This window comes from Cetorhinus maximus, chromosome 3, assembly GCF_964194155.1.
Source record: "Cetorhinus maximus chromosome 3, sCetMax3.hap1.1, whole genome shotgun sequence".
NCBI lineage: Eukaryota > Metazoa > Chordata > Chondrichthyes > Lamniformes > Cetorhinidae > Cetorhinus > Cetorhinus maximus.
In genome coordinates, this window is record NC_135881.1 from 3968359 (window position 1) to 4084056 (window position 115698).

Sequence of the window (115698 nt, forward strand, 5' to 3'; positions counted from 1 at the left end):
CCAAATGCAGGCGCAACAAGCAATTGGGGAGGCAAATGGTGTTAACCTTCAATGCAAGGGGGTTGGAGTAAGAGTTAGGAAGGCTTGCTGCAATTATAGAGAGCTTGGGTGAGAACAGACCTGGAGCACATCCACTACCTTAAACATTCACTCCCTCCACCACTGACGCACAGTGGCAGCAGTGTGCATCATCTACAAGGTGCAATGCAGCAACTCAGCAAGACTCCTTCAACAGCACCTTCCAAACCTTTGGCCTCTACCACCTCGAAGGACAATGACAGCAGATGCATGGGAACACCACCGCCTGCAATTTCCCCTCCAAGCCACACACCATCCTGACTTGAAATTATATTGCCGTTCCTTCACTGTCGCTGGGTCAATATCCTGCAACTCCCTCCCTAATAGCACTGTGGGTGTACCTACACTACACGGACTGCAACGGTTCAGGAAGGCAGCTCACCACCACCTTCTCAAGGCTCGAAGAAGCAATAAGTTCAACACTTCACAGTTTAGGCTCTTGGTGTTTCAGAATCCAAGGTACAAGTCCAGTCTATGTGAGCTGTAATCTAAACACAGCGTCAAGAAAAGGGAGGGAATAGAGAAAGTGTTAAAGTGTAAGTAAAACAAGGGGTCTCCCTCCCTAAAAGCACCGTGCATGTACCTACACCACAGGAACTGCAGCGGCTCAAGAAGGCAGCTCACTACCACCTTCTCAAGGGCAATTAGGGATGGGCAATAACTGCTGGCCTAAGCCAGCGACGCCCACATCCCATGAACAAGTTAAAAAAGTTAAGACAAAGATGAGTAAGAATTTCTTCTCTCAGGGGGTTGTTAGCATCTGGAATTCTCTCCCCTAGGCAGTAGTGGAGGCTGGGTCAATTAATATATTCAAGGCTGAGATAGACAGATTTTTGATTGACAAGACAGGCAAGAAAGTGGAGCTAAGGCCACAATCAGCCATGATCTTACTGACTGGCGGAGCAGGCTCGAGGGGTTGAATGGCCTACTCCTGCTCCTAATTCTTATGATCTCACTGTATTCCCTTGAATACAGGAGGCTGAGGGGGTGATCAGAGAGAGGTGATTAAAATAAAGGATTTGATAAGGTAGATACAGAGAAACTATTTCATCTGGTCGGAGAATTAAGAACAGAGGGAGATAATCTAAAAATTAGAAGTATTTTTTCCATATACAATAGAGGAAATTTGGAACTCATCCCCCAAAAGGCTGTAGATGCTAGCAGCAGGTACAGTAGCATAGTGGATTAGTAATCCAGAGGCCTCAATGAGTAATATAGCATTGAGAGTTCAAATCCCACCACGGCAGTTTATAAATATGAATTCAGTTAAATAAATCTGGAATAAAAAGCTAGTCTCAAAAATGGTGACTAGGAGCTATTATATAGTCATAAAAATCCATCTGTCCCACTTCAGGTAAACCTGCCGTCCTTACCTGGTCTGGCCTTGCTGCAATGGCGGGGATAAATAAAGAAACAACAGCTGTCTAGAGGAGGTGTGAACTGGAACAGTGGAATCATTACAAATTTCTAGACTCAACATTGAGTCTAAAGCTTTCATATCATCACCACCTGTTTTAGTTCTTTCAAACAGCCACCAATGATTCTGCTATTGTTATTTTCAGCTCCTGTAGTCCCATCTTTTCTTTCTTTACTTGTCCCATTACCACCTCCCTTTTATTACTAAATCTCCCCTTCCCTTACACCGTCATACACCTTCGATTTTGCTCTTTCCTCACTTCCTCCCACCTTTACCTTGCCTCTGTACTTGCTGAAACTCTGATATTTTTCATTTCTGACAAAAAGATCATCGATCTGAAAGGTTAACTCTTTTTCTCCCTCCACAAATGCTGCAGGAGAAACTTCTTCATGCAGAGAGATCTGAATGCGGAACTTGCTATCATACAAACATATGAATTAGGAGTAAGTCACTCGGCCCCTCGAGCCTGCTCCACCATTCAATAAGATCATGGCTGATCGGACTGTAACCTCAACCCCACATTCCTCCCTATCCCCGATAACCTTTCACCCCCTTGTTTATCAGGAATCTATCTACCTCTGCCTTAAAAATATTCAAAGACCCTGCTTCCACCACCCTTTGAGGGAGTTCTAAAGACCCAAGACCCTCCAAAAAATTTATCCTGATCTGTCTTAATTGAGATACCCCTTATTTTTAAACCGTGACAATTAGTCCTAGCTTCTTGCACAAGAGGAAACATCCTCTCCACATCCACTCTGTCAAGACTCCTCAGGATCTTAAAGTTTCAATCAAGTCGCCTCTTATTCTTCTAAACTCCATTGGATACGAGCCTAACCTGTCCAACCTTTCCTCATAAGACAACCTGCCCATTCCCAGTATTACTCTAGTAAACCTTCTCTTAAATGCTTCTAACCCATTTACATCCTTCCTGAAATGAGGAGACCAATACTATATAACTGAAGCATAACCTCCCTACTTTTGTAATCAATTCCTCTGACGTCCAGTTTGGTTCTGCCAGGGCCACTCAGCTCCTGATTTCATTACAGCCTTGGTTCAAACATAGACAAAAGAGCTGAGCTCCCGAGATGAGGTGAGAGTGACTACCCTTGACATCAAGGCCACATTTGACGAGTGTGGCATCAAGGAACCTTATCAAAACTGGAATCCATGGGAATAAGGGGAAAAACTCTCCATTGGTTGAAGTCACCCCTAACACAAAGGAAGATGGTTGTGGTTGTTGGAGGTCAGTCATCTCAGCTCCAGGTCATCATTGCAGGAGTTCCTCAGGGTGGTGTCCTTGGCCCAACCATCTTCAGCTGCTTCATCAATGACCTTCCATCCATCACAAGGTCAGAAGTGGGGATGTTTGCTGATGATTGCACAATGTTCAGCACCATTTGTGACTCCTCAGATACTGAAGCAGTCCATGTCCAAATGCAGCAAGACCTGGACAACATCCAGGCTTGGGCTGACAAGTGGCAAGTAACATTCACGCCACGTAAGTTCCAGACAATGACCATCTCCAACAAGAGAGAATCTAACCATCACCCCATGACATTCAATGGCATTACCATCACTGAATCCCCCATTATCAACATCCTGGAGGTTACCACTGACCAGAAACTGAACTGGACTAGCCATATAAATACTCTGGCGAAAAAAGCAGTTCAGAGGCTAGGAATCCTGCGATGAGTATCTCACCCCCTGACTCCCCAAAGTCTGTCCACCATCCACAAGGCACAAGTCAGGAGTGTAATGGAATACTTCCCACTTGCCTGGATGAGTGCAGCTCCCACAACATTGAAGAAGCTTGACACCATCCAGGACAAAGCAGCCCGCTTGATTGGTCACCTCATCCACAAACATTAACTCCCTCCGCCACTGACGCACAGAAGCAGCAGTATTTACCATCTACAAGATGCACTGCAGGAATTCACCAAGACTCCTCAGACAGCACCTTCCAAACCCACGATCGTTACCATCTAGAAGGGCAAGGACAGCAGATAGGTAGGAACACCACCACCTGGAAGTTCCCCTGCAAGTCACTCACCATCCTGACTTGGAAATATATCGCCCTTCTTTCACTGTTGCCGGGTCAAAATCCTGGAACTCCCTTCCTGAGAACACCGTGGGTGTACCTACATGAAATGCAGAGGTTCAAGAAGGCAGCTCACCACCACCTTCTCAAGGGCAACTGGGGATGGGCAATTGGCCTAGCCAGTGAAGCCCACATCCCGAGAATGAAAAAAAAAATAATATTCTATTAGCCTTCCTAATTATTTGCTGAACCTACATACTAGCCTTATGTAATACATGCACTAGGACACCCAGATCCCTCTGCATCACAGAGCTCTACAACCTCTTACCATTTAGATAACATACTTCATTTTTTATTCTTCCTTCTAAAATGGACAATTTCACATTTGTCCAGGTTATACTCCATTTGTCAGATCTTTGCCCACTCACTTAACCTACTTTCCTACTTATCTTTGTGTCGTCAGCAAATCCGTAACAATACCTTTGGTCCCTTCATCCAAGTCATTTATGTAAATTGTAAAAAGCTGAGGTCCCAGCACTGATCCCTGTGGCACCTCATTTGTCATATCCTGCCAAAAAGAAAAAGACCCATTTATGGCTACCCTGTTTCCTGTTAGCTAGCCAATCTACTACCCATGCCAATATGTTGTCCTTTACACCATGAGCTTTTATTTTCTGCAATAAACTTTGATGTGGCACCTTATCAAATGCCTTCTGGAAATCTAAGTACAGGACATCCACCGGTTCCCCTTTATCCACAGCACATGTGACTCCAAAGAGCACCAATAAATTGTTTAAACACAATTTAACTTTAACAAAATTATGTTGACTCAGCCTGATTGCCTTGAATTTTTATTAAGAGCCCCACTATAACATACGAACAAGGATTAGGAGTAGGCCATTTGGACATTCAAACCTGGTCCGCCATTTAATAAGATCATGGCAGATTTGATAGTAACCTCAAATCTGCATCCTGCCTACCCCCAATAACCTATCACCTTCTTGCTAACCAAGAATCTATCCACCTCCTCAAAAATATTCAAAGGCTCTGCTTCCACTGCCTTTTGAGGAAGATTCACGACCCTCAGAGAAAACATTTTGCCTAATCTCCGTTTTAAATGGGCAACCCCTTATTTTTAAACAGTGACCCTGAGTTCTAGATTCTCCCAGAAGAGGAAACATCCTCTCCACATCCGCCCTGTCAAGACCGCTCAGGATCTTATATGTTTCAATCAAGTCACCTTTTACTCTTCTAAACTCTAGCGGATACAAGTCTAGCCTGACCAACCTTTCCTCATAAGACAACCCACCCATTCCAGGTATTAGTCTGATAAACCTTCTTGGAACTGTTTGCAATGCATTTACATCTTTCCTTAAATAAGGAGACCATAAGGAATATGTATATATTCTGTGTATTCTGAAATATCCCTTTAACGGTCTACCTTTGCATCTCAACTGACCTGTCCCTTAACTTCACTTGCCAGTTCACTTTAGCTAGCTCTGCTTTCATGCCCTCATAATTGCCCTTATTTAACTTTAAAATGCTAGTCTCAGACCCACTCTTCTCTCCCTCAAACAATGTAAAATTCAATCATATTATGATCACTGCTATCTAGGGGTGCCTTCACTAGGAAGCTATCAATTAATCCTATTTCGTTGCGGTCACAGGGAATGGTCGAGGTAAGTAGCATAGGTGCTTTAGTTTTGTCTCGGCGTCCGTCCATCTATGAGGGAACTGGGACATGCAGCAAACAATCCATTTAGGTGGAGTCTCTTCATTTGGTGCACCTTTACTGATGGCTGTAAAGGCCAATCCTTGAAAGGCAGGTTCTGTCACAAGTGCCGCACGTGAAGCTGCCACATTGACGTTGTGGGTTGTTGTTTTTGATGTTTGGTATCTGTTGTCAAGCTGCTGTGGCCATTGGTCAGGAGGTCTCCGTTTTCCGCCCCTTTCTCCAGCTAGTGACTCCCAGGTGCGACAATTGATATCTAGGGTCTTCATGTCATGTTTGCAAGCATTCTCGAAGCAGAGCTTTGGGTGCCCCACTGATCGTCTGGCTCGAGCTACTTCACCATATAGAAAGTCGTTGCTAATGAACCATCTTCCATCCTGCAGAAGTGACTGAGGCAACACAGACATCTCTGTTTGATGAATGCTAATAAACTTGGGAAGCTTTGCCTTTGAGAGGATTGTCTGCATTCATGATTTTGTCCGGCTAGGATATATCCATAAGTGCCACAGAGAGCGAAGATGGAAATAGTTGAGCTTCTTTCCTTGATAGCTGTTAAGCCATCCATGTTTCACAGCCATACTATAAGGTGCTGAGAACAGAGGCCTTATAAAGGATTATCTTGGCCCTAAGGGTCAGCTTGGTGTTATCCTTTGTGCATTTTGTAAGTTTGCCAAAGGTGGTAGCTGCTTTTCGTACGTGTATCAAATTCTGCATCAAGGGACATATCGTCTGTCACTGTGGACCTGAGGAAACAGAATTTGCTGACCACTTCCAGTGGGATGTGATTTAGTTTGACCAGGGGCAGAGATGCAGCACTTTGTCCCATGACCATTTTCTTGACGCTTCTAGTCAGGGAGAACAAGTTACAGGCATGGGCAAGACAGTCCATGACCCTTTGTAGCTGAGTTTCCATGTGGGTGATTTGTGCAACATCGTCAGCATTATGAACTCTCTGATCAGGACACAATATGTTTTTGACTTGGCTTTCAGTCCTGATAGATTGACCTCGTGTGCAAGTAGGCTCCTTCCATATCTACAGGGAAGGCAAAAGATCAGGAGCATGGAGAAGAAAATATCAGCGGGGCTAGGACACAGCTTTACTTTAAGGGGAAGCTAAATACATAAGGGAGAAAGGAGTAGAAGCATATGTTCATTTGGTGAGATGAAGTAAGGTGGGAGAAGGCTTCTGTGGAGCATAAACAACAGCACAGACAAGTTGGGTCAAATTGTCCATTTCTGTGCTGTAAACATGACCTAATTCAGTGTGCACTTATGATCACCCCTCCTAATATTTCCTTTTTTTGGGCTAATGTCCATATTTCAACACACCCCTGTGAAGCCCAATGGGGTGTTTTTCTCCACATTAAAGGGACTGTATAAACTGCTGTTTTGCTTAAACCAAAGAAATGGCTTCAATCATCCTGGGTTAGAGCCTAATGACAAGGTGAGTTGTACCTTGCGTGGAGGTAGAGTAGATGGGCTGAACGGCCTACCCTCATTTCAGACCAGTGCTCAAGGAAATAAGAGTAGTTCACAGCAACACAGTATCAGAAAAAGTATTTGTTTTATTATTACCTTTAGCCTGGAGAGAGAGAGAGAGAGAGAGAGAGAGAGAGGTTGTGGTAGAAGGAATATTTCTCATTATAACACTTAAGGGGGTTTAAATACCATAAATCTCATGTTTATTCCGCCTCATGGATCCTCTCAGGGAATGGTGGGGTGGCAAAGTCTCAACTAATGTCTAGTCCTGCTCAAGCGTCAGCTTCAGGAAGCGCACCAATAGTTCAGGGCTGGGATGTAACGAACATATAAAATAAATCCTTTTTTTTGTTTTTTTTTCCCCATAGCTCTCTGCAATAACAGAGGCCGGTATTCTAAAAATCTAGTGTCACAAAAAGACAGCAGCTATATTGCTGACTGAGACAGGACAGGACAGGAGGTCTCTGCAGTCCAGCAGTTAAGTACACAGAAAACCAATGCCATTAACAGCCTGCAAACCTAAATATCATTAATTTTGCAGGTGGTTTGTCAATTTTTTTTTGCACTGAACAAAAATAAACGTGTTAAGGATCCACGAGCAATTGGAGCTCTGTCTCTGGCCCGCCACCCGCCTCCTGGCTCCTCTAGAAAACACGCAGCTGACGAGGAGGAGGAGGAGGAGGAGGAGGAGGAGGAGGTGGGGGGGAGGGGGGTTGCGATAGCGTGATGGGGCCCTTGGTGCCTCAGGCAATGTCAAGAGCCAAGGGTCGAGGGTCAAGGCTGTGCTCCGGCTGCGGCGGGGACAGGTGGTCCCAAGGTGTTGGGTGAAGACATGACTGGCGATCCGGCGAGTGGGCCCAAGGGCTGAGACACGGGCATCGAGATTATACCTGCAGGAGGGGAGCGATAAAGGGGGTAGCGGAAGGCAACAAAAACAGACAGCCAGGTTAGGGATGAGAGTCACAGTTCAGGTACTCCTTCACGAAGAAACCGCGTACTTCAGAGTTGTCAAGAGTCCAGTTATGCTGGCTCTGCCAACCTATTTGAAATTTACATGGAATTTAGACACAGAAGCAGGCCATCCAGGCCAAATGGTCTATGCCACGTGAGCTAAACTGTCGGTCATGACTCAGTTGGTAGCACTCTCACCTTTGAGCCCAAAGGTTCTGGGCTTTGGTTTATTCTTTCATGGCCACCAAACAGAAGCAATGCCGCAATAAAGTTAAATCTAGTGAGAAGGCCGTGGTGAAACTACTAAACCTAGTGAGAGGGTTGACGTGATACTGGTATCACGGAATCAGAGGACTGTTACTGTGCAGGAAGCCATTCAGCCCATTGTATCTGCACCGACTCTCCAAATGCCATTCTCCTGTTTTCTTCCCGTAACCCTGCACATTCTCTCTTTTCAAACAATCACCCAATTCCCTCTTGAATGCCTCGACTGAACCTGTCTCCACCACACTCTCAGGCAGTGCATTCCAGACCCTAACCACTCGCTGTATGAAAACGTTCTCTTTCATATTACAAAAGTAAGGAGGTCATGTTGGAGTTGTATAGAACCTTGGTGAGGCCACAGCTGGAGTACTGTGTGCAGTTCTGGTCGCCACATTATAGGAAGGATGTAATTGCACTGGAGGGGGTCAAAGGAGATTCACCAGGATATTGCCTGGGATGAAACATTTAAGTTATGAAGAGAGGTTGGATAGACTTGGGTTGTTTTTGTGGAAGCAGAGAAGACTGAGGGGCGACCTGATCGAGGTATACAAGATAATGAGGGTCATGGACAGGGTGGATAGGGAGCAGCTGTACCCCTTAGTTGAAGGGTCAGTCACAAGGGGGCATAAGTTCAAGGTGAGGGGCAGGAGGTTTAGGGGGGGATGTGCGGAAAAACTTTTTTTACCCAGACGGTGGTGACGGACTGGAATGCACTGCCTGGGAGGGTGGTGGAGGCGGGTTGCCTCACATCCTTTAAAAAGTACCTGGATGAACACTTGGCACGTCATAAAATTCAAGGCTATGAGCCAAGTGCTGGTAAATGGGATTAGGTAGGTAGGTCAGGTGTTTCTCACGTGTCGGTGCAGATTCGATGGGCCGAAGGGCCTCTTCTGCACTGTGAGATTCTGTGATTTTGCTTTTACTTCTTTTACCAATTACCTTAAATCTGTGCCCTCTGCTTCTCAATCCTTCTGCCAATGGGAACAGTTTCTCCCTATCTACTCTGTCCAGGCCCCTCATGATTTTGAATACCTCTATCAAATCTCCTCTCAGCCTTCTCTTTTCCAAGGAAACAAGTCCCAACTTCTCCAATCTATCTTCATAACTGAAGTTCCCCATCGCTGGAACAATTCTTGTAAACCTCTGCTGCATTCTCTCCAATACCTTCACATCCTTCCTAAAATGTGGCACCCAGAATTGTACGCAATACTCCAGCTGAGGTCTAATTAGTGTCTTATCCAAGCTCAACATAACCTCCTTGCTCTTGTACTCTATGCCCCTATCAATAACGCCTGGGACTGTATGCTTTATTAACTGCTCACTCAACCTGACCTGCCACCTTTAATGGCTTCTGTACAGAGGCACAGGGGTCCCTCTGCTCCCACATCTCCTGTAGAGTTTTACCCTTTATTTTGTGCTGTCTCTCCATGTTTTTCCTCCACAATGAATCACCTCTCATTTCTCTGCATTGAACTTCATATGCCACCTATCCATACATCCACCAACTTGTCTGTGTCCTTTTGAAGTTCTACATTGTCCTCTTCATAGTTTACAATGTTTCCAAGCTTTGTATCGTCTGCAAATTTTGAAGCTGTTCCCTGCACACCAAGGTCTAGATCATTAACATATATCAGGAAAAGCAAGGGTCCCAATACCAACCCTGGGGAAACTTCACTACTAACCTTCCTCCAGCCTAAAATACATCCATTACTCTGTTTCCTGTCAGTCAGCCAATTTTCTATTCATGTTGCTACCGATCCTTTTATTCCATGAGCTATAACTTTTCTAGCAAGTTTGTTGTGCAGCAAATGCCTTTTGGAAGTCCATGTACACCACACCAACAGCATTGCTCTCATCAACCTTCTACGTCACCTCTTCGAAAAACTCCAGCAAGTTAAACATGAATTTACCTTAAGAAATCCAAGCTGGCTCTCCTTAATTAACCCACATTTTTCCACGTGACTATTAATTCTGTCCTGAGTTATAGTTACTAGAAGCTTCCCCACCACCGAAGTTAAACTGACTGGTCTGTAATTGCTGGACTTATTCTTAGTCCCTTTTTTGAACAAGGGCATAATGTTTGCAATTCTCCAGTCTTCTGGCACCTCCTGAGTCTAGACAAGACTGAAAAATTAAGGCCGGTGCCCCTGCAATTTCTACTCTCACTTCCCTCAGTATCCTTGGATGCATCTCATCAACTTTACATACAGACAGCCTATCCAATTCCACCTCCTTATTCATTTTAAATCCTCCTAGTGACTGAATTTCCTCCTATTTCACCATGGCCTGGGTAGCATCTTCTTCCTTGGTAAAGGCAGATGCAAAGTATTAATTTAATATCGCAGCCGTGCCCCTGGCCTCCATGTGTAAATCCCCTTTCTGGTCCCTAATCGGCCCTACTCCTCCTCTTATCGCCCTTTTACTGTTTTTTTGCCTGTACAAGATTTTGGTATTTCCTTTTATGTTAGCTGCCAGTCTCTTTTCATACTCCCTCTTTGCTTCTGTTATTTGATTTTTCACCTCCCCTCTGAAACTTCTGCATTCAGCCAGGTTCTCAATTATATTTTCTACCTGACGCCTGTCATAAGCAGACTTTTTTTCTTTATCTTAATTTCTACCTTCTTTGTTATTCAGGGCGCTCTGTGGGTTTGTTTGCCCTACCTTTACCTTTTGAGGGAATATGCCCTGACTGTGCCCGAGGTCTCTCTTCTTTGAAGATAGCCCATTGATCAGCTACGGTTTTTCATGCCAACCTTTGACTCCAATTTACTCAGCCCAGCTCCGTTCTTGCCCCCATTGAAGCTGGATCTCCCCAGTTAATTATTCTTACTCTGGATCGCCCATTGTCCTTTTCTCCTATCATCCTAAACGTTATGATACAACAATCACTGTCGCCTAAATGCTCTCCCACTGTCACTTGTTCACCTTGGCCCACCTCATTCTCAAGAACCAGGTCTTGCAGTGCCTCATTTCTCATTAGATTGGGCACATACTGCTGCAGAAAATTCTCCTGAACACACTCTAGGAACTCTTGTCCCTCCCTGCCCTTCACACTACCACTACCAGTCTACATTCGGGTAATTAATGTTGCCATAAGTACTCCATAATTTTTGCACTGCAATGCTCTGCTTAACCAATACAGCCACCCCTCCCCTTTCTTTCCTAAACACCTTGAACCCAGGAATATCATGCCCTTCCTGGAGCCACGTTTCTGTTATAGCCACAACATTGTAATTCCACATGGCAATCTGCACCTATAACACACCAATCTTATTTACCACACTCCGTGCAATCATGTACATGCACAGATTTAGACTATTACTTTCTCCATTACTCTGACCCCACCTGTTAACTTTTTAATCCCTATTTTACTGCTGTCTCTCTCTCCCAGTATTTTATGCACCCTGGTTTCCCTCTCCTAGGTTTCTCCTGATATTTTCTCCTGGTTCCCACACTTCTGCCAAGTTAGTTTAAACCCTCCCAAATAGCACTAACAGAACTGGTAAACCTAGTGACAGGGTCATGCAGAGAAAGAAGGAAATTTGAGGAATTAATTTTAAGAAAATATCTTATTCTTCACAGTAATTAACAGCAGGCTATTAAGGTTATTGGTTCAGACTGCAACACTGCCCCTGTATCTTACATCATTTGCTTGCCTGGTTGAGGGAGGAAAGGCTGAGGCCAGGGTTTCAGAAAGCTCTTTGGGATGTTTTATTACCTTAAAGATGGTATACAAGTTCAATAAGATAAAAGCAAAATACTGTGGATGCTGGAAATTAGAAATAAAAACAGAAAACGCTGGAAAAACTCAGCAAGTTCAAGTTGTTATACAGATTGAATTGGCAGCAAGTTATGGAGATCACTTCTAAATGAACACAAGTTATTTTCTAAATGCTTGGAGCGAGAAACATCAGTGATCAGAATTTGTCATTAACAACAGGCCAACTGACCCTTTGAACAAACATGAACTGAGCAGATACAGACAGCAATGATTTGCAAGGGCTAAGTCAGGTTTACCTAGCATGGTTAGACTTTTCAAGCATGTTTTGATGGAGTAAATAGGGAAAAAACTGGCAGAAAGGTCAGTAACTAGAGGGACCCAGATTTAAGGCAAATGGCGAAATAATTATTAGGAGGCAAGTAGAATTATATACATATTTTTTAAACGCAGTGAGTTAGTGAGATCTGGAATTCACTGCCTGAAAGGGAAGTGGAAGCAGATTCAATAATAAATTTTAAAAGGGAATTGATATAAATACTTGAAGGAGAAACATTTGCAGGGGTCGGGGAAAGAGCAGGAGAGTGGGATTAATTGAATAGCTCTAAGAGCCAGCACAGACTCAATGAGCCGAATAGCCTTCTTCCATATCATTCCATGAATCAGTTGATGGTGAGGAATTGTAGCAACACTAACAGGGTGGGCGGGGAGGATGACGACAGAGTAATAAACAGATTATTATGCAGTTAAAGGGCTACCTGATGATTTTGACAAGCAAACTATCTCCAAGGTAGAAGTTGCAGCAGCATGCTTTCCTTTTCTTTATTCTTTTGTGGCTTGCCAGGCCATATTTAAAGTCAGGCCAGTTAAGAGTCAACTACGTTGCTGTGGGGTCTGGAGTCACATATAGGCCAGACCAGGTAAGGATGACAGGTTTCCTTTCCTAAAGATCATGGTGAACCAGGTAGGATTTTACAACAATTGGTGATAGCTTCAAGGTCACCATTACTGAGACTAGCTTTATATTGCAAGTTTATTAATTGGATTTGAATTTGAGTAGATGCCACAGTGGGATTTGATCCTACGGCCCCAAAGCAATAGCCTGGGCCGCTGGATTACTAACCCAGTGACATTACCACTACGCCACCATCTCCCCCGACTTGGTGTAGCTGGAGAGCTGGTACAGGAGAGAGGGTTTCAGACTTCTGGAGCATTGGGTCTGATTTTGGGGGGAATGATGAGACCTGTGCCAGCTGAACAGGATGCACCTCACAGGGGCTGGAACCAATAGGAACAGGCTAGGCCATTCAGCCCATTGAACCTGTTCCGCTATTCAATTCGATCATGGCTGATCATCTACCTCAACGCCAATTTCCCATGCAATTTCCACATCCCTTGTCATTAGTCTCCAGACTCGAGAATTTTGGTCCTGATCATACAATATTGCGGCAGGGTGGTTTGCTGTGCTGTTGGGGAGGGTTGAAACTAGCTTGGCAGGGGAATAGGAACTCGAGCATTGCTTCTTTCCCTTCTGAACCTAAGCTGGAAAGGGAAGGCAGGAAATGAGTGAGTGTGTGGAAGGTTAAGCAATTCAAAGAGAAGAACAGAGAGAGCTGAAGAAGTCATATTGGACTCAAAACGTTAACCCTGTGTCTCTCTCCGCAGATGCTGCCAGACCTGCTGAGTTTCTCCAGCCTTTTCTGGTTTTTATTTCAGATCTATAGCATCCGTAGAATTTTGCTTTTACCCAGAATACACTTTTGTTTATACATTTGCAGGATGTGGGCTTCACTGGCTGGGCCAGCATTTGTTGTCCATCCCTAATTGCCCTTGAGAAGGTGGTGGTGAGCTGCTTTCTTGAACCGCTGCAATCCATGTGGTGCAGGTACACCCACAGTGCTGTTAGGGGGGAGTTCCAGGATTCTGACCCAGCAACACTGCAACCTTACTGTATGATGCACAATGGTAAGACCAATTTCCACTTAAAAGCCTTGGTTATTTTCACACAATGGGTTCTAATGATAAAACAGACCCTGTGGATCTTTTGAGGAGAGGTGTGACGATAAAATAAGGGGTACAAATCTTCAGGGGGTGGAGGAGCAGAAAGATTTGGGTTTATATGTGCATGGATCATTGAAGGTGGCAGGACAGATGGAGAGAGTGGTTAATAAAGCCTACAGTATGCTGGGGTTTATTGATATAGGCATAGAGTACAAGCGCAAGGAGGTTATGCTGAACTTAAATAAAACACTAGTTAGACCTCAGCTGGAGTACTGTGTACAGTTCTGGGTGCCACATTACAGAAAGGATGTGAACACATTGGAGAGAGTGCAGAAGAGGTTTACAGGAATGGTTCCAGGGATGAGAAACTTCAGTTATGAAGATAGATTGGAGAGGTTGGGACTGTCCTCCTTGGAGAGAAGGCTAAAAGGACATTTGATAGAGGTGTTCAAAATCATCAGGAGCCTTATAGAGTAGATAAGGAGAAGCTATTCCTGCTCATAAAAGGATTGAAAATGAGAAGACACAGATTTAAAGTGAGTTGCAAAAGAAGCAAATGCAATGTGAGAAAAAACTTTTTAACATGGCAAGTGATTCAGGTCTGCAATGTACTGCCTGGAACTGTGGTGGAGGCAGGTTCAATCAACGCATTCAATCAGGGCATTGGATGATTATTTGAATAGAAACAATGTGCAAAGGTACAGGGAAAAGGCAGGAGAATGGTATTAAGTAATAATGCTCATTTGGAGAGCCGTTGCAGAGAATATGGGCAAAATGACATCCTACTGCGGCGTAACAATTCTGTGATTCTGTGAACACAGAGGCATTGAAGGGATCGAGCTGAGTATTATGAGGATGTGTGTGTAAACTCACTATGTCTTCAGTGAATCCTTCCAACAGGTGGCAGAGAGATCAGAATTATTGTTACAGATGAGAAAGGCCATTTAGCCCATCTAAATTCATCCATACTGTTAAATTATTATTTGATGATGCTGGTCATGGGAATGTATAAGACAATTAAACATTATGTCATTATGTTTAATGACATAAACCATTATGTCCACTGGTTTGGACTCAGTTGAAGCTCAGAATGGCCTCCTTTGCTGGGTTTAATTCTGGGCATCAGGCTTCAGGAAGGGTGACTAGGCTGTGGAGAGGCCGTAGAAGAGATTTACTGCAATGATACAGGGATTAAAGACTTCAGTCATGTGCAGGAACTGGGACTGCTCTCCATATGAGGGGATCAAAATCATGAAGGGTTTTATTGGAGTAAATAAAGAGAAACTGTTTCCATCGCTGGGGGATAGGGTGCAGGGGCCAGCCAATTACCAGAGGACACAGAATTAAGGTACTTGGCAAAAGAACCAAAAGTGACGAAGAAATTTTTAAAAATCACAGGAATTTGCTGTGATCTGGAATGCACAACCTGAAAAGGTGACGGCTGCAGGTTGAATAGCAACTTCCAAAAGGGAATTGGATAATTACTTGAAGAGAATGATGGGATAGAACAAGAGCGTGGGATATAATTGCGTAGCTCTCTAACGAACCAGCAAAGTTACAATCAGAACACCAGAAGGAGGAGAAAACAGGGAAGTGAAAAGTTATTCACTTGGGTCGTAAGAATAAAAAAAAGCAGAATATTTTTTAAAAGATGATAAGCTTTTTGAGTAGTTGTTTGGTAGTACAGAACTTGAGTAGTGCCGGAAAAAGACAATTTATCGGAGCTTTTCATTTTGCACTCCTCAGGACAATTCACAAGAATACCAAATATAAGTCATACGTCACAAGAAGAAAGTGCTGATTGGTTGGCAAGTAGGCTCTGATTGGTAGAGGCATCGCTATGACGAATGCACCGGTTAACTGACAACTGACAGTTAACTGCCAAGCTTTGTTTAAATTCAAACCAGGCAGGTTGACTCTGATTGGTCAAGGCATTGCCCTGGGGAATGAACCAGAGAATAGCTGTTGCCTATTTTGTTAAGTTGAATTATTGAATCACATTGCGCCTGTTTCAACTAAACAAATAGGCGACGGCCTTTGTCTGGTTCATTCCCCTGTGCAATGCCAGGGCAAGAGGGTTGGAGAACAAAAATAAGTAAGTCATGCTATAGTTGTACAGGGTTCTGGTGAGACCGCATCTGGAATACTGTGTCCAGTTTCGGTCTCCACATTAAGCAAGGATATACTTGCGTTGGAGGCAGTAGTGAAGATTCACTAAATTGGCCCCTTGGATGAGGGGGTTGTCCTATGATGCGAGGCTGGACTTATTCTCTGGAGTTTAGATGAGAGGCGATCTCACTGAAACATACAAGGTTCTGAGGGGGTTTGATAGGGCGGACGCTGAGACATTGTTTCCGCTGATCGGGGAATCTAAAACATGGGAACTGTCTCAGGATAAGGAGTCAATTATTAAGGGCCGAGATGAGGAGAAATTACTTCACTCAAAGGGTTGTGAATCTTTGGAATTCTCTACTCCAGAGGGTTGTGGATGCTCCATCGTTGAATACATTTAAGGCTGGGATAGACAGATTTTTGGTGTCTCAAGGAATTAAGGGGCATGGGGAGCAGGTGGGAAAATGGAGTTGAAGCCCAAGATCAGCCATGATTGTATTGAATGGTGAAGCAGGCTCAATGGGCCATGGGGTCTACTCCTGCTCCTATTTCTCATGTTCTTGTGGAACAAAGGAAATAGGAGCAGGAGTAGACTTCCAGCCCCTCAAGCCTACTCTGTTATTGAACTAGATCATGGCTGATCTTCTACTTTAAAGCCAATTTCACACGCTATCCCCATACCCCTTGATGACTTTAATATCTAAAATCTATCGATCCCTGTCTTGAACATGCTCACTGACTGAGCTTCCATAGCCCTCTGGAGTAGAGAATTCCAAAGATTCACCATCCTCTGAGTGAAGAAATTCCTCTTCATCATCAATGGGCTGAATGGCCTCTTCGGTGCTGTTTTAGTTTATGATTCTTTATCTTATGATAGAAGGCAATAATTCTGAATAAGTATTGAAACTTTTGGTGAATTGCTGTCACTAATAATGGGTCCCAGCACTCAAGTCTGTGATCCCACTCTGCCTGCCTTTGTATTTGGGGGTGGGGGTGGGGACAGTATTTGACTCTCTATTAGAGACACAGAATCTCTAAAGGAATAACTCGGTACAGTCCAGGTCCAGTCCAGCCCAGGTGAACAGAGCCTACCTGGCCCGGCTCACTGGCTTTGCCCAAGCTGTAAATTAACCTCTTGCCTCCAAAACTTCGGGGGCAAGCTTGCGCTCCTCCCGAGTTGGAAGGCACACATTCACCTCGAGTGACCCAGAGCTGAGAGAGGCGGGGAATTGCTCCAATTCCGCCAAAAGCTGGGAACTGACAAACATGCCTGAAGTCGGTGGGAGGGGAGGGGCCGCAGCAGAACTGAAAACAGAGAGATTTGGGCAATCCAGAGAAAACTGTCAGGACAGCAGGACACAGTGAAAATCCTGGGACATCTGAATCACCATAGTATCAGTGGGAGAACAAGTTAGTGATGGTGATCGTAATTCAGTTAGATTTAGAGTAGTAATGGAAAAGAATAACGATAGGCCAAGGGTAAAAGTTTTAAATTGGGAAAAGGTCCATTTTACAAAGCTTAGATAGGATTTGGCAAAAGTGGACTGAGTGAAATGGGGAGGCAGTGGCAGAGTGGTATTGTCACTGACTAGTATTCTCGAGACCCAGGGTAATGCTCTGGGGGCCTGGATTTGAATCCCACTCTGACAGATGGTGAAATTTAAATTCAATAAAAATCTGGAATTAAAAGTCTAATGATGACCACGAAACCATCGCCGATTGTCGTAAAAACCCATCTGGTTCACTGATGTCCTTTAGGGAAGGAAATCTTACTTGGTCTGGCCTACATGTGACTCCAGACCCACAGCAATGTGGTTGACTCTTAACTGCCCTCTGAACAAGGGCAATTAGGGATGGGCAATAAATGCGATGCCCACATCCCATGAATGAATAAAAAAAACACAGCTATATGAAGGTAAATCAGTATCAGAGCAGTGTGAGGCATTGAAGGTAGGAGATAGGGAGGGTTCAAAATAAATATTTTCCTACAAAGAAAGAGGATGGGATTTCCAAACCTAGATTCCCCCCCGGATGTCAAACAGAATAGGATAAGGTCAAAAAGAGAAGCTTATATCAGATACCAAGAGCTCAATACTGCATAAAGCCCAGGGGAGTGTAGAAAGTGGAAGGAATGACAAAGGAAGTTAAGAAAGCAAAGAGAGAGGGCATAGAAACTCATGACGAAAATTGGCCATGTGGTTGATAGTAAGGTAGCTGTACGCTGCAGGAAGATATCAATGGACTGCTCAGGTGGGCGGAAAATTGGCAAATGGAATTGAAAATCCTGAGAAATGTGAGGAGGACAAGCAAGGCAAGGAAATACACAATAAATGGTAGGATTCTGAAAAAAGGAGGAATGGAAGGACCATGGAGTATGTCTACAGATCCCTGAAGGTAACAGGACAAGTAGATGAAGTGGTCAAGAAGGCAGAGAGGATGCTTGCCTTTATTAGTCGAAACAAAGAGTACAAGAGCAGGGAAGTTATGCTAGGACTGTATGAAATACTAATAAGGCCACAGCTAGAACTATGCACAGTTTCACTGCATTACAAGAAAGATGTGATCACACTTGAGAGGATACAGAGGAGAGTTAAAGGATTTTGCCAGGAATGGAGAATTTTAGCGATGAGGAAAGGTTGGATAGGCTGGGGTTGTTTCCTTTGAAACAGAGGAAGCTGAGGGGAGACTTAATTGAGATGTATAAAATTATGAAGGATTTAGATAGAGTGGATAGAAGAAACTATTCCATTAGCACAGAGGTCAATAAGTCTCATGGCACCTGGTCAAACATGGGCAAGGAAACTTCCTGATTACCAAAGACCAGCCACCCCTCAGATCGGACCACCCAGCATCGTTCTAGGCACCGGAAACGACAATGGCAATCTCCACCCTGTCAACCCTGCAAAGTCCTCCTTACTAACATCTGGGGGCTAGTGCCAAAATTGGGAGAGCTGTCTCACAGACTAGTTAAGCAACAGCCTGACATAGTGATCCTCACGGAATCATATCTTACAGGTAATGTCTCAACTCCACCATCACCATCTCTGAGGTGGCAGCACAATGATGTATACAGTCGAGAGGGAGTTGCCCTGGGAGTCCTTAACATCGACTCCAGACCCCATGAAGTCGCATGGCATCAGGTCAAACATAGGCAAGGAAACCTCCTGCTAATTACCATGTACCGCCCTCCCTCAGCTGATGAATCAGTGCTCCTCCATGTTGAACACCACTTGGAGGAAGCACTCAGGGTGGCAAGGGTGCAGAGTGTTCTCTGGGTGGGGGACTTCAATGTCCACCACCAAGAGTGGCTCAGTAGCACCACTACTGACCGAGCTGGCTGAGTCCAAAAGGACATAACTGCTAAAGTGCGTCTGCGGCAGGTGGTGAGAGAACCAACAAGAGGGAAAAACTTACTTGACCTCATCCTCACCAACCTGCCTGTCGCAGATGCATCTGCTCCATGACAGTATCAGTAGCAATGACCACCGCACAGTCATTGAGGAGACAAAGTCCTGCCTTCACAGCGAGGATACCCTCCATCGTGTTGTGTGGCACTACCGCCATGCTAAATGGGATAGATTTCGAACAGATCTAGAAACTCAAGACTGGGCATCCATGAGGCGCTGTGGGACATCAGCAGCAGCAGAATTGTACTCGAATACAATCTGTAACCTCATGACCCAGCATATCCCCCACTCTACTATTACTACCAAGCCAGGGGATCAACCCTGGTTCAATGAAGAGTGCAGGAGGGCATGCCAGGAGCAGCGCCTGGCATACCTAAAAATGAGGTATCAACCTGGTGAAGCTATAACACAGGACTACCTGTGTGCCAAACAGCACAAGCAGCAAGTGACAGACAGAGCTAAGCAATTCCACAACCAACAGATCAGATCTAAGCTCTGCGGTCCTGCCACATCCTGTCCTGAATGGTGGTGGACAATTAAACAACTCACTGGAGGAGGAGGGTCCTCAAATATCCCTATCCTCAATGATGGAGCAGCCCAGCAAGTCAGTGAAAAAGATAAGACCGAAGCATTTGCATCTTGAGCCAGAAACACCAAATGAATGATCCAGCTCAGTCTCCTCCAGAGGTCCCTAACATCACAGATGCCAGCCTTCAGCCAATTCAATTCACTCCTCGTGTTATCAAGAAACGGCTGAAGGCACTGGCTATGGGCCCTGACAAAATTCCGGCAATAGTACTGAAGACTTGTGCTCCAGAACTTGCCACGCCCTTAGCCAAGCTGTTCCAGTACAACTACAGCACTGGCATCTACCCAGCTATGTGGAAAATTGCCCAGGTATGTCCTGTACACAAAAAAAAAAGCAGGACAAATCCAATCCGGCCAATTACCGCCCCATCAGTCTACTCTCGATCATCAGTAAAGTGATGGAACAGTAGATCAACAGTGCTATCAAGCGGCACTTTCTTAGCATTAACCTGTTCACTGACACTCAGTTTGGGTTCCACCAGGTCCAGTCAGCTCCTGACCTCATTACAGCCTTGGTTCAAACATGAAAGAAGAACTGAACTCCAGAGTTGAGGTGAGAATGACAGCCCTTAACATCAAGGCCACATTTGACCGAGTGTGGCATCAAGGAGCCCCAGCAAAACTGGAGTCAATGGGGATCAAGGGAAAAACTCTCTGCTAGTTGGAGTCACACTTAGCAAAAAGGAAGGTGGTTGTGGTTGCTAAAGGTCAGTCATCTCAGCTCCAGGACATCACTGAAGGAGTTCCTCAAGGTAGTGCCCTAGGCCCAACCATCTTCAGCTGCTTCATCAATGACCTTCTTTCCATCATAAGGTCAGAAGTGGGAATGTTCGCTGATGATTGCACAATGTTCAGCACCATTCGCGACTCCTCAGATACATGTCCAAATGCAGCAAGACCTGGACAACATCCAGGCTTGGGCTGAGGCAAGTAACATTCGCACCACACAAGTGCCAGGCAATGACTATCTCCAACTAGACAGATCTAACCATCACCCCATGACATTCAATGGCATTACCATTGCTGAATCCCCCACTATCAACATCCTGGGGGTTACCATTGATCAGAAACTGAACTGGACTAGCCATATAAATACTGTGGCTACAAGAGCAGGTCAGAGGCTAGGAATCCTGTGGCAAGTAACTCACCTTCTGATTACCCAAAGCCTGCCCACAATCTACAAAGCACAAGTCAGGAGTTTGATGGAAGACTCTTCCCTTGCCTGGGTGAGTGAAACAACACTCAAGAAGCTTGACACCATCCAGGACAAAGCAGCCCACTTGATTGGCACCACATCCACAAACATTCACTCCCTCTACCATTGACACACAGTGGCAGCAGTGTGTACCATCTACAAGGTGCACTGCAGAAACACACCAAGGCTCCTTAGACAGCACCCTCCAAACCCATGACCACGACCATCTAAAAGGACAAGGGCAGCAGGTAGATGGGAACACCGCCACCTGGAAGTTCCCCTCCTAGCCACTCACCATCCTGACTTGGAAATACATCGCCGTTCCCTCATTGTCACTGGGTCAAAATCCTGGAGCTCCCTCCCTAACAGCACTGTGGGTTTACCTACACCACATGGACTGCAGCGGTTGAAGAAAGAAACTCACCACCACCTTCTCAAGGGCAATTAGGAATGGGCAATAAATGCTGGCCTGGTCAGCGAAGCCCACATCCCGTGAATGAATAAAAAACTAGGGGCCAGAGATTTGAGGAAGGATTGGAGGGAAGTTGAGGAGAAACTTTTTCCATTCAGAGAGTGGTATGGGTTTGTAACTCAATGCCTACAAGGATAATAGTGACAGAGACCCTCATCACAGTTAAATAAAACACTTGAATATGCACTCATGTTGCTGTAACCTACAGAGCTGTGGACCAAGAGCTGGAGGGTGGGATTAGACTGGATAACTCTTCCTCAGCCCGCAGAGATATAATCGGCAAAATGGCCTCTTTCTGCACTGTAAATCTTTGCATGTTTCTAAGTCTCCCTCTTGGTTCAATCCGCTTACCTGACATCAGACTGGCAGAGCTGACTGGGGTGCTACTGGAGGACATACTCGCTGTTGAGCCCATTCGCACCTGATCTTTCACTACTGGATCTGTGGAGGAGAGTGTCCAAGGTTTAATATAAACACAACAATCAGTTTCTGTCTACACAGGACTAGGAGAAGGTTATTCAGCACCTTCGAGCCTGCACCGCCATTCAATTAGCTCATGGCTAATCTTTATCTTACTTCTATCTACTCCCCTGATTCCATAACCCTTAATACCCTTTGTGAAGCAAAATCAATCTCAGTTGACATTTTCAGTTGACCTCCATCCTCAACAGTATTTTGGAAGAGAATTCCAGATTTCAACTACTCTTTGCCTGAAGAAGGGCTGTAACAAATGTGGACTGTTTTATATCTTTTTGTATTATGAATGTTATGCATGTTTTACAATAACCTTTGGTAAGCAAAGAGTTAACTGCTGGGTTGTGTTCTAATGGGAAATTGCTGCTTGCATTAAACAGGTTAGGCATAAACGAGGATGATATGGGATGATTAGGGGTAACATGTTGTATGAAACCAGACATTTGTGGAGACGAGACAGAGTAAGAAATTAGAACAATTTAAAATGATTGAGTCTGTCTGTGGAATGTATAAATTAACAATAAAGACAGAAAAATGACAGTTAAAGGGTTAGGCCACGTGCATACTTCTGATTGTACTGAGACTTGGACAATCTACAACAGACACCTCAAAGCATTGGAGAAGTATCACCAGTGGTGTCTTCACAAGATCCTCCAAATCCTGTGGCAAGAAAGGCATTTCAACAGCAGCATCCTCTCCCAAGTCAGCACATCCAGCATCGAGGCGCTAATCACTCAAAACCAGCCTGGCTGGGCTGGGCATGTCATTCATATGCCAGACTCTTGAAGCAACTGCTCTACTCCATCGAGGTCGGAGACTCCCAGGAGGACTACAGAAACGCTTTAGGAATGTCCTCAAAGCAACCCTGAAAAGATCAAACGTTCCCACTGACTCATGGAAGACCCTGGCTTGTGACCGACCAAAATGGAGAAGGTTCATTCGGGAAGGCACCGAGCACATTGAGAGACTTTGTCGGGAACGTGCAGAGGTGAAGTCGAGGCGTCAGAGGGAGTGCACAAACCTCCAAACAACCCACCAACCCTTCAAGCACCACCTGCCCCATTTGTGGCAAAGCCTGCAGATTGCGCATAGGACTTATTAGCTTTTTCAGAACCCATCAAACTGGAGTGGAAACAAGTCATCCTCAATCCCAAGTGACTGCATAAGAAGAGAAGATTGCATCACAAAAGGCTGCTAAGTGTAAAGAACAATGTTAGCCTTTTAAGGTGACTGCATGCTAACTTTATTAATTATAGTTCAGGATATAGCTCTGATGAAGGTATAACAATCTGTTGATGCAGCTGTAAATGATCAATTCATTATATCAATTATATTATGAATTGCGCAAATCCTGGAGATGGGAAGATGGAAGCTAGAAAAAGATGTCATACGGATGCGAAACGTTAACAGTTTCTTTCTCCAGATGCTGCCAGGCCTGCTCAGCTTTTCCAGCATTTTCTGTTTTTATTTTGAGAGATAAGAGGGCTCCCCTGGGAAGACCCATGCACGGTTTCACAGAAGAAGCAGAAGACAAAAGAAGAAAAGAGAAGTCAGTACATGTCGAGCTTGCCCAAGCTGCACTGGGAAGTAAAGGCCGTGGGCATTCCGTTAACTGCTGCCTGCTTATTAAGTATAATCTCTGCGTCATAGATTTTGTATCTGTTTGGAAAAGCTTTGTTGTCTGTCCACTTTTGACTAGTCCAAGAACGTGTGTTCAAAATGGACTGTGCTTTCTTACGTCAGACTTGGTCACATACCCGGTGAAGGAAAGATAAACAGCCGATATCGTCATCCCACTGGAAAACAGATTTCAGCTTCAATCCAACACAGCCAGCCACATTGGACCATGTCCCATCCTGTTCCACCTCTCCCAACCGTCCACCACCCCCATTCAAAACTTTGAGCTGCCAATCTCTGCTGTGACACAGGTTAAAAGGTAGTGGGAAAAGGACAGGCACTTCCTTTCTAGAAGTGACAGTGTAAGATTCCATGACGGCTTATAAGAAGACGACCAAGGACTCATTGAGCTGCCTGGTATCCCATTAGCTGTCAGCTGTGGCTTAATGGGTAGCTTCTGAATAAGAAGGTTGTAAATTCAAGCCCTAATCCAGAGATTAGAGTGCTTAAATTGGAGTTTGGTGAGAGAGGGAGTTCAGTGAAGAGGGAAGGAGGGATCCTTTCATGTTCTACCTTTCCTCAGTCAGAAGAGCAGCGGTCTTGGTAAGGAGGACCTGGTGAATATTTCTTCTGTCCTTACTATTCTCTAAACTAGAGGAAGTAAAAGTAAAGGGAGTAACTTAAGGGTAAGTCATGGCAGGGCAGCTCAGCCATATGGAATGCTCCTCCTGTGCAATGTGGGAAGTCAGGGACACTTCCAGTGTCCAGGGCGACCACACATGCAGGAAGTGTCTCCAGCTGCAGCTACTCGAAATCCGCGTTTCGGATATGGAGCTGCAGCTGGAGTCACTGTGGAGCATCCACAAGGATGAGATCTTCGTGGATAGCACCGCAGGTAAAAAGTGCACTGGCAGAAAGGGAATGGGTGACCGCCAGACAGAGTAAAAGCACTAGGCAGGTAGTGCAGGAGTCCCCTGGGTCCATCTCCTTCTCTAACAGATTTTCCATTTTGGATACTGCTGGGGGAGATGGTTTCTCAGGGGAATGCAGCAACAGCCAAGTCCGTGGCACCACGAGTGGCTCAGCTGCACAGGGAGGTAGAAAAAAAAGAGTGGGAGAGCAATAGTGATAGGGGATTCTATTATAAGGGGAACAGATAGACGTTTCTGCAGCCGCAGATGTGACACCAGGATGATATGTTGTCTCCCTGGTGCCAGGGTCAAGGATGTCACTGAGCGGCTGCAGGACATTCTAAAGAGGGAAGATGAACAGCCAGAGGTCGTGGTCCATATCAGTACCAACGACATAGGTAAAAAGGATGAAGTCCTGAAAGCAGAATACAGGGAGCTGAGAAACAAATTAAAAAGCAAGACCTCAAAAGGTAGTAATCTCAGGATTACTCCCAGTGCTAGTGAGATCAGGAATTGGAGAATAGACCAGATGAATGAATGGCTGGAGAGGTGGTGTAGCAGGGAGGGATTTAGATTCCTGAGGCATTGGGACCGATTCTGGGGGAGATGGGACCTGTACAAACTGGACGGGTTGCACCCCAGAAGGACCGGGACCAATATCCTCGCAGGGGTATTTGCTTGTACTGTGGGGGAGGGTTTAAACTAGATCGGCAGGGGGGTGAGAATCCGAGCAGGGAGACACAAGAGGAGGAAACAAAGACAGGAATGAAAGACAGAAAAGTAGAAAGCAAAAGTGGAAGGCAGAGGAAACAAGAGCCAGCAGCAAATAGGGCCATAGTACAAAAAAATGTGCAAAAATGTTAAAAAGACTAGTCTAAAGGGCACTGTATCTGAATGCACGGAGCATTCGCAATAAGGTAGACAAATTAACAGTGCAAATAAGAACATAAGAACTAGGAGCAGGAGTTGGCAATTCAGCCCCTCGAGCCTGCCCCGCCATTCAATACAATCATGGCTGATCTCATTTCGGCCTCAACTCCAATTTCCCGCCCTCTCCCCATAACCTTTCAACCCGTTACTAATTTAAAAACTGTCTATCCCCTCCTTAAATTTATTCAGCGTCCCGGCATCCACTGTACTCTGAGGTAGTGAATTCCACAGATTCACAACCCTTTGAGAAAAGTAATTCCTCCTCATCTCTGATTTAAATTTACCACCCCTTAGCCTAAAACTATGGCCTCTCGTTCTAGAATGCCCCACAAGGGGAAACATCTGCTCCACGTCTACTTTGTCTATCCCCTTTAGCATCTTATATACCTCAATTAGATCTCCTCTCATCCTTCTAAACTCTAGCGGGTATAGGCCTAAACTGCTCAATCTCTCCTCATAAGACAAGCCCCGCATCTTGGGAATCAATCTAGTGAACCTCCTCTGAGCCTCCTCCAATGCAACTACATCCTTCCTCAAGTAAGGGGACCAAAGCTGTGCACAGTACTCCAGGTGCGGTCTCACCAACGCCTTGTACAGTTGCAACAACACTCCCCTATTTTTATACTCTATTCCTTTAGCAATAAATGTGAAAATTCCATAGATGTAAATGGGTACGATTTGATTGCGATTACAGAGACATGACTGCAGGGTGTCCAAGGCTGGGAGCTGAATATCCAAGGGTACTCGATATTTCGGAAGGACAAGCAAAAGGAAAAGGAGGTGGAGTGGCGTTGTTAGTTAAGGATGAAATTAGCGCAACAGTGAGAGAGGATATCAGTTCAGAAAATCTAGACGTAGAATCAGTCTAGGTGGAGTTAAGAAGCAACAAGGGGTGGGAAACTTTGGTGGGAGTTGTATATCGGCCTCCAAGCAGTAGTGGTAAGGTAGGGGACAGCATTAAACAGTAAATGCGAGATGCTTGTAACAAGGGTGCTTTAGTAATCATGGGTGACTTTAATCTACATATAAACTGGGCAAACCAAATTAACAATAATACTGTGGCGGATGAATTCCTGGAGTGTATACGAGATGTTGATTTTAGATTTTAGAGGAACCAACGAGAGAACAGACGATCCTAGATTTGGTATTGTGCAATGATAATCTTGTTGTGAGGGGCCCTTTAGGGAAGAGTGATCATAATGTGATGGAATTATTCATTGGGATGGAAAATGAACTCGTCCAATCTGAAACAAGGATCCTAAATCTAAACAAAGGATGGTATGAGGGGTGAGTTGGCTACGTTTGATTGGGGAACTTCATTAAAAGGCATGACGGTGGATGGGCAATGGTTAATATTTAAGGAGCAAATGTATGCATTGCAACAGTTATACATTCCTTTCTGGCACAAAAATACAACAGGAAAAGTGGCCCAACTATGGCTAACAAAAGAAATAGTGGATGTGTTGGTCATCATCTTCCAAAATTCTGTAGATTCTGGAACCGTCCCAGCAGATTGGAGGGTGGCAAATGTAACCCCAATATTTAAAATAGGAGGGAGAAAACAGCAAATTACAGACTGGTTAGCCTCACGTCAGTCATAGGGAAAATGCTAGAGTCTATTATAAAGGATGTGATAACAAGACACTTAGAAAACATCAAAGGGATTAGACAAAGTCAACATGGATTTATGAAAGGGAAATCACGTTGGACAAACCTATTGGAGTTTTTTTGAGGGTGTTACTAGCAGAATAGATAAGGGAGAACCAGTGGATGTGGTGTATTTGAATTTTCAGAAAGCTTTTGATAAATTCCAACATAAGAGGTTAGCGTGTAAAATTAAAGCATAAGGGATGGGGGCAATATATTGGCATGGATTGAGAACTGGTTAGCAAACAGGAAACAGAATAGGAATAAATCGGTCTTTTTTGGAGTGGCAGGCAGTGACTAGGGGGTAACACAGGGATCAGTGCTTGGGCCCCAGATACTCACAACATATATCAATGTTTTGGATGAGGGAACCAAATGTAATATTTCCAAGTTTGCTGGTGGGAATGTGAGTGGTGAGGAGGACGTCAAGAGGCTTCAAGGCGATTTAGACAGGTTGAGTGAGTGGGCAAATACATTGCAGTTACAGTATAACATGGATAAGTGTGAAGTTATCCACTTCAGCAGGAAAAACAGAATGGCAGAGTATTATTTAAATAGTGATAGATTGGGAAATGTTAATGTACAAAGGGACCTGGGTGTCCTTGTACACCAATCACTGAAAGCAAGCATGCAGGTGCAGCAAGCAGTTAAGAAGGCAAATGGTATGTTGGCCTTCATTGCGAGAGGATTTGAGTACAAGAGCAAGGATGTCTTACTGCAACTGCACAGGGCCTTGGTGGGACCACACCTGGTGCAGTGTGTGCAGTTTTGATCTCCCTAACTAAGAAAGGACATAGGATATACTTGCCATAGAGGGAGTGCAGTGAAGCTTCACCAGACTGATTCCTGGGATGGCAGAATTGTTGTATGATGAGAGATTGGGTCGACTAGGTCTGTATTCACCGGAGTTTAGAAGAACGAGGGGGGATCTCAAAATTCTGACAGGGCGGGCCAGGCTGGATGTAGGGATGATGTTTCCCCTGGCTGGGGGTCTAGAACAAGGGGTCACAGTCTCAGGATACGGGGTAGACCATTTAGGACTGAGATGAGGAGAAACTTCTTCACTCAGAGGGTGGTGAATCTGTGGCATTCTCTATCACAGAAGGCTGTCACTGGATACATTTAAGAAGGAAATAGACAGATAAAAGGTGTCAAGTGTGGGAGTATGGCGTTGAGATAGAGGATCAGCCATGATCATATTGAATGGTGGAGCAGGCTCGAAGGGCTGAATGACCTACTCCTGCTCTTAGTTTCTAAAATCCAGTTTGATACTGCCAGGTCAGCAGGGAGAAAGCAATTATTTTTATTTGTTCATGGGATGTGGGCAGCGCTGGCTAGGCCAGTATTTATTGCCCATCCCGAACTGCCCTTGAACTGAGTGGCTTGCTTCCTTTCAGAAGGCTTTTAGGAGTACAGCTGTGGGATGTCTGGAGTTGGCTGTTGGAGTGTCATGGTAAGGATGGCGGATTTCCTTCCCTAAAAGGTAATGAGCCAGGTGGCTTCTTCTGACTTTATTTTATTTGTTCACGGGATGTGAGCGTCGCTGGGATGTTGCCCTCGGGTTTGGAGTCACGTGTAGGCAGATTTCCTTCCTTAATGGACATTGGTGAATCAGATGGGTTTTTTACGACAATCAACAATGGTTTTGTGGTCATCTAATTTCAGATTGTTTTGTTTGGCGAGATTCGAACCCGGGTCCCCAGAGCATTACCCTGGGTCTCTGGATTACCAGTCCAGTGACAATACCACTACACCATCATCTCCCCTCTATACACATGTCATTTGCACGGAAAATGTTCAGTGTACAGAATAACGGAAAGGTAAGAAGATTGTCAGATATGGTTGAGATAGAGTAGAAAGGGTCTATATTCTCTGGAGCTTAGAAGGATAAGAAGTGATCTCATTGAAAATGTGTTAGATTCCGGAGAGGATGTTTGCCCTGGCTGGAGAGTCTAGAACTAGACAGCACAGTCTCAGGATAATGAGTCCACCATTTAGGACCGATATGAGTGTTGTGAGTCTTTGGAATTCTCTACCTGAGAGAGCAGTTGTCGAATGTATTCAAGACAGATGTTTTTGGATTTTTGGGCATTAGAATAAGAAATAGAGGGATAGACCGGGAAAGTGGAGTTGAGGTTGAAGATCAGTCATGATCTTAATGAAGGGTACAGCAGGCTCAAGGCACTGTACGGCCTAATCCTGCTCCTATTTCTTAAGTTTGTTTTTAAGTGCTACAAGTGTTTAGTATGAGAGCTCAGTCCAGACTAAACCCAGTACAGTTACAGGTTGGAAATATACACCTAGCTAGTGAGCGTCAAAGAGAGAGGAAAATATCCTGCCGTGCACTTCCAGCATTTTCAATTACTTTATCGCAAATACCCGACACTTCACTCTCTCTCCCTCCTCCACCCACTGGTTTTTTACAGCATGCTCTGGGGGAGACGTACAGAAGTAAGGGTGTTCCATGGCCTCTCTCGCTGTAAGCCGTGCTTGGTGATCATAACGAAGCAACTTGTCCAGGAAGTCCAGGGCCTCTGAGCTGACCAAGTGCTGGTTCTCACTGTGCACAAAACGTTCCCACCTCTTCCGAGAATGCCTGGAGATGAAAGGGGATGATAGGTTAACAAGTATTGGAAACCCATCATATTACGGTGCTTCAGAGGCACCCCCTAAAGTATTTAACAGACCCTGCAGCCAGCTTTCACATAGCAAGATCCCGGGAATAGCATGAGCACACGGCAAGATCCCGGGAGCAGCGCCAGCACATGGCAAGATCCCGGGAACAGCACCAGCACACGGCAAGATCCCGGGAGCAGCGCCAGCACATGGCAAGATCCCGGGAGCAGCACCAGCACACGGCAAGATCCTGGGAGCAGCGCCAGCACATGGCAAGATCCCGGGAGCAGCGCCAGCACACGGTAAGATCCCGGGAACAGCACGAGCACACGGCAAGATCCCGGGAACAGCACGAGCACACGGTAAGATCCCGGGAACAGCACGAGCACACGGCAAGATCCCGAGAGCAGCACCAGCACATGGCAAGATCCCGGGAGCAGCACGAGCACACGGCAAGATCCCGGGAGCAGCACGAGCACACGGCAAGATCCTGGGAGCAGCACCAGCACACGGCAAGATCCCGGGAGCAGCACCAGCACACGGCAAGATCCTGGGAACAGCATGAGCACACGGCAAGATCCCGGGAACAGCACCTGCACACAGCAAGATCCTGGGAACAGCACCAGCACACGGCAAGGTCCCGGGAACAACACAGGCACATGGCAAGATCCCGGGAACAGCACAGGCACATGGCAAGATCCCGGGAACAGCACAGGCACACGGCAAGATCCCGGGAACAGCACAAGCACACAGCAAGATCCCGGGAGCAGCACCAGCACATGGCAAGATCCCGGGAACAGCGCAGGCACATGGCAAGATCCTGGAAACGGAACCAGCACCAGCAGAAGCACAAGCACACAACAAGATCCCAGAGGCAGCACTGAGATACACAAATGATTAATCTATTTTTGGTAGCGTTATTGTAGGGAGAATGCAGGTCAGTCACTGGGGAACTAGTATGGTGTGATCTTCAACACCAGAATGAGCAGACACTGCAACATCTCATCTGAAAGTTAGAGTCTAGGCTCAAGGCCAGAAGCGAGTTTTGTACCCAAACCTCCTGATTTAGAGATAAGTGTGTTAAGAACGAAGCCAAGCTGATACATACATATCTGCTAATGAGGACCATTTGGAGGGTCTGTGATTAAAAATTTAATTCAAGAAAAATATGCACTTCACTTTTGAATAGGGTAGTACACTGGATGGTTTCAATGGCCTTATCGCCACGCTATACACCTGGAGGAGCTGAATGGCCTTATCCCCATGTACACCTGGAGAAGCTGAATGGCATAATCCCCATGCTGTACACCTGATGTTTTGCTGGGTTCCTATAGTTCTAATAGCTCAGCATCACCACCAAGAGGAGCACAGTGATATTGCAGTAATTTGTAACATATACAGGAAGGGAAATATTAGCCAGGATTTCTTCTCATTCCAGGCCCCATTCAGTACTCTATGCTCTACAAGCACACATGGACAAATGGTAAGAATAAGGCCAGGCTCGGATGTGATGAACTCCCTCCCAAACAGCACTGTGAGTGTACCTACATTACATGGATTGCAGCAGCTCAAGAAGCCAGCTCACCACCACCTTCTCAAGGGCAATTAGGGATGGGCAATCAATTCTGGCCTAGCCAGTGACATTTACGTCCCGCGAAAGAATATAAAAAAGGTTGGTTGAGGTAACAGTGTGTGACCAGCTCCCATGGCACCAGAGACCAGCACCAGTGCCTTCAGCAAGGGAGAAGACCACCTATATGGTGGAAAGATGGTCCTGCTCCATGGCTTCTGCCAACACACTCCTGTCCAGCGCTGGACAAATGCAAGGAAAATCCCTGCAACTACCCTCTTCTCCCACCCACTCTTCTTTCTATCTCAATCCTCCATTCAGCTGAAGCATGTTCAAATCCCTCCACGTCCTCACCACTTCCTCCCCCCCCACCTCCATCTCTGTAACCTCTTTCAGCCCTACAACACCTTGAGATCTGCCTTCCTCCAATTATCTTGTGCATCCCCCACCAACACCCCCACACCCAATGTCTTTGTTCCACAATTAATGGCCGTGGCTTTAGCCGTCTAGATGTCAAACTCTGAAATTCCCTTCCCTAAATCCCTCCTCCTTTAAGAAGCTCCTTAAAAAAATACCTTCCCAAGTGTGTGCAACCTGGGCCTAAAAGTGACCAAAAGCCTCTTGAACGATCCAAAAATCTCCCCACAAAACTAAGACAATCTAAACAGTACCCTCGGTGTTATAAGGCTGTAGGCTCGAGCCCCAATATAGTAGTAACATGCCCTCTTTTGCACTGATGTCCTGAAGCGGATGCACAGAGGCAAGGATGAGGAGGAAGGAGGCTCCAGTCTCGCTATAAATACTTCCTCTAGGCAGTGGAATAGAGGTAGTGTCACTGGACTAGTATTCCAGAGACCCAGGTTCGAATCCCACCACGGCAGATGGAAAAACTTGAATTCAACAAAAATCTGGAATTAAAAGTCCAATGATGACCACGAAACCATCGCCGATTGTCGTAAAAACCCATCTGGTTCACTAATGTCCTTTAGGGAAGGAAATCTGCCATCTTTACCTGGCCTGGCCTACATGTGACTCCAGACCCACAGCAATGTGGTTGACTCTTAAATGCCCTCTGAACAAGGGCAATTAGGGATGGGCAATAAATGCTGGCCTAGCCCACATCCCACAACTGAAAAAAAAAAAATCCCTTCAAGTTTCAATGAATAAATAAAAACCACGAGGACTCACCTGCCCAAAATATCATTAAAGCGTGGGTCTAGCTCGATGTTGTATTTGTCAATATAATCGTACAAGTCTTCTGTACCCAGCACCTTCGCAATTCTAACCAACTGGAAACAAGAGAACAATATATCAACGACCTGGATCTGGGTCAACAGAACATCATTTCAAAGTCTGTAGATAGCACAGAACAGTATGGGGACTCCAGGAGGACACAGACAGGCTGGTGAAATGGACAGGCACACAGTGCCTGCAATTTAATGCAGAGGGATATGAAATGATACATATTTGTTGGAAGAATGAGGAGAGACAATATAAACTAAACAGTACAATTCTAAAGTCGGTGCAGAAACAGAGTCCTAGGGGTCTATGTACAGGTGGAAGGACACTTAAGAAGGTTGTTAAAAGGTCTTTGGGAGCCTTGGCTCACAGGGCCATTGAGTAAAAAATTAAGGAACTTAGACTAAGCCGTTACAATTCACTGGTTAGGCCTCAGGTGCAGTATTGCATCCAATTCTGGACACCACACTTTAGGAAGGATTTGAAGGCACCCAGAATCCCATATGCTTTACTGAGTACTCTCTCAACTTACCTTGCCATCTTCAAAGTTCTGTGTACGTACTCACCAGGGATGGGGAATGTCAGTTAATGTGGAGAGACTGGAGAAGCCGGGATTGTTCTCCTTAGAGCCGAGAAGGGACTTGACAGGGTGGATGCTGAAAGGATGGTTCCCCCTGTGGGAGAGACTAGAACTAGGGGACACAGTTTAAAAATAAGAAGTCGCCCATTTAAAATGAAGATGAGAAGAAATTTCTCTCTCTCTGAGGTTTGTGAATCTTTCGAACTCTCTTCCCAGAGAGCGATGGAGGCAGGGTCAATGAAGGAGTCAAAGGTTATCTGGGGTAGGCGGAATGTGGAGCTGAGGCCACAATCAGATCGGCCATGATCTTACTCAATGGCGGAGCAGGCTCGAGGGGCCGAATGGCCTACTCCTGCTCCTAATTCGTATGTTCATATGTAAGGTTAATGGGAGATTTCATATAATTAGATAGATGTTCAAAATCAGGAAGAGCTTTGAAACATTTCCTGTGGCAGAAGGGTCAGTAACTAAAGGAAACTAATTTCAGATAAGTGGCCAAAGGACCAAGGGTAACATGAGGAAACCTTTTTGTACACAGCAAGTTGTGACCTGGAACTCGCTGCCTGAAAGAGTGGTGGAAGCAGATTCAATAATATCTTTCAAAAGAAGATTGGATGAAGGGAAGAAAATTGCAGGGCTATAGGGAAAGAGGAGAGTGGGACTAATTAAATAGCTCTTTCAAAGAGCTGGCACAGGCCTAGCGGGGCGAATAGCCTCTTTCTGTTTCGTGCTGCATCACTCTGTGGTGAAAATAAGATTTGGCATTCGACATTTTGGGTGAGGGTGGGGGTGGTGTGCTAAAGGGGATGTAGAGAGAGGGTACGCGCGAGAATGAGACACATAGAGGGAGAAAAAACACTTGCAGGTACAGCAGACAGCACGTGAGAGTGAGAGAAAGCGAGCGAGATAGAGAACAAGAGAGATAGGCTGCCTGGCCTACTGTGTCTCTCCCTAGTTTTCCTCTTTTAGAATAATGTACAGCATAACCAAGAATTATCAGAATTTGGCAAAATCATTAACTATGATGGCTGAGGTAGGCTGATCATGCAGGGTTCAATGGGTCAGTCAGCAACCCTTGTTTTCTTTCTTGCTAGTAAATTAATAATGCTCGCAGGGAAATGGGCAGATGATGGGTGAGGGGAAGAGTCTATAGTATAAAACTGTCTCTACAGGTAGTTTGATGTATCTGGAACATAAAGGTGATGTGCTATCACCTGATCATAGTTGTCGTGTCCGTGGAAGAAGGGTTCCTTTCTGAAGATCATGCTGGCCAGCATACAACCTAAACTCCACATGTCTAGACTGTAGTCATACATCTAGGAAAGAACAAGAGGTTTAGTTAGTTAGTTAGTTAACACTGCATTATGGTCAACTGGGATTAGCTTATTTTCTCCAAATATTTCTCTGCAGATAATTATCCAATTCCCTTTTGAATGCCTCAATTGACCCTGCCTCCCCCACACTCTCAAATAGTTCATTCCAGATCCTAACCACTCGCTGTCTAAAAAAGATTTTCCTCATGTCACCTCTGGTTCTTTTTGTCAAGAAGGTGACCAGCTCCTGGTGAAGAATAGAAGGGACACCCTGACATCGGAGGGGTGGGGTGGGGTGGGGGTTGGTGTTCTGCTAGAGCTTTTCATGCCAGCCAAAAGGAGACCATAGAGGAGGGTGCCTATTGGGCATGTGCAAAGCTCCAACATTGGAAATACAGGAAAAACCGTGTTCCGGCCTCAAACAATCCGGGACATGTGACAACCGCCCCAATTACGAGGCAATCCCATAAATCCCGGAATGGTTGGTCAACCTGCTTGTCCGGTTCTCGGTCCTACCACCAAAGGGAATGGTTTCTATCTACTCTGTCCAGACCCCACATGATTTTGAATACCAGTACTTCTATCAAATCTCTTTTTAACCTTCTGAGGAGAACAGCTCCAGCTTCTCCAATTAATCCACATAAAAGTTGTGGGTACGCACAAATGTGTGCGGCCGGGAAAACAGGGCAGTGCTGTGTTGTCAGGTCCCAGCAATAGAAGCAGAGTTAGCCAGTGTACATCAGGTGAAATTTGCTAAAATGGCACTTCCGCGTTGGGAAGCAATGCTGCTATGCTTAGACGTGCTGCTTAATGTAACTCGTTGTGACTGAAGCATTGTTCGGAGACAGTGTTAAAAGACTGTAGGCAACACAGGCCATTCACACAGAGAGTGGGTGGGAGGAGCAGGAGGGTCATTAACAGTGTGTGTGTGTGTGAGGAACAGTGGGGCCATTAACAGTGAGAGAGGAGCTGTGGGTCCATTAACAGAGAGAGTGAGAGAGAGGAGCAGCGGGGCCATTAACACTGAGAGAGTGCGAGAGGAGCAGGGATATTAACAGCAACTATAGGCCAGTGAATTTAACTTCGATGATGGGGGCACCTCTTGAAACAATAATCCGGAACAATACTAATCGTCACATGGGCAAATGCAGGTTAATTCTGGAAAGCTAGCATGGATTTGTTGAGGGAAGAGCATGTTTAACTAAATTCCTGGAGTTGTTTGAAGAGGTAACAGAGAGGGTTGATGAAGGTAATGCTGCTGATGTGGTGTACATGGACTTCCAATTGGCATTTAATATAGTGTAGCGCAACAGACTTATGAGAAAAGTTATAGCTCATGGAATAAAAAAAGACAGTAGCAACAAGGATACAAAATTGGCTGAGCAACAGGAAACAGAGTAATGGTTAATGGAGGTTTTTTGGGCTGGAGAAAGGTTTGTAGTGAAGTTCCCCAGGGGTCAGTGTTGGGATGTTTGTTCTTCCTAATATATATTAATGACCTAGACCTTGGTGTGTAGGGCACAATTTCAAAGTTTGCGAATGATACTAAGCTTGGAAGTATTGCGAACTGTGTGGAGGACAGTATAAAACTTCAAGAGGACACAGACAAGTTGGTGGAATGGACAGATAGGTGGCAGATGAAGTTCAATGTGGAGAAATGTGACATGATTCATTTTGGTAAGAAGAACGCAGAGATGATATAAAACAAAGGGTACAATTCTAAAGAGGTGCAGGAGCAGAGGGACCTGGGTGTATATGTGAATAAGTCATTGAAGGTGGCAGGACAGGTTGAGGGCGCGGTTAATAAAGCATACTGGGTTTTATTAATAGGTGTCATGAAGATATTAATGTATATGTTATTGAAATTATTTTAACTTGGACTTGTGATAGGGTCTGTGTCTGTGGGTGTGAGTGTGCGTGTCTTAACTGGATTAAAGCCAGCTAGTCTGGGTGCTTTGATGTATAGTAGTTTTGAGATGCTAAATAGTAAGGTAGAGGGTACATTTGGATTTTGTTAAATAAACCATTCAAAGACTGAGGGTGAAATCTTGCACCTAGCTAGGAGACACCATGCAATATGTTTATATTACTAATAAAATTGGTACTATGAAAGGGGTTTTATTGTTAGAAGAGGTGGAGTTCAAAGGGCCTGGTGATACGAGAATTTACATTCAAAAGGAAGGCTAGGTATATACAGGAAAGAATTGTGTGTGTGTGAGTCAGAGGCATGCCCCCTGTAGGCCTACAACTGTACGAAGGAACCAAATTGAAAGGAACCTCATTTTGAATTTGTAAGATAAAACGTGCTTTGCCTGGTGTCTGTTTAAAGTCTATGGGTTATTGTTGCCTTGGTGAAGATTTACTAGGGGTGATTAATTTGGGGGGTTTGTTTAAAACTTATTATGGCAGTAATTTGTAGACATGTCTATGTGTTTAATTCCTTGTTAAATTAATAAATGTTTAATTTATATAAAAAAGCTCTGGAGGCTTGATGGTTTCATTTCTGAATTCAGAACTGCAGCTCAAACATACCAATTGAAAATAGAGGTTGTGACAGTTGTTTAAAGTTTCCGTCCGGGATTTTTCCCCTCTGGGGTTTTAAATAACTCCGCCTTTATCCAACCGCTGAGTCATAGGGCAAAGAGTACAAGAGCAAGGAGGTTATGTTGAACTTGTATAAGACACTAGGTCGGCCTCAGCATGAGTATTGTGTCCAGTTCTGGGCACCACACTTCAGGAAAGATGTGAAGGCATTAGAGAGAGTGCAGAAAAGATTCATGAGAATGGTTCCAGGGATGAGGAACTTCAGTTATGAAGATAGATTGGAGAAGTTGGGACTGTTTTCCTTGGGGAAAAGAAGGCTCAGAGGAGATTTGATAAAGGTATTCAAAATCATGAAGGGTCTGGACAGAGTAGATAAGGAGAAACTGTTCCTACGTATGAAAGGATCAAGAACGAGAGGGCACAGACTTACAGTAATTGGCAATGGGATGCAAAAGCAATATGAGGAAAATCTTTTTCACACAGCAAGTGGTTAAGGTCTGGAATGCACTGCCTGACAGTATGTTGGAGGTAGGTTCAATCGAAGCATTCAAAAGGAAATTACACTGTTATCTGAAAAGGAAGAATGTGCAGGGTTACAAGAAAAAATGGGGAAATGGCACTAAGGGAATTGTTCACTCGGAGATCCAGTGCAGACATGATGGGCCAAATGGCCTCCTGCGCCATAACAATTCTGTGATTCACTCAGCACTTTTGCCTCTGAATTCAAAGGGTTTAAATCCCACTCTACTGGTTTGAGCAAATAATCCAGGTTAATGTCAGTACTGAACATGAGCTGCACTGGGGGAGATGTCCTCTCTCAGATAAGACATTAAACCAAGGCCATATCAGTCCCTCTCAAGTGGATGTAAAAAAATTCCACAACATTATTTCAAAGAAGAGCACGGAATATCCTCCTGGTGTCCTGGTCACTATTTATTCCTCAACAAACATCACGAGAACAGGTAATCTGGTCCTTATCTCATTGCCTTATGTGGGATCTTGCTGTGTGCAAACTGGTGGTCAGGTTTCCTACAAGAGTTTCCAGAGTGAGAGTTACAAGATTGATTCCTACTTAAAGAGCCTCACTTACTCAGATAGGCTCAAGACGCTGGGTCTGTTTCCTCTGGAACATTGCTATCAACTGGCACTTACTCAGCAACAACCTGTGCACTGATACTCAGTTAGGAAGGGGACTCCAAGATTTTAACCCAGCGACACTGAAGGAACAGCGATATAGTCTCAAGTCAGGATGGTGTGTGGCTTGGAGGTGAACTTGCAGATGGTGATATTCCCATGCATCTGCTGCCCTTGACCTTCTAGGTGGTAGAGTCATGGGTTTGGAAGGAGCCTTAGTGAGTTGTTGCAATGCATCTATCTCTCAATAGGGATACTCTCCGGCCCTCATTGGTTTACAGACCTATGTGCAGTCATGATGCTCTCTCTGTTAAGAGGCATGGGACAGGCTTGATGGACCAGCTAGTGTTTTCCTGTCCATTATTTTGTCCAGTTAAGACACTAACAGTCTAGCCCTTCGTTAACATACCTGATAGTCGACCAAAAGCTCGGGCCCCTTGAAGTATCTGGATGCCACCCGTACATTGTACTCCTGCCCTGGATGGTAAAACTCTGCCAGACCCCAGTCTATTAGTCGAAGCTACAGGTCCAATGAGAGAATTAGAAAACAACACAAATCAGGATAATTGCTCCACACATCATGACACAAAGATGCTATAGATTCCTAGCTGGACGGGGGACAGGAAGCGGGCTCACTCCTTATGAGCCCTCACAGTGTTGTGAAACAATTCCCAGTCATGAATTACGGTGGAGAGGTTGAGAGCAGGCTGGAAGGAAATTATCAGCCCCCATCAGACAGTATCAGCCAAGGCTCAATGCGTTGCACTGTGTCATGTCTCAAGGTCAGAAGATACGGGTTCAAGCTCCATTCAAGAGACTTAAGCACATTACCAAGCAGACCCCAACTGTGTCATGCCAAGGGAGCACATGAGGATTGGCGGGGCAGCGCCGAGCGAAGGTGGCCCCGTCGACGGGGCGCCGATGGAGCGCCGCACAGTCAGAGGGGCAGTGCTGAGTGAGGGAGCACCGCATGGTCGGAGGGCCAGACCGAGGGAGTGCCGCACGGTCGGAAGGGCAGTACTGGGTGAGGGGGCGCTGCATGGTCGGTAGGCCAGCGCCGAGAGAGCGCCGCATGGTTGGAGGGGCAGTACTGAGGGGCCACCGCATAGTTGGAGGGCCAGCGCCGAGGGAGTGCCGCACAGTCGGAAGGACAGTACTGAGGGAGCGCCGCACGGTCAGAGGGGCAATACTGAAGCTGAGTTGCACTGTTCGAACTGCCAAAATTTGGACGCGATGTTAAAATAAAGCCCCGTCTGTCTTCTCAGGTGGACATAAAAGATTCCAGGGTCACTATTTTGAAGAGGGAAGATCTCCCCAGTGTCTTGGACAATATTTATTGCTAACATTGCTAAAATAACTTAGCAAGTCTTTAACACATTGTTCTTGTGGGACTACACTTCAAAAATACGTCATTCAATGTAAAGCACTTAGGGACATCAGGTGGTTACGTGAGGTGCTATAGAAATGCAAGTTTTTTCTTTTCAATTCTTTTTAACTCCACAACATCAATGGTGGAGGTGTGAGGGTAAAGGTGCTCTGGTCACACTGTGATCACACACTGACAAACAAACACACATACACAGACTCCAAGAACAGGTGAGGGAAGACCTTTGACACATTTAGGGGACCAAATTAGTCTACTGGAACAATGTGCTTGATTAATCTGAATTTTACTTAATTGTGGGTACTCACTTTTAACTGCCACCCACCTAAGTATGCAGTTATTACAGAGCATTTTACACCTCAGAAACAGGCCATTTGGCCCATCGGGTCCATGCTGATGAACCTCCTCCTGTTCTGCTCCATGTCACCCTATCACCATATCATTCGATCCTTTTCTCCTTCGTCTTAATCAACCTTTTCCTTTAGTGCTTAGCAGCAACTAGATATGAAAATCGCGTTGCATGTGAAAAACTCGGCAGCCATTCCAACATCTAATAGCCAAAATAAATGACTAGCCATAAATCATTTAAAAATTATAGTTCAATGTGAAACTTTAATCAAGTTGGAGGAATATAGAAACAGGAGGCCATTCAGCCCTTCGAGCCTGTTCTGTCATTCAATTAGATCATGGTTGACCTGTATCTTAACTCCATTACCAGACTAAGAAAGGCACAGTTTGATCAGTTTGATAGTCAGCATGGTTTTGTTGGGGGAAGATTCTGCCTTACTAACTTAAAAGAATTTTTTGAGGAAGTAACAAAAAGGATTGATGAGGGTAGTGCAGCGGATGTTGTCTACGTGGATTTCATTAAGGCATTTGACAAGGTCCCACACGCCAGACTGGTCAGGAAAGTGATACAACATTGGCTCAGTGACAGGAAACGAAGGGTAATGGTCAAGAGATGTTTTTGTGAATGGGAAACTGTTTCAGATAGTGTTCCACAGGGCTTAATGTTGAGGCCCTTGCTGTCTATTGTATATATTAATGCTTTAGACTTAAATGTGGGAGGCAGGATTGGGAAATTTGCAGATGATACAAAAATTGGCCAAGTAGTTGTTAGTGAAGAGGATAGTTGTCGATTCCAGAATGATCTCAATGGTTTGGTTGAATGGGCGGAGAAGTGGCAAATGGAATTCAATCTGGAAAAGTGAGAGGTAATGCATTTGGGGAGGGTAAACAAGGCAAGGGAATACTCAATAAACGGGAAGTTATTGAGGGAGGTTGAGGAAGTGAGACCTTGGAGTGCTTGTCCACAGGTCCTTGAAGGTGGCAGCACAGATAGACAAGAAAGCATATGGGATGCTTTCCTTTATTGGATGAGGTATTGAATACAAAAGCAGGAATGTAATGATGGAACTGTATACAACGCTGGTTAGGCCACAACTGGAATTTTATGTACACCACTTGGTCACCACATTACAGGAAGGACATAATTGCTCTAGAGAGAATGCGGAGGAGATTTACAAGAATGTTGCCAGGGTTTGAAAATTGCAGCTATGAGGAAAGGTTGGATAGGCTAGGGTTGTTTTCCTTAGGGAAAGGAGGCTAAGGGGGTGACCTAATTAAGGTGTACAAAATTATGATGGGCTTAGATAAGGTAGATTGGAAAGACTTGTTTCCTCTAGCTGGGGGGTCAATTACAAGGGGGCACAGGTTTAAGGTGATTGGAGGATTAGAGGGGACATGAGGAAAATCTTGTTCACCCAGAAGGTGATACGTGTCTGGAATTCACTGCCTAAGTTGGTGATTGAGGCTGAAATGCTCAACTCATTTAAAAAGGTACCTGGATCTGCATCTGAAGTGCTGTAACCTGCAAAGCTACGGACCAGGTGCGGGAAAGTGGGATTAAAATGAGCAGCTTGTCCCTTTCTTTTCTCTTTTTGGCTGGCATGGATACGATGGACTGAATGTCCTCTTTCTGCACCATAAATTTTCTATGGTTCTCTGGTTAGGTAAACTCCAACATCCACTATTGTTTTGGGGGTGGCGGGGGGGAAGAGGGTTCCAGGCTTAATTGTACAGCGCCTTGGTGAGACCACATCTGGAGTACTGTTTTTTTTTAAATTCATTCACGGGATGTGGGCTTCACTGGCTGGGCCAGCATTTATTGCCCATCCCTAGTTGCCCTTGAGAAGGTGGTGGTGAGCTAACTTCTTGAACCGCTGCAGTCCATGTGATGTAGGTACACCCACAGTGCTGTTAGGGGAGGGAGTTCCAGGATTTTGACCCAGCAACAGTGAAGGAACGGCGATATATTTCCAAGTCAGGATAGTGAGTGACTTGGAGGGGAACTTCCAGGTGGTGTTACTATCTATCTGCTGCCCTTGTCCTTCTCGATGGTAGTGGTCATGGGTTTGGAAGGTGCTATCTGAGGAAGCTTGATGAATTCCTGCAGTGTATCTTGTAGATGGTACACACACTGCTGCTACTGTGCGTTGGTGGCGGAGGGAGTGAATATTTGTGGATGTGGTGCCAATCAAGCGGGCTGCTTTGTCCTAAATGGTGTCAAGCTTCTTGAGTGTTGTGGGAGCTGCACTCATCCAGGCAAGTGGGGATTATTCCATCACACTCCTGACTTGTGCCTTGTAGATCGTGGACAGGCTTTGGGGAGTCAGGAGGTGAGTTACTCGTTGCAAAATTCTTGGCCTTTTGTAGCCGCGGTATTTATATGGCTAGTCCAGTTCAGTTTCTGGTCAATGGTAACCCCCCCCAGGATGTTGATAGTGGGGGATTCTGTGATGGTAATGCCATTGAACATCAAGGGAGATGGTTAGATTCTCTTTTGTTGGAGATGGTCATTGCCTGGCACTTGTGTGGCACGCATGTTACTTGCCACTTGTTAGCCCAAGCCTAGATATTGTCCAGGTCTTGCTGCATTTGTACATGGACTGCTTCAGTATCTGAGGAATCGCGAATGGTGCTGAACATTGTGCAATCATCAGCAAACATTCCCACTTCTGACCTTATGATGAAAGGAAGGTCATTGATGAAGCAGCTGAAGAAAACTATGTGCAGTTTTGGTCTCTTTACTTATGAAAGGATATAATAGCATTAGAAGCAATTCAAAGAAGGTTCAATTGGCTGATGCCTGGAATGAGGGGGTTGTCCAATCATGAAAAGTTGGACAGGTTGGGCCTGATCCATTGGAGTTTAGAAGAATAAGAGGTGATCTTACTGAAACATATGAGATCCTGACAGGACTTGACAAGTTGGATGTTGAGAGGATGTTTCCTCTTCCGGGAGACACTACGACTAGGGCACACAATAAGGAGTCATCCAATTAAGATGGAGATGAGGAAAATTATTTTTCTCTGAGGGCCGTTGGTCGGTGGAATTCTCTTCCCCTGAGATTGGAGAAGGCTGGGTCATATGAACATATGAATTAGGAGCTGGAGTAGGCCACTCTGCCCTCATGCCTGCTTCGCCATTCAATAAGATCATGGCTGATCAGAATGTAACCTCAACCCCACATTCCTGCCTACCCCCCAATAACCTTCCACCCCCTTGTTAATCAAGAATCTATCTAGTTCTGCCTTTAAAATATTCAAGGGCTCTGCTTCCATCACTTTTTAAGGAAAAGAGATCCAAAGACTCTCAACCCTCAGAAAAAATTTCTCCTCATCTCTGTCTTAAATGAGCAACCCCTTGCTTTTGAAACAGTGACCCCAAGTTCTAGATTCTCCCACAAGAGGAAACATCCTCTCCACATCCACCCCGTCAAGACCCTTCAGTATCTTAAAAGGTTTCAGTTAAGTCGCCTCTTACTCTTCTAATTCCAGTGGGTACAGTATCCAGCCTTTCCTCATAACAGTGTTTGACCTTTCCTGGTAATAGTCTAGTAAACCTTCTCTGAGTTGCTTCTAACGCATTTACATCTTTCTTTAAATAAGTAGACCAGTACTCTTCACAGTACTACAAATGTGGTCTTACCAGTGCCCTGTATAACTGAAGTATAACCTCCCCCCTGTTGTAATCAATTCCCCTCACGATAAATGATAACATTCTATTAACTTTCCTAATTACCTGCTGTGCCTGCATACTAGCCTTTTATGATTCATGCACTAGGACACCCAGATCCTTCTGCATCTCAGAGCTCTGCAATCTCTCACCATTTAGGTAATAAGCTTCTTTTTTATTCTTCCTGCCAAAATGAACAACTTCACATTTTCCCACATTATAATCCATTTGCCAAGTCTTTGCCCACTCACTTAACATATCTATGTCACTTTGTAGCCCCCTTACGACCATTCCTTCGGCCCCTTCATCCAAGTCATTTACATAAATTGTAAAAAGTTGAGGCCCCAGCACAGATCCCTGTGGCACACCACTTATCACATCCTGCCAACCAGAAAAAGACCCATTTATGCCAACTCTCTGTTTCCCATTAGCTAGTCAATCTTCGATCCATGCCAATATGTTACCCCCTACACCATGAGCTTTTATTTTCTGCAATAACCTTTGATGTGGCACTTTATCAAATGCCTTCTGGAAATCTAATCCGCTAGTTCTCCTTTATCCACACCACATGTGACTCCTTCAAAGAGCTCAAATAAATTGATTAAACATGATATCCATTTTACAAAACCATGTTGACTCTGCCTGATTGCCTTGAATTTTTCTAAGTGCCCTGCCGTAACATCTTTAATAATAGCTTCTAACATTTTCCCTATGACAAATGTGAGGCTAACTGGCCAAAAGTTTCCTGCTTTCTGGTCCCTCTCTTTTTGAATAAAGGAGTTATATTTGCTATTTTCCAATCTAATGGAACCTTCCTCTAATCAAGGGAATTTTGGAAAATCAAAACCAGTGCATCAACTATCTCACTAGTCACGTCTTTCAGGACCTTAGGGTGAAGTCCAGTCAGACCTGGGGATTTGTCAACCCGTAGCCCCAACAATTTGCTCAATGCGATTGTAATTTTCCTGGGTTCCTCCCTCCCTTCCATTTCCTGATTCACAGCTATTCCTGGAGTGTTACTTGTGTCCTCTATAATGAAGACTGAAGCAAAATACCTGTTTAATTCATCCACCATCTCCCTACTTCCCATTATCAATTCCCTAGACACACTCTCTATAGGACTAACACTTACTTTGTTAACTCTTTTCTTATTTAAATATCTATGGAAACTCTTACTATCCATCTTTATATTGCTAGCTAACTTTCTCTTGCACTCTAATTTTTCCTTTCTTATTAATCTTTTTGTCATTCTTTGCTGCTCTTTATATTCTTTCCAATCTTCTGACCTGCCACCCGTCTTTGCGTAATTATATGCTTTTCCTTTGCGTTTGATACTGTCTTTAACTTTTTTAGTTAACCACAGATGGTGGGCCCTCCCCTTGGGATTTTTCTTTCTCATTGGAATGTATCTATTCTGTGCATTCTGAAATATCCCTTTAAATGTCTGCCACTGAACTTCCATTGACATATGCCTTAACCTCATTTGCCAGTTGACTTTAGCTAGCTCTGCTTTCATGCCGTCATAATTGTCCTTATTTAAGTTTAAAATACTAGTCTTGGACACACACATTTCTCCCTCAAAATGAATGTAAAATTCAATCATATTATGATCACTGCTACCTAGGGGTGCCTTCACTAGGAGGTTATCAATTAATCCTATCTCGTTGCTCAATACCAGGTCTAGTACAGTCTGTTCTCTGGTTGGCTCAGGACATGCTTATTTAAGAAACTCCAGGACACACTGTTCTAAGAAACTATCTCGAAAACATTCTATGAACTCCTCATCTAGGCTACCTTTGTCCATCGGATTTTTCCAATCTATATGTAAATTAAAATCCCCCATGATTATTGTTGTACCTTTCTGGCAAGCTCCCATTATCTCTTCTTTTATATTCTGTCTTACTGTGTAGTTACAATTAGGAGGCCTGTACACCACTCCCACAAGTGACTTCTTGCCTTTATCATTACTCATCTCAACCCAAACCGCTTCTACATCCTGGTTTCCTGAACTTGGGTCATCCCTCTCTAATGTGCTAATTGCATCATTAATTAGCAGAGCCAGCCCGCCACCTTTTCCTAATTTACTGTCCTTTCTAAATGTCACATACCCTTCAATGTTCAGATCCCAATCTATGTCATCCTGTAACCATATCTCTGTAATGGCTATCAGATTGTACATATTTATTTCTATTTGCTCTATCAGTTCATCGGTTTTGTTTAGAATGCTACTTGCGTTTAGATTCAGAGCCTTTAGTTTTGTTTTTTTATTATTTTGTAGCGTCAAGCCTTATCTGATTTACTCTTAGAATTGTACTCTCGGTTCCTTCCTGTCACAGTCTATCGTTTCCCAAATTAATACCTTTCTCTCTTGCCTTGTCTCTACTCTTTGGTGTACCACATCTCCCCACATTTGAACCCTTGCCCCCACTATTCAGTTTAAAACCCTCTCTACTTCCCTAGTTAGGCGGCTCAAGAGGACACCAGCCCCAGCATAATTCAGTGTAGACTGTCCCAACAGTACAGATCCCACTTTCCCCAGTACTGGTGTCACTGCCCCACAAACCGGAACCCACTTCTCTCACACCAGCCTCTGAGCCACACATTCATTTCTCTACTTTTAATTGTCCTATGCCAATTTGCATATGATTCAGGTAATAATCCAGAAATTATTACCTTTGAGGTTCTGCTTCTTAATTTGGTGCCTCGTTCCTCATACTGGCTACACAGAGCCTCCTTCCTCATCCTGCCTATGTCGTTGGTACCTACATGGACCAAGACCACTGGATCCTCCACTCCCACTGCAAATTCCTCTCTAGCCCTGAGCAGATGTCTCGAACCAGGCAGGCAACAAAGTCTTCTGAACACTCTCTCTTTGCTACAGAGAACAGTGTCAATCCCACACTCTATACTTTCCCCTACAACCACTACATTCCTTTTTGTTCCCCCTACTTGAATGGCTTCCTGTACCACGGTGCCATGGTCAGTTTGTTCATCCACCCTGCAGCCCCTGCTCTCAACCAAACAAGCTGAGAGAACCTCAAACCTGTTGGACCATTGCAGAGGCTCACACTCCTGCCCTCTGGGTCCCCTTACCTGCCTCACTCGCAGTCACACCCTCCTGTCCCTGGCCACTGACCAAATCAGAAGGCTCTATCCTAAGTGGTGTGACTGCCTCCTGGTATAAAGCATCCAGATAACTTTCCCCCTCCCTGATCTGTCGCAGGGCTTGCAGCTCAGCCTTCAATTCGATGACTTAGCCAAGGTTCCTCAAGATGCAAACACTTACTGCAGATGTTTGCCTTGGATCACCATGGCATCCAGGAACTCCCACATGCTGCAGCCTTGACACATCACCTATCCTGGCATCCTTAATATCTTTTAAAACAATTACTTAATTATATTAACCACTTATTTAATGTTGCTTTCTTATATATTTGATTAACTTTACCAACAAACGGTGCACTATTTTAAACATTAGGGATAGAAAGAATTAACGCACTTACCAGATACTCACCAAACAGCTAGCTCCTTTCCCTATAGTAGAGCAAGAACCAATTTCTATGGTGTGATAAAGATACAAAGAGGAAACAAACAACTCCTTCCCCCCTCTCAGTGCCAAGGCTGCACGAAAGAACCCTGAATTTACAGTAAACTGAACTGGGGCTACAGTAACCAGATTCAACCAGTTAACTAATTAACTACTCAGCTCCTACGGCTGAGTGAGTTTACCCTGTCTAAACTGCAAGAAAGAACGAACTTAGCCTGCTTACATAGTACTTTCCAATTACTACTAATTGCAGACTAGATTCAATTTTAAGAGCAAAATTTAAGTACAAAATTAACACTTAAAACTCCCCCTCTCACCAAACTTAAGTCTTCACTCAGTATGTCAGCTGCACTCCGTTCGCCAAGGCTGCACTGATTGAATATTTTTAAGGCTGAATGAGATAGGTTAGGTAGGTAGGTCAGGTGTTTTTCACGTGTCAGTGCAGACTCGATGGGCCGAAGGGCCTCTTCTGCACCGTGTGATTCTTGATTGACAAGGGAGTCAAAGGGTATAGGGGGTAGATAGGAAAGCAGAGTGAGGCCACAGTCAGATTAGCCATGATCTTATCGAATGGCAGAGCAAGCAGGGACAGCCTAGTGGCCTACTCCTCCTAACGCCTGGCTCTCATTTTAAGTCTATATCCCACTTTGTCCTGGATCCCCCCCAGCAGAAGACTGGACTTGGTCAAGCCTAGAGTCCAACAAGAAGCCAGAAGCCCAATTTATCAACAGCTCAAGCCAGTGCTGAGACCTATATAACTGCAGCAATGAGTGCAGCTCGTGCGCACACAGTGCAAAATGGGTTTCAGGGAGGAACTCAACGAGTGTTACTGGTGACCAGCACTCCTATACAGGGCCTCTGTTGAACTTGACTTCACTGCAATCCGAGCAGGGTTCAGGGGAAAGCAGCAAGGGCAAGTATTTAATTTATTCAGTTCCACTTCATTAGCAGCAACCTCCTGGATGTGGCCTTGGAAGCTCTAATGCTTCCTGAACCAGGCTGAGGTCAGCCTGAAGATGAGATACACATCAGCTCTTTACCTTTCTGTGTTCGTGGTCAATCATCACATTGTGTGGTTTGACGTCCCTGTGCATGATCCCCATACTGTGACAGTAATCCAGGGCCTGGCCAGAGAAAAGAAACAGAAAAAAGTAAGTTCAACCCATGATGAATAAGACTGTCACTACTGGGGTGGGGGTGGGGGGAGAGAAAGAGAGAGAATTAAAGGTAGTGACATTCACTGGGGGCAGCTTCCCTCCCTCCCACTCGCCGCTTTCTTCACCCCATCCCTCCCTCCTGCTGCTTCCCTCTCTCCCGCTCGGCGTTTCCCTCCCTCCTGCTCACCACTTCCCTCCCTCCCTCGCACTCGCTGCTTCCTTCAGGATCATCAAACAGAACAGCCCCACATGTAATGAGGTTCCTCACCTTTAGAATCTCATACATGTAGAATCGAATGTCGTAGTCTGATAACGTCTGGTACAATTGCTGTGGAATTGAGAAAAGGACACAAGTTATCCTCACAAATCTTCCCTACCCCACACCCTGTCCCCAACATGGGAAAGGGCTGGCACAATTTTGCCAAAAAGAATGCCCATTTGGCAGGTGGTGCCTGGTTAAGGGTATAACCTCTTGGATCAACTGGGGTAGCATCCCACCCTCTCTCATTAGCACAATTCTCAAAGCTTTACTAGGAATCTGGGACAGTGACCTGGTCTTTTTATGCAAAAGAAAATTACACTTGGCTCTCCCCCTCCCTCACAATTCCTTTGAGTCAAAATATTACGGGCAGCTTGGCTTGATAAAAGAATTCAGGAAGACAGATTGGTGGGATGGGCAGACAGGTGTCAGATGCAATTTATTGCAAAGAATCGTGAGGTGATACGTTATAGGAGAGAAAAAACTTCAATATACCATAGCATAAGTTCATTTGAAAGACTGTAAAGATTGTGTAAAAACACAGTCAGCTAGGTCCAAATATAAGATTTTGCAAGTGTGAGAAGGGGCCACAACTTCAAACTCAGGAAGGAGAGAGAGAGAGGGAGACAGAGAAAGAGAGAGAGAGAGAGAGAGAGACAGAGACAGAGAGAGGGAGAGGGAGAGGGAGAGGGAGAGGGAGAGGGAGAGGGAGAGGAGAGCAAGGGGTTGGACATGCAGGTGATTTTATTTTTCCTCAGAGGGTGCTTGACTGGTGGAATTGAATTCTCGAGATGGTAATGAGGACCAACATCATAAAGTCCATTTTTGGAAAAAGATCTGGAGTATAAATGCACACTTGTGGTGCCCATATTTCCAAAAAGGAGGTCTGGTTAAAGTGCAAAATGGTTTTCCAAGAATAATACCAAAAGTGAGAAATTATGCCCATCAGGAACGATTGAACAGACTGGGGTGCTGCTCTCTAGAAAAGAGAAGACTGAGGGGTGACCTCATAGAAAATCTTTAAGAATATGACTGGGGTTCAGTGGGGTAGACATGGAAGTGATGCTTCCACTTGCAGGCACGACCAGAATTATGGGCTATCAATATAAGATAGTCACTAATAAATCCAAGCAGGAATTCAGGAGAAACCTCTTTTTAACCCACAGAGTGCTAAGAATGTGGAATTCACAAGCAATGTTTGAGGCAAGTTGCATAGAGGCATTTAAGGGGAAGGTGATAAACACGAGGGAGAAAGGAATAGAAAGAAATGTTGATGGGGTGAGAGGATGGAGGGATGAGGCTTGGGTGAAGTATAAACTCCAGCACAGACCTGTTGGCCATATAGCCTGTTTCTGTAAATACTTGGTATTATCTATTACTGTAGATCGCAGCATCAACCTTTGAAGCCTCAAAACATTGTTCCAAAAATGGGTATCGACTTATACGCGGGTATAAGGTGTGAACTACCATTATAAACACTGGGTATTCAAATTAAATCAATTTGACACTTTTTATTCAACTAATTAATTCTACAAGGATACCTTTAGCCACAATCAAAACATTTTAAAACCATCAAATTAATTGTCTTTGGCATTCGATGCAGAGTTCATTAAATTCATTCCGAGTCACTTTGACTATGGCATCATCGTAAGGATCCCACTTTGGACCAGATGTGACTCTTTCGGTTTCAGAATCATCCCTCCACAACAAATCATCTTCCTCTCCGTCCACTGAATTGGCTATTCCACAATTTCTGAATGATCTGATGAGTTTGTACATTAATAGCATCTCACGATTTGATGAAAAACTCACACATAATATCAACTGGGCAGCACACATACCTCCACTCTTTCTGAAGGTTTTTCTTTGTTCACCATCCATTCCATTCAGTGTGAACATGATCCTTGAATGGCTTGTTGAGGCTCACATCCAAAGGCTGAAACTATGGATATCAGACCCCTTGGCCTAACTGCAATGTGAGTGTTATATCTTTGCAGGCATCTCTTGATCAGTTGTATGAGATCCGAGCATGTCCCACACTAATAAGCTGAATTCTTTACGCAGGCCTACTCCACACATTATTGGCCCACATCTTGACTCCATCTTCACCCATCCAATCATTGTCATGGACATGCACAAAAGCTCATGCAGGGGTCTTGATTTGCGGCACGGTTTTATGTTTAAAAATTACCATAGGCTTTAATTTCTTCCATCAGCCATGTAGGCTAGTACCACTGTGAACCTTGTCATCTTATTTCCTGTAGTTTTCACTAGAGCTGTTATCGAACCTTTCAACTCAATGCGGTTACTAGGCATATCGAAATTCATGGGTTTTTCATAATGGGTATTCATGTTTTTGCTGCATTCTGATGATGAATCGCTGGAAACTGGTCATTTTGGCATCGAGATCTTTTGGTGCTCTGAGCAATATTGGTCTTCTGCGGCAACACTAGACATTTTTGTTCCATAAGAGGCGACACCAGTTAGCTGTTGCTCTGAAATCTTTGCTGGACTTGGTTTGATTTGGCCCACTTCAGTGCCTATGCACGCAGTGCATTTCTGCAGACGATGTAATCATTCTGGCAATTTGAGGGCCCATTCAGATACAGGCTTTTCAAGATCAGGCCAGTGGCTGGTCCCTGTTCTCATGGCACATTTGGTCTTGGATGTCTTCTTCAGGTCGGATTCCTCCTCCTTCCATTCTCGCACCAGTTTTCCCGCTAACGTCGAATTCACTCGCTGCAGTAGAGTTAGTTGATGAGTTAGCAAACCATTCAGATTGAAACCAGCTTTGTACTTTTTACTGGAGGCCCATTTCTGTTCAGCATTCATCATGCGCGGTCTGCTCTTTGTGGGCATGTCTTAAACTCCTGCATATTTTCTTGGCAACACAGCCCATATCACCTGCTCGATACCAGGCATCAACTTATAAGGTGAATAAAACATCCATCTCTGAGATGAAAAATTGCAGCCAACTCCTAATGCAAGTATAGTATTCCATAGAAGAAAAGGAAGTGGGGGTTCGACTCATTACGCCAAGTATAGGCCTAAACATGATACTTGGCACCAAAGAAGCGGGGTTGTCATATATGCCAGGTTGACATGTCACAGCAGGTAGAGGTGGAATTTCAGGTATATAAGCAATGAATGAGTTGGGGTCTCCTGGCTGATTCCCTTCAAAGGGTCAGAGAGAAACTTTTGATCAGAGTCTCCTAAATTTGATGTGGATCCCACTTTTCGCCTCTTCCAGAAAATGGGAGAAGGGAAGATGGGGATATGGAGATATCCATCTCGAAGGACAAGGGCAGCAGGTGCATGGGAACGCCATCACCTCCAAGTCACACACCATTCCAACGTGAAACTCCTTCATCATTGTTCAGTCATAGTAATGGAACTCTCTCCTTAACAGAAATGTAGACGTACCTACACAATATGGACTACAGCTGTTTCAGGAGGACCACAGCCTCAGAGCTCCCTGTGGTTCAGTTGGGAAAATTAACAGCCTGAGACGCTGTGTGTTTTTTTATATTTATTGAAGGGGTGTGAGAGTCACTGCTAAGGTCCGTAATTATTGCCCATCCCTAATTGCCCTTGAGAAGGTGGTGAGCAGCCTTCTTGAACCGTTGCAGTCTGATGATTAGTGTACATCTCCTGCTGTAGATACACCCACATTGCTGTTAGGGAGTTCCAGGATTTTGACCCAGTAACAGTGAAGGAACAGTGATATATTTCCAAGTCAGGATGGCATGTGGATTGGAGGAGAACTTGCAGGTGGTGGTGTTCCCATGCATCTGCTGCCCTTGTTCTTCTAGGTGGCATAGGTCGTGGGTTTGGAAGGTGCTGTCGAAGAAGGCTTAGTGAGTTGATGTAGCACATCACGTAGATGGTACACACTGCTGCCACTATATTGGTGGTGGGGGGAGTGAATGTTGAAGGTGTTGGATGGGGTGAATGCCTTTCAACAGAGGGTTTAGGGAGCACGGACTACCTCATCACAGTGAGGCAGAGACAACCACACCTTTGAAGGGAAGAGTAGGTAACATTCAAAGCAGATAGAGCCACGGTGCAACAGTGAGGCAGTGAGATTAGTTCTGAATTGCTGAAACTTGTTGGCTCAGACTCAATGGCTGAATGGCCTTTATCTGTGCTATAAAGTTCTACCTGCAACCACAGCTTTGCTGATGATTAGTGTACATCTCCTGCAATCACTACTCCAAAATAAACCATGACTCGACTTACCTTAAAATCGGTGTTGTTTACATGTTCAAACACAAGTGCAGGAGTCCGAGACTGAGAAAGGCCCAATCCAAGACATGGAAAGAAAAGAAAGATATTTTTAGTCCTGTGTGTAATTAAATAAAGATCTGTTCAGACATAAGTAATAAAGCTTGATCTGTATTTCCATATACGATACATTCAGCCATGATCTTATTGAATGGGCTTCCTCCTGCTACTAAGTCCTAATTACCTGAGTGTAGGTTGGAACAGTGGTAGTGTAAAGGGTGGAGAGGGGCAAAAGTTCCTAGATTGTGTTCAGGAAAATTTTCCAATTCAACGAGAAAATATGCATTATTGGACCTAGTTCTTGGAAATGAGGTGGGCCAAGTAGATCAAGTGTCAGTGGGGGAACATTTAGGAGACAGTGATCATTGTATTGTACGTTTTAGGATGATGATAGAAAAGGACGATAGGCAATCCGGAGTAAGAATAATTAACTGGGCAAGAGCTGACTTCAATGGGGCAAGAACGGAGCTTAGCCAGATAAACTGGAACATTATGTTGGTGGGAAACACTGTAGCTGAATAATGGGCTACCTTCAAAAAAGAATTGGTTTGGGCACAGTCAAGGAAGTCCATTGAAAGGGAAAGGTAGGGCAAACAAAGCTGGAGCTCCCTCGATAAAAATGCAGATAGAAATGAAGGTAAAGAAGAAAAAGTGTGCTTATGACAGGTGTCAGGTAGAAAATATAATTGAGAACCTAGAGGAATACAGAAGGTTCAGAGGGGAGGTGAAAAAGCATATTAGAGAAGCGAAGAGGGATCATGAGAAAAGACTGGCAGTCAACATAAAGAGGAACCCCAAAGTCTTCTATAGACATATAAATAGTAAAAGGGTGGTAAAAGGAGGAGTAGGGCTGATTAGGGACCTAAAAGGGAATTTACACATAGATGAAGGGGCCATGGCTGGGGTATTAAACGAATATTTTGCATGGAGGTAGATGCTACCCAGGCCATGGTGACAGACGAGGAAACTCTTGTCACTAGAAGGGTTCAAAATTGATAAGGAGGAAGTGTTGAATAGACTGTGGGTACTTAAAGTTGACAAGGCACCGGGACCGGATGAGATGCATCCAAGGATATTGAAGGAAGTGAGAGCAGAAATTGCAGGGGCACTGGCCATAATCCTTCAGACTTCCCTAGACTCAGGGGTGGTGCCAGTGGACTGGAGAATTGCAAACATTACACTCTTGTTCAAAAAAAGGCTGTAAGGATAAGCCCAGCAATTACAGACCAGTCAGTTTAACTTCAGTGGTGGGCAAGATTCTAGAAACAATTATGCGGGACTGAATTAGTAGTCACATGGAAAAATATGGGTTGATAAGAGCCAGCATGGATTTCTAAAGGGGAAATCGCGTTTAACTAACTTGGAGTTTTTTGAAGAGGTAACAGAAAAGGTTGATGAGGGTAATGCTGTTGTGTACATGGACTTTCAAAAGGCATTTGACACAGTGCCACACAACAGACCTTGTGAGATAAGTTTTTGCTCATGGAATAAAAGGGACATTAGCAACGTGGATACAAAATTGGCTGAAAAATAGGAAGCAGAGAGTAATGGTCAATGGATATTTTTCGGGCTATTGGAAGGTTTGTAGTGGAATTCCCCAGAGGTCGGTATTGGGACCCTTGCTTTTCCTGATACATATTAATGATCTAGATCTTGGTGTGCAGGGGGCAATTTCAAAGTTTGTGGATGATACAAAGCTTGGGAGTGTTGGAGGGGGACGGTGTGGAACTTCAAGAGGACATAGGCAAGTTGGTGGAGTGGACAGATAGGTGGCAAATGAAGTTCAATATGGAGAAGTGTGAGGTGATACATTTTGGTAGGAAGAACATGGACAGGCAATATAAAATAAGGGGTGAAATTGTGAAGGTGGTGCAGGAGCAGAAAGACTTGGGTGTATGTGTGTATAGATCATTGAAGGTGGCAGGACAGGTGGAGAGAGCAGTTAATAAAGCATAAAGTATCCTGGGCTTTATTAATGGGGGCATAGAGAAGAAGGGCAGGGAGGGTATGCTGAAATAATAAGACACTTGTTACACCTCAGCTGGAGTATTGTGTACAGTTCTGGACACCACATTACAGAAAGGATGTGAACACATTGGAGAGAGTGTAGAAGAGGTTTACAGGAATGGTTCCAGGGATGAGAAACTTCAGCTATGAGGATAGATTGGAGAGGTTGGGACTGTTCTTGGAGAGGAGGAGGCTAAGAGGAGATTTGATAGAAATGTTCAAAATCATGAGGGGGTTGGACAGAGAAGATAGGGAGAAGCTGTTCCTGCTTGTAAAAGGATCAAGAACGAGAGGGCACAGATTTAAAGTGATTTGCAAAAGAAGCAAACGTGATGTGAGAAAAAATTTATTCACACAGCGAGTGGTTCGGGCCTGGAATGCACAGCCTGGAAGTGTGGTGGAGGCAGGTTTGATCGAGGCATTCAAGAGGGCATTAGATGATTATTTGAATAGAAACAATGTGCAAGGGTACAGGGAAAAGGTAGGGCAATGGCACTAGGTTATAATGCTGATTTGGAGAGCCGATGGGCCAAATGGCCTCCTTCTGTGCAGTTAAAATTCTGTGATTCTCTGAAGTCCTAAATCCCCATTCTATATACTGCTTGGAGTTTAGAGGAATGAGAAGCGATCTTATTAAAATATACCAGATTCTGAGGGGGCTTGACTGGGTAAATACTGAGAGGCGTGTATAAATATTGTAGCTTAATTCATCAATAAACGCAGAATATTGCAGGAAACCAAACGAAGAGTTTCAATCAAATACATCTGCTTCCTGACCCTTTGCTCTCGAGTCAAACACAATTAATAAATTGTGAACGAGCACATCTGTTAATGATTTGGGGAATGATGTAACGTATGTAAACTGGGTTAGGCGCACCAGAACACCAACTGTGTAACAGATAGCCGATGTAAAAGATAATCAGTGAGGTAATGGACAGAGCTAACAGTACAACTACACGAACACAGGAAGACACAAAAATCAAAATGTTCTTATTTCTCTTGCTTCTTACGTTTGCTTTCAAGCCCACCTTCCTGCAAACGCCCACATTTTCCCCACCACTGCTTCTCACCAGCTGCTTTCAGTACCTCACCATATCACTCTGTGAACAAGGGACATCCACTCTCAGTAAATGACTACAGCTTTGCTGATAACAAAATTGTTAAATTAATTGCGCCTTTGTCATCAGTTACTTTATGTGGGCCTCTTCACTTTTTTGAGTTCTCTGCCGGAAGGCAAGTCTGACCCACAGCACTACGATATCCCCCACAGGCAGGGCAAGGCAGCAGGTCCCGACTCCGCCCCAGCCGGAATAGGGATTGAACCCTGTGCCGTTGACACCAGTCTGATCCAAATTTAAGCAAGGATATAGTCGCACTGGAGGCGGTACAATGAATGTATACATAATTGGTCCATAGGATGAGGGGTTGCCCTATGATGAGAGGCTGGGCAAACTGGACTTAAATTCTCTGGAATGTAGAAGAATGAGAGGCAATCTCATTGAAACTGACAAAATTCTAAAGGGGCTCGATAGGGTGGATGCTGAGAGAATGTTTCCGTTGGTCAGTGAATCTAAAACACGGGGGCACAATCTCAGGATAAGGGGCCAATCATTTAAGATTGAGATGAGGAGAAATTACTTCACTCAAAGGGTTGTGAATCTTTGGAATTCTCTACCCCAGAGGGTTGTGGATGTCCATCATTGAATACATTTAAGGCTGAGATGGACAGACTTTTGGTCTCTCAAGGAATTAAGGGATACGGGGAGTGGGTAGGAAAATGGAGTTGAAGATCAAGATCAGCCATGATCATACTGCATATCAGAGCAGGCTCAAAGGACCACGTGGTCTACACCTGCTCCTATTTCTTATGTCCTTACGTACCTACTGTCCAGCCAACTAAGGTAAACAATCCCCCAAGGAGTCAAAGTTTCTGTGGCAAAATGCACTTTTACATGCCTGTTGTAGCCTAGAACTATGGATAGTGACAGAGGTTCCAATTTCTTTCCATCACATAGATGACCAGGAATCTATCCTGCTCTTTACCGCCTGCCATTGGCATGTGTTGGAAGGATTTGCAAGTTGACACTCAACCTGTATGGCCACATCATGAATGCTCATTCCTCTGCCATGAAGTCCTGGACTGGAACTTGAACCTGGAGCTTCTAGCTCAGAGACAGGGAGGCTACCCACTGCACCACAAGATCTCCATTACACTCTGCATGTAATTTACTGGCTCTCCCCATCTGCTGAACTCACATGTTCCCTCACGCTCCTCTTCCTCCATCCCGTTACCCCACTCACTCACTCCCTCCCTTACCTGCTCCCTCATACTCCTCTGGCGTTCTCTGTCCCTCACCTATTCCCTCACACTGTTCTCTCTCTCCCTCCCTCACCTGTTCCCTCTCCCTCCCTCCCTTCCTAGTGGACTGCTGAGGCCTCAACTATTAACAATCTATATTAATGAGATTGGATGAATGGCCTGACTGCAATGTAGCCAAATTTGCTGAGGATACAAAGGTAGGTAGGAAAGCAATTTGTGAGGAGGATACAAATGGTCTGCAAAGGGATATAGATAGGTTAAGCGAGTGGGCAAAAATTTGGCAGATAGAGTATGATGTGGGAAAATTAGAGATTGTCCACTTTGGCAGGAAGAATAGTAAAGCAGAATATTATTTAAATGGAGAGACACCGCAGAACGCTACAGTACAGAGGGATCTGGGTGTCCTTGTACATGAATCACAAAAAGATAGTATACAAGTACTGAAAGTAATTAGGAAGGCAGATGGAATATTGGCCTTTATTGCAAGGGGAAGAGAGTATAAAAGTGGGGAAGTTTTGCTACAGCTGTGCAGGGCATTGGTGAGACCGCACCTGGAGATCCTGCGTATGGTCTTGGTCTCCCTTCTTAGGGAAGGATATACTTGCACTGGAAGTCGTTCACAGAAGGTTCACTAAGCTGATTCCTGGGATGAAACGGTTGTCTTATGAGGAAAGGTTGAGCAGGTTGGGCCTATACTCATTGGAATTTAGAAGAATGAGAGGTGATCTTATTGAAACAGATAAGATTCTGAGGAGGCTTGACACGGTAGATACAGAGAGGCTGTTTTCTCGTTCGGGAAAATCTAGAACAATGGGACACTGTTTAAAAATAAGGAGTCTCACATTTAAGGCAGAGATGAGGAGGAGTTTCTTACGACCCCAGAGGGTCGTTAGTCTCTGAAATACCCTTCCCAAGATAGTGGTGGAGGCTGGATCATTGAATACATTCAAGCAGAGTTAGATAGATTTTTGATCAACAAAGGAGTCAAGGATTATGGGGCAGGCAGGCAAGGGGTTATGGCCACATCAGATCAGCCACGAATTGGCTGATGGCCTACTCCTGTTCCTATTTATGATCTTACAATCTCACTTATTCCTTCACACTCCTCTTACGTTCTCTCTCCTGCCCTCTCCTGCTCCCTCCCTCACACTCACTAGGGTATCGGAATTGCAACAAATTCACAGCCCTGATTAAACCTTGAGGTTCAAGTACATATTAGGAGTGACAGCACCAGCCAGAATAGTAGAGTTGAATTTTGGGAGGGAGGTGCATGGTGAAACCAGTAAGCGAGTGCTGAATGGAGAAGGTTTGAGTTGCCAAATTTAATTTTCTTTCTTTGGGTTTTCTCATGTGTGAATGGCTCTTTATTAATTTATTCATGGGATGTGGGTGTCGCTGACTAGGCCATAATTTATTACCCATTCCTAACTGCCCTTCCGAAGGTGGTGGTGAGCTGTCTTCTTGAACCACTGCAATCCTTGTGGGGTAGGTACACCCACAGTGCTGTTAGGAGGGAGTTCCAGGATTTTGACCCAGTGACAGTGAAGGAATGGCAATATTTTTCAAACTCAGGATGACGAGTGGCTTGGAGAGGAACTTGCAGGTGGTGGCGTTCCCATGTGTTTGCTGCCATTGTCCTCCTAGACAGTAGCAGTCAGGGGTTTGGAAGGTACTGTCTAAAAAGCCTTGGTGAGTTCCTGCAGTGCATCTATCAGATGATACACACTGTTGCGTTTAAGCATCGGTGGTAGAGGGAGTGAATGTTTGTGGAAGGGTTGCTAGTCAAGCAGGCCGCTTTGTCCCAGATAGTATTAAGCTTCGAGTGCTGTTGGAGCTGCACTCATTCAGGCAAGTGGGGAGTATTCCATCACACGCCTGACTTGTGCCTTGCCTTGTAGGTGGTGGACAGGCTTTGCGGAATCAGGGAGTGAGTTACTTGCTCCAGGATTCCTAGTGTCTGGCCTGCTAGACATGGCTAGTCCAGTTCAGTTTCTGGTCAATGGTAACCCCCAGGATGTTGATAGTGGGGGATTCAGCGATGGTAATGCCATCGAATGTCAAAGGGTGATGGCTAGATTCTCTCTTGTTGGAGATGGTCATTGCCTGGCACTTGTGTTGTGCGCATGTTACTTGCCACTTGTCAACCCAAGCCTGAATATTGTCCAGGTCTTGCTGCATTTGGACATGGACTGCTTCTGTTTCTGCTGACTGAACATGGAACACTGACTGTTGAACCTCCTCCATTTATCTAAGCAATCTAGAGGTCAATGGAAGTCCAAGCAAGTCAGTACAATGATTTTGTGTTCAATCAAGGTGAGTACTCCCCCCACACCAACACCAGATTTAGAAACCATCAAGAACTCTTGCTTCACAGCAAAGGAACAAACTCATGGAATGGCCTACAGGTCGGGTGGTGCAGGCAACAAATGGTGCAGATATTTAAATAGAAGTGGGTTCCTCCTGAATGTATGTGTTTGTGGGTTCCTCCATCCACATCTGATCTCACAACATCGACATCCACATGACCCACGGCCAATACCAGGCCTGACTGAGCAATCCAGGCCACAGGCTAACGTGTGCAATCTAGGCCACAGGCTCAGATACAGAAAGGCACGCAGGTCATTTCACCAGCTGCGACGTGATGATTAAAGGTAGAACCACTGCGTCCCAACCCTGCTGTGAACCCAAAGGCTGCAGGAAAAGCCCTTGATAATATTCGGTACTCACCACTGGGTCCTTTACTATGTCTAATAGGTTTATGATATTGGGACCCCCACGCAGGTTCTCTAAAATCTTTATCTCTCGCTTTATTTTCTTCTTTTTTACTGGCTGTGGAAACAAAATACTAGGTAAATGTTGGCACAAACAAACATATTGCTTAGCTGGAATCTTGCTGAAGAGAGAGACATGTCACTGAAGCTTTTTGTCTTGCATTCATCAGGACAAACACAAGAAGGCCAAATTTCAAATGATCACAACTATTTATACTACAGGAAAAAAGGGTGCTGATTGGTTGACAAACTGACCTCAATTGGCCCAAATGGTGCCATAGAGAAAGCAATGAAAAATTATAGGCCCCCCAAGCTCCCAAGTAATTCAAAGAAAGGTGCAAAGTTTGAACGTATTCCTTTTGTTTGCAGAGGGCAGCTCCCTGCACTTTTTTAAAAATTCATTCATGGGATGTGGACTTCCCTGGCTAGGCCAGCATTCATTACCCATCCCTAACTGCCCTTGAGAAGGTGGTGGTGAGCTGCCTTCTTGAACCGTTGCAGTCCCTGTGGCATACATACATCCACAGTGCTGTTAGGGAGGGAGTTCCAGGATTTTGACCCAGCGACAGTGAAGGAACAGAGATATTTTTCAAAGTCAGGATGGTGAGTGACTTGGAGGGGAACTTCCAGGTGATGGTGTTCCCATCTATCTGCTGCCCTTGTCCTTCTAGATGGTAGTGGTCGTGGGTTTGGAAGGTGCTGTCTAAGGTCTTGGTGAGTTCCTGCAGTGCACATTGTGGGTGGTTAGGGCTCATTCCATTAAAAACTCGTTTCTTGTGAAAACCAACAAAAATGTTAGCATGCGCTGGACCTAGATGGAAGCCCATGGCTACACCACCTTTTTAGTCATACATGGTGTCATTAAAACTGTATTCAATTGCGCGAGTTCCTAAGTTCAATGAATACAGATGCAGGAAATGGCAGCGTGTCTATATTGCTTTCATATGGTGACATGGCACAAAAATCGATGGCTTCCTTCAGTGGCACATTCATAAATAAACTTGCGATTTTGCCACTTTCAGAAATGAAAAGTGCCCGGTCTTCCTCAAATTACCAAATGGTAATTTCAAATGGGCAGCAGACACCTGGGAGCACCACCACTGGGAAGTTCCCCTCCAAGTCACTCACCATCCTGACTTGGAAATATATCGCCGTTCCTTCACTGTCGCTGGGTCAAAATCCTGGAACTCCCTTTCTAGCAGCACTGTGGGTGTACCTACACCACATGGACTGCAGCTGTTCAAGAAGACAGCTCACCACCACCTTCTCAAGGGCAGTTAGGGATGGGCAATAAATGCTGGCCCATCCCATGAGTGAATTTAAAAAAACGTAGGGACCCATTCTCTGCAAATAAAAGGAATATGTTCAAACTTGGCACCTTTACAAAGGCAAAGTATCTCAAAAATTTGAAGAACAGTTAAGCAAGCCACTTCATGCTGCTATCGTGCAGTGATGACTGGAGTGGTATTCTCCACTAACAGGATGCTGCTATCAGTCCGAAAAGATGTTCTGCCTAACACACAATTAAGCAACAATGTGTATGAATTTCAGTGCCAGTGTGATGTTAAGTACTTAGGCCGCACATCCCAGTGATGGGCTGATTGAATCGAACAGCATGGTCCTTCGGTTTTTCACAATAGACAGAGTACAGACCATACTCAACCAGCCCACGTTCGCAAAACCCTACACAAAGCGTCCACTGTTAGATGTGATTCTGTGTTTGGGCAGCACAAAAAAAAAATTCTTTCGAGTTATCAACAGTCACAGATTGCAACTCTTTTGAGTACAATCACAGTTCTTGGTTTCCGGGAGTGGGACATGAACCTACAACCTTCTGATTCAAAGGCGAGGGTGCTATGGACTGAGCCACAGCTGACACCTCTATGGGCAGCACAAGCTGAACAATCCTGGGTGCTCTAATAACTACACTAACAACCAATTTAAGATAATTAGTCGAGCTCTTGTAGTGGCTCATTTACGTTTGCAAGAAGTGACATACATTCAGACACAGGGACCGGTTCACTGCAAACAAAAGGAAAATGTTCAAACCTTGCACCTTTTTTGAATTACGCAGGATCATCATGGAGATTCCCATCTCTATAATGGCACAGAGCCTACCGCTGCCTCTACAGTAAGGGTAGGGCTACTGCCTGGTAACAGTCCACCAGCACTGCCACTGTTGGCTGACCAATCGGTGGCGTGCCAGATCAATCCAATGAACACTCCACATCCAATTCCCCCGCTCTGGTCAACAGTGAGACCAAGTCACTGAAAACACAAAGCAAGAGGGAAAATAAAAACGCCAGAAAGAAGAAACACACAGCTAAGTAATCTAGCGCTGTTAGACAATCTGCACCCACCTTCAATATTTTGACCACTACTTTCTCGTTATTTGTGATGTTGATGGCTTCAAAGACTTCGCTGTATTTTCCACGGCCTAATTTCCGAACTAACTGGTAATCATCCTGGTTACTGTGTGAAAAAACAAAACGGCATTTGAATGAATGCAGTCCATCGCAGGTCACCACTCTTAAGCCTCTTGAGAATCACTTCCTCCTCCGCGTTTCAGTCCCATGAGTCAGTGCGGGAGGTCAGGCGAGAGGAGGCAGGCGAGATATTCCTGGAGTCGGCACTCTCCTCCATTGATTGTGATGTACAACTTCCTATTTAACAGATCCAACAATGTGCAGCTAGTACTCAAAGGGCCAGTTAACAATAACACTGGATAACAAGTGGATTAGGATTACCCGAAATTGAGCTTCCAACTGCATATTGTCTCCAACAAAGGCCCCCTCCATCCTCACCTCAGTCCATCCAAGACACTCATCTAAGTCTTTATAATGTCATTCAGGCTGTGTTGGGGGTGGGGTGGGGGTGAAGGGGTGGGGGGGAGGAGGGAGCCAGGCAAGTGGGAGGGGCAGTTGGCCAATGGAGGCAGGGTGGGGTGGCCAAGAGAGGAAAGATGGCGGGCTGGCCGAAGAGAGACAGAGAGTGGCCAAAGTTGTGTGAGGGAGTCAGCCAATCAGAAGTAATATGGGGCCATCCGGGGGGTGGGGGGGGGAGAGAGGATACAGGCAGATGGGGGTGCTGGGGGGGCCCATGAGAAGGTGGACCGGGTGGGGGGGGGGGGGCGCAAGGGTCGGATGAGAGGGTGGTGGGAAGGGTAGAGGGTCCGAAGAGAGGGAGGTGGGACGGGGCAGAGGGAGGGATCATGAGGAGTCCAGGGAGGGTGGGTCAATGGTGGAAGGGCAGAGATGGAGGTGGAAGCCGTGGGGGAGTGGAGGCAGTAGCAGGTGAGGGGGAGGAAAAGAGCAGCCAGAGAGGGGAGGAAGGGTGGGTAGAGATACGGAGGCAGGGAGGGGGCAGTGGGAGGGGGGCACAGGGTGAGAGTGGCATAGAGAGAGAGAGGGGGGCATGGAGAGAGAGAGAGAGAGATAGATAGAGAGAGAGAGAGACACACACAGAGAGGGGGCGCACAGAGAGAGGCGGGCACAGAGAGAGGGGCACAGAGAGAGAAAGGGGGGCACACTCCGAGGGAGAGCGGGGCGCACTCCGAGGGAGAGCGGGGCGCACTCCGAGGGAGAGCGGGGCGCACTCCGAGGGAGAGCGGGGCGCACTCCGAGGGAGAGCGGGGCGCACTCCGAGGGAGAGCGGGGCGCACTCCGAGGGAGAGCGGGGCGCACTCCGAGGGAGAGCGGGGCGCACTCCGAGGGAGAGCGGGGCGCACTCCGAGGGAGAGCGGGGCGCACTCCGAGGGAGAGCGGGGCGCACTCCGAGGGAGAGCGGGGCGCACTCCGAGGGAGAGCGGGGCGCACTCCGAGGGAGAGCGGGGCGCACTCCGAGGGAGAGCGGGGCGCACTCCGAGGGAGAGCGGGGCGCACTCCGAGGGAGAGCGGGGCGCACTCCGAGGGAGAGCGGGGCGCACTCCGAGGGAGAGCGGGGCGCACTCCGAGGGAGAGCGGGGCGCACTCCGAGGGAGAGCGGGGCGCACTCCGAAGGAGAGCGGGGCGCACTCCGAGGGAGAGCGGGGCGCACTCCGAGGGAGAGCGGGGCGCACTCCGAGGGAGAGCGGGGCGCACTCCGAGGGAGAGCGGGGCGCACTCCGAGGGAGAGCGGGGCGCACTCCGAGGGAGAGCGGGGCGCACTCCGAGGGAGAGCGGGGCGCACTCCGAGAGAGAGCGGGGCACACACAGAGAGAGCGAGCGAGGAGGCACTGAATTGATCTTACCCCCATTCAACAACATGTGATTCGTAGTCCCAGTACTCCCGGGGTCTTTGTGTGTTAACATCTGCATACACTCTAGCCCTGCTTGGGACTGGTCCAGACATGGTTTGTTAGGAGATGAAATGGGCACTTCTTGTGTAACCTGCAATACAATGCGAACAGTTAACTTTTTACATTGACTCAGACTAGTGTCTCTATGAAACCCAATCATACTTTCCACCTGCTCCATTAGGTACGTGCAACTTTCCTAAAAAAGCAGTTGATAGATTCAGTTAGGTAGTGCAGAAAGCTGAGGCTGAGGGGGCTGGGCTCAGCATAGCCTCGTGTCCAGTATTCGATCCAGCCATGTGGTCACCAGGAGCATGTCAATAAATATGAAAATTATCAAGATCAATCAGTGCTGCTAGCCACTGGAGGCTATTGAACCATCTACAGCACAGAACTCAGGCGCTCAGCCCAATTGGCACATGCTGCTCTTTCTAACCACACCAGCCATCTCCCACTCCGATTACCTCTTTCCCACCCTGCCCGCACCCACGTATTCCTCTATTATCTTTGCCTGTATACGAGCAACAAGGCTCCCCTCATTGTTCTGTTTCATATTGCAGTGATTTCTATATTCTCATCGTTCTCTTAACTGAGGACTGGAGGGGAGAACGTGAAACAGTATAAAAAAGGATTCAATGCAGCGCTGTGTCTCTACTATTTGATCTAGCCATGGGAACAGGGAGGGCCTGAGAAACTACAGAGAACACCAAAGACATCAAGTGGCAGGATACTAACTTTTGCCTGTCAATAACACGAATTAGAAGGAGTAGGCCATTCAATCCCTCAAGACTGCTCTGCCATTTAATAAGGTTATGGTTGATCTGATTGTGGCCTCAACTCCATTTTCCTGTCACTCCTCCATAGAACCTTGACTCCCTTGTCTGTGAAAAATCTGTCTCACTCAGCCTTGATTATTTTCAACGACCCCAGCCTCCACTGCTCCCTGGGGAAGAGAATTCCACAGACTAATGACCCTCTGACAGTAAAAAAAATTTTCATCTCAGTCTTAAATGCGGAACCCCTAACCCCTAATTTTTAAACTATATCGCCCACAAGATTAAACTAGATTCCCCCACAAGAGGAAACATCCTCTCAGCATCCATCCTATTAAGTCCCCTCAGGGTCTTACATGTTTCAATAAGATCATCTCTCATTCTTCCAAACTCCAATGGATACAGGCCCAGCCTGTCCAACCTTTCCTCATAAGATAACCCCTTCAACCCCGGAATCGGTCCAGTCAACCTTCTCCGAACTGCTTCTAATGCAATTATATCCTTTTTTAAATAAGGAGACCAAAACTATACACAGTACTCCAGATGCAGTCTCAGTAATAAGGTCTTGTACGGCTGTAGCGACACGTCCCAACTTTTATACTCTATTCCCCTTGTCAAAATTCCATTTGCCTTCTGTAATACATCCAACTTTTTGTGATTCATGTACCAAGACACCCAGATCCTTCTGTGCCATAGGCTTCTGCAGTCTCTCTTTCCAATCAAATAGTATATTGCTTTTCTATTCTTCCTGCCGAGTTCACATTTTCCCACATTTACTCCGTCTGCCAAATATTTTGCCCACTCGCTTTGCTTCCAGTTTGGCCCATTGAATTGAATGTTGAACAGTGGACACAGAGGTGAACTGTTCCCTCTGCTCATATGAGATACTCGGTTCATGCTGCAAAACTGGGACCAGGAACAAAACAAAACAACACTGAAATGAACAGTTATTTGATGTTATCGCTCTGTTAGATCATGTATTGGGGGTGGTGGCTGATGGGAAAATTGTCTCCTTTAATACTTCTGACATTTGAAGAAAACAATTTTGCAGGGGCGAAATGTGCTACACTCGTGATGTAAAACATAACTGCCAAGTGGCCAAACAAATGGTTAGAGGGCATCCCGCAGCGACATTTTCAAATAGTTCTGAATATCAACTAATCACATCAAAATCTCTGGCTGCCCACTCAACGGCTGGGATTTTCCAGCCCCGACTTTGGAGGACATCACGGGAAAATTTGGAAAGCCGTCAAAAGTCAACAGCTCTCCAAATTTTCCCATCCCACCCGTGATTCTTTCAGATCATGGTTAATCTTACCTCGACACCATTTACCCGCCTCTGTTCCATATTCCTCAGCACCCTTCCAGAACAAATGTTTATGGATCTCAGTCCTGAAAATAGCAATTGAACCCCTGCATCCATAGGCTTTTAGGGGGGAAAGAAAGTGCCAGGCATGGTCCAAATCTGCAGTCCTGTACAAAATCTTTTCTAGCCACTGAGAAATGTCAACAGTCAGCAAAAAAAACCAAACACGAGTTACAGCCAAAGACTGCTCCAATCTTTTATTTCCATCTCTGAATGAAAGCTTCAAAAGAAACCTCACCCACTGCATTTTTCATCCCCTCTCCGCAGGAATGAACTGGATATGGTCACACCAGGAAAGTTGCATCATACATGCCTGTTAACATTTACAAAACTACAGGCCAATTATTGTGGCATTTCTTCTGAAGAGAAGCGCAGCCCATTCATACTTACCTTTCAAAGCTTAGTCACTGGGAGTTGCACAGATTTGAACATCACGGCGAGGATGTGTTAGTGCATTCTGGCTATATCTCGAATGCACCAGGCTACAGAAACAGCTCAGTTTGTTACATAATGCCTTTCATGGCAATATCACATCGTGGTGTCACTATGCACCTGTGGTGGAGGGAGTGGGTGTTGAAGGTGATGGATGGGCTGCCAATCAAGCAGGCTGCTTTGTCCTGGATGTTGTCAAGCTTCTTGAGTGTTGTTGGAGCTGCACTCATCCAGGCAAGTGGAGAGTATTCCATCACACTCCTGACTTGTGCCTTGTAGATGGTTGTCAGGCTTTGGGAAGTCAGGAGATGAGGTACTCTCCACACAATTCCCAGCCTTTGACCTGCTCTTGTAGCTACAGTGCTTTTATGGCTAGTTCAGTTGAGTTTCTGGTCAATGGTAACCCCCAGGTTGTTGATTGTGGGGGATTCAGTGATGGTAATGCCATCAGAAGTCATGGGGAGATGTCACTTTTGGCACTTGTGTTGCGCAAATGTTACTTGTCACTTATAAGCCCAAGACTGAGTTGTCCAAGTCTTGAAGCATATGGACATGCTTCAGTATCTGGGGATGGTGCTGAACATCATGCAATCAGCAGTGATCATCCCCACTTCTGATCTTATGATGGAAGGAAGGTCATTGATGAAGCAGCTGAAGATGGTGAGCCTCGGACACTACCCTGAAGAACTCCTGCAGTGATGCCCTAGGACTGAGATGACTGACCTCCAACAGCCACAACCACCTTCCTTTGTGCCAGGTATGACTCCAGCCAGTGGAGAGTTTTTCCCCCGATATCAATTGACTTCAGTTTTGCTAGGGCTCCTCAATGTCAAATGCTGGCTTGGTGTCAATGGCAATGTCAAGAAGAGATATTAATGTATATAATGTTATTGGAATTTTTTTTTTAAATAGAGGTTTAGTCTGTGTGTATTAATTGGATTAAAGCCAGCTCGTCTTGGTGCTTGGATGTATAGTAATTTTGAGATGTAAACAGTAAGGTAGAGGGTGCATTTGCATTTTGTTGAATAAAACCATTCAAAGAGTGGGAGTGAAATCTCGCACCTAACTAGGAGACACCAAGCAATGTTTATATTACTAATAAAAGTGGTACTATAAAAAGGGGTTCAAAGGGCCTGGTGGTACAATGAGAATTTACATTCAAAGAGACAAGCTGGGTATAACAGAAAGGAGTTTGTGTGTGTATGTAAGAGGCATGTAAGATCTAAGCCTGTAAGCCTACCACTGTGTCTGCGAAGGAACAAATTGAAAGGAACCTCATTTTGAATTCGTGAGGTGAAAATGCTTCGCCTGGTGTCTGCTTTAAGTCTTTGGGTTATTGTGCCTTAGTGGAGATTAATTTGGGAATTTGTTAAAAAGTTATAATAGTAGTAATTTGTAGCCATGTGCATGTGTTTAGTTTGTTGTAAATTAATAAATGTTTCATTTAGTTTGTAATAAAAACCTCTTGAGGGCAGGTGGTCTTATTCCTGAATTTAGAGCTGCAACTCAAAACATACCAATTGAAAATATAGGTTACAACAGTTGTTTAAAGTTTTCCTCTGGGATTGTAAATAACTCAGCCTTTACAAACTGATAACAGGCAAATCGTTCTCACCTCACCTCTGGAGTGCAGCTCTTTTGTCCATGTTACAACACAGAAACAGATATTCTGCCCAACCAATTGGAAGTTTACCCTCCATGGCACTATTTCAAAAAACAGGGGAGTTATCCCATATCCTGCCCAATATTCATCCCTCATTCAATATTAAAACATAGGAACATCGAAGCATAGAAAATAAGAGGAGCAGGTCATTCAGCCTTTTGAACCTGCTCCATCATTCAATATGATTATGGCTGATCCTCTATCTCAACGCCGTACCTCCACACGCTCCCCATACCCCTTGACACCTTTAGGGTCCAGAAAACTATTTCCTTCTCAAATATATTCAGTGACTTGGCCTCCACAGCCTTCTGTGGTAGATAATTCCACAGGTTCACCACCCTCTGAGTGAAGAGGTTTCTCCTCATCTCAGTCCTAAATGGCCTACCCCGTATCCTGAGATTGTGACCATTGTTCTAGACACCCCAGCCAGAGGAAACATCATCCCTGCATCCAGTCTGTCCAGCCCTGTCAGAATTTTATACTTTTCAATGAGGTCCCTTCTCGTTCTTGTAAACTCCAGTGAATACAGGGCCTAGTCGGCCCTATCGCTCCTCATACGACAATCCTGCCATCCCAGGAATCAGTCTGGTGAACCTTTGCTGCACTCCCTCTATGGCAAGTATATCCTTTCTTAGGTAAGGAGACCAAAACTGCACACACTACTCCAGGTGTGGTCTCACCAAGGCCCTGTACACTGCAGTAAAACATCCTTGCTCCTGTACTCAAGTCCTCTCACAATGAAAGCCAACATACCATTTGCCTTCCTAACTGCTCGCAGCACCTACATGCTTGCTTTCAGTGATTAGTGTACAAGGACACCCAGGTCCCTTTGTACATCCTGGGAAGAGTGCCCTGCAGTCAGCATCGCTGTGAAGCAGTCTGGGAAGAATGTCCTGCAGTCAGCATCACAGTGAAGCAGTCTGGGAAGACTGTCCTGCAGTCAGCATTTCTGTGAAGCAGTCTGGGAAGAGTGCCCTGCAGTCAGCATTGCTGTGAAGCAGTCTGGGAAGAGTGTCCTGCAGTCAGCATCATGGCGAAGTAGTCTGGGAAGAGCGGCCTGCAGTCAGCATCACAGTGAAGCAGTCACTTCAAAAAGTGACGTCAGCACAAAGGTGAGAGCTGATTGGCAAGTAGTGGGTAAGTGTTTTTCTTCAGTTTAAAATAGATTAAGCTAAGGAAAGGTAAGGGTTCTAAGCTTTTATTTAAAGTAGAGAAATAATTTAACTTTTTTTTTTACTGTATTTAACTTAAAGGGTTTTTCTTTTCAACTAGAGGCATGGCAGGGCAGCTCAGTCCCGTGTCATTTACCACTTGCAACATGTGGGAAGTCCTAGACGTTCCTTACGCTCTGACTGACCACATATGCAGGAAGTGCCACCAGCTGCAGCTACTTGAGCTCCAAGTTTCGGAGCTTGAGCGGCAGCTGGAGGCACTGAGGTGCATCCGCGAGGCTGAGTGTTTCGTAGATAGCATGTTTTTAGACATGATCTAATGGGGGAGGGCAAACGGAGATTGTGGTACATATTGGTACCAATGACATAGATAGAAAGAGGGCTGAGGTCCTGCAAGCAAAATTTAGGGAGCTAGGAAACAGATTAAAAAACAGGACCCCAAAGGTAGTAATCTCTGGATTACTTCCAGTGCCACACGCTACTGACTATAGAAATAAGAGGTTAGTCCAGATGAATGCGTGGCTGGAGAGATGGTGCAGGAGGGAGGGCTTTAGATTTCTGGGACCGTTTCTGGGGACGATGAAACCAGTACAAGGCGGACGGGTTGAAACAGAATGGGACCAACATCGTTGCGGGGAGGTTTGCTAATGCTATTGGGGAGGGTTTAAACTAACTTGGCAGGGGGTGGGTTCCTGAGAGGAGGTTCAGCAGGGGGAGATGCACAGCCAAAATTAGAAGAGAGAGCAAGTGAGTCTGGAAGGCATAGAAATTATAGGCCAGTTAAGGCACAAGGAAGTTTGGCAAGGTTGGATGGTATTTATTTTAATGCAAGGAGTCTGACGAATAATACAGGTGAGTTGAGGGCACAAATTAACACATGGAAGTATGATGTCATTGTTGTCACAGAGACATGGTTGAGAAAGAGACAGGATTGGCAGCTCAATATTCCATGGGCTTAGTGCTGGAAAATGGATTAGAATAGTTAGGTGCTTGCTTGACCGGTGCAGATTTGATGGGCCGAACGGCCTTTTTCTGTGCTGTAGACCTCTATGACTCTATCAGCATTTCCCAATCCATCACAATTTAAATAATACTCTGCCATTCTGTTTTTCCTACCAAAGTGGATAAGCCTCTTAAAATGCTCATTGCTGACATTCCCACCAAACAATTTAGCTGATCATCATCACCTTGCTGTTTTTGGGGACTTACTGTGAGCAAATTGGCTGCCACCTTTCCTACAATGTAATGATGACTCTGCTTCAAAAATACTTCATTGGCTGTAAAGTGCTTTGGGACATCCCAAGATCGTGAAAGGCGCTATATAAATGCAAGTCTTTCAAAGTGTTTCTTTAACAGGCACCAAAACACAATTCGAACAAGCCATGTTTCACCCCATTCATTGCAAATAAACAGAACTCCTGACCCAGGGAGCCTTTAAAACATTTAATTCCCAACCTAATAAGAAGCATTCCCCAATAAGATGGGTTTTTATCGCTCAGCAAAATCTAGCAGAGCTTGGAACGCAGGCAATTCGAAGAGCTTATGCTTCGTGTGTTCTCTGGGATTTAACCTGGCCTCTGCTCAACTGAGCTTTAAAAATTACAATGTCTAATTAGTGCAAGTGAGGATCGGGACTTTGCGAGGGTGTGATCAGAGTCCTGTTCCTTCCCACCCTCAATCTCCCTGTGCCACATGCACACCATCTGCAACTCAGCAGGCAAAGTGGGGAAAACAGCTTCCCTGCCACTGGTGTGATGCAGCAGGGGGACAGTGGGGACAAACATCTGTTTTCACAAAAAAGAATGGCACAGATTTTGCATTAATCAGGGAGCAGTGCGAAATATTAGAGTAAATTAACACAGCAAAGGGGACGTATTCAAGTTTTTAGCATCTTTAAAAGTAGATATATCCCCAGGCCCAGATTTAACCTTTTAAGGGAAGCAAGAGAAGAAATAGCAGAGGCTCTGACCATCACCTTCCAATCCTCTCTGGTTAGAGGTTTGGTGCCAGAGGACAGCTAACATTGTACCATTGTTTAAAAAAGGAGAAAGGGCTAGAGCAAGTAATCACAATCCGGTCAGCTTAACCTCGGTGGTGGGAAAATTATTGGAAAAAAATTCTGAGAGTCAGGATAAATCTTCATTTAGAAGGACACGGATAATCAAGGACATTCGGCACAGATTTGCTAAGGGAAGAACATGTCTGACTAACAGGATTGAAAGTTTTGAGGTGGTAACAAGAACAGTCGATGAAGGTAGTGCTTTTTACATCGTCTGCCTGAATTTTAGCAAGGTAGCGTTTGGCAGACTGGTCAGTAAAGACTCATGGAGTCCAAGACAAAATGGCAAGTTGGATCCAAAATTCGTTCAGAGGCGGGAAGCAAACAGTAATGGTTGATGGGTACTTTTGTAAATACTGTTTCCAGTGGGGTTCCATAGAGCTCAGTACTAGGTCCCTTGCTTTTTGTGTTAGATATCAATGATTTGGACTTCAGTGTAGGGGGTATGATTAAAATGTTTGCAGATGATACAAAAATTGTCTGTGTGGACGGTCATCAGGAAGAAAGCTGTAAACTGCAGGAAGATATCAATGGACTGGTCAGGTGGGCAGTAAAGTAGAATTCAATCTGAGGAAGTGTGAGGTCATGCATTTGGGGAGGGTAAACAAGGCAAAAGGAATACACAATAATTAAAATTCTAAGAAGGATAGGGGATAGTGGGGTCTTGAGTGCATGTCCATGGATCCCTGAAGGTGACTGGACAGGTAAATAAGGTGGTTAAGAAGGCACATGAGATGCCTTTATTAGCCAAGGCCTAGAATATAAGAGCAGGGAGGTTATGTTGGAACTGTACGAAATAGTGTTTCGGCCACAGCTAGAGTACTGCATACAGTTCTGGTCACCACATTACAGGAAGGATGTGATCTCACTAGAGACGGTACCAAGGAGATTTATGAGGATGTTGCCAGGACTGAAGAATTTTAGTAATGAGAAACGGTTGAATAGGCTACAGTTGTTGTGTTTGGAACAAAGGAGACACTTAATTGTAGTACATAAAATTAAGGGGGGACTAACTAGAGCGGATAGGAAAAAAAATTCTTGCATTTAAAGCAAAGCACTTTGCAGCCAATGAAGTACTAAGTGTAGTCACTGTTATAATGTAGGAAACATGGCAGCTAATTTGAACACAGCAACGTTCCACAAGCAGCATTATGATAATGAGCAGCTAATCTGCTTTTTGTGATGTGATTGAAGGATAAATATTGACCAGGACGGTGAGGATAACTCTCCTGTTCTTTGTTGTTATTTTTTCATGGGATGTGAACACAGCTGGCAAGGCCAGTATTTGTTGCCCATCAGTATATTGATGGTGGGAGAATCAGCAATGGTAATCCCTTTGAACATCAAGGGAAAATGGTTAGAATCTCTCTCGTTGGAGATGGTCATCGTCTGGCACTTGTGTGACGCAAGTACACTACTTGCCATTTATTGGCTGAGGTTTTGCTGCATGCAGGCATGGAACGTATCAATGTCTGTATCATTCAATAGCTGATCAATATCACAACTCCATTTCCCTGGTTTGGCTCCGTAACCCTGAACCCACAATAATCTCCTCAGTTATGCCTGCTCCTGAGTATTATAGCTCTCACTCTGGCCTCCCCATGGATAACTAACCTCTCTTCATTGGACACAGAGCTATCCATTGCCTGAAACGTTCTTCTTCTCACCTCTCCGAGGAGATTACAGGGCTGCAGAAGGATGGGAGGAGGAAGTGCCTAATTTCAACGCTCTGGCCATCATGAGTTACAGGGTAGGCTTGGATAATCTTTTCCCACACACAAGGCCCTCCATAAACCCAACCAACTTACTTTTTCTCCACACCTTCAGTCACCTCTCTCAACAGCCACACTGGATCTCTATTCACTCAACATCTCTGAAGCACCTTAGGATCTTTACAAAAATAAAGGTGGTATGTCAGTGCAGTTCTGCTGTTGCTGTTCTCCTGTTGTGTCGCAACAAATTACCATAGAATAAGTGACCACTGTGCAAGAAAATAGGGCAGCCATGTTGACCACAGCTCAAGGTCCCACAAATAGCAACAAGACAAGTGGCCTACAAATAGAAACATAGAACTTTGGAGGAGTAGTAGGCCACTCAGCCCTCGATCCCCCTCTGCCATTCAATAAGATCATGGCTGATATGGTTGTGTCTCAATTCCACTTTGTCATCTGCCCCCTATAACCTTGTCTGTCAAAAATTTGCCTAATTCTACACTGAATAAATTCAATGATGCAGCTTCCACTGCTTTCTGGTAAAGGGAATTCCACAGACTAATGACCCTCAAAAAAAATTTCTCCTCATCTTTGTCTTAAACAGTAGACCTCATATTCTTAAACTATGTCCCCTGGCTCTAGTCTCTCCCACAAGTGGAAACATCCTCCCAGTATCTACCCTGTCAAATCCCCTCAGGATCTTAAATGTTTCAATAAGATCACCTCTTTCTCTTCTAAACTCCAATTAGTATAGGCCAAACCTGTTCAACTTTATAAGACAAACCCATCATCCCAGGAATCAGTCAAGTGAGCCTTCTCTGAACTGCTTCTAACACAATTATATCTTTTTTCAAATAAGGAAACCAAAACTGTACACAGTACTCCAGCTGTGATCTCACCAAGGCCCTGTACAGCTGCAGTAAAATTTCCCTATTTTTATATTCCTTTCCTGTTCCTAAGAAATGCCAGGTCTCCGGAGAGGGAAAAGCAGACACTGACTATATCCCTCGCTGATGAAGTTGAATTCCTTCATGCACACGGTGTCCCAAAACCTATTCCAGAGTCACAGCCGCCTCTGCTAGCCAGCTCAAAAGCTTTATTACCTAAAGCGCTAACAGAAACGAAGCTCAGACTGGCACCTAGCTCTGATCAGAGGAGCAAATGCAAACACTGGAGACTCTCAGTCTGGATTGAATTCTCTCCTGACCATCACTATTGGCTGAATAACTTGTCTTAGCAATTCTCATTGACATGAACCACAGAGAGGGCAGCACTGTAAAAGAACACAAGATATATCACACTGCTGCTCCTGCTGTTCACTCAAATGTAGATGATATTTTGGGATCAATATGTGAGTAATTTGAGGTCTGATAGGTTAATTTGGGCAAAACAGGTGGTGTTGGTGGATTGGTAGTTTCCAAAGCTCTCTGGGGGTTTTCCTCACCTTATATCTGGGTCTGTTGTAGACTTATTGATAAAGATTGATCAGTGTGATTAGTCAATAACTCCATTATCATACCATCTGACTACTAGGATAATAGAAGGTGAACTTTTTTTTTTGGCTAGCTCTTTAACTGGAGGTAGTTATCCTAACCCCATTTCACTACTTTCTCCTGTATCCTTTCACACCCTATCTTTTCAAATATTTATCCAATTCTCTGTAGGTGGTGAAGAACACTCATTTCCAATAATCCTCCTGGAGAAGAGAACGGTTATAGCGAATGGTGTAATGCAGCAAAGCTGGTGTACATGGATTCAGAAACCCTTTGACAAAGTATTACATGGGAAAGTACTGAAGAATACTATGAGCTATAGCACTGGGGAATATCACAAATACATGTATAAAACTCTCTCATTGAAGGAAATGTCTCTCGCCACCAATTCCTCAGTCTAGTCTACAAGCATCTTCTCCTTCAAACAGAATGTGCTTCTCCACACAGTATATAGCAACCTTCCTTTCCTCTCTCCCAACAACAGTTTGTATTTATATATAACCTGTAACATTCTAAAACATTCCTGTGAAGTTCCTTGGGGCATTATAAAGCAAAATTTGACATTAAGTCACTATAAGGAGATATTCGGTCAGATGACCAGAAGTTTGGTCAAAGAGGTAGGTTTTAAGGAATGTCTTAAAGGAGGAAAGAGAGGTAGAGGTGCAGAGAGGTGTAGGGAGGAAATTCCAGAAATTAAGACTGTGGCAGCTGAAGATATGACCACCAACTGTGGTTAAGATTAAAATCGGGGAAGCTCAAAAGGCCAGAATTAGGGGAGCACAAATATCTCAAAGGGTTGTGGGGCTTGAGGAGATTACAGAGATAGGGAGGGGTGAGGCCATGGAGGGATTTGAAAACAAGGATGAGAATTTTAAAATTAAGACGTTGCTTGACCGGAAGACAATGTAGGTCAGTGAGCACATGGATGATAGGGGAATGGGACTGAGTGAGAGTTAAGACACGGGCAGCAGAATTTTGGATGACCTCAAATTTACAGAGAGTAGAATGTGGGAGAGCAGCCAGGAGTGCATTGGAATAGTCAAGTCCAGAGGTAACAAAGGCATGAATGAGGGTTTCATCAGCAGATGAGCTGAGACAAGGGCAAAGTTAGGTGATAATACAGTGGTGGAACTAGTTGGTCTTAGTGATAGCACGAATAAGAGGTTGGAAGTTCATCTCAGAGTCAAATGTGACACCAAGATTGCAAACAGCCTGGTTTCATCTCAGACTGTTGCTAGGTAGAGGGATGAAATCAGTAGCTAGGGAACGGAGTTTGGAGCAGGGACTGAAAACAATGGCTTCAGTCTTCTCAGTAATTATTTGAAGGAATTCTTTGCTGATCCAGTATTGGATGGCAGACAAGCAGTCTGATAATTTAACAACAGTGGAGGAATTGAGAGAGGTGGGGATCAGGTAGGGCTGGGTGTCGTCACCATACATGTGAAAACTAATCACAGATACAAGGAAATAAGATTAGATCCTTGGGGTCACCCAAGGTACAAGTGCAGGAGCAGGAAGAGAAGGCATTGTGGGTGATTCACTGGCTATGATTAGATAGCTAAGGCTGGAACAAAGCAAGTGAATTCCCACCCAGATGGGTGATGATGGAGAGGAGTCCTAAACCTTGAACTCTACCTGCTAAATGTTTACTCCTTCCCTGCTGGACAGTGTTGTCAGGGTCTGTAGCCTTTGCAGCGCTCAGCTATTTCTCAAAGTCACATGGAGTAAGTCAAATTGACTGTGATAGTGGGGGCAGAATGTTCCCTGTTTACCCCTCATGGCCCCGCACTCTGACCACACCGGGCTCTGCAATACTTACAGCAAATACAGAGGCTATTCTATGAAGAATGTCATTCTGGGATACACACAACAGTGTGTTCATGGGAGAAAAGATTGGGAGAGCACAAAAAAATTAAGAAACCACAAATTTCACCTCCGAACTGATTCAACAGCACAAGCAAGTTGAGATCAGTGCATTGCTGAGAATGTTAGTTATGCGCCATTACTTAAGTATATTCATTTAAAAATCTTGCGGCTATTCGTTTCCTTCCATTGTTATAAATTCCTATGCCAACATTTATACTGGAAGTTTCCTTAGTAAATGGTCACACTGTAATGATGTCCTCCCGCATGTGGTGGCGCTGCAGTGCCTCAGCAACACATGTCCCAGCCCCACAGCCTAAACCGTATTTGGAACTCCCACGCTCCAACCAAATCTATTCCTTTGCTTCCTAAATTCCTGCAAGTTCTGCTTATGTAGAAATAAAATTGAAATTCAAAAAGCAAGGATGGAATTTGTAACTTTAAAATGGGACGCTGAATTAAGTCAGTTCACCCTTGTCTAATTATCCACATCTTCTAACCCATTTGATCCGAAGACCGTACTTGGTCTGGACTGACCACAGAAGATCAATTGATAATATTTCTAAAGGGTTTTCTCAGTCACTCCACAAAATATGAAAGAATGTGGAAAATTGAAAAAAGGTTTACATACTGTGCAGAGAATGAAGAGACTGCACAGGGCAGTCAAGCAAAATCTCCTCTTAAAGCGTCAGGTTCAGCAACACCGATGGGCTGATACTCATTCTCGGTTATTCCAGCTGCAGGAACTCTCTCTCTGTCAGCTTCAAATGTCCAATGTGAAAGGACTTAGGGCGATTTCTGGTGGATTAGGAGTACACAAGACAAGGCTCGCATTGTACAAGAAGAAAGAAAAAATACAAGTGCCCACACAAGCCTTGAGATAAAAACAGTAACCAGTTTATTGTGCAACTGTTCTGCTTGCATTGCTTTGATCATATCAATCCTTTCTCAGTCCAAGGCAGAACGAAAGTTTCTTTCAAAGTAAGACATGAATTCCAGTGCCCCTGTTCTGCCTACCCCAGGCAAAGCACTCCCCAAAGCTCTGTCAAGCCTTCCTGTTCAGGCAGCCACATGAAAATCTGGAAGCAGTAACTTTCTCCACACAGAGAGGCGCCAAATGAGATTGGGTACCAAGTGGGGGTGCTTTAGGCAGATTGCATTGAGGGGTAAATCGCAGCGATAAACAGGATAACAAGGAAGAAACACACACCTACACAGCTGTACTCTTCCACTGACACCCCAGCCCTGTTACTCCACCCCTACGGCTAATGGCGACACTTAAAAATTTTTTAAAAGTGCCTCCCCTATAAAATCAGTATGAGCAGCAAATTTTAAATCAGTGAAAAGTTCCCAACTACAAAATGGCAGATCCCAGGACGTGTGCTACATTTGGTCGGGTAATAGAGTTGTTACAGTGCCTTTCATGCCCTCAGGGTGTCTAAAGCGCTACAAAGGTAATGTAGTTCTTCAGAGTTTAGACACTTAGTTGCGGCTCTCGGTGACTCCTGCACCCACTGGTCTGACACTCCACTCTGCAGTATTCAATACAAGCCCACTTGGCATTCACTTAATCATTTCACTAATCATCCCTATATTGCAGGAGAATGCAAACTCTTCATCAACCAGGATTAGTGCAATTAGCAACCAATTTAAAATTAAAATTAAATTTATGGTGACAGAATAAATCCAGATAAAGAAAGAGAGTCGTAGAGTTACACAGCACAGAAACAGACCCTTCGGCCCATCGTGTCCGTGCTGGCCATCAAGCACCTATCTATTCTAAACCCATTTTCCAGCACTTGGCCCATAGCCCTGTATGCTATGACGTTTCAAGTGCTCATCTAAATACTTCTTAAATGTTGTGAGCGTTCCTGCTTCTACCACCTCCTCAGGCAGTATGTTCCAGATTCCAACCACCCTCAGGGTGAAAAAAATCTTTCCTCAAATCCCCTCTAAACCTCCTGCCCCTTACCTTAAATCTATGCCCCCTGGTTATTGACACCTCTGCTAAGGGGAAAAGTTTCTTCCTCTCTACCCTATCTATGCCACTCATAATTTTGCATACCTCTATCAGGCGCCCCTCAGCCTTCTCTGCTCTGAGGAAAACAACCCCAGCCTATCCAGTCTCTCTTCATAGCTGAAATTCTCCAGCCCAGGCAACATCCTGGTGAATCTCCTCTGCACCCTCCCCAGTGCAATCACATTCTTCCTATAGTGTGGTGACCAGAACTACACACAGTACTCCTGCTGTGGCCTAACTAGCGTTTTATATAGCTCCAACATAACCTCCCTGCTGACCACGAGTCCATCAGGCAGTGGTCAGCACGTAACGTCCTAGAGGCCCTGAGGGAAAAGGAGAGGGTGGACCCTGTGGGATGGTTCCCCGAGCAGACTGTCAAAGTCATTTGGCAGAATGCCTCATCGCCAGAACTTTCCAACAAGCACCAAGACGTAGCTTGGCTGGTGGTGAGAAAGGCCCTCCCCGTCAGATCCTTCCTACACGCCAGGAGTCTCACCCCCTCTGCACGTTGCCCTCGAGGTGGCTGTGGTGGGGAAGAGACCGTTGTTCACCTCCTTGTGGATTGTGCCTTTGCAAAGAAAGTCTGGAGAGAGATGCAGTGGTTGCTGTCGAGGTTCATCCCGAGCAGTTCTGTGACACAGGACTCTGTGCTCTACGGGCTGTTCCCAGGGACACACACTGAGACAAACATCAACTGCAGCTGGAGGATCATCAACTCGGTGAAAGACGCGCTTTGGTCTGCCCGAAACTTGTTGGTCTTCCAGCACAAAGAGTTGTCCCCGACCGACTGTTGCGGACTGGCACAATCCAAAGTCCAGGACTACGTGCTGAGGGACGCACTAAAGCTTGGGGCAGCTGCCGCAAAGGCGCAATGGGGAAGGGTCGCTGTCTAAGACCTTTCTGCCACAGCGCACCGAGAGACTGGGAACTGTTTAGAGCCCCTCGGGCTGTACAGCTCAAAATGAAAGGCTGTAAATGATTGTAATATTGTTTGTACTGATGCACCTGGTGATACATTTTGTAAAAGTTTAACCTGGATTGTACCCTTGTAATGGTGTTTTTGAAATGGTTTGGAATGTGATTGAAGATATTTTATGAATAAAGTATATTTTTGCAAAAAAAAAAATATTCTATGGCTCGGCTAATAAAGGCAAGTATCCCATATGCCTTTTTAAACACCTTATCTACCTGTCCCGCTACCTTAAGGGACTGGTGGACATGCACATCAAGGTCCCTCTGATCCTCTATACTTCCTAGGGTCCTACCATTCATTGTGTATTCCCTTGCCATGTTAGTCCTCCCAAAGTGCATCACCTCACACTTCTCAGGATTAAATTCCATTTGCCACTGCTCTGCACATCTTACCAGCCTATCTATATCGTCCTGTACTCTAAGGCTTTCCCCCTCACTACTTACGACACCACCAATTTTCGTGTCATCTGCGAACTTACAATCATACCTCCTATATTCACATCTAAATAATTAATGTACACTACAAACAGCAAGGGTCCCAGCACCGATCCCTGCGGTAAATCACTCATCACAGGCTTCCAATCTGAAAAACACAATCATCACCCTCTGTCTCCTGCCATTAAGCCAATTTTGGATCCAATTTGACAAATTGCCCTGGATCCCATGGGCTCTTACCTTCTTGACCATTCTCCCATATGGTACCTTGTCAAAAGCCTTACTGAAGTCTATGTAGACTACATCAACTGCACTATCCTCATCTACACAACTGTCACCTCCTCGAAAAATTCAATCAAATTTGTTAGACATGGTCTCCCCCTGACAAAGACATGCTGACTATCCCTGATTAATCCCTGCCTCTCCAATTGGAGATTAATCCTGTCCTTCAGAATTTTTTCCAATAGTTTCCCTACCACTGATGTTAGACTCACTGGCCTGTAACTATACTTGGTTTATACCTACTATCCTCCTTGAACAATGGTTGCCACATTCACTGTCCTCCAGTCCTCTGGCACCTCTCCTGTGGCAGAGTGTCAGAGCCCCGACAATCTCCTCCCTTGCCTCACATAGCAGCCTGGGATACATCTCATCTGGGCCTGGGGATTTATCCACTTTTGAGCCCGCTAACACCTCCTCCCTTTCAATGCTAATTTGTTCAAGTATATCACAGTCCCCCCCCCTGAGTTCTACACCTACATTGTCCTTCTCCATAGTGAACACCGATGAAAAGTAATCATTTAAAACCTCACCTATATCCTCTGACTCCACGCACAGATTGCTACTTTGGTCCCTCTCTTTCCCTGGTTATCCTCTTGCCCTAAATATATTTATGAAATGCCTTGGGATTTTCCTTTAGCTCGCCCGCCAGTGATTTTTTATGCCTCCGCTTCGCTCTCCTAATTACTTTTTTTTTTTAAGTACACCCCCTACACATTCTATGCTCCTCTCGGGCTTCTGCTACTTTCAACCCTCTGTATCTGCCATAAGCCTCCTTTTTTTTCCCTTATCCAATCCTCTATATCCCTTGACATCCAGGGTTCCCTGGACTTGTTAGTCCTACCCTTCAGCTTTAGGGAACATGGTGGCCCTGAACTCTCACTATTTCCTTTTTGTGTGATACCCCACTGGTTTTATGTAGACTTTCTTACAAGTAGCTGCTCCCAGTCCACTTTGGCCAGGTCCTGTCTCGTCTTATATTGAAATCGGCCGTCCCCAATTCAGGACCTTTATTTCCGGTCCATCTTTGTCCTTTCCCATAACAACCTTAAACCTTACAGAGTTATGGCCACTATCCCCGAAATGCTCCCCCACTGACACTTCTACCACTTGCCCGGCTTCATTCCCTAAGATTAGGTCCAGTACCGCCCTTTCTCTTGTAGGACTTACTATGTGCTGGCTCAAAAAGCTCTCCCGGATGTACTTTAAGAATTCCATCCCCTTTCACACTAAGACTATCACAGAATCACAGTGCAGAAGAGGCCCTTCTGCCTGAGTCTGCACCGACACGTGAGAAACACCTGACCTACCTACCTAATCCCCTTTACCAGCACTTGGCCCATAGCCTTGAATGTTATGACATGCCAAGTGCTCATCCAGGTACTTTTCAAAGGATGTGAGGCAACCCGCCTCCACCACCCTCCCAAGCAGTGCATTCCAGACCGTCACCACCCTCTGGGTAAAAAAGTTTTTCCTCACATCCCCCCATAACCTCCTGCCCCTCACCTTGAACTTATGCCTCCTTGTGACTGACCCTTCAACTAAGGGGAACAGCTGCTCCCTATCCACCCTGTCCATGCCCCTCATAATCTTGTGCACCTCGATCAGGTCGCCCCTCAGTCTTCTCTGCTCCAACAAAAACAACCCAAGTCTATCCAACCTCTCTTCATAACTTAAATGTTTCATCCCAGGCAATATCCTGGTGAATCTCCTCTGCACCCCCTCCAGTGCAATCACATCCTTCCTATAATGTGACCAGAACTGCACACAGTACTCCAGCTGTGGCCTCACCAAGGTTCTATACGACTCCAACATGACCTCCCTACTTTTGTAATCCACGCCTCGATTGATAAAGGCAAGTGTCCCATATGCCTTTTTCACCACCCCACTAACATGGCCCTCCGCCTAACTACTGTTAGTGGGACTATAAACTACTCCCACCAGTGTTTTCTAACTCTTGCTATTTCTAATCTCTACCCATACTGTTTCTTCATGATCTTCTGAGGCCAGATCCTTTCTCTCTAAAGTCCTCATGTCATCCTTTACTATCAGGGCTATTCCACCTCCTTTGCCCCTTTGTCTGTCTTTCCAAAATCGTGTGTGTATTGGAATATTTATTTCCCAACTTTGATCACCTTGAGATAACTTGTGCCACTAGTTCATCTATTTTATTGCAGATACTTTGTACATTCAGATAAAGAAACTGTAATTTCATTTTTTTTTACTTCCATTCCCTGCAATGTCCTTACTTGTTCTTAGATGTGCAAATTTTCTTAAACTCCCTGTCCATTCCTGTCCCATTTTGCTTGTCACTACTCACATTACTCTACTCTTGCGATGCCTCAACTTTTTCCTTTGGATTTCTAATCTTCCTTCACCCAAACCCTCCTCCCCACTCCTGTTAGTTTAAAGTCCTGTCCACAGACCTTGTTATACGATTGGTCAGGACACTGGTCCAAGCCCAGTTCAAATGTAGCCCACTCCCACCCCCACCACCCCCCCGCCGAAGCGCCACTCCCTACCTCCCGCAGCACCACTCCCCACCTCCCACAACGTTACTCCCCACATGCCATTCCCCACCGCCCCCAGTGCCTCTCCCCACTCCCCCTCCCCCAGTGCCTCTCCCCACAACAATCCTCCCCCAGCTTCCCCCCTCTCCCTCCCCCTCCTCACATGCTGCTCCCTTCGCCTCTCACTGTAGGTCTGGAGGCCATGTAACCTTTGTGCAAGAGTCAATATCTGCAGGAGTTTGACGAAAACTAATATAACGTAACTGGAGGCGCAGATGAGAAATCTTTATTTTTAAAGAGTGTGATGCTGTGATCTGGAACACGCTGCCTGAAAAGACAGTGAAAGTAGATGCAATAACAACTTCCAAAATGAATTGGATAAAGATTAGTAAAGAAAATTTTGTGGGAATCTGGGGGAGGAATAGGGGTGGGGCCAATTGGATCAGTCTGTGAAAGAATCAACATAGACATACGCATTTCATTTTATTGTATACGAGTTACATTCGTTTGATCTTGGCTACTCTGCTAACTTGGAGAGTTTCAGAATTTGAGTGCAAATAGTTCCTAACTGCATACCATCCCTTTCACTTTGCATCTGCTGATCATCTGAATGTTGCAGCCTGATAATCATTGTGTGGAGCTGTTTACTTATGTTGAAATGTTTGCTGCTGTGGTGTTCACATTCACCACATTGTAGGGATGAGGCACCATGGTGATTATAGCATAAGAGCACAGGGTTTTGGGGAGAGAGGAACCGTGAATAGTTTAAGCTCCTTGTGCTGCTCCACATGCAAGCAGCTGACTCACTGAGCTACACAGCCGCTGAGATCCATGAAGAGTCTGTTTCTGAACATAAAGTAAAATGTATATGGTTCTTCCAGCTCAGTAGTGTATGAGCTTCACTTGGATTTCAAAGGGCACTCTTGCGTGCTTTCAAGTTGCGTTCACAGATAGTAAAGCATTCTGTGGCGCTGTTCATTATTGTTTTACCAAGTCAGTGCGCAGCTGGGCATCCTCCCTTTACTCCAGTAATTGTGTTGATAGAGTTTTTGATAGTTGTCCATGTATGCATGGTTGTGTTTTTGTGCTTTTATTGAAACTTTTTTTTTTCAAGCACTGTTTTTAATTATTTAAAGCCGTTTGTGGTCATGCATCTTATTTAGTGTTGCACTTTTACTTGTGAAATGACCAGTCTGATGCTTGTTCTTGCATATCCTCATCCCACTTAATTTTTATTTTGCTTTTCCTGTGCCTATTCCTAAACTACTGATTTGGCCTGCTTAATATAAATTGGTATAGCACATTGGGTTTGGTAGTAAATGTGTCCATTATTTTCTGATGCAGCTTAAGTTAAGTCAATTCTGGTTGCGTAAATTTTAGTTCATTGCCTATGTTCAGTGTCACTTTAAAAATATACAGATAGTCTTAACACTAGTTTGCCAAAAATTAATGTCATAAGATTTCTATAGACTGCATGATCCAGTTGTAGTATTTTTACCACAGGCCTTTCATTCATTCATTGTGCATTTAATATTAATCGCATCATCTCACATTCACACTTAATTGACAAAAGAACTTTATTCAGGAAGGTGCTAACGTGGTTTTCATTGAATTACTAACGTGTTGTGTTTAGATGAAAATTGGAAATGGATTGACAGTATACAGAGTGCTGAGCACTGAAAACGGATATAATTGAGGAAATATTATGCTTTGACCAGGATGATACATTCAAAAATTTATGCTTGGAGTTGGTATTCTGTTTATTTGGGAGACGGAAAGTGATTTAATGCGTTTAGAATTCAGTGCTTGGATCAGAATTACACTTGGACCAGGTATGTGGCTGTGCTTCACTTGAATTGATTGTATTGTGTTTTTGTACTGTATACAGGCTGTTGTTGGTCTAAAGAAAATAAAGATGTTATCAGTTTGTTAAAGGAATTCCTTTTGAATGTGATGAATTCAAGCTGCACACACAAGATTTGTGTATTTTCACACAAGCCGTTATGGCTCTATGATTCTAACTTGGCTTGAAGCACTATGATGCGCTATCAGTAATCTGAGTTCACTTTTGTGCACTTTGCGTAAAACAAAATCTTCTGGTTAGGCCATCATGAGGCAGTTGTGGAGAAACTGCAGTCCATCACCTATTTCTCAATTGTAAAACTATAACTGGCTCCTGTAGAACGATTTTCATCAGGAGAAGAATGTGATGTACTTATTGAGGCAATTCAAATGAATGAAAAGTATGAAGATGACTGCTAGGTTTTAAATGTTCATTTGTAGGCAGCACATGAGCACTTTTAAACAGTCGGAGAGGCATTCTGCCTGTTTGCCTGATATATCCTTCCATAGCTCAGTAATTAACTACTTTAAATCTTCCTAACTAGTTTCGTAGTCTTTGTAAGAACTTCAATAGTGTAGACCTTTTTAACATTGTTAAATATGATGGTTGAAACATTGGGATTAATATCTAGTAAGAATATGTACATGTAATTTCCTTGTACACATTACTCATAGTGTTCAGAAAGAACTGATGAATTTGATGCATTGATTTAAAGTTATATGATTTTAAAATACTTTTTGTGTAATTTAATAAAGTTGAGGCTCAAATCACAATATAATGAGAATGGTAATGTAAGCTAATATCAAGGTTCATTCTGTCTCCTAAGATGGAGGATTCATGAGTAATATGTAATTCATGGATTCATGGACATGAGGAAGAACTTTTTTACGCAGAGGGTAGCGGGTGTCTAGAATTCGCTGCCCAAGTTGGTGGTAGAGGCAGAAACTCTAAACTCTTTTAAAAAGTACCTAGATCTGCACCTTAAGTGCTGTAAGCTGCAGGGCTATGGGCCGGGTGCAGGAAGGTGGGATTAGAAAGGGCACCTGGGTGTCCGCGTGCTGGCATGGAAAAGATGGGCCGAATGGCCTCCTTCTATGCTGTAACTTTTCTATGGTTCTATGATGCGCCAAATGGCCTCCTGTGCTGTAAGATTTTATATAGAAAATACCATGAAGCACATTAAGATTGCACTCGAGAGTCGCCCTGTGTTCAACGTGCAACCCTCCCAGTGACAGCTAACGGAAAGTGCAATCTTAATGTGCTTCGTGGTATTTTCTGTATAGAATCTAACAGCACAGGAGGAGGCCATTTGGCGCATCATGTCTATGTTGATTCTTTCACAGGCCGATCCAATTAGTCCACGTCCCATAGCTCAAAAGCTTTCTGATGCGAGCTAAACTGTGTTGCTGACCTGGGACCTCACACCAGGACTCCCTAGGAAAGTTACACAATTTTAAAGGAGCTGGCTCAACACCAGAAACCTTGACCACTTTCCAGTGAAGGTCCATCAGGTACCATCTTGAGGAGGTGGTGGCATAGTGGTATTATCACTGGACTGGTATTCCAGAGACCCAAGTATTACCCAGGGTAATGCTCTTTGGACCTGGGTTCAAATCCCACCACGGCAGATGTGAAATTTGAATTCAATAAAAATCTGGAATTAAAAGTCTAATGATGACCACAAAACCACTGTCGATTGTCGTAAAAACCCATCTGGTTCACTAATGTCCTTTAGGGATGGAAATCTGCTGTCCTTAGCTGTTTTAGCATATGACTCCAGACCCACAGCAACATGGTTGACTCTTGAATATCCTCTGAAAATGGGCAATTAGGGATGGGCAATAAATGCTGACCTAGCCACATCCCATGAATGAATTTTTAAAAATCTTAAAATGCACAAGTTGATCAGGTGTGCAAGAAAGGTTTTTACAAAAAGATTGAACTTGCTCAATGGCTTAGCGACATGAATTAAACCTTAGGGGCCAGATGGTGCGAGGTATCTGATGTCAGCAAGAACAGGCAAGAGCTAAAAGTGTTCTCCGGACCCTGATACAGAGAGGGGAAGTGGGGGTGGGGCTGTAAATACAGTCAGCCAGGACTCTGATAACTGAGCACTAATCACCGATTCTCCTCTAACAAACAACAATGAGATAAGAACACAAGAAAAAGGAGTAGGCAGCCATCCGGCCCCTCCAGCCTGCTCAGCCATTCGATAAGATCATAGCTGATCTGATTGTGGCCATAACTCCACTCCCCTGCACATCGTCCTCCTCCTCATTTTTTTCCCCGTGATGTTGGTTGAGAGGTAAATTATTGACAGGACACCAGGGAGAACTCCCCTGCTCTTCTCCGAAATAGTGACCATGGAATCTTTCATGGAATCCACCTGAGAGAGCAGGCAGGACCCTGATTTGAATCATTAATTTGTTAAGTGTAGCTGTGCAAATTGCGAATGCATTCAATTTTTTCCCATTTTGCAGACACTCAATAGAGACTTGGACCATACAGGAGAGCCTCTATAGGGCTCCAGTACATAAATATAGTGGGTGTTACTGTTGTCATGTTGGAATGTTTATCCTAGTCTCTTATTTACAGTAAACAAAGTTAAGTGAAGTGAATTGATATTGTGGATGGGGAAAGCTGCCAATAGTCGGGAAGCAAATTATTCGTAAACAACTTGCTGATTCTCACTGATGACTCAACAAAATATTACCTACAGCATTTATGCTGTGTGCCTGCAATTACCAGATTTAATTAACTCAATTTCCCAGGCCAATTCAAACTCACCATCTCTGGATTTCCATAACCACTGGGTCAATGTGTGTGAACACACAGTCAGATATTCCCAATGTGATCCATTTGAAACACAGAAACAAATTTGAATTGAAAACTAGTTTTGTCTACGGAAGCTCGATTCCAATGTAGAAGCTCACTGCTGAATTGCACAGTAATCTCAAGTGGCTGCTTATTTATCCCCAGAGAGCACAGGACTACCCCAAATAACCTTTGGGATCTCTCAAAGGATCCGGGCCAGATTCCCACCCCAAGTCAGAAATAACCTCTTATCCCACCATTAATTTCAGCCGGGATCAAAATTAATCCCTTCCCAGGAGAACACGGCTGAAATATTGCAAACACAACCCAGCTGGAAGAACAACCTCGAGACACACTGGAGATTCTCTACATCGCCACAGAATCAGTGTGTCAATTCTTGAGGAAAGGGAACCGGAGATCATTCAGCCCCTCAAGCCCGTTTCACCATTCTATTAGATCATAGCTGATCTGTGCCTCAACCCCATCTATCATCTTAGATCTACATCCTTGACATCTTCACACTAAACTCAATTTCAATTAACCCCCAGCATCCACAGCCTTTTGGGGGAAGAGTTCCAGATTTCCACTCATGTGTGTGAAGAAGTGTTTCCTGACATCACCCTGAGCAGCCTGGCACGCAATTTAAGATTATGTCCTATCGAATCCTATTACTATTTTAAACACCTTCATTAACACTTTCTAAACCCAAAGGAATACAAACCTCAACTCTGCAATCTGTCCTCATAACTTAACCCGGGTATCATTCTGGTGCATCTGTGCTGCACCCTCTCCAAAGCCAAACTATATCCTTCCTGAGGGGCAGTGTCCAGAACTGAGCACAGTTATTCAAAATGGAGACCGACCAGAACTTTATACATCGGATGTTTCACTTGCGCTCCAATAAAGGCCAACATTTCATTCATACGAACACAAACTAGGTTCAGGGGTAGGCTTATCAGCTCTTTGAGCCTGCTCCACCATTTGATACGATCAGGGCTGATCTGATTGTGGACTCTACACTCATGACTCCCTTGTCAATGAAGAATCTGTCTAACTCAGCCGAAAAAAATTTAATGGCCCTGTCTCTGTTGTTCACTGAGGAAGAGAATTCCACAGACTAACAACCCACCGCGAAAAAATTTCTCCTCATCTGTCTTAAGCGGGAGACCCCCTATTTTTAATAGCACCCTCTAGTTCTAGTCTCTCCCACAGGTGGAAACATCCTTTTAGTATCCACCCCATTTAGTCCCCTCAGGATCTTATATATTTCAATAAAATGGCCTCTCATTCTTCTAAACTGCAATAGATAGATGCCAAACCAGCTCAACATTTCCTCATAAGGTAACCTCTTTATCCAAGGAAATCAGTCAAGTGAATGTTCTCTGAACTGCTTCTAATGCAATCGTATTGTTAGGTATGGAGACCCAAACTGCACACTGTACTCTTGATGTGGTCTCACTAATACCCTGTACAACTGTAGCAAAACATCCCTACTTTTATATTCCATTCCCCTTGCAATAAACAACAACATCCCATTTGCCTTCCTAATCACTTACTGTACCTGCATTCTAACTTTTTGTAATTCATGCACCAGGAGACCCAGATCCTTCTGTACGGCAGAGCTCTTCCAGCATTTGGATAAGACTTCTTTGCTGACTGCCAAAGTAATCAAGTTCACATTTTCCCACATTATACTCCATCTGCCAAATTTTTGCCCATTCAATGAACCTATCTGTATCCCTTTGCAGACTTCTCATGTCCTCGTGACTTATTTTCCTACTTATCTTTGTGTCATCAACAAATTTAGCAACCATAGATTCCGTCCCTTCATCCTAGTCATTGATATAGATGGTAAATAGATGAGACCCCAGCACCGATCCCTGTAGGAAAGTAAGTTGTGAAAAGGACATAAGGAGGCTACAAAGGGATATAGATAGGCTAAGTGAGTGGGCAAGGATCTGGCAAATGGGGTATAATGTGGGAAAATGTGTAATTGTCCATTTTGGCAGGAAGAATAAATAAGCATATTATCTAAATGGTGAGAGATTGCAAAGCTCTGAGATGCAGAGGGATCTGAGTGTCCTAGTGCATGAATCGCAAAAGCCGAGTATGCAGGTACATACGAACATGCGAAGGAGGAGTAGGCCACTCGGCCCCTCGATCCTGCTCCGCCATTCAATAAGATCATGGCTGATCTGATTGTAATCTCAACCCTATATTCCTCCCCAACCCCCCGATAATCTTTCACCCCCTTGTTAGTCAAGAATCTACCTCGCTTGGCCTTAAAAATATTCAAAGACTCTACTTTCATCATCTTTTGAGGAAGAAAGTTCCAAAGACCTATGGCCCTCAGAGAAAAATTCTCATCTGTCTAAAATGAGTGACCCCCTTATTTTTAAACAACGACCCATAATTTGAGATTCTCCCACAAGAGGAAACATCCTCTCCAGATCCACCCTGTCAAGACCCCTCAGGATCTCATATGTTTCAATCAAGTCGCCTCTTACTCTTCTAAACTCCAGCAGGTACAAGTCTAGCCTGTCCAACCTTTCGTCATAAGACAACCTGCCCATTCCTGGTATTAGTCTAATAAACCTTCTCTGAACTGCTTCTACTGCATTTACACCTTACCTTAAATAAGGAGACCAGTACTGTACACAATACTCCAGGTGTGGTCCTACACCATGAGCTTTAATTTTCCGCAATAACCTGTATCTAGTTCCTAACAAAAGTTAAGTAAGTTGCAATTGTGGGAGTTTGGAATAAGCTATAGTTTTAACTTTAAGTTATAGGTTTTATTTGTTGGTTAAAAGGGAAAAAACTGGGTCTAGTTTCACTTAGAAGAATGTTGCCTGCAAGTCTGTGGGTTTGTTTGTATATCTGCATTCTAATGAGGTTTTATGACTCTTGAAGTAGAAAAACTGGGCTGTTGCCTAGCAACAGGGGGCCCACAGACACAGAAATAGAAAGCAGTTTGAGTTCAGCTGGTGATTATGCTCTCAGGTGAAGGGAGCAGAGCAAGTCTCTCTAGCTGACATACTAGCAGATTGTTGCGGAAAATAAATCTAAGAATCTGAGATGAGTTCTCAAAAGTTAAAGCAACAGTGAATGTCGAGCGAGTTCTGGATCTCAAGTGAGATACCAAGTTGTCAGTGGTCTGCTGGGAGAGGGAACTGCAGGGAGTAGGTCCTAAAGAAAAAACAGAAAGGTCACAATAAGCCCTTTATGTTAAGTCAAAGGACAAGGACAGGAATCTGGAACAAGATTCTGTTCAGTGGAAGCCAAAGCAAGGAGCAGAGGGAAAAGCTCCAAGTTACAGAGAAAGCTGCAGGAAGCAAGCTCAAGGCAAAGTGGGCTTGTGAGAAGCCAGATCATCAGAGGAGACAGCGAAAGGTTCATGACTCCTTACCATGGGCATGTGGAGCAGTGGTGTTCTGTTGGCACAGCTGAGTATCCGAGAGAGTGTGTGTGGAAGGCAAAGCTTGAATGCACGTGGTGATCCAGGGGACAGGAACATCAGAAGGAGAGATTGAAACCCTGTAAGTGGATCCCTGTCAAAGATGTCAGAGAGAAAGTGACGTTTGGGAGAAGATTCCAAAGCGAGTTCTTTGGGCATTGAGATTGGAAACCCTCGGGAGAAAGGTGGAGTTCAGCGAGACTGGTTGGCTCACGGTGAGACAAGCGTCTGGAGTGGGTTGATGAAAGAGCCATAGCATCTGTTTGAAGCAGCATCTTGATTTCAGAGTGTGGTGTGTCTGACCACAGGTCACCTATTGGTTTACATGGACTGTTTGCTTACAGTCTTCTTATCGTGTCCACAGACAGTCTATACATGGCCCAGCCAGAACTGGACACAATTTTGCGCCTTGTTGTTGAATTTGGCAAGATCTGCAACAGTGCAGGGTTCCTCTAGCGATAGGCATTGCAGGAGATGTTGCATAGTCTGTGGCTTAGTTCCACATTCACAAGTTGTCGGACTGGTTGTATATCCTCATTTACTTAGTGACACCTTTGAATGACCTACACCAGTCCTAAGTCTGTTAAGGCACTTCCAGGTTGCTCAGTTGCATTTAGCTCCTGGGGGAAGGCTTTCATCCGGTAGAATTTCCAGCGCTGGGGGTTGTTCGAGACTGGCGAGCCGGTCTTTCCACAAGGCGATGCGGGCTTCAGATGGGGTTGATTGTAATGGAACAACACTGTTCATGAAGCTCTTCCTTGATTTTAGGCAGCTGGGTGTAGGTGTATGACCATGTAGAGGGTGCGTCTCATCTGATGTTTGACGGAGTCGCTCTTTCTTGCTAGCTACCGTTCTTCTTATATCAGGGGGAGCGATACCCGCCAGGATATATAGGCTGTTGGTGTTTGTTGGTTTTAAACAACCTGTGATAAGTCGGCAGCTTGCATTCAGAATGGCATCCATCTTCTTAGCATGAGTAGATCTTTCCCATGCAGGGCAGGCGTATTCGGCAGTGGAATAGCAAAGAGCAAGTGCACTGGTTCGCAATGTTTTCCAGCTTGCTCCCCATTTTGTGTTAGTGAGCTTATTCAGGATGTTGTTTCGCGTGCTCACTTTTGCCTTTGTCTTTTCGATGTGGTTCTTGAAGGTGAGGCATCTGTCAAGGGTGACTCCTAAGTAGATAGGGTCCTCGCAATGCGTCAGTGTTGCTCCACACCAGGTTACTTTAAGATGGCGTTTGGCTTCACGGTTTCTGAGGTGGAATGCACAAACTTGCGTCTTTGATGGGTTTGCGCGAAGGTGGTTTTCTTCATAGTAGGATGTTAGCCCCTGCAAGGCCTCAGAAAGCATTTTCCCCACGGTGTTAAAATCAGTGCTTTGGGCAGTGACACATAAGTCATCAGCATATATAAAATAGCGTGTGACACCATCTATAGGTTGGTCATTCATGTAGATGTTGTACAGTAGTGGTGCAAGCACGCTTCCCTGAGTAAGACCATTCTTCTGAATACGCCACCTGCTGCGCTACCCACCTAGTTCAACATAGATCCAGCGATTCTGAAGCCTGCTTTCCAACAGCTCTGTTAAGTGAATATATTTTGTCATCTCTAGGATCTTGCAGAGGAGGCGTCTATGGTTCACTGTATCATATGCTGCTGACAGGTCTACAAAAACAGCACCTGTTACCATCCCTTACTCAAAACCGTCTTCGATATGCTGTGTAAGGTTGAGTAGTTGGCTTGTTGTTGATTTGCCGGGATGGAAACCTGCTTGCTCTGGAATGATCTTCTCATCTACAGTTGGTGCTATCCTATTGAGTATCAGGCGTTCAAACAGCTCATTGGTGTAGCAAAGCAGTGAAATTGGCCGAAAACTCTTAGGATCTGAGGGATCTTTTCCGGGCTTTAATAGTGCTATTACATGTGCCTTCTGCCAAATATTAGGTAACTTGTGTGTTGCCAGGCAGTGGTTGAACAATTGTAGGAGCCATTTCTTTGCTTGCTGTCCAAAATGCTTTATCTGCTCCGTTACTATGTTGTCAAAACCAATTGCTTTCCCGTGTTTTAGACTAGATATACCAGTTTCCAGCTCTTCCATGGTGCATGGTCCAGTGAAGCCAGGGTCATCGCTGTACTTCTTCCTATCTAGTTGTGCTCTTGGTTGTTTCTTGTTGATTTTTCCATTTAGGAGCAACTGGTGTGCAACTTGGTTAGCAGACACATTTGGATGTTGGGCAGCTTTCTTGGGATCGCCTCCAAGTTTGTGTATGAGAGACCATGCCTTCTTGCTGTTTTTTGTAAGATCTGTTGTCTCTATCAAGGTGTCCCAGGTGTTTTGACGCTCTTGAGAGATACTTAACATCGCCCTCTCACCGGTAGACATTGTTTCCTCTGCGAAGGGGTCAGATTCAAACATTGCGACATACTCCCAGTAGAGTTCAGCATTCTCCTTGGTGAGACCAGAGATGAAGTGTGCTCTATAACCTCGGGGGATCTTCCTTCTGGCTGTTTTCTGGATAGCTTTTGCAAACAGGTTCCAGTGCTCAGGTAATGGTTTAATGTGTTTAACCTCGCAGTCAAGTGCTCGTATGAACCCGTTCCAACCGGCCTTCTTGAAGCTGAAGCGCCTTTTGAATGGTACGACGGTTGGTAACACTGCTGCATTTACCTGGATACCAATAGGAAGGTGTTGTGTCTGTGATATTGGGTCTGTGACAAGCTTCTTGCAGAGGCCAATGATTTCGTTGCTGACAATGGCAAGATCTGGGTTATAACTACACTTCCAGCGGGCACTGTGGAAGGAGGCTGGCACTTTAGGATCGTGGATGAGACTAAGCTGGTTAGCGTCCATCCATTCTTCGACTGCTTCTCCGTCGTTGTTAGACTCCTTGTACCCCCATTGGGTACTGTGGCTATTAAAGTCTCCAATGATGATCTGTGGTTTACTGTGCAGGTTGGGTACAGGGTTAGAGAAGCTGAAATCTGTGCCAGGTGGCTTGTACACTGAGGTCACTACTACTTTACTCAGCTCTGCAGCTAGAATTTCGATGTTGTCCTCCTCTGTTTTAGAAGTGGCTTCTACAACTGAACCAGCTCTAACAAATACAGCACTGCCATATTGTCGATGAGGTCTTTCAATAACCGGGAACATTCCTGGTATTTTTGGGCGGTTATTCTCACTTCCTCTGTGTGTCTCCTGCAGGCAGAGGACATCACACTGCAACTCATTGCATAATGTAGCGAGGATGTTTTGTTTAGCTACAGAGAACCCTTCAACGTTAGCAGATATAAGAGTCAATGCCGGTCTTACAGTGAACATTAGGGTATGCGATACCTTTTGTAACTTGTGTTATCCTTATGAATCTGAATAGGTCTATAAAGGTTTAAGGTGTGTGTAAAGGAATATTGTCATTTAGTTCATCTTTTCTTATTTACTAATTTTTTATTTTCTTTTGTTAAAGTTCATCAGCTGACTCCTGTGACTCTGCTCAGTAGCCGCCCTACATATTTCTAAACAAAAAATAAAAGTTAGGATCTATCAAGCCGGGTTCCACCCTGGGATCTGACTTGTCCAGTAGTAACATCAGCTGGGGTCATAACACCTTTGATGTGGCACCTTATTAAATGCTTTCTGGAAATCTAAGTTCAGTATATCCATCGGTTCTCCTTTATCCACAGCACATGTGATTTCTTCAAAGAATTCTAATAAATTGGTTAAACTTGATTTCCCTTTCACAAAACCATGTTGACTCTGCCTGATTACCCTGAATTATTCTAAGTGCCCTGCTGTAACATCTTTAATAATAGCTTCTAACATTTTCCCTACGACAGATGTTAGGTTAACTGGCCTGTAGTTTCCTGCTTTCTGTCTCCCTCCCTTTTTGAATAAAGGAGTTACATTCGCTATTTTCCAATCTAATGGAACCTTCCCCAAATCTAGGGAGTTTTGGAAAATTAAAACCAACGCAACAACCATCTCACTAGTCACTTATTTCAAGACGTTAGGGTGAAGTCCATCCACACCTGGGGGCTTTGTCAGCCCACTGCGCTAACAATTTGCTCAATACCACTTCCCTGGTGATTGTAATTCTCCTGAGTTCCTCCCTCTCCAGAAATAGCTGTAAATCAGGAAATGGAAGGATGTTACTTGCATCCTCGAAAGTGAAGACCGATGCAAAAGACCTGTTCAATTCATCAGCCATCTCCCTACTTATCATTATCAATTCCCCAGACGCACTCTCAGTAGGACCAATGCTCATTTTGTTAACTCTTTTCATTTTTTAATTAATTCATAGGATGTGGGTTTCATTGACTGGGAAAACATTTATTGCCCATCCCTAATTGCCCTTGAGAAGGTGATGGTGAGCTGCCTTCTTGAACCGTTGCAGTGCATGTAAGTGTAGGTACACCCACAGTGCTCTTAGGAAGGGAGTTCCAGGATTTTGACCCAGCGGCAGCGAAGGAACGGTGATATATATCCAAGTCAGAATGGCATCCAAGGTAAAGGTCCGAGATTATATATCCTGACTTTTATTTCCAAGTCAGGATATCTAAATATCTATAGAAACTCCTGCTACTCATCTTTATATTGCTAGCTAGCTTTCTCTCGTACTCTAATTTTTCCCTCCTTATTAAATCTTTTTGTCATTCTTTGCTGTTCTTTATATTCTTTCCAATCTTCTGACCTGCCACCCGTCTTTGCACAATTATGTGTTTTTTCTTTAAGTTTGATTCTGTCTTTAACTTTTTTAGTTAACCACAGGTGGTAGGTGATCCGCTTGGAATTTTTCTTTCACATTGGAATGTATCTACTCTGCGTATTCTGAAATGTCCCTTTAAATGTTTGCAACTGAACTTCCATTGACCTCTCCCTTAAGCTCATTTGCCAGTTCACTTTAGCTGGCTCTGTTTTCATGCCCCCATAATTGGCCTTATTAAGTTTAAAATACTAGTCCTGGGCGCACTGGTCCGTTCCCCAAAAACAAATGTAAAATTCAATCACATTATGATTGCAGATACCTAGGGGTGCCTAGGTAGTAATTCGTAAAGCTAACAGAATGTTATCATTTATGGCGAAGGGAATTGAATACAGAAGTAGGGAGGTCTGACAGCATCTGTGGAGAGAGAAAGAGAGTTAACGTTTTGAGTCCGTAAGACCCCTCTTCAGAGCTCTGAAGAAAGGTCATACAGACTTGAAAAGTTAACTCTGTTTTTCTCTCTCCACAGATGATGTCAGGCCTGCTGAGCTCTTCCAGCATTTTCTGTTTTTATTTCAGATTTCCAGCATCCACATTATTTTGCTTTTACAAAAGTAGGAAGGTTATGGTTCAGTTGTACAAGGCAGAGCTGAGACCACATCTGGAGCACTGTGTACAGTATTGGTCTCCTTATTTAAGGAAGGACGTAAATGCATTAGAAACAGTTTAGAGAAGGCTTACTATCCTAATAACAGGAATGGATGGGTTGTCTTATAAGAAAAGGTTGGACGGGCTAGGCTTGTGTCCACTGGAGTTTAGAAGGGTAAGAGGCAACTTGATTGAAACATACAAGATCCTGAGCAGTCTTGACAAGGTGGATGTGAAGAAGTATTTTTCCTCTTGTGGGAGAATCACAAACTCAGAGTCACTGTATGAAAATAAAGGGTCGCCCATTTAAGACAGATGAGAAATTATTTCTCTTGAGGGTAGAGAGTCTTTGGAATTCTCTTCTCAAAAGGCAGTGGAAGCAGGGTCTTTGAATATTTTTAAGGCAGAGGTAGATGGATTCTTGATAAGCAAGGAGGTGAAAGGTTATCGTGGGCAAGGTGGGAATGTGGGGTTGAGGTTACACCCAGATCAGCCATGATCTTGTTGAATGGCAGAGCGGGCTCGAGGGGCCGAGTGACCTACTCGTGCTCCTAATTTGCATGTTTGTGACACTCCACTAGTTACAGCTTGTCAATCCTAAAATGACCCATTTATGACTAGTTTCTGTTTCCTCTTAGCTAACCAATCCTTTATGAATTCTAATGTGTTTTATTTATTCTTTCGTGGGATGTGGGTGCTGCTGGCTAAGCCAGCATTTATTGCCCATCCCTAATTGCCCCTTGAGAAGGTGGTGGTGAGCTGTCTTCTTGAGCCGCTGCAGTCCACGTGGTGTAGGTACACCCACAGTGCTGTTAGGGAGGAAGTTCCAGGATTTTAACCCAGTGACAGTTATCCCCTACACCACGAGCTCTTATTTTGCACGGTAACCTTTAATATAGCACCTTGTCACATGCTTCAAATGCCAAATCACTTTTACAGGTTCCAGTTTATCCATGTTGCTTGTTACTTCCTCAAAGAAATCTAATAAATTAGTCAAACACGATTTTCCTTTCATAAAACCATGTTGACTCTGCCTGAATTCCTCTTTTTGAGTTGCTTCCTGTACCTGTCCTCAAACATAAAGCAAATGCTCTGAGTTTGCACTGTGCACCTCAGCAGACACAGACCCAGTTCTGGAGTTGCTGCATTGAACACAATCCACTGTTCAGTACAGCCTGATATTGAAAACACTGGATGAGTGCAGCTCCAACAACACTCAAGAAGCTTGACACCATCCAGAACAAAGCAGCCCACTTGATTGGCACCCCACCCACAAACGTTCACTCCCTCCACCATCGATGCACAGCGGCAGCAGTGTGTACTATCTACAAGATGCAGTGCGGCAACTCACCAACCCTCCTTCCAAACCTGCAACCTCTATCACCGAGAACAGCAATATTCACCAGGCTTGTGGCCCACACTCGTCTTTCCTGTGGCACCATCGTTGGCCCTCCTACTCACTGCCTCCCTCTCCAAACCACCCAACTCGCCAACCCTCTCAACTTGACGTCTCTCTCCTGCTGGAAGCCTCCGACCAACCTCCCGTTGGGAGCTCATCTCACCCCCAAGCTCACTCCCTCCCTCTCGCCAGCCCTCTCCCAAGCCCATGCTCACATTCAGGAGAGGGAAGTGGCGAGCGGGAGAGGCAGTGAGCGGGAGGTAAGTAGAAAGAGTTGGTAAGTTATTATGGGTTAGTAAATTAATAAACATATTGGTGTACTGTGTACAGTTACTGCTTTTTATGTTTTACGTACTAAACTGTCTTTCTGAAGAAATAAATCACAACAAATCTATAAAAGTGTTTTTAAAAATTCTACTTGTAGCCCGATTAAATTTGCCAGGATCCCACTGGCCCTCACTATTTTTCTGTGACCTCTTACCGCCTAGAAGGACAAGAGCAGCAGATAGATGGGAACACCACCACCTGGAAGTTCCCCTCCAAGCCACTCACCATCCTGACTTGGAAATATATCACCGTTCCTTCACTGTCACTGGATCAAAATCCTGGAACTCCCTCCCTAACAGCACTGTGGGTGTACCTACACCACGTGAACTGCAGCGGTTCAAGAAGGCAGCTCACCGCCACCACCTTCTCAAGGGCAACTAGGGATGGACATAAATCCTGGCCTTGCCAACAACGCTCACATCCAATGAAAGAATAAAAGAAAATTCCCAGCAGGACCCAGCGGTGACCACATTCAAGAAAGGGGCAGGAGGATTTAGAAAGGCTTTTAAGAGCACCAGGCATCAAAGGTCACAATATTCAAACCAGAAACGACAGCTCATCACAGCCCAAGAAGAGACACCTGGCAGTGGGGACCCTAAACTCAGCAACAAAAGCCACTCTTAGAACATTCATCACACTCTGCAAACAGTCAGATCCTGGCATCCTTCAGGGGTTTACATTCTGCCTCAGAAATTCCTGACGAAAATACACCTTTAAATTCTACACGGTCCAGACACCTAACAACCATTCATTAAATGTACTTGGTAAAGCCAACAATGAGACAAGAGTGCTTTCAGGCACCACACAGAATCACCACCCACAAACACAGTGCAATCACTGAGCTCCACGAATACCCCAATGTCACAAAGCACAAACTTGCAAGGGGAAAGCAGTGCACACCTTTTATCACAGAGCTCCTGGGGAATCCAAAAAAAAAACGCATGACAAGACTGAAAAGAAAAATGTGTGTTTCTAAAGGGCCTTCCACAACTTCAGATCCCAAAGTGCTTCACAGCCATCGAGCTATATCAGAAATATGGTTCCTGCTGTAGTGTAGGAAATGTGGCTGTTAATTTTAGCACAGCAAGCTGCCATTAACAGCAATGTGCTAAGGACCAGGTAACCTGCTTTTGTTCCAAGTATTTAGGTTGGGGGGTAAATATTGACCTGAATATTGAGGAGAACACACGTGCTCTTCGAATAATGCCATGCAATCTTTTACATCCAGTTGAGGCAGACATTCACACCACAAATTTCACAAATGGTTCAACAACTCATTCAATAGACAGCTCCCTCAGTGCCAGCCCCCAGCAGCGCGGCACTTCCACAGTGTCGGCCCCCAGCAGCGCGGCCCCCCTACTCAGTGCCGACCCCCCGACAGCGCAGCCCTCCCACAGTGCCGGCCCCCCGACAGCGCGGCCCTCCCACAGTGCCGGCCCCCCGACAGCGCGGCCCTCCCACAGTGCCGGCCCCCCGACAGCGCAGCCCTCCCACAGTGCCGACCCCCCGACAGCGCGGCACTCCCACAGTGCCGACCCCCCGACAGCGCGGCACTCCCACAGTGCCGACCCCCCCGACAGCGCGGCCCTCCCACAGTGCCGACCCCGACAGCGCGGCACTCCCACAGTGCCGACCCCCCGACAGCGCGGCCCTCCCACAGTGCCGACCCCCCCACAGTGCCGACCCCCCGACAGCGCGGCCCTCCCACAGTGCCGACCCCCCGACAGCGCGGCACTCCCACATTGCCGACCCCCCCGACAGCGCGGCACTCCCACAGTGCCGACCCCCCGACAGCGCGGCCCTCCCACAGTGCCAGCCCTCCCACAGTGCCGACCCCCCGACAGCGCGGCCCTCCCACAGTGCCAGCCCTCCCACAGTGCCGACCCCCCGACAGCGCAGCCCTCCCACAGTGCCGACCCCCCGACAGCGCGGCACTCCCACAGTGCCGACCCCCCGACAGCGCGGCACTCCCACAGTGCCGACCCCCCCCGACAGCGCGGCCCTCCCACAGTGCCGAACACCCGACAGCGCGGCCCTCCCACAGTGCCGAACACCCGACAGCGCGGCCCTCCCACAGTGCCGACCCCCCCCGACAGCGCAGCCATCCCACAGTGCCGGCCCCCGACAGCGCGGCCCTCCCACAGTGCCAGCCCTCCCACAGTGCCGACCCCCCGACAGCGCGGCCCTCCCACAGTGCCGACCCCCCCCGACAGCGCAGCCCTCCCACAGTGCCGACCCCCCGACAGCGCGGCACTCCCACAGTGCCGACCCCCCCGACAGCGCGGCCCTCCCACAGTGCCGACCCCCCCGACAGCGCGGCCCTCCCACAGTGCCGACCCCCCCCGACAGCGCAGCCATCCCACAGTGCCAACCCTCCGACAGCGCGGTACTACCCCAGTGCCGACCCCCCGACATCGCAGCCCTCCCACAGTGCCGACACCCCGACAGCGCAGTACTACCCCAGTGCCGACCCCCCGACAGCGTGGTACTACCCCTGTGCCGACCCCCCGACAATGCGGCCCTCCCACAGTGCCGACCCCCCGACAATGCGGCCCTCCCACAGTGCCGACACCCCGACAGCGCAGCCCTCCCACAGTGCCGACCCCCCGACAGTGCGGCCCTCCCACAGTGCCGACCCCCCGACAGCGCGGCCCTCCCACAGTGCCGACCCCCCGACAGCGCGGCCCTCCCACAGTGCCGACCCCCCGACAGCGCGGCCCTCCCACAGTGCCGGCCCCCCGACTGCGCGGCCCTCCCACAGTGCCGACCGTCCGACAGCGCGGCCCTCCCACAGTGCCGACCCCCTGACAGCGCGGCCCTCCCACAGTGCCGGCCCCCCGACTGCGCGGCCCTCCCACAGTGCCGACCGTCCTACAGCGCGGCCCTCCCACAGTGCCGGCCCCCCGACAGCGCGGCCCTCCCACAGTGCCGACCCCCCGACAGTGCGGCCCTCCCACAGTGCCGACCCCCCGACAGTGCGGCCCTCCCACAGTGCCAGCCCTCCCACAGTGCCGACCCCCCGACAGTGCGGCCCTCCCACAGTGCCGACCCCCCGACAGCGCGGCACTCCCACAGTGCCGACCCCCCGACAGCGCAGCCCTCCCACAGTGCCGAACACCCGACAGCGCGGCCCTCCCACAGTGCCGACCCCCCGACAGTGCCGACCCTCCCACAGTGCCGACCCCCCGACAGTGCGGCACTCCCACAGTGCCAACCCCCCGACAGCGCGGTACTACCCCAGTGCCGACCCCCCGACAGCGTGGTACTACCCCTGTGCCCACCCCCCGACAGCGCGGTACTACCCCAGTGCCGACACCCCGACAGCGCGGTACTCCCCCAGTGCCGACCCCCCGACAGCGCGGTACTGCCCCAGTGCCGACCCCCCGACAGCGCGGTACTCCCCCAGTGCTGATCCCCCGACAGCACGGCCCTCCCACAGTGCTGACCCCCCGACAGCGCGGTACTCCCCCAGTGCCGACACCCCGACAGCGCGGTACTCCCCCAGTGCCGACCCCCCGACAGCGCGGTACTCCCCCAGTGCCGACCCCCCGACAGCGCGGTACTCCCACAGTGCTGCCCTGGGAGTTATAGCCTTGACCCATTTGACACATTTCAGGACACTCACAGCCCGAGGGGCCGGCGCCGAGGGAACGCCGGGCGGCCCAAGGGGCCGGCGCCGAGGAAACGCCGGGCGGCCCGAGGTGCCGGTGCCGAGGGAACACCAGGCGGTCTGAGGGGCCGGCGCCGAGGGAACACCGGGCAGCCCGAGGTGCCAGTGCCGAGGGAACGCCGGGCGGTCTGAGGGGCCGGCGCTGAGGGAACACCGGGCGGTCTGAGGGGCCAGCGGGGGTGGGCAAGATCCCCCTGTCACTATGTGGAAAAACAGGTGGGCTTGTCCCCGAGTACTGGTCACTACTTATATCTCAACCAAGATCACAGAGATCTGGTGATTATCACATTGTTATTTACAGATGTTTGTTGCCATGTTTCAAAAGATAAGAAATAGGCGGGTAGGCAATTTGGTCCTTCAAACCTGCTCTGCCATTCAACAAGATCTTGGCTGATGTTCTACCTCAACTCCACCATTCCTGCCTTAACCCCCATATCCCGTCATTCCTTTAGTGCCCAAAAATTAACACGGTCTCAACCTTGAATTTGCTCAGTAATGCAGCATCTGAAACTCTCTGGAGTAGAGAATTTCAAAGATTCACAACCCTCTTCATCTCAGTCCTAAATGTTGCACGCTTTATTCTGAGGCTGCGACTCTGGGCTATAGATTCTCCAACCAAGGGAAACATCCTCCCAATATTTACCTTGTCGAGCCCCGTAGGAATTTCAGATGCCTCAACGAGATCAACCCTCATTTTTCTAAACTCCCGGAAATATAGGCCTAGTCTACTCAATGTGTCCTCACAGGACAATCCCAGGAACCAGTCTTTTGAACATCTGTTATACTCCCTCAACAGAAAATATGTCCTTCCTTAATTAAGGAGACTAAAAGTACATAGTGTACTCAAGGTGTGGTCTCGCCAATGCCCTAAATAAATGTAGTAACTCTCATTTACTCAAATACTCCGAAATCATTTTAACAAAAGTTGCCACACCATTTGCTTGCCTAATTACTTGCTCTCCTGCTAATTAACTTTGTGATTCATGAAGGAATCTGGGTGGCCTTGTACAAGTGCCAACTTTCCCAGTCTCTCACCATTTAAAAAATATTCTGCTTTTTTTTTTAATGTTTAACACCAAAGTGGATAACTTCACACTTCACCACATTGTAATCGGTCTGTCACGTTCTTCCTCACTCTACTGAGTATTTCCTCTGCAGTGAAGGTGCCCCCTCACCACTTACTTCCCAAACTAACTTTGTACCATCAGCAAACTTGGATACTTTACACTCAGTCCCCTCATGTCAATCAGGTTACAGCTTGCCAAACCAAAAATGCCCTGTTTATTCCTACTCTCACTTTCCTGTCCATTAACCAATCCTCAATCCACGCCAATATATCGCCCCAATCCCACAAGCCCTAATTTTGTGTTATTACCTCATGTGTGGCATTTTAATGAATGTTTTCCGAAATTCCAAATATCCCACATTCCACTGGTTCCCCCATATCCCACTTACTAGTTACAGCCTCGAGAAGAAAAACTCTAGCAGGTTTGTCAAACAATTTTCCTTTCTTAAATCTGATTTTACTCAGAAAACCATAATATGACTCAGCAAAGTGACCTGTTACCACGTCCCTAAGAATAGATTCTAGCATTTTGTCCATCTGTCCACTGACATTAGGTTCCCTCCTTTCTTGAAGAGTAGGATTATGTTTGCTACCTTCTGTGATTCCAATCCTTGGGAAAGGAACTATTCTAGAATCTATGGAATTAATGTTTGGTACATTACAAGAGTGAGAATGCTTCAAAACCTACTTCATTGACAGCGAAGAGTTTTGAGACACCCGGAAGGTGTGAAAGACGTTACTGAGATTCAAGTCTTTCGTTTTGCCCCCCATCATCTCACGGCACTCGGGGATAAGACAATGATCAGCAGCCTCAAAAATATTCTCTCAAAGATAAAGATCCAGCTTCTTCAACTCTCGTACCACACCCTGCCCCAGTGATAAATAGATTCAGAAACTTCTCTCTGATACAACACACACACACACACACAGGATTAATCCACTCACGGCTCCTTTCCCTAGGCAGAAGCATACCATAGGAATATCCAACTCTGCTGAAGCACAGATTGTACAACTTCCAAACCACAGGGCAGGGGAGAATGCAGCGAGGAATCTCCCTTTTGATAGTTAATCCAGTGAAAGTGCATTCCGACCAACAACAACACAACACGGGCCAGACACAGATTCACAATCTACCTTTCTGAAAACTCAGCAACGAGTGGAGGAGAAATCCAAATCACTGTTGATATATGCAACATGTTTAAACAGCGACTCTGGCTGCCGCAGTGAATAAAACAGTCAAAAATAAAGGTCAGTTGAAAAATGGCATCACCTTATGTAAACCTCTTACCCCGGCATCCAGCTTCCCCAGGGCAGGGCAGAGCAGAGCAGAACAAGCAGGAAACTGCGTTCAGATTGCCTCCATACAGCAAACTCCCAGCTTCTGCCTGTCTAACACGAGGCCAGCAGCAACAGGGCTGTTACAGGATAATTATATATATTTCACACAGAGATATATATATATGTTAAAAATGTAACATTCAGCAACGCTAATTCCATCAATTGCACTAACATCTCAACAAACCTGTTACATGAAAGCACATGTCTTTAAATTAAAACTAATTATGTCAGAGACACGGCCTGCATAGCTTTTGCATCAATTATTTTCTCAGGGATGAGGATAATATAACCTGGATTACATTTCACAACAAATGACATAGAAAAAGGATCAGGAGACAAGCTGCTCGCACCGCACTCAAATCAATACAGACAGACAGACAGACTGACTTATACAGGCATTGCTTCTGCTGGTGCTGCTGCCTGCTCTCAGGTCAGAGGAGAGTGGAGGCCCTGACACATTCCAGACACAACAAGACAGTCTATTTACCATTTTTTTTCTTTGAAAAATAGAGCTCAGTTAGGAGCAGACACCAGGGGAATTGGGGAAAAGAGCAGACAAGGAGGCAAACAGTGAATCAGAGGGTAAAAACAGATAGTGGTGAAATAGTGGCTAAGGGGTGCAATGCTTTTTTGAGACTAACTGGATGCAGGGAGGATGTTTCCCCTGGCTGGGGAATCTGGAACCAGGGGCCACAGTCTCAGGATATATGGGGCAGGCCATTTAGGACTGAGATGAGGAAAATTTTCTTCACTCAGAGGGTGGTCAGCCTGTGGAGTTCTCTACCACAGAAGCTGTGGAGGCTGGATCACTGAGTATATTCAAGAAAGAAATTGATAAATTTTCAGATATTAGGCGTATGATATCATAGTGAATGGTGGAACAGGCTCTAAGGACCAAATGGCCTACTCCTGCTCCTAGTTCCTCTGCTTCTATGATCATTGTCTTATCCACAAGTGCTTTGAGATGGTGGGGGGCAAGAAGAAGGATTTGAATTTCAAAAACGTCTTTCCCACCTGTCCACCATCTACAAGGCACAAGGCAGGAGTGTGATGGAATACTCCCCACTTGCCTGGATGATTACCTTCCAACAACACTCAAGAAGTTCAACACTGTCAGAAGTAGGGCTTTCTTACTGCAGTTATACTGGGCCTTGGTGATACCACACATGGAGCATTGCGTGCAGTTTTGGTCCCCCTACAGAAGAAAGAATATAATTGCCATAGAGGGAGTGCAGTGAAGGTTCACTAGGCTGATACCGGGGATGACTGTCGTATGAGGAGAGATTGGTTCGATTGGGCCTGTATTCACTAGAGTTTAGAAGAATGAGAGGGGATCTGATTGAAACGTATAAATTTCTAACAGGACTGGATGCAGGGAGGATGTTTCCCCTGGCTGGGGAGACTAGAACCAGGGGCCACAGTCTCAGGATAGGGGGCAGGTCATTTAGGACTGAGATAGGGAAAATTTTCTTCACTCAGAGGGTGGTCAGCCTGTGGAATCCTCTACCACAGAAGGCTGTGGAGGCTGGGTCACCGAGTATATTCAAGAAAGAAATTGATAAATTTTCAGATATTAGGCGTATGATATCAAGGAGTATGGAGAGAAAGCGGGAATATGGTGTTGCGATAGAGGATCAGCCATGATCATAGTGAATGGTGGAACAGGCTCTAAGGACCAAATGGCCTACTCCTGCCCCTAGTTCCTATGCTTCTATGATCATTGTCTTATCCACAAGTGCTTTGAGATGGTGGGGGGCAAGAAGAAGGATTTGAATTTCAAAAACGTCTTTCCCACCTTCCGGGCGTCTCAAAGCTCTTCACTGTCAATGAAGTAATGTTTGAAGTGTTGTCACTCTTGCAATGTACCAAACATTAATTCCTTAGATTCCCTTCCCAAGGATTGGAATCACAGAAGGCAGCAAACATACTCCTGCTCTTCAAGAAAGGAGGGACCCAAACATCAGTGATGGACAAAATGCTAGATTTCACGAGTGGAAGGTAAGGGACATTGTGGCTATGAGTCCCAGAACATGGAGCACGTTACATCAACCTGCGCATTGAAGAGGGGGTGTGGGAACCCCATTACCCCAGGTGATGACTCAGGAGGTCATCAAATGGAGGCAAACTACATATCACACAACAAACATTTCCCTTCATAATAGCAGTCAGGGTGAAGAGCGGGCAGGTGGATGGATGGGGGAGGGGCTTGGCTGGGCGCTGAGGGTGGAGTGTGAGGCTGGGGGAGGGAGCAGGGAAGAGGAGGGGTGGCGGCCTGGGGCAGAGTAGAAGAGGGGGGTGGGGGTGGGAGGGAGAAGACGGGAGGGAGGGGGGGTGGGGGGGGAGAAGACGGGAGGGAGGGGGGGTGGGGGGGGAGAAGACGGGAGGGAGGGGGGGTGGGGGGGGAGAAGACGGGAGGGAGGGGGGGTGGGGGGGGAGAAGACGGGAGGGAGGGGGGGTGGGGGGGGAGAAGACGGGAGGGAGGGGGGGTGGGGGGGGAGAAGACGGGAGGGAGGGGGGGTGGGGGGGGAGAAGACGGGAGGGAGGGGGGGTGGGGGGGGAGAAGACGGGAGGGAGGGGGGGTGGGGGGGAGAAGACGGGGGGGTGGTGGGAAAGAGTGGGGAGAGATTGGGGGGAGCGAGGGGGGGAGAGATTCCGGGGGGGAGAAGACGGGAGGGAGGGGGGGTGGGGGGGGGAGAAGACGGGAGGGAGGGGGGGTGGGAGGGAGAAGACGGGAGGGAGGGGGGGTGGGGGGGAGAAGACGGGAGGGAGGGGGGGAGGGGGGGAGAAGACGGGAGGGAGGGGGGGTGGGGGGGAGAAGACGGGAGGGAGGGTGGGGGGGAGAAGACGGGGGGGTTGTGGGGGGGAGAAGACGGGGAGGGTGGTGGGAAAGAGTGGGGAGAGATTGGGGGAGCGAGGGGGGGGAGAGATTCGGGGGGCGAGGGGGGAGAGATTGGGGGGGGCGAGATTGGGGGGGTGAGGGGGGGAGAGATTGGGAGGGCGAGGGGGGAGAGATTGGGAGGGCGAGGGGGGGAGAGATTGGGGGGGCGAGGGGGGGAGAGATTGGGGGGAGCGAGGGGGGAGAGATTGGGGGGGCGAGGGGGGAGAGATTGGGGGGGCAAGGGGGGGGAGAGATTGGGGGGGCAAGGGGGGGGAGAGATTGGGGGGGCAAGGGCGGGGGAGAGATTGGGGGGGAGAAATTGCGGTGGCGAGATTGGGGGGGGGCGAGATTGGGGGGGGGGGGCCCGAGATTGGGGGGGGGGTGAGATTGGGGGGGGGTGAGATTGGGGGGGGTGAGATTGGGGGGGGGGGGGGTGAGATTGAGGGGGGGGTGAGATTGGGGGGGGGGGGGTGAGATTGGGGGGGGGGTGAGATTGGGGGGGGGGGTGAGATTGGGGGGGGGGGGTGAGATTGGGGGGGGGGGTGAGATTGGGGGGGGGGGTGAGATTGGGGTGGGGTGAGATTGGGGGGGGGCCCGAGATTGGGGGGGGGCCCGAGATTGAGGGGGGGGGGCGAGATTGAGGGGAGGGGGCGAGATTGGGGGGGGGTGCGAGATTGGGGGGGGCGAGATTGGGGGGGGAGAGATTGGGGGGGGAAGAGATTGGGGGGGGAAGAGATTGGGGGGGGAAGAGATTGGGGGGGGAAGAGATTGGGGGGGAGAGATTGGGGGGGGAGAGATTGGGGGGCGAGGGGGGGAGAGATTGGGGGGGGGCAACGGGGATGGGCCGGGAGGGGGGGGGGGTAATGGGGATGGGCCCGGCGGGGGGGGGGTAATGGGGATGGGCCCCGGGGGGGGGGGGGGGGGGGGGTAATGGGGATGGGCCCGGCGGGAGGGGGTAATGGGGATGGGCCCCGGGGGGGGGGGGGGCCGGGTGGGGGGATGGGGGGGGGGATGGGGATGGGCCCGGGGATGGGCCGGGTTGGGGGGGGGGGGGATGGGGATGGGCCTGGGGGGGGGTGGGGGTAATGGGGATGGGCCCGGGGGGAGGGGGGGGGGTAATGGGATGGGGATGGGGGATGGGCCCGGGGGGGGGGGGGGATGGGGATGGGCCCGGGGGGGGGGATGGGCCGGGGGGGGGGGGGGGGGGGATGGGGATGGGCCCGGGGGGGGGGGGGGGTAATGGGCCGGGGGGGGGGGGGGGGATGGGGATGGGCCCGGGGGGGGGGGGGGGGGATGGGGATGGGCCGGGGGGGGGATGATGGGGATGGGCCGGGGGGGGGGATGATGGGGATGGGCCGGGGGGGGGGGGGGGGATGGGGATGGGGATGGGCCGGGGGGTGATGGGGATGGGCCGGGGTGGGGGGGGTAATGGGGATGGGGATGGGCCGGTGTCCGGGGGCCGCTCCCTCCTCCTCCCGACAAGTTAAGAATAAAGGAAGCGGCCTGAAGAGTTTCCTGAGGTTTGTGAGTGAGCGGCCGCTCGGGGGGTTTGAATCCTCCGGTTCCGGCCTGAGGGACAGCCGGAGCCCGGGCCCGACACACTCCGCCGCGGCCTAGCCGACACCGCGAGTCCGCCAGGAGCCCCCCCGGGGCTAGCGCGCTTTACCTGTCCCGCTCTCTCGGCTTCTTCCCCCCTTGGACAATAAATATGGCGGCGGCTAACAGGCGGCTCCGAGTCGGCGCTCCTTCCGCAGCGAGGCCCCGCAGGGGTTAATCCCCGTCCGAAATGGCGATCCGCTTTGTGGCTGGGCCGCAGCCGACACTCGGCGGGCACCGTAGGGGCCGTGCCCCAGGCGACTCTGGGAGTTGTAGTTTGTTTCCCGATTAACGGCCGTGGGGTGGAATGCCGGGACGAACTGCAACTCCCGTCAGGCCTCGCTCCAGCGGCCGCCAGCCGCTGTTCTGCGGGGCATGCTGGGGTTTGTAGTTTATGTCAAGGGATGTGCCGTGTTGGGGATCCCGGTGAGAACTACAACTCCCAGCATCGGGGGCATTGCGGGAGTTGTAGTTTGTCAGCCTTTGTGAGCAGCAATGAATGAACGTAAGGGTTTTTCAGTGCTCTGTGGATGTCTCAGTATCCTCGGCATCTCCTGGCAAATCAGGGTCATCAACTCAGAAGTAATTCCATCAGCACTTTTTCCCCCAAAATAGACTCTATTCATAAAATGTGCAAAAGTGCAAAACATTTCAAATTGCTTATTATAGAAAGTGCAATAAATTTGAACTTTTTTCTGTGCAGCATGCACCACTCTGAGGTGCCTCCATAGAATTGCAATACTCTTGATATTTACAATATACATTTCATGTCAGACATACATACAGCCTGAGAGCAAAACATTTCAAATTGAATGTGGCAGAATGTGCATTCAACTCACTGCTCAGCCAACAACGTCTGCACCGGTTCGGCTACGTTCATCGGATGGACAATGGCCGGACACCCAAAGTATGGTGAACTGGCCACTGGGTCACAACATCCTGGATGTCCACTGCAAGGACACCTGCGAGCAAGATACCAAAATGGTAGACATTGACACTGACCACTGGGAAACAGTCACTGAATGGCCATGACCTCTGGAGACTGACTGTTTGGAAAGGCATGGGAAGAAGTGAGCAGAAACGAAAAGGTCAGCTGGCCAAGAAGAGGGCCCAGGGCCCACTGTCTTCCACTTCAACAAATGTAGCAGAGACTGCCATGGCAGAGTGGGACTCAGAGTTGACCACCATGGGGCAAACCATCAGCTTTACGAAACAGAAGGCTGCCACTCATCAGTGTTCAGTAACCATCAAATTTAAGTTCAATACATATGAAAACTACAAGTCCTGTTGCCATAGGATAATGGAATGATAAAAGCATAGGAGGGTATTCAGCCCATCAAGCACCTGCTAGCTCTCTGAAAAGAGCAACTCAACTATTGCCTCTCTGCTGCCCTTTTTCAGCTGGCCTTAAAATTATTTCTCTTCAGGTAATAATTTATTCCCCTTTAAAAGCCACAATTGAATCTTCCTCCAAAACTCTCAGGCTCTGCATTCCAGATCTTAACCACTCGCTGTGTAAAAATGAATTTCCTCACGTCACCATCACCTCTTTTGCAAGTCACTATAATCAGTGTCCTCTCTGGCTTTCGATCCTTTCACCAACGGGAATGGTTTCTCACTATCTATTCTGTCCACGCCCCTCATGATTTTGAATACATCTATCCAATCTCCTTAATCTTCTCCAAGAAGAACAATATCAGCTTCTCCAATCTATCCTCGTAACAAAAGCTCTCAATGTGTTTCACAGCCCAATAAAGTATTTTTGAAGTGTTTTAACGTAGGAAAAAACTCATAAGATGCTACATTCTATCCACTTCCCTTTCTGCATCAGAAACCTGGACAATAAGTAAAGATCTGTGGAAGAAAATAGAGGCCTTTGAAATGAGGATGCTAAGATGTACACTAAAAATTCCATATACAGACTGTAGGACAAGTGAAGAGATGTTTGAAATTTCAAGAGCAAAAGGAACTCTTAAAAAGTGACATCCAGAAAAGAAAATGTCAGTATTTTGGCCATTTGATCAGAGCTAAAAAGCTACAGAGATTTCTTCTAGAGGGCAAAGTGAGGGCGGAGGGCAGCAGAAAGAGGGGTTGACCTAGGTGTAGTCGGATGACAGACATCACAGAGCGGTTACAGACATGTTCCAGTGGATGTGTGAGAATGGCACATGTTATACCATAACAGCAGATCTTCCAGTAGAAGTAGTTTACAAGCAGCGTCAGCAATGCAGGAAAGACTGCAGTCAATTTGCGCACAGCAACCTCCCACAAACAGCCACGTGATAATGACAAGATAATTTGCTTTAGTGATATATGATTTGAGGGATGAATATTATCCTTGACACTGGAGTCGGGGGATGGGAGGGAGGGAACTCCATTAATATTCATTTCACAGAATTATCACGGTGCAGAAGGCGGACATCGTGTCTGCACCGACCCTCCCAATGAGCATTATGACCTGGTGCCATTGCCCTGCCTTTTTCCCGTACCCCTGCACATTGTTTCTATTCAAATAATCATCCAAAGCCCTCTTGAATGCCTCAAATGAACCCACCACCACCACTCTTCCAGGCAGTGCATTCTGGACCCGAACCACATTTGCTTCTTTTGCAAATCACTTTAAATCTGTGCCCTTGTTCTTGATCCTTTTACGAGCAGAACAGTTTCTCCCTATCTACTCTATCCAGCCTCTTCATGATCTTGGACACCTCTATCAAATATCCTCTCCAAGAAGAACAGTCCCAACCTCTCCAATTTATCTTCATATCTTTCTCACCCCTGGAACTATTCTTATAAACCTCTTCTGCACTCTCTCCAATGCATTCACATCCTTCCTATAATGTGGTACTCAGAACTGTACATATTACTCCAGCTGAGGTCTAACTGTGTCTTATATAATCTCTGCTCTTGTACTCTATGCCCCAATAACACCATGAGACTTTGACATCCACCGGAGAGGATATTCACAGGGTCAGTATTAGGAGCACTCATCTTTTTTAGATATATTAATGATCTAACTTTGGTATACACCTGTGAAGAAGAATCATACGGACTCAAAATGTTAACTCTGTTTCTCTGTCCACAGATGCTGTCAGACCTGCTGAATTTTTCCAGCGTTTTTTGTTTTTATTTCAGATTTCCAGCATCCGCAGTATTTTGCTCTCATTATTTGGGTATACAGCATATCATTGCCATGTTTACAGATGGTACACCACTTGAAAATGTAGTAAACAATGAGGAGGATAGTAACAGACTTTGGGAGGACAGAGACAGATTGGTGAAATGGGCAGACACAAGGCAAATTAAATTCAACACAGGGAAGCCATGGAATCATAGAGTCATTTACAGAATTTACATTTTGTGGGATTGGAGGAGATTACAGGGATAGAGAGGAATAAGGCCATGGAGGGATGTTGTCGGACAGGGAACAAATGTTGGTCAGTGAGCACAGGGATGATAGGTGAACAGGAACTTGGTGCGAGTTAGGGCATGGGCAGCAGAGTTTTAAATGACCTCAAGTTCATGAGCAACAAATAAAGGCAAAAACGATCATTATTTGGATGTTACCCCTTTAAGAAGCCGGAATCCAACATGTTGTAATTTATCTCGTGTTGATGTTGTTCTTGGTAATGGATTGGATGCTGGTATGGCCTCTGCCCCCGATCCAACAATGTAGGTTCAGTTCTATAATCTTCATCAACAATCAAAGATTGGTTTATGTTTCCAACCTGACCAGCTCTTCACTGAAAGTGCTGGGTCATTCTGACTTGATATTAATCAAGGTGTTCTGGATTCCATTTCACCTGCTCTCGGGATTATCTTTTCTTTTTGGGGATTAAGCCACTTGATTAAAGTTACAGCAAATCTGGCGAAATACAATATAAAACACCATGATTTGTAAAATATCAGCTCTCCATCACTCACCATCCAAGACAGGCTCTGATTAAAGAGCCCAATCCCAGGCATCTGCAGGTTCTGTTCCAATTTTCCCCTTCCATTCCATATGTTGATGACTCTTGTCTGGTCTGTCCTATATGTGATGCGCCTCTCAGTCAAAAGGTCAGGGTTCCTGTCTCACTCCAAAGATTTGAGCACAAATTCCAGGCAGATGTTTACAGAATGTTCAGCACCATTCGCAACTCCTCAGGTACTGAAGCAGTCCATGTCCAAGTGCAGCAAGACCTGGACAATAGCCAGGCTTGGGCTGATAAGTGGCAAGTAACATTCGCGCCACACAAGTGCCAGGCAATGACCATCTCCAACAAGAGAGAATCCAACCATCACCCTTTGATGTTCAATGGCATTACCATGACTGAATCCCACACTATCAACATCCTGAGAGTTACCATTGACCAGAAACTGAACTGAACCAGCCATATAAATACTGTGGCTACAAGAGCAGGTCAGAGGCTGGGAATTCTGCAGCGAGTAACTCACCTCCTGGCTCCCCAAAGCCTGTCCATCATCTACAAGGCACAAGTCAGGAGTGTGATGGAATACTCCCCACTTGCCTGGATAAGTGCAGCTCCAATAGCACTCAGGAAGTTCAACACCATTCAAGGCAAAGCAGCCCGCTTGATTGGCACCCCATCCACCACCTTAAACACTCACTCCTTCCGCCACCAATGCACAGTGGAAGCAATTCCGATTTTGCCCGCCAGAAAACCACAAAGATGCCCAAAGGTCAACAGCAACGCAGCAACTGAGAGTGGTCTTGCTTGAAAAATGATAAAAGTGAAATTTCCATTTTAGGGCCAGTTGAATGGGGACTTGGGGGGAGATGGTCAAGGGAGTTTGGAGGCGGTAGAAGGGGCGGGTAAGGTTGGGGCAGTTGGAGGGATTGGGTGTTAGGTTTAGGGCTGTTGGAAAGGTGGGGGGAGGTTTGGGGGTGTTGAAGGTGTGGGGAGGGGTTGGGGACATGGCAGGGGTGGCGTGGGGGTACCTTGGGTTCATATTTATTAATCACATTTTTCCATTTTAGGCAGTAAATTCACAGTGTATGACAGTTTCCAGGGGGACGGGGGAACAATCCAGTTCTTTAGTAAAGGCTGTACTGTACCTTGAATCATTCTTCTCTGAAAAAAAATCAGAACAACAATTCAATTTACATTTTTCCTAAGTTGCTGCTAGATGTCTGATTGACAAATCCTGAGGATAGTGTCATTAGCATAAAAGGAGTAGATGCAATTTATTGTATATTGTGGGTTGGCGCCAGAGAAGCCAGAATGGTAAGGTTGTATTAGCTACAGAGTTGAATTGTTTTGTAAATGCAGTGATTTCTTTGTACATCAGTTGATTGCTCTGTGATTAATTATCCTTAGAGAATCAGCATTGGGCTTCCAATTTCACCACTGCTGCAATTTTTTTATTTGTTTATGGGACGTGGGCATTGCTGGCTAGGCCAGCATTTATTGCACTTGCTCAGAGAGTATTTTAAGAGTAAACCACATTGCTGTGGGTCTGGAGTCACATGTAGACCAGACCAGGTAAGGGCAGCAGATTTCCTTCTAAAGGACATTAGTGAACCAGACGGCAATGGTTTTGTCAACTTTTCATCAGACTTTTAATTCCAGATTATTATTGAATTCAAATGTTCACCATCTGCCATGGTGGGATTTAAACCCAGGTCCCCAGAGTATTACCCTGGGTCTCTGGAACACTAGTCCAGTGACAATACCACAATGCAACCACTTATTTTCATTTTATTCATTATTAATTGTTTTATCCCCTTTTTAATCCCTTTTCCCACCCTTTTTCCCCAACCACTGCCCCCCCCCCACCCCACCCCCAAAAGGGCCACCAGTTGCTTGTTCCATGTTGTTCTTTCACAGAGTGTTTACCCTTGTTCTGCTATTAACACATTCTACTTTCTTACCTTTATGGCACTATCAGCACCTTCTTTAGCCCTTACCACTACCATTTACACCCCTTTGTCTTTTTGCCCATGACATCTTTGTCAAGCTCTCCTTAGCCTCCACCTATCGCTGACCTTCTATCCAGCTTCACCTGCTCCACCCCCTTAAACAGTATAAATTTGATCACATTTCTACTTCTCTGTAGCTCTGAAGAAGGGTCATACAAACTTGAAACATTAACTCTGTTTCCCTCTCCACAGATGCAGTGAGACCTGGTGAGTTTTTCCAGCATTTTCTGTTTTTATTCTACATTTATACAGCACCTCTCACAATGGCTCAAATGTGTAATGGGCTCATAGTGAATCAGTAACCTGTTTTACACTGCGCAGGATTCTCAAGTGTCTTTTCCATTGACTTCAATCTTGTCCTTTTGTCTACTTTCCTATTATCCCACTCTATCTTGGTGCTTTTATGATCTTTTTGAGGAATGAAATATTGTAATAAAGCTGTTTGCACGGTAAATATTGTAATGAGAAGAAGCTATCAGCAGAGTCTTCAGACTTGCTGATCAAGGAAACACAGATGCAGATGTGAACCAGTCTTTATCCTCTGACCTCTTAAAAGTTGTGTCCTACAGAGACACCTGAGGACTTCAATGCTTCTCACTGATAGTGAAGACCTATGCTGTTCAATCATTCCACTTTGCTGCTCAAGAATCATTTGATCTTTCCACCCTGTGAGATTACTGATAGACAATTATACCCCTCCTGTGAAATAATTATATGGAATTATATCATGCACCCAGGCAGGAGGAAGTCATCTCATTCTTCAACAGAATGGAAAAGATCATGTGCCATTTATCTGGGTTGTGAGTATCGAATCTTTCCCCCAAATATGAATTGACTGCCACTGTGTCCATATGATGCAATGTGCAGGGCATGTTAATAAGGCTGAGGAAGTCACTGAAATCAGTGTTATTGTCTGTACAGTGTTATAAATAACCAATGGGATATTTTCCTGTCAAAGTAACAATAATTCACGATGCTGTTCAAGTAAAATTTGTGCTCCCTGGTTTGTTTAATAGTCAGGTTGGAATCACCTATTGGATGCACACAAACTAACACTGCATTATATTGTTGCTGCTCTTAATATTAATGATCCACGGTGCATATATATCAGACAATATTTGTAACCAGATGCCAACAATGTGATTATCATTTTACTAGGACCTTTCTGTGATTGGTGAATTGATTAGTGAATATTGACATGGCGAAAATATCATGCATGATCGAAGTAGAGAGTTAAGTGGGGCGATG

The 115698-nt window shown here is 45.9% G+C and overlaps 1 protein-coding gene across 3 annotated transcripts; it reads right to left on the reverse strand.

Moving 5' to 3' along the window:
* Nucleotides 1–6810: 6810 nt before the first annotated feature.
* Nucleotides 6811–108762, reverse strand: LOC144675342 (casein kinase II subunit alpha). 3 transcript variants are annotated; one of them, XM_078536191.1, is made up of 14 exons: nt 77211–77377; nt 64002–64140; nt 62134–62245; nt 61830–62041; nt 59730–59831; nt 52631–52681; nt 48401–48460; nt 48016–48099; nt 38437–38547; nt 34251–34352; nt 32406–32506; nt 29479–29627; nt 21804–21893; nt 6811–7634 (listed from the first exon to the last, which is right to left on the reverse strand). In XM_078536191.1, exons 4-14 carry the CDS (start codon nt 61866–61868, stop codon nt 7519–7521), a joined length of 1005 nt encoding a protein of 334 aa, XP_078392317.1. In that variant the 5' UTR covers nt 61869–62041; nt 62134–62245; nt 64002–64140; nt 77211–77377; the 3' UTR covers nt 6811–7518. The 3 variants fall into 3 exon arrangements, with proteins under 3 accessions (XP_078392317.1, XP_078392304.1, XP_078392311.1); XM_078536178.1 differs by lacking the exons at nt 61830–62041; nt 77211–77377 and adding an exon at nt 108598–108762; XM_078536185.1 differs by lacking the exon at nt 61830–62041 and having other exon boundaries at nt 77211–77294.
* Between the last annotated feature and the right edge of the window lie 6936 nt (nt 108763–115698).

Excerpts from the sequence above, each read along its gene's own strand:
- LOC144675342 (XM_078536178.1), bottom strand. The coding sequence starts at position 64,102 with ATGTCTGGACCAGTCCCAAGCAGGGCTAGAGTGTATGCAGATGTTAAC. Across the intron at positions 62,246-64,001 it reads TCACATGTTGTTGAATGGGG|TAACCAGGATGATTACCAGT; the intron begins GTAAGATCAATT and ends TTTTTCACACAG. Across the intron at positions 48,461-52,630 it reads TAAACAACACCGATTTTAAG|CAATTGTACCAGACGTTATC; the intron begins GTAAGTCGAGTC and ends TCAATTCCACAG.